General features: G+C 40.3%; 6 protein-coding genes across 9 annotated transcripts; 4 read left to right on the plus strand and 2 right to left on the minus strand.

The window, feature by feature from the left end:
- Positions 1-4,884: 4,884 nt before the first annotated feature.
- serpine2 (serpin peptidase inhibitor, clade E (nexin, plasminogen activator inhibitor type 1), member 2) lies at positions 4,885-29,791 on the plus strand. The gene is made up of 9 exons (XM_017708880.2): positions 4,885-5,040; positions 7,534-7,832; positions 17,095-17,322; positions 18,568-18,765; positions 19,044-19,242; positions 19,456-19,553; positions 23,711-23,797; positions 28,768-28,851; positions 29,280-29,791. Exons 2-9 carry the CDS (start codon positions 7,565-7,567, stop codon positions 29,315-29,317), a joined length of 1,200 nt encoding a protein of 399 aa, XP_017564369.2. The 5' UTR covers positions 4,885-5,040; positions 7,534-7,564; the 3' UTR covers positions 29,318-29,791.
- A 945-nt stretch (positions 29,792-30,736) lies between these two features.
- On the plus strand, positions 30,737-54,807 carry wdfy1 (WD repeat and FYVE domain containing 1). The gene is made up of 12 exons (XM_017708881.2): positions 30,737-30,967; positions 33,862-33,929; positions 34,602-34,675; positions 40,924-40,978; positions 42,998-43,148; positions 45,833-45,945; positions 46,286-46,412; positions 47,294-47,399; positions 47,841-47,942; positions 48,378-48,508; positions 50,930-51,038; positions 52,421-54,807. The coding sequence occupies exons 1-12, from the start codon at positions 30,831-30,833 to the stop codon at positions 52,475-52,477; spliced, it is 1,230 nt and encodes a 409-aa protein (XP_017564370.1). The 5' UTR covers positions 30,737-30,830; the 3' UTR covers positions 52,478-54,807.
- Positions 54,808-54,930: 123 nt separating this feature from the next.
- On the minus strand, positions 54,931-66,848 carry LOC108433977 (DHRS-12_like_SDR_c-like domain-containing protein). Its single transcript, XM_017708882.2, has 10 exons — positions 66,712-66,848; positions 60,978-61,111; positions 60,760-60,842; positions 60,341-60,436; positions 60,162-60,243; positions 59,572-59,633; positions 59,282-59,386; positions 58,986-59,076; positions 58,556-58,693; positions 54,931-56,538 (listed from the first exon to the last, which is right to left on the minus strand). The coding sequence occupies exons 1-10, from the start codon at positions 66,765-66,767 to the stop codon at positions 56,423-56,425; spliced, it is 963 nt and encodes a 320-aa protein (XP_017564371.1). The 5' UTR covers positions 66,768-66,848; the 3' UTR covers positions 54,931-56,422.
- An 18,927-nt stretch (positions 66,849-85,775) lies between these two features.
- si:ch211-116o3.5 (uncharacterized protein LOC325902 homolog) lies at positions 85,776-94,518 on the minus strand. 4 transcript variants are annotated; one of them, XM_017708885.2, is made up of 5 exons: positions 93,656-94,025; positions 93,160-93,191; positions 92,034-92,469; positions 90,407-90,709; positions 85,776-88,999 (listed from the first exon to the last, which is right to left on the minus strand). In XM_017708885.2, the coding sequence occupies exons 3-5, from the start codon at positions 92,428-92,430 to the stop codon at positions 88,506-88,508; spliced, it is 1,194 nt and encodes a 397-aa protein (XP_017564374.1). In that variant the 5' UTR covers positions 92,431-92,469; positions 93,160-93,191; positions 93,656-94,025; the 3' UTR covers positions 85,776-88,505. The 4 variants fall into 4 exon arrangements, with proteins under 4 accessions (XP_017564374.1, XP_037402427.1, XP_017564373.1 ...); XM_037546530.1 differs by lacking the exons at positions 93,160-93,191; positions 93,656-94,025 and adding an exon at positions 94,390-94,518; XM_017708884.2 differs by lacking the exon at positions 93,160-93,191 and having other exon boundaries at positions 93,656-94,024.
- Positions 94,519-94,640: 122 nt separating this feature from the next.
- On the plus strand, positions 94,641-102,298 carry trappc6bl (trafficking protein particle complex 6b-like). The gene is made up of 7 exons (XM_017708886.2): positions 94,641-94,786; positions 94,990-95,173; positions 95,924-95,991; positions 96,349-96,466; positions 96,550-96,633; positions 99,412-99,505; positions 99,626-102,298. Exons 2-7 carry the CDS (start codon positions 95,084-95,086, stop codon positions 99,655-99,657), a joined length of 486 nt encoding a protein of 161 aa, XP_017564375.1. The 5' UTR covers positions 94,641-94,786; positions 94,990-95,083; the 3' UTR covers positions 99,658-102,298.
- Positions 102,299-130,585: 28,287 nt separating this feature from the next.
- zgc:114130 (uncharacterized protein LOC570332 homolog) lies at positions 130,586-134,506 on the plus strand. The gene is made up of 2 exons (XM_017708868.2): positions 130,586-130,747; positions 132,307-134,506. Exons 1-2 carry the CDS (start codon positions 130,694-130,696, stop codon positions 133,489-133,491), a joined length of 1,239 nt encoding a protein of 412 aa, XP_017564357.1. The 5' UTR covers positions 130,586-130,693; the 3' UTR covers positions 133,492-134,506.
- Positions 134,507-144,179: the final 9,673 nt, after the last annotated feature.

Raw genomic sequence — 144,179 nt, forward strand, 5'->3', positions numbered from 1 at the left:
GTGGATGTTTGGGGTCATTATAGAGTTGGAAAAATGCCATGCAGCACAGTTTCCGAAGGGAGGTGATCACGCTCTGCTTCAGAACGTCACAGCACATGTTGGAATTCATGTTTCCCTCAATGAACCGCGGCTCCCCAGTGCCGGCAGGGCTCATGCAGCCCCAGACCATGATGCTACCACCACCATGCTTGACTGTAGGCAAGAGACTGTTGTCTTGGTACTCCTCACCAGGGCACCACCACAGGTGCTGGACACCATCTGAGCCAACCAAATTTATCTTGATCTCGTCAGACCACAGGACATGGTTCCAGTAATCCATGCTTGTCTTCAGCAAACTGTTTGCGGGCTTTTTTTGTGCTTCAGCTTCAGAAGAGGCTTCCTTCTGGGATTACAGCCTGAGTTGATGCATTGTGCGGCATATGCTCTGAGCACTGGCAGGCTGATCTCCTACTTCTTCAACCACTGCAGCAATGCTGGCTGCACTCATGCGTCTATTCTTTTAAGCGAACCTCTGGATACGACACTGCACACATGGATTCAACTTCTTTGGTCAACCCTGGTGAGGCCTGTTCTGAGTGGAACCTGTCCTGGAAAACTGCTGTATGACCTTGGCCACTGTGCTAAATATGTTAGTAATCTTCTTATAGCCTAGGTCATCTTTATGGAGAACACCAAATCTATTTCTCACATCCTCAGAGAGTTCTTTGCCATGAGGTGCCATGTTGAATATCCAGTGGTCAGTGTGAGTGAATTGTACCAAAAACACCAAATTTAACAGCCCTGCTCCCCATTTACTCCTGGAACCTTGTAACTCTAACGAGTCACATGACACCAGGTAGGGACAATGACACAATTGGGCACAATTTGGACCTGTTCACTGTGAGGTGGACTCACTTGTGTTGCCAGCTATTTAGACATTAATGTCTGTATGTTGTTCTTTTCAGAGGACAGTGAATCTGCACTGCTATACAAGCTGCACACTGACCACTTTGTTAGATCCAAGTTTCATTTCTATAGTGTTGTTCTATGAAAAGTTATAATAAAATATTTGCAGAAATGTGAGGGGTGTACTGCACATATATATATATATATATATATATATATAAACTTACTTTATATTAGTTCATTGAGATGGTTGTGATTGGCTGAGAGGCATACAAATCATTATTTTACATGGGCATATACATTTCAGCAAACGTTCTCTTACAATTCTCTCTCTCTTTATCACTTTCTTACCCCCTGCTCCAAGTTGGAGATTTGGTCAAATATGGACTCTGCTTATTTGTTGGAGACTTTGGCTGGAAACTTCACTGCTGTGTCTGATCCCCTCATACTACCAACAACACACACTAACACACCACCACATCAGTGTTACCGCAGTGCTGAGAATGATCCACCACCCAAATAGTACCTGCTCTGTGAGGGTCCATGAGGGTCCTGACCACTCAAAAACAGGGTAATATGGGGGCTAACAAAGTGTCGGTTCACCCTGTAGATGTAAAGCCAGAGACGATAGCTCATCTCTTGCTGTACAGTATGAGCTAATCACCCTCTAGTCTTTCATCAGTGGTCACGGGACGCTGCCCACAGGTCGCTGTTGGCTGGATATTTTTGGTTAATGGACTATTCTCAGTCCAGCAGTGACATTGAGGTGTTTAAAAACTCCAGCAGCGCTGCTGTGTCTGATCCACAAAGGCCAGTGCAACACACACTAACACACCACCACGTCAGTGGGGGTCCTGACCACTGAAAAACAGGGTAAAAGGGGGCTAACAAAGTATCAGAGAAACAGATGGACTACAGTCTGTAACTGTAGAACTACAAAGTGCAGCTATACAGTAAGTGGAGCTGATAAAGTGGACAGTGAGTATAGAAACACAGAGGTGCTCATAATGTGATGTCTGATCAGTGTATCTTGCTGAAATGTTCAAATGGGAGCAGTTTTATTTGAATAGTTGACAACGCTCTGCACAAAATACTCTGGTTTGTATTCGGTTGTTTTTGTTGGTTTTTGTTAGGAAAAACCTGCAATGATTGATTGGTTTGATTGTTGGTTACACTTTTCGGTGATCTTTTTGTATACATGTAACAAAAGTGACAGAAGACTAACATTTTTTTTTGTCTATCACGCAGAAAGTCCAGCTACATAAAGTCATAAGCTTGTTATTTACTCTGAAACATAGCCTGGTTCCTCATGTGAATCATGCCGCCAGTCCAGAGACTTCTTAGTGCTTTACAAGTAAACAAAACACAAATGCTGAATGCATGTTTTATCGGCATTTAAGACTGTTGCTTACATCTACAATTTAACAAAGAAAAGGGCTGTATTTTCTTCAGCTAATGGAGTGGCGAGGTAACTACTTTCTTGCTCTAAAATTACAGATGGTAAGATGCACTACTCTCCGTCTACAGCTGCACCCAGACAACCACTACTGTTGAGTTCTAGTACAGGGTGGTTCCAGTCTATTTTGGTGTGTCTAAAATACTATTTTCAGTGCATGAGTCTGTGCACAATTAAAATTTCGTCATTCAGGCTGGGTGTAATTTCCTGTTTTCAGAACATCTTTTTTTCCTGCAGATTCATACCACCCTGTGAACTGTACCATGTCTTGACCACAGCGGGTTAAGCCAGCCACAGCCTCCAAGTTGTTAAACTAAACTTAAGAGCGTGGCTATTACGCGCATAGCAGTAAGAGTACAGACATTCAAACCTAAGAAAAAGTTCAACACTCCTATCAAAATAACATGGTCATCAAGACACTACTAATGGTTATTTAACTTAAAGGGGAAGTCCACAGATACAGGATTTCAAATACAGGGTGATTCAAAAAGATTCATCCGATTACTCAACTTGTAAATGGTTTAAGTATAAATAGAAATTTTACTATGTCATTTTCCAAGCGCTTAATATGACCTCCTCCAGCTGTACGGACAACATCAACACCACAGTCAAATGCATCTCATACCCGATTAAGCATGTCGGAGTGTCACTGTACTCACGGCTCTTATAATGCGATTTCGGAGATCATCCATTGTTGTAGAACCAACGATGAAAGCTCTGAGCTGTTGGAGGTGCACTGCTGATGAAAATCATGCCGCACAGTAATGATGGATTCACTCCTATTGAAGTGGAGAATGCAAAATGCTTTCTGCTCAGGGATCGCCATCTCCTCGCAGACTGAAGCCATCTTCCAGTGACAGTCAGAAATTCTATGATTCCCTCTTACAATTGCCATGTGATTGGTTCCTAGGCGCCTCATGGTTGTACAAATGTAGCACTTTAAAATCAGATTAATCTTTTTGAGTCAACACGTACGGATAGTATGAGTACACCCCTCACATTTCTGCAGATATTTTATTCTATCTTTTCATGGGACGACACTATCGAAATGAAACTTGGATATTACTTAAAGTAGTCAGTGTGCAGCTTGTATAGCCGTATAGATTTACAACACATTGTTAACACATTGTGATGTGATACTTTCCAATAAGTATTACAGAAAACCAAAAGACTTTGCTCCATTCTACGCACCTGCCACAACTGTAATTATACTAGTGATATCAAAGTAATGGACCACCATAGAGTATCCTGGTGTTACATGTTGTGCAAAAAAAGGCCTCGCCTACATGCCACTTACTCCCCTGGTGATACTGGTGCCTGCATAGACTCAAACTATTTAATCATAGACATTGCTTCACCTTCCTCACAATAAACTGAGTCTTCTCATATTCATGTTAACATCATTATTATGTTATCATCATTAAAGGTTTCTAACAGCGGTCATTGATGTTCATGGATTTATTTCCCGTTTTCACAGTGATAATAGTAGTCACTGGTTTTCACTGGTAACTGTGACAGACTGTGTTTCTTTGATAGGCCTCTAACAGCAGTCATTGGTGATCATATAATTGAGTTTTGCACATTCATTGTAAAATCCTATTCTCTCTTCGTATTGCTCTTGTTGTGTTTTGTGCTATCTGGTGTCGAACAGGGGAGGATGGATTGCCCTTTCGAGTCATGGCTCCTCTCAAGTTTTCTTCCTCTTGCTCTTAAGGGCTTGTTCTTGCCAGAAAAGCACTGACTGTTGATCATACCTGCCCTCCTAATGGAATTATTAAAAGGAAACATCTTTTTTTTTGGCTGCAGTGGATAAAATCTGGCAAGTTCTTAACAGGTACTTTGTACACAGTACAGTAAAATGTCATATTTACATAAAACCACAATGCACTTTCTGTACCTCTGAACTGGAAGCAACTGTACATTTTTAAAATGTTGTTTATTCAGCTGACTTTGGGAATGAGGTCTCATTGTTGATTTTGAACTTTTTTAACAAGTTAATCTGTATTAATGAAACAGTGGTGGGTTTTTGTTGTTGTTGTTGTTAATACAGAGAGGTCTTTTCTGATGATGCCATAAGGCTTCCAGCCCTACTGGGAAAATTCTATTTGCTGTGATTCTCTGCCTTTCCTGTGAATGATTTTGAGTGCTGTTGTCTTTCTGGTCTCACTGTTTTTGCATTAAGCCTACGTGATTTGTGATTTGGAAAACTGAATAAAGAAAGAAAAAACCACTGCCTCTGTCGCCTTTAGCTGGCTCGTTGGGGACTGGGCGCGGATTTTTAGTAAATTTGCTTTGTGGCAATGTCTCTCGTAAAAATAGCCAAATAATAAACTTGACCTCACTTGTGACATGACATCAGACTTCTCAGTAAAAACGGCATCAAACCGTAAACTCTGCTGCTTTTCAAAGGAACTAGAATAGCAGCGTGGATCTGCTTTGTTTAGGTTTTGAACGCTCTGCTGCTCGTACCGTTAATTGTGTAATAGCCGCGCAGCACAAACTGCCCATGCGGCTTGAGCCGAGTATCAAAGAAGACTGGCTGGCTTTCATTTGGAAGGAGGAGTCCGACGCCTTAGAGCCCGAAAATATAAACTGGAGAGGAGTAGCGGCTCGACACTAAAGCGGTGGGTCCCGAACGGAGACGGACTCTTTGAGAAGAAACGAGTTGTGCTATCGATCTAGGTTTCTTTCAGAAGCAGGTGAGAAAACTTTTGGGTTCTCGAAACGTCCCTTTTTATGTCTGTGATAAAGCTCTGGCAGTTTTACTGGCTGGTTTCAGCAAACTGTAAAACCTGTAAACTGTAAGTGTGGCTGTTTCAGACAGTGCTGGACTTGAATCGGTAAGGCTGCCCTGTTATTTGACCTGAAGTGGATGAAAAGACTGTCGTAGGCCACTAGCAGTTCTTCAGACATTTGTGTCTTGGAAGTCCTGACGGCTGCTTGTTTGCCTCAGCTGTAGTAATAAAACGGTGGAAAGAAGGATCGAGTTTCAGCAGCCTGTGTTCTGCTGAACCCCTCGTCTCCTCTTCTCGTCTGAGCTCCTTCACACATTACAATGCATATAAAACGGATTCGTAATAGTAAATAGTTATGGATATATGACCTGGCTGTCTGTGCAGAGATAAGGAGTGTTCACAGCCATACGTGTGCGCCCAAGTGCTTGTTCAGCTTAATACATTCCAGGGCTGCAGGGCAGTGTGACAGGAAATTCAATAGCCAAGGACTGTGTGGGATAGGGTAATATCCAAGGAACAAAAGTTGTTTGTACTCTTACTGTCCATTTTACCAGCTCCACTTACCATATAGGTGCACTTTGTACTTCTGTAATTACAAACCGTAGTAGATTGGTTGTAGGTGTTATTTGGGTGGTGGATCATTCTCAGTACTGCAGTGATCCAGTGAACTGGAATTTTTAAACACCTCCGTATTTTCCTTACCTCACAGTGCACCGACCAAAAATATCCAGCCAACAGCGTCCTGTGGGCAGTGTGACTAACACAAACTGCACTAATAGAGTGGACAGTGAGTGGATACAGTGTTTAAAAACCCCAGGAGCACTGCTGGGTCCACTTCACTCTTACCACAGCAACACATACTTACACACCACCGCCACATCGGTGTCACTGCAGTGCTGAGAATGATCCACCACCCAAGTAGTACCTGCTCTCTGGTGGTCCTTTGGGGATCCTGACCATTGAAGAACAGGGTGAAAGAGGGCTTACAAAGTATGTAAAGAAACAGATGGGCTGTAATTGTAGAACCTCAAAGTGCACCTATGTGGTAAATGGAGCTGACAAAAATGGACCATGTTCACAGTGTAGAAACAAGGAGGTGGTTTTAATGTTAAGGCTAACTGATGTACACTCACTGGCCACTTTATTAGGTACACCTTGCTAGTAAAAGGTAGGACCCCCTTTTGCCTTCAGAACTGTCTTAATTCTTCGTGGCTGACTTTCAACAAGGTGTTGGAAACGTTCCTCAGAGATTCTGGTTGGTCATTTGAGTTCCTGTTGCCTTTCTATCATCTGGAACCAGTCTGCCCATTCTCCTCTGACCTCTCACATCAACAAGGCATTTTCGTCCACACAACTGACCGCTCACTGGATATTTCCTCTTTTTCTGACCGTTCTCTGTAAACCCTAGAGATGGTTGTGCGTGAAAATCCCAGCAGATCAGCAGTTTCTGAAATACTCAGACCAGCCCGTCTGGCTCCAACAACCACGCCACGTTCAAAGCCCCTTAAATCCCCTTTCTTCCCCGTTCTGATGCTCGGTCTGCACTTCAGCAAGTTGTCTTGACCACCTCTACATGCCTAAATGCAGTGAGCTGCAGCCGTGTGATTGGCTGATTAGCTATTGGTGTTAACAAGCAATTGTACCTAATAAAGTGGCTGGTGGGTGTATATATGTGTACACACGTTTTGCATTACACTTTAGGTCACATGTGTATGCAAAATTCACAAATTCACAAAGGGTTCACAAACTGAACTGAAGCAGCACTATAAACATATAAGTTTCCTTGGGGTGGTTGCATGGTTGTAAACCAAAGTCTGAAAAGACGTTAGTGGGGAAAGATGCTTCCTAGAATAATAATGAAGAGGGAGAGAGTAAACATGGAAGAGAGAGAAAACAAGTAGTTACACACCCTGAATGACAGCTGGAGTGTACTAGCTGAGAGAGAGCAAGAGACCTAGAGAGTTTGTCAGAGGTTTTTATTAAGAGTTTTAGTTGAAATATTATTAATGCTTTGACCACAGAAAGTGTATTTGTCTATGTGAGGAAGAACAGACAAACATGTCTCTGAGAAAGGCAGAAGGGTGCTGCAGGTTCTGTGAGGGCTTTGACTTAGTGTTATGTGCTATGGTTAAAGTTCTTCCAAACAGGAAGAAAAAAAAAAGCTAACCACGTCTTGTCAAATATCTGTTCCATTAAGTTGTATGAGTCACTTTGAGTCATGTGGTTTTAATTGTGAAAGGGAATATTTTGGTTTGGGAACTGCATGACGATTGAGAACATGGTAAACATAACAGTCTTTTATTCATTTCACCACCTACTGGCTTTTCATTTATCTACTTTCAGGTCACTTTAATAGTCTTAATTTAAATAAACTAACAGTAGTGCACAGGATCCACCGATTTATAAAGAAAATGTTTATAAAAGGAAAAACAATCTTTCTCTATTTCCTTTCCCCAGGTCAGGATTCCTGAGAGACCGTTCCCTCACCATGTCTTGCATATTTGGGTTTTGTGTGTCTGTGTTGCTTGCTGTGTGTATGTTGTGTGGAGCTATGTCAGAGTCTGTACCGTTGACATATGGTGAGAGAGGCTCTAATTTGGGTTTGCAAGTGTTCCTGCAAGTGGTACAGGAAAACCCACAGGAAAATGTGGTTCTCTCCCCCCATGGTGTGGCCACCATCCTAGGCATGCTTCTGCTGGGAGCCGATGGCAACACCAAGCACCAGCTCCTCTCAGGACTCAAATATAAAAAGAAAGGTGAGATGAGAACTTTTTTACTCTTAGAAGGGTTTTCCAAGTTATTTAAAAGTGATTGTGGTGTTGGCATAGAACAAGAAGACATGGGAAATATAGTTAGGCCCAGAAATATGTGGACAGTGACACAAATTTTGGCATTTTAGCCGTTTACCAAAACATATTCAAGCTAGAGTTGTATAATCAACATGGGCTTAAAGTGCAGACTAAGAGCTTTAATTTAAGGGTATTCACATCCTAATTTGAGGAAGGGTTTTTAGGAATTACAGCTTTTAGTATGTAGCTACCTTTTTTTCAAGGGACCAAAGGTAATTGAACAATTATCTCAAAAGCTATTTCATTGGCTGCATGGGCTATTCCCTCATTAATCCATCATCAATTAGACAAGTAAAAGGTCTGAAGTTGATTCCAGGTGTGGCATTTGAATTTGGAAGCTGTTGCTGTGAACCCACAGCATGTGGTCAAAGGAGCTCTCAGTGGAAGTGAAACAGACCATCATTAGGCTGAGAAAAAGAAGAAATCCAGCAGAGAGATAGCAGAAGTGTTAGGACTGGCCAAATCAACAGTTTGGTACATCCTGGGAAAAAATGAGGGCACTGGTGAGTTCTGGAACTCAAAAAGGCATGAGCCTCCACGGAAGACAACAGTAGTGGATGATCGCAGAATCCTTTCCATGGTGAAGAAAAAGCCCCTTCACAACATCCACCCAAGTGAAGAATGCTCTCCAGGAAGCAGCTGCATCAGTATCTAAGTCTACCATAAAGAGAAGAGTTCATGAGAGCAAATACAGAGGGTTCACCACAAGGTGCAAACCATTAATCAGCCTCAGAAATAGAAAGGCCAAATTAGACTTTGTCAAAAACATCTAAAGAAGCCTGGAACTTCTGGAGCAGCATTCTTTGGAGAGATGAAACTAAGATCAACCTGTACCAGAATGATGGGAAGAAGAAAGTATGGAGAAGGCTTGGAACAGCTCATGATCCAAGGCCCACCACATTGTCTGTAAAACATGGTGGAAGCAGTGTGATGGCATGGGAAGGCGATGTTTATTGACGATGTGACAGAAGACAGAAGCAGCCGGATGAATTCTGAAGTGTACAGGGATAAACTTTCTGCTCAGATTCAACCAAATGCAGCAAGGTTGATTGGACATCGCTTCACAGTGCAGATGGACAATGACCCAAAACTTACTGCGAAAGCAACCCAGGAGTTGTTTAAGGCAAAGAAGTCAATCACCAGATCTCAACCTGATTGAGCATGCGTTCCACAGACAAAACTTAAGGCAGAAAGACCCACAAACAAGCAACAACTGAAGACCGCTGCAGTAAAGGCCTGGCAAAGCATCACATCAAACCCAGTGTTTGGTGATGTCCATGAGTTCCAGACGTCAGGCAGTCATTGCCTGCAAAGGATTCTCAACAAAGTATTAAAAATGAACATTTTATTTATGGTAAAGTTAATTTGTCCAATTACTCTTGAGCCCCTGAAATGAGGAAAAATAAACATTTCATTGGATATTTTTGTTGAGCTCCTTGAATTAAACCTGAATGTCTACACTTCAGTTGCATCTCAGTTGTTTCATTTCAAATCCAATTTGGTGGCATGCAGAAACCAAATCATGAGGACTTTGTCACTGTCCAAACTTTTTTGGGCCTAACTGTATAGCACTTGGAACAAGTACGTATTTATTTACGTGCAGTAGGGTGAAACCTGCTGGCAGCACTACTGAACAGCCAGCATAGCTGCCAGGTCATCAGTAACCTCACACTCCAAAGGGCTGGTAATCACGAACACTGCACAATCTCCCCATAATCCAATACAGAATAGTCAGACAAGCATATATATACACAGTGTAGAAGCCACAACAACAGAGACTTACATGTTTTAGGTCTCTCTCACCGTTGCATGGCAGTGGTCCTCTCCACTTGCTGCTCAGCATGGCCATGCTTTCTACGCACCCAGAGTTGACCACACTACTAGTGGGAGGCCACATTGGAGCAGGTGTTCCAGCGACTCCACAAAGCGTGAGCAGAAAGCCTGTAGGTGCATGGGGACATGCTGCCCCACTCGTCCAAGTCACCATGAATTCCACTGTCCCAGTAAACACATGCAGCACAGGTTATGGTGCTCCAAAACATGTATATATCATTCAGCATTAATGGTGTCTTCACAGGTGTTAAACTCACCCAGATGCACCATCACAGATGCTCGCTTTTGAACTGTGTGCCGATAACAACCCGGATAGTCTTTCTCCTCTTTTGCCCGGAGCATGCGGCATCCATGGGTGGGGTGTCACTAGACCAGTGCTTTAGTAAAAATAATTTCATATTTGATTTGTTGGACCACAGGACACTTTTCCAGCTGTGCTTGGTAGTGAAGTATTTCTCTTTCATCAGAGAAATTAAAGAAGATCAGTTGAATTGGTATAAACCCAAAAGTGAATGATTGGAGCAGATCACACTGAAGACTGGAAAGGGGATCTCAAGGCTCCGTAAAGACTGTAACAAAGACCATGATGATGATGGCGATGACTGACTACATCAGGTCATGTAAAGCATTTCGGAAGCTATGGCTTTTACTGGAAGTTGAAATAAGGGAACTGGCTCTGTAACTCAATCCATAACTAGATGAGTGCTTGTGATAGGAGAGGCAGAGTATGCATTGTTGTTAGCCTGCACAGCTGCCTTAAAGAAAAAGCAGGAAATAGAAGCTAAAGAATTTAGATTAAAAGACAAAAAAAGAACAGTTGGAGCTGGGAGCAGCAATTGCAGCTTCACTTGTCAGGCTGAAGGTGTTAGATGAACATATACTGTATATAGGAGCCTAAAAGTAGCCTACAATGTTAGAATGTGATTATTGGAAATACTGTAATATTTAGGTTTATTTTTAATTGCAGTTAATTTTATATCCAGGATTGGAAAGATAATGTTATCATTTACAAGTTAAGATATTTCAGCAACATATTAAAAAAAACATTTATGTACGTTGTTTTAAGATTGATAGATATATAGAACAGCATGGTTGCCTCTTGATAGCTCTGCACCTGTAGGTAATTAGACCCTCACATGGGAGAGAGGCTGTGGGAGGGGCTAAGAGAGCAGAAGCAAAACAGAAGGAGAGGATGGTGTGGAAAAGCCAAATGTTTTTTTTGGCCTCACTTTGGTTTTGGTTCACTTTGGAAGGAACTTTGGAAAGGAACACTTCTGTATCAGCCCATCTTTTCAAGCAGTAAACTGTTGAACTTGTTCTGTGGAATTTTTGTATTCTTCCCTTTTTTTTGCTGGACCTAAACCAATGGGAGAGTGGAAGAGCGTCAAGCTAAGGCTCATTAGTACATGGAACCTACACTGTAGTTGCTCAAGATGTCATAAATGACTTCTCAAGTAGGTGAATAAATTCGTCCATCTCCCACAAAGTCTTCACCGATTATGGAAGTGTGGCAAAGTTCCTTCAGGATGTTCACCTGGATGAACGCAAGTGACCCTCAATAGACTATGTTGAAAGAAATCTATACAAGATAATGCAACGTCAGAACGAGATGACATAGTTGCTTATCATGCACCAAAGCTTGTTCTAACTACCTCAAAGAAATATACTAAATAGATAGAAATAGAAATAGATCTTTGGGTGATCTTTACATTTAAACTGAAATTGAGAGTGATGGAGGAGCAGAGTTTTTTGATATTCAAAGAAATGAAGGAAAGATAATCAGGTTTGAAGATCTAGTTAACTTGAAAGACTAGTGTTCCCAAGTTCTGAAGTGATCTTCTGTTTGGTGTTATTTGTGGTGTGAGCTAAGAGGAAAGTCTCTGAACAAGGTTTATGACAAAAGGAAGCCTCAAGGGAATCTCAAACATTTTCCTGGCTGGAGATAACAAAATAAAGGAAGTCTTGAAAGAGAAATAAAGGGCTTTGCCTTGGATTTTAAACACAGGGCCGTCTGTATAAAGACTGCAAGAAAAGAATGACATGCCCTGACTGCTCCTTTAAACATCTGGCTATTCTTCATATTGTCAAATCAGGTAATTCTGTTGGGAAGAAGAATAATGAAGACAATGCTTCAGCCTCCAGTACTCTTCTCTCACTGGGGTAAAAAACTGACAGCAAGTGCATAATTGCAATGATACCAGTGAAGTCACAGCGAAGAGGAAAAAACACAAAACATGGAAATGTGTGCCTTCATGGATCCAGGCATCACAAGTACCTGTTGCACAAAACACGTCATGCATGAACTGAACATACACGAGACAGACGAGAATACATGTAAGAGATATAAGGCTACTTTTTGTCTGATCTTGTGGTATGTCATATTGAGAAGACAACATCCATTGATTTTCCCAATGTGTTGGCTTGGAATGGAAGAAATACCTACGCAGATCCTCTGCATAGAAGATTGTGCTGGTTTGGACTATCTAACATCAGTGTCTATGGAAGACAGTTATTCTTTCAAAGGATGTTAGAGCTCTCTTATGGTGCTCCATTTAACAAAGTGGATGAGTAACAGTAGAATCTTGCTCTCTTCCATCCCTGAAGCATAACAAGCCACTGAGGTTGAAGGATTTTGATTGTGATTTTATCCCCTGTGGAATGAGCTTCAGAAAATGAATGGTGTGTAGGAACAGACATCAATTTCAAGATTGAATCGCAGGAAAAAAATACCCATCCTCTCCATTTTTCTTGCCAGTAAAGCTCATTCCAAGGGGCCTTTGTGGAGCAAAAGTAAGATGAAAAATTGTAGCCAAAGAGCTGAGATCATTGAAGTGATTGGCTGACTTGCAGAAACTCTTAGTGTGAACTTGTTCACAAGCCTGCTCATCAAGTCTGCTATGCCATATTTCAAATGCTCCCAAGGATGGATAGAGTGGCGCTTCTGAAGCAAGTTAATATCCCAGTAATGGAACTGACAGCAGCAACTGTTGCCGTCAAGGTTGACTGGATGATTAAACAAGAATGAGGAATTCATCTCGAAAAGCTTATCTTTTGGACAGACAGTGTGACTATTGGAATAGATAATGACACCACATAATTTAAAATGTTTGTAGCCAGCATAATCTCTCTCATTAGAGGAACCTCTAAATCCTCCCAATGGAAGAATGTGAGCTCTGCAGAAAATCCAGCAGACCTAGCATGAGATTTGATGAATGAGCATTTAGAGTATGAGAAATAAAATGCTGCTGTGCCCCACTAAAATCACAAAGATAAAAATAATGCCACAGCAGCTTTCCAAAAACTTGAGCATCTAACTCTTTCATTCAGTGAAAAATTAATTTAGAGTGACTTCATGTCAGTATTCTGTTAGTAGTTGGAAGAAAAAAACATTTACTCTGTCCTCAGTAAAAGTGTAGCTTTATTTGGTTAAAAACAACAGTTTGGTCCACATGAACGGCTTTCATTAATTTTAATAGCACCTCATCTATAGTTTGTAGAAGCAACTTTTTATACTGAAACATGAATGACTGTAACATTCCAGCAGTGCCTGACAGTCAGAGGCACGAGTGTATGGCACAAACATTTGAGAACTGAATCGAGAAATTTGGTTAAGCTTCTTATCCAAATTTACGTTAATTACGTTAAAAATTACGTTAAGGTGCCTGCACAGGTGCCCACTTCTTTTTGAGTTGAGGGCATGCCCATAAAAACCTCCGCTTTCCTTAACCTACAAGAAGCGCTGTAAAGCACGAACAGGCAGAGTAGAATCAGAATCTCCAATTCAGCTGGCAAGCGTTTTCAGACCTGCCCTGCAAACCTGTCTTTTTCTCTAGTTAAGTTTTGACATGTGAAACTCCACCCACATTCAGGCAGCACCAAACAGAACCACACTAATTCATGAGGGAATTCAACGCTACAGCATGTTTTTTTTTTTCTTTCTCACTGCACGTTCTGTACTGGCTGCACAATCTGCTGCTTTAACGTTTCACTCTATAAGATCCGAGGTTTTGTGGGGATGCAAGCGCTCGTTCCTGTTCCGTGAGCTCCTGTAAATATAGAAAGACAAGCCATGAAATAATGCTATGTGTTTGTTTATTGATCGTGGAGCATATTTTTGGTCAATTATCAGCAACCTAATCGGTTAAACTTGCATTGGTATTCACAAAGGTGACAAGTGTCTTTTTTGATGGTGTTTTTTTTTAAGTCTAAAACCCAAAGCTCCAGAGTCAGAGATGTAACCAATCCCAAAGCAGTACATGTATTGCCACCATCAAAGCATATTGAAATTAAACACAAAAAAAGGAAAGGAATGTCTAAATAAGCATTGCTAAAATGTAACGGAGTAAAAAGGTTAATTTACTCACATTGGTAGAAGTAATATGATTTAAAAATACTCAGGAAAATAAAATTGTCAATAGTTTACTTAAGTACTGGAGTAAATGTCACTAGTTACAACCCACCTCTGAAAAGGTTTACAAAGACGCATCATTAGTATGACATGAAAGGCAATTTTAGTCAGTGCTGTAATTGCACTGCATCACTCAGCCAGCTGTCAAGCTTTTTTTTGTTGTTTTTTTGGTTTTTTTGAAACACTTTTGGAGGTGTGGCACCACCCCTGATTCCTTGGATTTCCCCATGAATAATCAGAACCAGTACAGTAAAAAAAAAAGAGGCAACTGCTATTTTTGTATTGTGCCGTTGTATATCTTAATGACTTAATCTGTTTGTAGTTTGCATTAGCTGCATGTAAGTAACCTAATATTTCACTGTAAAAACTGACCATAACACTGTAAGCCCTGTCTTTTTAAACTGGCCCTGCCAAAGCCAACAAACATGATTTCTGACAGTAAAATTGGATGCACTCTGATTTTATAGAGACTGCTTTATGCCAGGACCAGACTGCATAAAATCAGCCTGACTTGGCCTTGTACAGTGATGTGGTGTTTGTGGTGCCAAGTCTAGTCATAATTTTTGTTTTTTTCCTTATGACATGTTCCTTGATTCTCTCTTGTTCTCTCTATGTAAACATGATGAGTAGAAACTGCTGTTGCATTTGTCAGATGGAACAACAAAACCACAGGGAAGGTTTGTTGAGAAACCACCTGATATTAAAACATCTCTTTGTGTCTTTACTTTTCTGAGTTTACAATTCCCCAATTTTCTTTTTACTCAACCTGACCAGGAGAGTCCAGCACGAATGGGTGTGTGTGCATCAGGGTATTTATGAGTACATACATGAGAGGGCAAATAAGTTAAAATGCACATCCATTTAAGTAAACACACTAGTCCAGGCTTACTGGGAGGCATGAGCTGGTGAAAAGATAAGATTGTCCCTTTTCACAGTGCCCTTCCAACATGAATACTTTCCTCTGGATTGGTAAAATAAGTCTTAAATCTGCTACAGTGCTCCGCTTCCCCACTCGATACCGTACCTGGAATTGGTAGGACTACAAAGTTATTTACATATGTTAATCCCTTATGCTGCTGCATGTGACATAAGCCATTGCATTGCCCAGTGATCAGTTTACAGAACAAGATAACAGATAAAACCTTAAACATCTAAAGCCTATTTGCCCCATTTCTATGTGGAAAAGTTTGCAGTGTAAGTAAGCCACAGGCCTCTAATCATTTCCTACAGCTTGAAGTATAACTGCCCCAGGGCCAACACCAGAGACATTTGTTTTGACAGTTTGAACCACAAATTCAAACGTGTCCTGGCACATCACCCCTTCTAAATAATTGAAAGCCTTTTCTGGTTCTTTACCCCACATTACCTGGTTTGTCCCTAAATTGTGGGTCAGGTCAATCAGTGGAGCCTACTTAGAAAGAGGAGCCTGCTCTTACATAAATCAAGGGTGCTGACGTAATTGGCTTTCCTCCGATGTTCAATGAGGTTTATCCATCTGGGCATGGCATAAGCATCAAGTGCGATAGGGCATTCACCTGCTGAAAGTTGATACAAATTGAATGTTGTTTGTTTTAGGGGCCAGCACAGCAGAATACTTTAGCCTCTCCTAAGTCTTAAATTATTTATCAAGAGATCCTCTCTTCTACCGCTACCTGAAGAGCAAGTATGGCAACAAGCGATCCCAATCCTTTCCATTGGCTACCACTAACGCAAAAATATCGCTCACTCGGACCACTGGGACCATACGCTTGCTTAATTTGACAGGAACGCTGTACTATGGTCAGTGATAATCCTGTAAGGGATTCCTACTCTAGAGAAAAACTGATGTATTTTTGACTTCACTGTGTCCTCTATAATATTCTACCCTAGCCAAGTGAAGGATCTGCAGTATTCCTGCACATCACTGGAGAACTTAACTTCAACTTCAAAAACCTTGGCCAACTGACAGTGGTCTCTAAAGTGTTGATACGTCACATGACCTGGCTAGGAAATGCTGTGACCCATGGACAAAACTTGCTCTCTCTGTGCTTTAGGTATCACCAGCGACCATCTAGTTGATGATATAACAGAACCTGCCATATGATATAGCTCTCCCTAGATAAAGTGGTTAGAACCCGGGTCTACATTACATCTATCGGTGACTTTGCTATAAGCAGTCTGCAAAATAAAAACCTGTCTTTGTAATTGTTTCATGCTGTCTTGTAGCAGCTCCCCTGAAGTGAATTTAGGTTCTTCCACCAGACAAGGCAGGTGGTTTTAATGTTAATTTTCCACCCAGTACATTTAATTTTTATCTTGTCTCATGCACAGCTGCATGATAAATTACAAATGGCGATGACTGTCCAGAAAAACCAAGCTTGCCTTGTCTTGTTTGAAAATTTTATAAAATTAAAAGTTTATAAACTCGAATTCCCTATGATGAATAATGACTGTTGTTTTTATTTCCTGAATTAAACTCCATCCATCCATTTTTTTAAGCCGCTTCTCTGTCAGGGTCTGTCAAGGCTATCCCAGCAGTCTTCGGGCGGAAGGCAGGATACACCCTGGACAGGTCGCCAGTCCATCGCAGGGCAGACAGACAGACACAGACAGTCACTCACACCTAGGGGCAATTTAGCATGTCCAATTGGCCTGACTGCATGTCTTTGGACTGTGGGAGGAAACCTATGCAGACACTGGGAGAACATGCAAACTCCACAAAGAGGAGGTCGCCTGGCCAGGGAATCGAACCCAGGCCCTCCTTGCTGTGAGGCGACAGCGCTACCCACCACACCACTGTGCTGAATTAAACTGTGCACCACCCCCTGAATTAAACTGTTCAACTCTATTCTGGGTGAACACATACTTGAATGTTCTCATAATTATGTGGAAGTAATGTGGCTAAAATTGGTGACAATAAGCTGGATTAAATGCTATGCTGTCTCTCAGGTCCCTATAAGATGCTGCAAAAGCTACATAAAACCCTGACATCCAAGTCCAACGCTGACCTTGTAACCATCGCCAATGCACTCTTCACCCAAGAGGGCTTCAACATGCATGGTGATTTCCTGGCTACCAACAGGGACAATTTTCTGGCTCAAAACCACACCCTTGACTACAGCAACCCTCATCAGGCTGCAGATGTTGTCAATGATTGGATCAGGAACAGAACAAAGGGTATGGATCACAATGGCACTGCATGTGACCTTATTATGAATGGGCTGGTCTCACTTTAACAAGAATATCTTGGCACTTTACTCATCACACAGACTCCAGTCTCTGAATTTGTTCTATATGGGATAGGGAAACTGGCTTGATTATTTTCCCAATAAGCTGAACATTTCCATCAGTTTTAGTAAAAACACAGTTTTTAAAATTTTACTAGAAAATACATCTGAAGCGTAAAATGCATGCTATAGTGAAAGCGGCTTTTTGTGATGTAGATCCCTGGTTTCATGCCATTATGACCACTCCATGGCTCCAAGAGTCACTTTCCATTGTTTGGGGCTTAGGAGAAGGCTCATTTTTGATCTTCATGGGGAGAGTGGAATCCTGTTTTTGCCTTAATTGCCTTGAGCTCTGCATGAAATTACTTGCTTACAGTGATCTGGATAAACAAACCTAACACAAGTAAATGGTGGCACTGGTTATCTTTAAGTGCTAACTTTTAATAATTAGTCCTGGAAACTTAAAATAATACATGACGAAAGATATTTTAATAAATTGTTTTCTTATATTTTACATATTTTTCTAAGGCAATGAACATTTTAAAATTGTGTGGCTACTGAGTATTGTAAAAGGGTAGGGGAGCAAAAAGTAAAAATATATCTTAAAACTTTTGTCAATAGAAGATAATTTCATAAAGTAATATGAAATGGAATAAAAATGAATTTAAAAACAATAGCAAAGGCCCTTTGTTAATAAACTCTTATTGGGCTGTTTTTATTTGTCATATTTTATATTTATATATATATATATATATATATATAATGTATTATATTTTATTTGTCATCAGAACTAGATTTTGTGGGTAGACTCATTTTAATTGTTTTGTTTAACACTTGTTCTCAGTCATATTTTGATATAATGGGAGGAATTGGAAGTGTGCAGGTTGGCCTGTGCTGTGGATTAAAAAAAAGAATCCATGTAAACTTCAGCACCTTAGGGTGTGACTTTCACTCCCCAAGGTTTTGTTAGCAGCTCAGGGAAATGCTCAGTGAGTGAAATGGAAACCCCACATACATGAACAACTTGGTCTACAAGCTGCATGAGCATCGCAAATGGGCATGGAGAACTGAAAGCTGGATAACTATTAACGTAGAGAGTGATTTTATATATGTAACAATATGGAATTTTTCAAACATTGTGAGCTCTTAAAAGCTTTGCTGTGATTAGTTTTCTCTATACACATATTCCCACCAGGCCACATCCAGAGTCTTGTGCAGGCAGACATGTTTGATCCGGTTCTGACGCGACTGGTGGTGATAAACTCCATCTACTTTAAAGGGCTATGGAAGTCACGCTTCCAAGCCCAGAGCACCAAGTTGAGGAGCTTCACTGGTGGGGATGGAAAAACCTACAAAGTGCCGATGATGTCCCAACTTTCTGTCTTTAACATGGGTGAGACTGTTTAAATTATACCTTTGAGGTTTTTACAAATGCTTCTGTAGTTTACTAAGACAAATTTAAAACATTGTGCATATGCGTAAAACACGTTGCTTAACAGCGCAAAAACATAGTCATAACCATACCTAATAGGCAGGAAGTGCACAAATCATCAGTCACATCTTCATTAATCCTAGTAAGTTGAACACTCCCTGTATGAAGTATGTTTGAGTGTACGTGTGGTGGCACACCGTGGCACATTTTTAACCATAGTGTTCTTTTCTTTTACTCAGGTGTGGCAAATACTACTGATGGTGTGAAATATAAGGTTATAGAGTTACCCTATCACGGCAACGGCATGAGCATGTTTATTGCATTGCCTTCAGAGGAGGCCACACCACTGAGAGCCATTCTGTCTCACCTCTCCACGGCAACAGTACAGGGTTGGACCAAGCTCATGCATCAGGGAAAGATCCGCCTGCTGCTTCCAAAGTAAGCAAGTCCTTAAGTATAGCTCCACCTACAGACTTTCAACCGTGTGGATATGTACTGGTGAGGTTTTCGGCAAGGTGATGAGATCTTACTGATATTGGGAGTGCTAGGAAAGGTAAAATACTAAAAAGTTTCCAGTTATTGATTTTCTGTTTTCTTTTTCTCTTCATCTCTCACTCTTTCTGTGTCATCTCACTCTCTGACTATGAGTAGATTCACAGCAGAGGCAGAGGTGGATCTGGAAGGCCCCCTTGCTGCTCTTGGTATAGTGGACATTTTTGCTGAGGGAAAAGCTGATTTCAGGCACCTCAGTGAGTGATATTTTTTATTTGGCCCAAAATTTGTAGAAATATTTGTTTGATAAGCAGTGTTTTGTCACCGATATGACAGACATAACACCTGACAGCATGTAACTGGTCTAAAAGAGTGCTTTAGTAACTACATAACATCAAGATCTGATTTTTTTTTTGCTCCCTTCATGATGTGCCTCAGTCTATCCATGCATTTACAACATTTCTCACCATTTACAAACATTGGTGTTCCTTTTTTCCCCATCCATTTGAATATCTCATTTTGTCTATTTTTGACAAAATGTGTAACATAAGGGATGTCTGTTCCTCCTCTTCAGCCTCACGACTTGGAAAGACTTGAGACCCAAGTGGAGAGAGTTGAATGCAGTTGGGGCTCTCCATTATTTTTCATAAGAATGTATTTGTTTCCAGTCGTAAATTGAATAAACAGATGTCAGATGTCTGTTACTGAGATTATTTTATGTCTGAAGACAAGAGAAGTGTTAGAGCTCAAGTTTGTCTCCGTAAGTTGGAAACAAGCGTAGCATCAACAGCATCAATGTGCCCTCATTCAGCTCTTAAACTTCCAGTCTTACTGCAAACACTCACCATGCAAACTGACCATTGTCCTCATGGCAGCAAAGCAAAAGAAACACGGCTCTCTGTATTTGACCAAATTTAACAGCTTTTGCACATAAAACAAGCACAACATTTACCACGAGGCTGAAATTGACTTTTCTTCGCCGGCTTTGTGCTAGAATTTGCTGCTCCACCTTAAATGGTGCAGCAGTTAGGTGCCAGAACACAGCTGCTGCACCGTTTAAGGTAGAACAGAAAATTCTAATAAGGAGCTGACGAGGAACAGTCAACTTCAGCTTTGTAAATTCACCATCATTTTGCTGTCTTCTCTGTAAACTTTGTTCAGTTCGGTTGGTTCTGTTGTTGAATTCAAAATGTAGTTTTAAGCTAGTTTTTATTTTAATACTGTGCACCCAATTTTCCAAAAATTCGAATATAATCTTTTTATATTTTTTATAATTATAATTTAAGTTCAGCAGTATTCTTAAAGTTCCTTGCATAGGTAGTGCACTGCTCTTTGTGTATACAGTATGCCTGTCATGGTTATCTGTGTACCATGGATTTTGTACACTACTGACGTGCTGTCATTAAAAGGCTGTATTACTTTTACCTTTATTCAGTGTTATGGTCTCAAATTAGCTGAAGAATGCCTACTGACTTGTATAGGACTGTAAGACTAGGACTGTTGACTCTGGACTTGACTTGAGGCGCTCGTTTACTGACTTGGGACTTGAATCGAGACTTGACTGTTTTGACTTGGGATTTGAGTGTAAAGATTTGAGGTATACGTGTTACTTGCAACTTAGTGACTTGTTCCCATCTCTAATAATCCCTGAAGGCTTTGCTTCCCATCTGTGGAATCACATAAAGTCCATAGCAGTGTGTGTAAAACGTAACTTACCACAGTCCTCGATTGTGTGTGCCCTAGAGGCTATATGGCTGTAGGGTGTCCCATTTTTGTTGTTCAGAGGGGGCTCATGAGCACCTTTTTCTCTGCTCACCACAGATCATGTTTGATTCTGGCTAACTAAAGTTAATGAATTGAGATAATGATTCGAATCTGATGGACTGAGCTCAAGCAACAGGCACAGAAACGCAAAATTAAACTTGTTACATGGTGTTCAGATGTAATTTAATGTTTCACTAGCGAACAGGTTACAGATCCAAACAGTGTCACACAACAACACAGGTTTGATTCTGACTAATCGGTGCTCTGTTGAAATAAATTTAGTTGAGTCTTTTGCTACTATGCCTCCGTTACTCTCCATCTGTGCTCGTCTGACCCAAAGAACTACTGAACTGGAAGGCAGCATCTCAGTGCTATATAAAAATACAGATGACGAGGAACTGCTGGACTCCATGTTGGCAGCAGCCCAAGCTAATACTACTCCCTCAACTATTGACACCAGAATCTTGGGTGCTCCAGTCCAGGTTGAAGATCCTTGGACTGTACTGGGAATGAGCTGCTCCACCCTGTGTCAGAGCCGTGGTCTGCGCGGTGGTAGACGTTCTGCCCGCCACCCCTTACCTTCAATCCTGCAAATAAGCAACAGATTCACGATTCTGGAAGAGCTGGAAGATGATTCTCCTTCTTCTCTTCTCCACGCAGATACAGCAGGCCTCCTTGCCTAATTTCAGTGGGCACCGTGTGGGCCCGTCACCTCTGCAGGCTACTGTCTTAGCAAAGAAGCACTGCCCCTCCACCCTACTGGAAAGAACGTGGCCTCCCTTTACTGAACAGTGAGACCCAGCTCCCTCGCTGTGTCTCCTCACTGGGTATTGTAGGTCAGCAGCCTCGCCTTTCCCCTCTCCGGAGAACCCCACCCCCCACAGCCACTCACATGTGCTGAAATTCACCATGCGGCTGACTCGCCCCTCCGCTCTACATGACCGCTCTAACAGAGCAACTCGCCCTCCATCCACCTTGGTTGTAGGTGACTCCATCATGAGAAAATCACCATTCAGCAGTCACCCACTCCTTCTCCGGTGCCAAGGTCTTTGACATCATACAGCAGCTCCCTAGACTCCTTGATAAGTATAATTTTATTTAGACAGTAGGTATTCATGTTGGCTGTAATGACATAAGAGATCAGAGCACAGAGCTGCTAAAATTTGACTTTACACGTTTGTTTGCTTTTTAAAAAACTGTGGCGCAAAACTTTTTATCTCTTGCCCAATCCCACGTGCATTTAAAACCTGTCTCTCCACCAGCATTCCTTTTATAGACAATTTTAACCTCTTCTGGATTCATCCATCCATTTACTGGAAAGATGGAATTCATCCAAGCAGCTTGGGTTCAAACGTTTTAGGGGACAGTATTTTTTACTCTGTTTTTAATACGAACTGACTACTGGACTGTTTTAGCATTCCTGTAATTAGCACCCAAAGGAAGAATAGTGGTAGATATTTCAGAAATGCTCCTACAGTTAACATAGATAATCTAATCTATATAAAGCCTTCACCACCACCTCTCGGCTCACATTCAGCTCCACAGGTCTCAGAACCTCTCCTGAACCTCAGGACATGTTTGAAAACAGAAGTGCAGCAAGAACAACTAGACCAGTGTACGGTTCTGATTTTACAGACTGACCCAGATATTGTGGTGCTTACAGAATCTTGGCTATAGAAGCATACAAGTGACTCTGAAGTGGCCTTAAATAACCATAGTTTGTACAGATGTGACAGAGATTCAAGAGGTTGGTGGTGTAGCCGTGTATGTCATGTCATGTTTTACGACTACAGTTTTTAATTTCGTCACTATAAAAAAACTGAAAGCTCTGAGAACAGCTGAAGGAGAAAACACCCTTAGTCAGTGTAATAGGGGTATGTAGACCTCCTTCTCCTCCTTCATATGTCATTGATAGTAGTGCAGAGCTGTTAGCTAAATACTGTAATTCAGAAGCCATCATCATGGGTGATTTAAGTTAAATTGGCAAATGCACTGCATCTGAGTTTTTACTGAGCTGGGGCTATGGTGCACCAGTGTGCTGGAAAAAGGTACAAAGTACTCTAAAACGTCACTCTCTCGTTTCTCCTAGGGTTTTTAAAATTTAGTAACTATTGTAATTGAATCTTTATTGTTCTATTTTACATACTATTATTATTTTTACATATATTTACAAATAATTTCCTAGTATTACTCATTATTTACTTTGGAATCTTTATATTAACAATCTTAATTTATGTGTTTTTATTTATTCTTTCTGTGGCTCTTGGCTACACCCCCCACCCCCCTACTATACTCTCTCCTCTGCAGCTGCCTCTTCTCAAAATTCCTTGAGATACACATGACTTCCAATCATGGTGGATGGTTTTGTTTATGATGGTTTTGAGTATAGGGCACCAATTAGGTGTCATTTGGGAAAAAGCCATTCATCATGTAGAAATATGGGCAAGTGTAAAAGCTAAAACAACTTGGAAAAAATACATTTTTGTGTGCTGTTTGAGCCAAACACTGCAAACTGTTCGTTGTTCTGTTTCACTGCTGTGGTAGGTCTGAGTACTGTGGATGAATATAATCTTCATTTGTTTCTGTTTTTGTTTATTACTTTTTGTTAGAATGCGTAGTATTGATTATATTCTCACACTGTTTTTGACAGGTTCAGAACCTGTTTATGTATCCAAGGCTCTGCAGAAGGCCAAGATAGAAGTAAATGAGGATGGAACTAAAGCAGCTGCTGCAACAAGTAAGTGTGTGTCTGTATTGGGTGTGTAAAATAAATCGAAAAATGATATATACACATAATACAGGGTGAATCAGAAAGATTCATATGACTGCAAAGCACCATATTTTTACAACTGTGAGGCTCCTAGGAACCAATCACATAACGATTTAAAGAGATTGCTCCTTTTGGTCTGCGAGGTGATGGGGGCCCCTGAGCAGAAGGCATTTTGCAATCTCTCCTTCAATAAGAGTGAATCCGTCATAACTGTGCAACGTCAAGTCGAGTCAAAGTTTATTTATATAGCGCTTTGTACAGCAGGTGTTGTCACAAAGCAGCTTTACAGAAAAATCCAGTTCCACGCCCCAACATTGGCAAGGAAAAACTCCCTAAGAGCGAGAGGAAGAAACCTTGAGAGGAACCAAAATTCAAAAGGGGAACCGGATAGCAAACAGGATTAGTCTAAAATATTAGAATACAAAACGGTGAAAAACAGGCAGAGGAATGGTTAATTAGATAGTTTGAGTTTATGCAGCAGCAGGAGGATCAGTTCATGAAGGTGTGATTGCGCAGCATTGTACAACCTGAAGCTCAATGGTGGTCAGAACAGTACAGAAGGCTGGCAAGCAGTGGGCACCTTATCAAGGCAGTAACAGCATCAGACCTCACAGGATGGGTAGTTGTTGAGCTCTGCAAAGAAAACGAAAACACACAGAGAGATTACATATGAGGGCTCTGTGAGATGCCGGTGCATCCCTGCCCCACCGTCAGCAAACTTGAGTGAACATGTGAGAAGAGTGGGACAATAGCACTGACACTCCCAGTTACCATAATGCTCTATGACCATGAACCCCCAGATCTGCACCTTTTATCTAACAGGGAAAACTAATTACCAAAAGCTTGACTAAACAAGTAGGTTGTTAGCCTAGACTTAAAGACTGAGTCCCAAACACTGCCTGGAAGATTATTCCAAAGCTCAGGGATTTGTATGAGAAGGCTCTTCCCCCTGATCTAACTTTTTAATTCTAGGTACAAATAGTAAGCACCTTGTGATTTGAGGTCAGTCACTGTTGGACGAGAAGGCCCGGCTCTCAGTCTCCACTTTAATTCATCCCAAAGGTGTTCTTTCGGGTTAAGGTCAGGACTCTGTGCAAGCCAGTCAAGTTCTTCCACACCAAACTCATTCATCCATGTCTTTATGGCCTGCTTTGTGCACTGGTGCACAGTCATGTTGGAACAGGAAGGGGCCATCCCACACCATAATCCCCCCTCCACCAAACTTTACACTTGGCACAATGCAGTCAGACAAGTGTGGTTCTCCTGAAAACCGCCAAACCCAGACTCGTCCATTGGATTGACAAACGGAGAAGTGTTACTCGTTACTCCAGAGAACACATCTCCACTGCTCTAGAGTCCAGTGGCGGCGCTTTACACCACTGCATTTGACGCTTTGCACTGCGCTTGGTGATGTAAGGCTTGGATGCAGCTGGAAACCCATTCCATGAAGCTCTCTACGCTGATCTTGAGCTGATCTGAAGGCCACATCAAGTTTGGAGGTCTGTAGTGATTGACACGGCAGAAAGTTGGCAACCTCTGCTCACTATGCCCCTCAGCATCCGCTGACCCCGCTCTGTCATTTTACGTGGCCCAACACTTTGTGGCTGAGCTGCTGTCGTTCCCAATCGCTTCCACTTTATTATAATCCCACTGACAGTTGACTGTGGAATATTTAGTAATGAGGAAATTTCACAGCTGGACTTTTGCACAGTTGCACGGGTGGCATCCAATCACGGTACCACACTGGAATTCACTGAGCTCCTGAGAGCGACCCATTCTTTCACTAATGTCTGTAGAAGCAGTCTGCAGGCCTAGGGGCTCGGCTTTATACACCTGTGGCCGTAGAAGTGATTGGAACACCTGAATTCAATGATTTGGATGGGTGAGTGAATAATTTTGGCAATATAGTGTATATGCATCGAAGGAAAAATCGGTATCTATCGTAGCACCAAGCATTAAGTTTTGTGTGAATTTGTATTATTGTATATGAATGTGCATTGTACTGCACAAATGTATTATAAGAAAATGCTATTTAAAGCCATTTACCTGGGCACTAAGCATTTATTCATTAAAAAAAATAAAACATTAGAATTAATACAAACAAGCAATACATTGTGATGTTATGTTTGTGAGGGTGTAAGCATAACCATTGCAGTTACTTTCCAAAACGTAGTTAAATTAAACCAGGTTTGCTGGTATTTGGAGTTAAAAAAAATATGCAGTGGCTGGAGTTCAATAAGCACTTGTACCAAACTTGTATTGTTCTAAATCTTATTTTTTTATTTTTTATTTTTTTATTTTTGGACAAAAATATACAGTCCTGTGAAGAAATAAGAACACAAGCTTGCACTTCAGCATATTTGGTGGTATTAAGTATTCGTTGTGAAGGAATTTATTGCTGTGCAATGTGTTTAGTGTTGTGTTATGTCACTGTATTCAGTTTTGATTCATTTCTGTTTATCCATATATGGTCATGTCCGTCACACCTGTCACTTGTCATAAGTGTTGGGACAGCTACTGAAAAATTAGTAGTTAGCTACTTCATAGCTACTTTCCCAAAATGTGTAGCTAGTTGTAATTTAGCTACTTTTCCAGAAAAACTAGTGGCTACTTTCAAATCATGATTGTCAGAATGTTTGTATGTGAATCCCTTTCCAAGAACATACAGTGGCCATCGGGTTTTCTGCCATTGTATGTCCTGATTTTTCTTCAGGTCTTCGCTTCTTTGACAATGAGGATTGAATCTCTCTTGCTTTTTCTTGTGCTACATAATAGGTATGATCCTCCATTTGTTAAATCGTGGGTTCTCAAACTTCTCACAACACAAAATAGTTAGCCAGCATCAACAGCAGCTGCTGATTTGTTCTTTCTTATATGTCTTCCACCTGGAAACAGTATCACAGAGGGTCTCTGTGAGCGTTTTTGCTTTGGTGGTAGTGTGAGGTGATATTATTGGATGATATAACTTCTTCCTGCCCATTGGTACATGGTAGCATAATCAAATTGCATTTTGTAAACAATGAAGGAGGATTACAGGAAACAGGAATGATTGTTTTATAAGACGATGAATTGTGCTAAATATAATCAAGGACATGAGCTAAAATGTAAAGGAAAAAAAGTTGCTTGTGGCCAGCGCATCTGCGGTTCAGCCCCTGTCTGGCTGACTATTCATAGTCTATAATCATAAACACATGTATAGGCCACACAAAAACTGACTGGACTCCTAAACAATTCTGTTTCCTTGACCCTCCAACTCTACCTAAAGACAAGAGGTTGAGGTCTAGGCACCCTTAGATCAGTATTGCCTGCACAACACTTATAGGCAATACTGCCAAATGCTCAATGCCATGTAATCATTTCCAAGTTGTTTTCTAAACTACTGAAAATTCAAGATATTGCCCCTAGGTGTGTGTGTGTGTGTGTGTGAATGTGTATGCCTGTATGCCTGTCTGTCTGTCTGCCTGCCCTGTGATGGACTGGCGACCTGTCCAGGGTGTATCCTGCCTTCCGTCCAATGACCGCTGGGATAGGCTCCTGCACCCTGAGGGAGAAGCAGCTTAGAAAGTGTGTCCGTGTCTGTGTGTCTGAAAATTCAAGCTTTCTAGTACACAAAGTTCGGTCTATAAAGACACAGTTTGATAAGTTTGGTGTGAAGAAACTCAAAGGGGTCAAAGGGGTGGCTTGTGCCACCCTTCTGGACATCCCAGTTAGGCAAAATGGGATGCTAAGCCATTACCACTGAAGCGGTCTCCAGAGAAATGTTTTGTGAAAATGTTGTGAAAATCTGCCATTGAGGATGTTATTGAAGTTTATTTTGTGCAGTAAACTCAGTTGACAGTTATAGATCAGCTGATCATTGCTCTGTTAGGCTACTTTGCTGAAAAAACAGACGAGTGAATGCCGATCATACCCTTGCTGTTAGCTTTATTCATTTTGTGTTAAGAAGAAGCTGACATTGGACTGTGTGGAAACACTGTTAAAGGTACCTAAATAAAGTTCTATGTCGGTGTAGTACTCTCAGAAAAAAAAAGAGTACTGAACTGTCACTGAGGTTGTACCCCTCTTGTCACTGGGGTGGTGCCCTGAAGGGTATATCTTCCATATCTTTAGTAGGGAACGTAAATGTACCAGATTCCATTGCAGTTATATGATATGAAGTTGTACTCCACACACCTTATATTGTCTCCAACTTTTTATTTTTTTGTTCTAGTTTTAAACTTCAGGTTATGAAAAAAGTACAAATACATACAGTACCTTTCTCCTGAGAAGAACTTTGGTACATTTGAGGATACATCTACATTGTTTCTACCTTGATCGATGACAAGTGTTGTTTTCTTATACATCATGCTGTGGATCATATGATTTTAACCTATGACACAATATTCAGCAGTAGAAATTTTGAAGGAGCAAAACTAACAATATTTTCTCTGAAATCAGTTTAAGCTGTTTTCAAAAATGTTATTAGCCAGATAATAAAGTTATTTTAGTAACATAAGCATAAGAAGCACAGAAGAACACTGTTTCATTTGGTTTTTCCTAAATAATTTTGCAAACCCACTAAAAATAGTAGGTCTGTCCTGATCACCCCATTGTAAACACTCTGGCTACAACTCTGCTGACCTCCACTCTACTAAACACCTTTGTCTTCTATGCTGTAGACTGGGGTTCAATCCCTCGCTTGGGTAAGCGCCCTACACTATACCAATAAGAGTCCTTGGGCAAGACTCCTAACACCACCTTGGCCTACCTGTGCAAAATCATCAAATTGCAAGTCCCTCTGGATAAGAGCGGGAAATGTTTTTTGGTTGAACAGGCAAACATTTGTGTATTATAGCTTACTGTATTTGTTTAGGTGACATTACATATTTGAACGTAGTCTTAATGTTTTGCATAAATGTTCCTACATTTTTTTTTTTTTTCTCCATCTTTCACTCTAGCTGCGATTTTGCTGGCCCGGTCCTCAACTCCGTGGGTGACTGTTGATAGACCATTCCTGTTCCTTATCAGACACAACCCTACAGGTATACTATGTACCCTAACACAGTGGGCCTCAACCATTTTGAGCCATGACATAACATAAATGTATATTGGCCTCATCAACTTACTCGTAAAAAATTTTATTTTAGGGTATTTAGCGAAAAATAACATTGTTGAAACATGAAGGATAGCAAAACTAGCTTGTTTAGCTGCTTGGCTAAGTACTTCTACACAATGCCGGTTGTGCTAGTTAGAAACCAGGAGTCCAAGAGAGAATGGCTGTCCTTCTTTTCCCATCACTCAGCATAATCAGTAGTCAATGCAGGCATCTGTTAACGATCAAGCCCCATATTAAAAGAACACAGGTAGATTACTAGACAGGCTTTATACTTATAAAGATAACAGTCTCATTCATGTATTAGAAAAGTGACATTGTTGGAATTGCATGTCAAATCTATGTTCTTTTCTGCAGGAACCATTCTCTTCGCTGGTCAAATAAATAAACCTTGAACAAGCCAACAAGGAAGAGGCACAGTTCCGTAGTGCATTTCACTTTTAACTCTGTTTTGCTTTGATTGCTTTGTGGAAAAATATTTAATTTTTACTTTGTTTCTTTTCCTTCATGGCACAGTTGCACAATGCTGTATTGCCTTGTATCATTACTTTCAGATAACATTGGTCAATAAGAGCACCTAAACTTTTCACTTTTGATGACTTTGTAATTGCAGCAAAGAATCAGTTAAACTTTTCTTACCCCATTGGTTTATAGTGTCCTCATAGTATCTTTTCAAAATGCTTTGTAACCATTTCTTTTTAGCTTTATTTTAATATACATTTATCTATGTTGATTTTTGTTTTGTGGTTCAGTTACATGCATTAATATTAGTTCAGTTTTTCTGTTTTTAGATCAAAGTCTATGTTGTTACAGTATAACTTCAGATGATCATTTATTTAATAAAGTTCGCAAAGATGCTTATAACACTCCTTACTGTCTCTGTACTGACTGATGGAAAGCTGTTTTAAATCCAGAGTTTGATTAATATCAGAAATTCAGTTTGGACAAATAAATATGTTAGTAATACTAGTATCATCATGGTCCAAATTCATTTTAATAGAAGTAAAAAAATGATCATACTAATACTACTAATAACTAAAAGTAATAATGTTGAAAATCTACATTTGGACTGATTTTTTTCAGTGAAAACTGGATCTCAGTTCTTGCATATAAAAAAAATTGACACTCCTTACAAGTAAAATTTCATGTTTTACTAGTAGTCATAACATTAACTTGTTTAAGTAACATGTTCACTTTGTCGCACATGACTGCCCATACAGAAATCTGATGAATGTCAAAATACCTATATGACCTATATTAGCATTGGGATATTCCCTTATATCCAACCTGTATTTGTCACATTCAGACATATGTGACTTTCAAATTAACATGAGAAATATATTTTAGCTACATGTCCACATATACAAATAAATATGTACAACAAACGCTCGCATGTGGATGCCTTGCATTGCTCACATATTACATCATGTTACAGAATTTTTTTCATATTAAAAAAATCTTTATTATCATTCTGTAACAATTTTTTATGCATCATCTTTGTGTCTTCATCTTTATGCATCATCTTTGCGTCTTACTTCCGAATGAGGTGAAAATGCACTTAAATTATGCAATTAAATAACTGAATAATGAATATTGAAAACTAAAAAGATGATATAGTAACAATTATAACTGTACAGGGAATGTATGTAGCAGATGCGTCCAAACATATAGTCCACATATGATGCATATATATTGATATACTAAGATGTACGCCTGACCTTAGTTGATATATGATCATATATCAGATTTCCGTAGGGGTGGAACAAAGTACTAGATGAAAGCGGTGTAAGATTCTTGGGGTGGTTTTCTTCTGGTTTTACGGTAGTGTTATGAACTTTCCCTCGGCGATCAGCTGACGCGTCTTGGCTACTCGGGAAGAGAGGGAAAGGTCGGAAAAAGAAAACAGCGATGGCGGCGGAGATTCATTCGAGGCCCCATTCCTCCAGACCCATCCTCTTGAACAAAATCGAAGGCCACCAGGATGCAGTGAGCGCTGCAGTGCTGATCCCGAAGGAGGATGGCGTGATCACGGTCAGCGAAGACCGGTAATGCCTCTTAGAGTCTGTGGATTAGCCGAGTTATCCAGGCTACAGACCGCTAGCTTCGTTGTGCTAAGATAACTAGACGTTCATCAGCGGTTTAGCGGGTTTCGCTGATTACCGACCCGCAGTCTGATCTCCTTCAGTCTGTTAACGTTTATCTGCCTCTTCCTAGCTGTCAATCCTGAGTTAAGGCGTTCAGATGTGTTTGATCAGTGGTTATCCTGTAGTACCGCACCGAAACCGAAGGTTCTAGGTAGCTGACGGAAGGTCTTCCAGCCTAGTTTAGTCCTGTGTCTCGATGATGAAGTGCTTCTGCATGTTAGGTTGCCTGAAAAGGGGGCAGGTGTGATTGTCCGAGCTGGACAGGTAAAACATGCTGGCTCATTTTTTCGAGTTGGTTTTTTCTTTCGACGCGAGAAGCTTCTGCTCCTTGGGACCAGAAACACATTGCCACGTTACACTTTTTGAGTCATATCTCTTATTTAAATTTTAAAGTGGCTTTAATAGTTTCCATTAGACCCAATATAGGTGTGACTTTGTTTTATTACCTGTTTAATTTGGCTCATGGTGTCTCAATTGAACCAGCGTTGTAAACAGTCCCAGCAGTCGTCCCTGTGTGGCTTGATTGACCCAGTTTATCACGGAATGAAAATATAACAGACTTTGGTTTGTGGTTATAGCTAATGGGTGTGTAAACACTTCTGCTACTGGGCAAAATAGATATAACCATTTTACTGTCATGTGCATAATATATATAATATGCATATTTATGGCTCATAAAGCTCAACCGATAAATTGGTGTGCTGATATTATCGGCCGATATGAGCTAGTATTGGCATTTATAATAGCTGAGATTTAAAAGCAACAGAGAAAGACGGGTCCTTCGGCCATGTGATGAGTGTTGCTGTTATGTTGTGAGTCCATCTCTATACTATTACTGTTTATTAATAATAGATGGAGACAGGAACGGAGAGTTGTAGAGGGACAGAGAGACAGAAGGACGGAGAGTTGTAGAGGGACAGAGAGACAGAAGGACGGAGAGTTGTAGAGGGACAGAGAGACAGAAGGACGAAGAGTTGTAGAGGGACAGAGAGACAGAAGGACGGAGAGTTGTAGAGGGACAGAGAGACAGAAGGACGGAGAGTTGTAGAGGAACGGAGAGACAGAAGGACGGAGAGTTGTAGAGTGACGGAGAGACAGGAACGGAGAGTTGTAGAGGGACAGAGAGACAGAAGGACGGAGAGTTGTAGAGGGACAGAGAGACAGGGACGGAGAGTTGTAGAGGGACAGAGAGACAGGGACGGAGAGTTGTAGAGGGACAGAGAGACAGGGACGGAGAGTTGTAGAGGGACAGAGAGACAGGGACGGAGAGTTGTAGAGGGACAGAGAGACAGGAACGGAGAGTTGTAGAGGAACAGAGAGACAGAAGGACGGAGAGTTGTAGAGGGACAGAGAGACAGGGACGGAGAGTTGTAAAGGGACAGAGACAGGGACGGAGAGTTGTAGAGGGACAGAGAGACAGGGACGGAGAGTTGTAGAGGAACAGAGAGACAGAAGGTCGGAGAGTTGTAGAGGGACAGAGAGACAGGGACGGAGAGTTGTAGAGGGACAGAGAGACAGGGACGGAGAGTTGTAGAGGGACAGAGAGACAGGGACGGAGAGTTGTAGAGGGACAGAGAGACAGAAGGTCGGAGAGTTATAGAGGGACAGAGAGATAGAAGGACGGAGAGTTGTAGAGGGACAGAGAGACAGGGACGGAGAGTTGTAGAGGGACAGAGAGACAGGGACGGAGAGTTGTAGAGGGACAGAGAGACAGGGACGGAGAGTTGTAGAGGGACAGAGAGACAGGGACGGAGAGTTGTAGAGGGACAGAGAGACAGGGACGGAGAGTTGTAGAGGAACAGAGAGACAGAAGGACGGAGAGTTGTAGAGGAACAGAGAGACAGAAGGACGGAGAGTTGTAGAGGGACAGAGAGACAGGGACGGAGAGTTGTAAAGGGACAGAGACAGGGACGGAGAGTTGTAGAGGGACAGAGAGACAGGGACGGAGAGTTGTAGAGGAACAGAGAGACAGAAGGACGGAGAGTTGTAGAGGGACAGAGAGACAGAAGGACGGAGAGTTGTAGAGGAACAGAGAGACAGGAACGGAGAGTTGTAGAGGGACAGAGAGACAGAAGGACGGAGAGTTGTAGAAGGACGGAGAGACAGAAGGACGGAGAGTTGTAGAGGGACAGAGTTAAGTGATAAAATCAGTATTAGATCCTCTGGAAAACGGCATGCATTTAGTTTTCCGAACATTTAGGATTCATTTGGTTTATGAATGTAAAAATCCGATTTTAGGGCCTTAAAAGAATTCCGTACTTTTTCCCACTGCAGTACCAATATAGTCAGGTGAGCAGTAAAGTATGGCACTTTGCATGTGACAGTGGAGGTGGAAGAGTCATTAATATTAATATTATATAATACTGATCTGAGGATCTGTCTTTGAGGGCTCCCCTTAGTTACTGATAGTAATAATTGTTGTTAGCTGCCATAATTATGAGCTGCTAAGTCATTACTACGAAGTATTAAGTCATCATTATAAAATGCTAAGCTGGAATTCTGCAGAGTTGTCTCTTGCAGTATTGTGAGAGATGGTACTTTGCCACATTGGTTTTCTTATATTGAATCTTTGAACATCTGTCAGTATAGAGTTTGTTTATAAAAGCACTTTAAAGAGAGCTATTCTTTAACTGAATCAGTTTATTCAGGCTAAACATTAAAATCATGCTCACACTCCTCAAACACTACTGCGTCACACATCGATGTTATGTGTAAATAGAGCAATGCAGAAACAAACATTGAGTGATTGTTTTTATTTTTTTTAAACAAACTTTTTTTTGGTTTGCATGTTTCAGGACTATTCGAGTGTGGCTTAAGAGAGACAGTGGCCAGTACTGGCCCAGCATTTACCATACTGTGTCATGTGAGTACAACACACACACACATTTCCCTGCACTTATATAATAACAATAAGCTCTGGTCATAAGCTTTTCTGGGTACCTTCGTTTTTTTTCTCCCTCAGTGTGTTATGCCTTTTACTCACTAAAGGTTCAGCTGTAGGATAAGGTTATTTTCGAAATAGCCTGCTTTATTCTGCTTGCATACTTTGTACCCAGAAGTAGTAATATGTAGTATGTGACCCAACTTACTTTCTCCAGAATTCCTAAGATATCCAGATGACGAAGCCTTCAGGTCGAACGTTCCAGTGCGCACCCAGAGTTATGTTCATTATATACACATATGGCCATTAATGTAGCTGCCTGGCTTGCTTTCAGTTTTACTAGCCCTGGTTTTAAATAAAATTTCAAATAAAATGAAAGCATTTTTAGTCCTGCTGCTGTCTCTGCTGCCGTCCCGGCACGTGACTTGACCAAAGTATATACGTACACGTGCTGCTGAAGAGCAACTAGCAAAAGTTGATGAGCAGTGATTGGAGAGCTGAGGGAAATAGGCTGGGTCATGATAGATGGTTCTGATAGACTTACTCCTGGATTTTGATGTCAAACCCCTGTCCTCTAGTATGACGTGGCTTTTGTTGAATACACGACACTGTACTGTATATTACAATAAAGAGTATGTGTGTGTCTGTGTACAGCTCCATGTTCCTGTATGTCGTATCACCATGAAAGCAGGCGGATCTTCATAGGACAGGACAATGGCGCCATTGTGGTAAGTTTTCCTGTTTTCACTACATTGAGGCAGTGGTTTCCAAACTGTGGTACATACCTAGGGTGACTGGGTTACACCTAACTGTGATACCCCTAGGGTTACACCAAATGACACTGGGGATGCTTAAAATACATTCTTATACTTCATTTAATCTTCATTTCATTCTGTTACCCGGCTGTGCGGTCACACACATGCTTCCCTGATAAAGACTCTGGACTCTGCACTCCACTCGCCTGCTGAGCGAGAGATCCTCACTGACACTGAGCAGATCCCTGAATGCTGAGTTTACTTTAAAGCCAATGTCAGCATGAGTGATGTGTGAGTGGGACATTTCTAAAATCCAGCACGCGACAAATGCATGCTCTTTATTTGTTATTAGGCTGTTTGTGTAAAAGGCAATGTTGGAAAAGTTGTTTCACTCCTGTTCCTTTTTGCATGTCCTGCATTGTGGATGAACTAACATTCATATAAAGTACAGTTCATTCATTAGGTTATCCTCACTGCTCTGTGTGTGTACCCGAATGTGGTTAAGGCCTGAATGATCCTTGTCCGTTGTGTTTGTGACATAGTTCCACTTTCACAGACGCAGTTCAGTTTACGGTTGTATCTGCTGTGATTAGAGCTTAGCATTTTAGTTGTGTGATAGAGCTAGTTAAGCTCTTAAAACTAAATGCACACATTCATCTTTTATATTGATCATTTAGATATTCGACTTTTCTCTGTTAGATTTCTCATTAAATAAATGTGCAGAAATGACCAGACCTACTTTTTCTCACTCATACGAATACAGGGAGCCACAACCAAACATATTTTAAAAGTATCCTTTAGTAAATTTTGCTGAACAAAAGTTCTGAATAGCAAAACACCAATGTGTTACTCCTTAAGGGAGTGTCTAAAAACTGCACAACCTGCACACAGTGAAGGTTGTAGAGGCCGTTGTGATTATTTATGGTTGTTTTTGACTAAATAAATGGATGATGTTGCCGCTCTGAATGGGATCTGTTGCACCTGATTGTGAACGTTGTGTTTCAGTAGTCGTTCCGCAGCCAGATACTGTCACACATGCATAATGCGCCCTCACATAGACTGATGTGCATCTGTAAATAACCTTGTTCAGTGTTGTTCAGTATATCTGGTGTGAAGTGTCATCACATCATAAACATCTTTGATATTTTAAGGAGGACTGATTTTATGAGGCTACACATCTTACACATGAATGTGTACATATAAGGAACCAGAGGGAGTATGCACAAGGTGGTTTATAGACTGAGGGGTGTACAGGACTGTGGAAAATTTGGGAACCACTGCATTAAAGTGTGCCTTTTACACATTTACAGTTCTTTATCATTTCTAAACTTGCCACCCTTAAACTAATGTGACATCCTCAGCTTGAAAAGGTAACAGGTCCTTAATTTCTGCATTACAAAATTCAGTCCCCTAAAATTTTTCTTCCAGGAAAACCGAGAACTCCACTATAAAACAGAAGCCTCAGGAAGTTGAGCTTTGCTGGTCATGTTGGACATCTTTGTGCAGTAGCAGGAAAATATTCAAAATATACATACTCAAAGTTTAGTTTCAAGAGAACTCAACTGTAAACTGAGCATAATTTTTAGCCCCTCTTCATCAGTGGATCACTATGATCAGACATGTGGTAGAGCACATAGTGAATATGTGTAGACATACGCAGGTTATCTTGCAGTATCTCCCTGGATTTTAAAGGATACTGACACCCCTGTACTTCACTGTTGGGATAGTGTTTGTGGAGGAATGGGAAATGTTAAGTTTGTGCCACACAACATTTTGAATTTTGGCCAATAATCTGTTGACCTCAAATTTACCGCAACAGGCTTAAGACTGAAAGCTGTTGGTGCTTCTACCAAGTACTAGTGTGAAGGGGTCCTTAAATATGTATGTATACGTATGTGTTTGTAATGTTTTATTTGGCCGGCTGACATTAGTTAAATGTTCTTTAAAGGCAAGCATAAACTGTGATTTCAGAATTATTGTTCTTTGGTTACTCGCATTGTATGAAAACGCTTGGTCTAAATGACATGCTACATGAAATGCAACCATTACAGACAGATCTATCTACAGACCGTTTGAAGTAAAGCTTCAATTATTATTATTATTATTATTATTATTATTATTAAAGCTGTATGAACCAAACAACATGCTGCGCGCCGTGTACTGTGTTGTGTTTGTGTCCTTATAAACAGGGTAAAATCACACAGTGTAGGTCTTATGGGAATTTGCCAAGGCAAAATATTTAAAGTGGCCGCCGACTTGTGTCTGCCCACTACAGGGTCACTTTCCTGTGTGAGCACATCCTCATTCACTGCCAGCTTCAGTCGTTTGCTTGTTCGTACTGAAGTTCGTACTGAAGTGAAAGAAATGAAACCTGAGCACACTGTGGGCAGTGAGCCCAGCTGTCAACCACTGGAACTTCATAATCGCTCCTGTAACGCTGGCGAGGATTGTTTACCTCTGGACGAGCCTCGTGAAGTAATGTTCTTTTGCACATGCGGGACGGTTTAGGAGCTGATCTGTTCAGACTGATGTGGCATACAGATCACATTTAAATGATGGCGTGAACAGCCAAACAAAAAAATCGGATTTGGCGAGAAAATTTGGGCCACTTTTACCTGCTGTGTAAATATAGCCTAAGGTTACGTATTTTTTTCCTCATATGTGACACAGATGTGTCAGTGTGAACAGCAAAAAACGCACTGAATCTGACATTTTCAATTCCGATTTGAGACGCTTTTGTATGTGGTACTGGATACTTACCCAGTATGCGGCGATGCGACTCAGTCTGAACAGGCGGATCGGGATTCAAGCGACTTTTACATCAGTCCAAGTCGACATTCGGCATAATTTCGCACTGCTGAGGCTCAGAAATATTTAGGCTGATGTTTCTGTACCAAAAAATAGAAGACTCATCACAGCTGCTCTGTGTTCGAAGAGGTTTCGAACGAAACGGCCGAACTCGGCCGGAGGAGATCAAGGCTGAAGCGCTTAAAGAATCTAAGGACACGAACCAAAGGAGTGTCCGTAACCAAATAACGCGCCCTATTTACGGTGAACTCGAACACATTCTGGGTATTGAGCCCAGCTATCAACCAACTGAAAGCTTCGGGAGCGACAGGCGTTCACTGGCCATCGTGACTTTTTACCTCCAGATGTGCCACATGACGAATTGTTCTTTTGTGCATGCAGGTCGGTTTAGGAGCTGATCTGGTCAGACTAATGTTGCATACAGATCACATTTAAAAGATCGTGTGAACAGACAAAAAAAAATCTGATTTGGTGAGAAAATCAGTTTCGGCCCACTTTTACCTGCTGTGTAAACGTAGCTTTAGTTTAGCATGTCCAGGATGGTGATACCTAAACCTACACACAGTTACAGGATATAAAGTAGCTAGTTCTGTTTTATAGCACACAGATAGAAAATCTTAAGGTGCATATTCCTTTGCTACTGGAGCAAGAAGAAGCCCTTCTACTTGGAGCAGAAGGCCCATTTGTGGGAACAGTTTGAGGATGGCCCCTTCCTGTTCCAACATGACTGCGCATCAATGCACAAAGCAAGGTCTTGACCTCAACCCAACAGAACCCCTTTGGGATGAATTAGAGTGGAGACTGCGAGCCAGACCTTCTCATCTGGAAGAATGTTCAAAAATTCCCATAAACACACTCCTAACCCTTGTGGAAAGCTGTTATAGCTGCAGAGGGTGAGCCGACATCATATCAAACATTATGGATTAAGAGTGGGATCTCAAGTTTATATGAATGTGAGGGCAGATGAGTGAATACTTTGGGAATCTATTGTTTTATAGTGCATGAAAGAACTTTTTCACATAGACTTAGAGTGAGACATTGACCTCATAATCGGGTTTAAACTGGCTTTAACAGGTTCTTCAGTTTCACGTTTGCCTGTTTTAATTGTCCCTTTCCCTTTGTCCCTCTCAGTATCTGTCTACCTATTGGTCTGCCTGTGTCTCTCTCCGTTGATCTATCTATTCTTACACAACTATTTATCTATCTTTCTGTCTATCTACTGTTCTTAAAATAAAGCAGTGCTCTTCTAGGAATGGTTTCCATTAGCTAAACGGTAAGCAGTTTCTTCAAACATTTTTGAGGATCAGTTTAATATGTGGTGCTGATTTTAGATGATCACTTTGGTCCATTTTCTTAAGGGGTGTGAGTCATTTAGGAGTTGACTGTTTTCCTCAGTATGCTGAAAGGAGCCCTTTGCTTGTGTCTGGGTGCACTTTTTACCCCAAAGTTTTAACTTTCACTTCAAGAGGGAAAAAAAGGGTATATATTTTCTTTCTCTCAAAACTTGCTTTACTCTTCTCCCAATAAAGCCCACCATAATCACATGTTTTAACAGTGTTTCTTTTATAAACACTTTGGATGAATACAAAAGTTGCTGTTTTCTGATGTCAAAAGATTAGTAAATCCCATGAATGCAGTAGTTCATCTGAATATTGTAGAATTAATTAGATCAGTGACATTCAGTACATTTATTGAGATTAGATAGCTCAGTAATTTTATCAAGGGAGAAAATGGGGGGAGAAAAAGAAGAGAAACTGCAAATCAAACAAAGTTTTCTCTAAACGGTATGACACCTTTTTAGTAAACATAACTCTTGAACGGCTAACTTTCTAAGGCTTGGGAATGGGATCCTTAAGCCTGGCCATGACATAGAAATGCATGGTTGTGGCCTCCACTTAGTAAGGTGTTGGGATCCTGTTCCTTCACCTTAGTAAGTGACCATGCATTATTCTTATTAAGAAGGGATGACATCAACAGGGCTCGGGACTCTGTATAATTTAAACTCTGTAATTTAAAAGCCCAAACTGCTAGATTGTATTGCCAAAACAATAATTATTGAACGTAGTTTTCAGACAGGACCTGAACTATACCATATTTCCAAAAGTCTTTGCTTGTCTGCCTTTAACAAGCATATGAAATTGAGTGAGATCCCGTTTTTAATCCATGGGGTTTAATATGATGTCTGCCCACCCTATGCAGCTATAACAGCTTCAACTCTACTGGGAAGGCTTTCCACAAGGTTTAGGAATGTGTTTATGGGAGTTTTTGACCGTTCTTCCAGAAGGGCATTTGTGAGGTCAGACACTGATGTTGGACGAGAAGCCCTGGCTTGCATTCTCCACTCTGATTCATCCCAAAGGTGTTCTGGTGGGTTGAGGTTAGACAAGTACCGTTCTCCTGGCAACCGCCAAACATCAGATTCCCAGACGAAGAAGCGTGATTCATCACTCCAGAGAACACGTCTCCAGTGCTCTAGAGTCCAGTGGCGGCGCTTTACATCACTGCATCTGACGCTTTGCACTGCGCTTGGTGATGTAAGGCTTGGATGCAGCTGCTTGGCATTGGAAACCCATTCCATGAAGCTCTCTACGCTGTTTTTGAGCTAATCTGAAGGCCACATGAAGTTTGGAGGTCTGTAGCAGCGTTGTTGTCGTTCCCAAATGCTTCCACTTTGTTATAACACTGTTGACAGTTGATTGGAATATTTAGTAGCGAGGAAATCCTTTCATAAATATTTGTAGAAGCAGTCTGAAGGCCTAGGTGCTTGGTTTTATACACCTGTGGCCATGGAAGTGATTGCCATCACCTGAATTCAAACATTTGGATTGGTGACTGAATTCTTTGGGAAACACAGTTGTACATTGAATGATCAGTTTATTATGGACTCCTTCCTTCTAACTGTAATCAATGGCCATTTTATCAGAAGCGCCTTTCTAAGTTTGCTATTACTGACTGTACCCCATCAGTTACTATGTGCAGTAGAGTTATATAGAGTATAGTTCAATATCACTGAGAGCAGTGATGTTATTCTACATGTACTTTCCTACATTCTCTTGTTGTCTAGTTAATATTACTCTAAATAATCCCACTCGCTGCGTCTTTCTTGAAGCTTCTTCCAATGCTGTGTAAAATATGGTGTGCTGTAGTCACATGATTTACTAGGCAAAGTGCAAATAGCCAGCCTGTGATTTAATGCTATTATCGCTTAGTGTAAAAACACTGTCTTACTGGATTTAGTTTGTTAGGGCTTCTGTGTAATTTAGTGTTGTTTTTTTTCCTGAAGCTGAAAAATAAATACCTTGTGCATACTGGCTGTTTTGACTGGAAATTGCATAAAACGTGGGCCATCTTTGACTTTTGCACAGTACCGTTTGTATTGTTCAATTCTGACTTTCATTTTCTATGTTATGCAGGAATTCATCATTTCTGAAGATTTCAACAAGATGAACCATGTGAAAACCTACCCAGGTAATGAGTGAAAATGTAAAAGCTGTTCAGTGGTAACATCTATCCACAGTTATAATGCTTAACGGCCCTTATCCCACTAAGATAAACTTATCCATGTATGTGTTAGCCCTTGAATTTATTGGTTTTGGAGCTTAGCTTAGCTGCTTCCACTGAAGAGAAGCCCTCACAACTGATGAAGAAATAAATGTATTGACTGCTATGTGCACAAATAGCAGGCAGCTCTGCTGGAACCTACACATCTAAGGTATATGCTGAAATGTCTGTTCTGAAAACGTTCCAGCTCTCACAGCACGTTGTTTTTTGTTTTTTAAAATAATTTTACTTCTGCGATCGAACAAATAAATTCCTCTCAGACTTTCACTCAGGGTCAAGCCTTAATGTCAAGCCTTGTAGCAACACAAGCCTTCATTGCAAAGATCGTTTACTCTGAACAGCTCATCAGGTGGAGAAGGTGAAAAGGGGTTTTGCTGCTATCGCTGGCGCCCTGACTTCTGTTAGATGCTGTTTCCATACTACTGAAAGATGATGGCAAGCGCATGTTCAGTAAAAAATAATAACAAGAATAATAATTTCATAAAAGGAGGAGGAGACACACTGAAAATGAGTGGGCTGTTTTGTAATGCGCTCAACATAGTGGAAAGTCCTGCCATTCAATAAAAAGAAAATAGTAAAATGAAGATCTTATATGGCCAAGTTTACCATGAAGTGGATAGACTTTTCTATAAATCACGTGAACTGTAAGGCAAAAATTTGGATTTGTACTGCTTTGACACCTGGACAGTGAGGATAATATTCTTCTGTATCTGGCTGTTGGCTCGTTTTGGTGAGCCAGACTGGGGGCTCCAAATGCCTCTCCTCAGACGTCTGTGCGCATCCTTTAGGCCTGCAGGTCACCAGATTTGAATGTAGTTTCATGTTCTGAGCAGGGTTTTCACCTTCCTGTTAAACCACCGTTTTTGTTAGTGAACACTTTGGCGGATTTTATTTTAGACACGCTCTCAGCACAAACGTTTATATATGAAAACGGCTGATGTGTCTGTGTGTATCTCGCCATCACACAGTCGTGTGTGTCTCGATCGGGTGTTGGCAAGAAAAAAGTGAGCTCTCTGCTCATGGGGGAGCACCGACTCTCTGGAGGGGTAAAGTCCAAGTTGGGAATAGGAATTTACAATTAATATAAGAGAAAAATAAAGAAATCAGCATGTCATTGGGTAGAAGTATTTAGATTAATCAGTGGTAACTGATGACTGCTGTTAGTGGGCTTTAATGGTAACAAGAAATGCAAACCTGTTACTGTCTCCACTGAAAACCATTAACTACTGCTAGGACCCCATCACAGTGAAAATTGATTAAGGCCTATTCTAGACAATATATATATATATATATATATATATATATATATATATATATATATATATATATGTATGTGTGTGTGTGTGTGTGTGTGTGTGTGTGTGTGTGTGTGTATGAGAACAAGCTTTGGCCCTGGTGTGTCAGTAACACACTGCTACTGAAGAGACTACATGTCTTGTTTTGTTTTCTGAGCACCGCTTGGACTGCCAGCAGTTTAGTGACCAAAACTTGCTGTAAATTTTATTAGCATGGCAAACTGGAACAGGATCAGAAAATGTTACAACATTGGACATTGTCTGGGCTAATTTACACACTTGGTAATTTTATTTTAATTTTTTCTGACTGCCCCAGAAGAGCGTCATTAGTACATACATGAATAACTGTTCTAGAAAATCTAGAGTTAGCTAACAGCTTCAGGTGTCCTTTAATGTCTGGCGCCTTGGCTCCCAGTATGCAGCCAACTGCTACTAGCGCCCTTAAAGGAGAAGCTGTTTTCTCGTGCTGTAAAACAGAATCACCTGTGGCCTAGGCCTTTACAGCAGAGGGAGAACAGTGAAGCTTGTGAAACCTGCACTGGCATCCTTCAAAACACCAAATCTTTTCAGTCTCTTACTTGCCCAGAACTCACTCAAATGATCTGTGTACCTGTTTACCTCTGTGTTTCAGCTCATCAGGGTCGAGTGTCCGACATGGTATTCTCCTTGCTGAGTCAGTGGGTGGTGAGTACGGGGCATGACAAGAGTCTAAGCTGGATGTGCACTCAGAGTGGCTCCATGCTGGGACGTCACTACTTCAGCTCGTGGGCCTCTTGTCTGCAGTATCCTTCAGTTATCAGACTCGGAATACTAACTTTTCTGTAGAATTGAAATGCAATGGGAGGGAAAGTTCAATTTTTATGCATTGGGCTATTAGACTACATTCACACTGCAGATAAAATCTCAAATTAGTTTTTCCTTCTAATACACTATATTTCCAAAAGTATTCGCTTGTCTGCTTTCATGCATATGAAATTGAGTGAGATCCCATTCTTAATCCAAAGGGTTTAATATCATGTTGGGCCACCCTTTGCAGCTATAACAGCTTCAGCTCTTCTGGGAAGGCTTTCCACAAGGGTTAGGAGTGTATTTATGGGACTTTTTTGACCGTTCTTCCAGAAGCGCATTTGTGAGGTCACTGATGTTGGACGAGAAGGTCTGGCTCGCAGTCTCCGCTCTAATTCATCCCAAAGTTGTTCTGTGGGGTTGAGGTCAGGACTCTGTGCAGGCCAGGCCAGTCAAGTTCTTCCACACCAAACTCGCTCGTCCGTGTCTTTATGGACCTTGCTTTGTGCACTGGTACGCAGTCATGTTGGAACAGGAACTTTTCCCACAAAGTTGGGAGCATGAAATTGTTCAAAATCTCTTGGTCTGCTGAAGCATTAAGGGGCCGAGCCCAACTCCTGAAAAACAACCTCATGCCTTTATCCCTCCTCCACCAAACTTTACACTTGGCACAATGCAGTACCGTCTCCTGGCAACCGCCACACCCAGACTCGTCCATTGGATTGCGTGTTTCTTCACTCCAGAGAACACGTCTCCAGTCCAGTGGCGGCGCTTTACACCACTGCATTTGATGCTTTGCATTGTCATTACTAATCGCTTCCACTTTATTATAATACCACTGAAAATTGACTGTGGAATATTTAGAAGTGAGGAAATTTCAAGACTGGACTGACTGGACACATGTGGCGTCCGATCACGGTACCACGCTGGAATTCACTGAGCTCCTGAGAGCGACCCATTCTTTCACTAATGTCTGTAGAAGCAGTCTGCAGGCCGAGGGGCTCGGCTTTATACACCTGTGGCCACGGAAGTGACTGGAACACCTCAGTTCAATGATTTGGATGGGTGACTGAATACTTTTGGAAATTTTGTGCATGATATCTAATATGTGGTAGTTAGAGGTATAACAGTTCACGTTTGGCTCTGTTCAGTTCATTTAGAACTTCAGTTAGCTTAAGAACTTTCAGTTTTTTGTTAATTTAGAAATTGTACTAAAAAAAACATCTAGGGTTATTTTTATTACTTTCATTCAGGGAAGCGAGAGGGTGAGTGTGCTGTGATGTGCCCTTTTGTTTTCTATACGCTTATCCTTTCAGGCAGATTGGAGTTTTTCTACTTTGTCAGGCACCATTTATGCCTTTTATGTTTATGTTGGCCGACAGTCTGTTTAAAGCTAAATCATTAAAGTTTAATCATTGCACCATGGGGCATCTTTTTCTGCCTTATTCTTTAGTTTATAGTGGAGCTACATTATTAAATTAGAACAAATTTGTTCACAATATTCAATTTGGTATGTTCAGATGGACAGGTGATAGAAGTTGATGGATGTGGGAGGTTTTCAATAAATCTACTATCTAGAGGATGTTGTAGTAAACTTAACTCGATAGCGTAGGAGTAAACTTATGTTACAACTGAAGTGGATTTCATATGATATTAAGTAATGATCTGAGACTCTGGGGGGAGAGTGGCTAAATGATTTGTGTTTACAAGGCAAGGCAAGTGTGTGAGGAAAATAGGAGTTGGCCCCACTGTATTTTGATTGAAAGTGATTTTAAAATTTTCTTCTTCTTCCTCCTCTTCTTCTTCTGTCTTAAAATGATCTGGCCAGACCAAAATGTAGTCTAGTCCTACAGTTTTCACAGTCCTCATGCAACTGGTGTCAAAAAATCCAGAAAAGCCTGAACTTAAATAATTATTAAAACAACTTTTGACTTGTGCAAACAATATAGCTTCCATGCGCCAATGAACTCTTCTGAAATAATCTAAAAAATTGTAATGAATTAATTCTATAAGAATCCTTCACACAAAACATGTGAAACTTGATTGGTGGCAACAGCCTCTGTCTGAACAGTCATTTTGGAATTCATGCAACTTTTACATTAATGCAACTTTTATTATTCCATACTGACCTCTTACAACATCACATGGCCAGTGTAAACAAATAATCACGTCTCTCTCTAGTGGTAGTAATCAAGCAAACAGCTATTTGTAAATAAGATTTCATTTACTCGTTTGTAAACTTTTATTTATCTAATGTGAACAACAAAAAAAAGCCTTGAGCACTAAATCACAGTAAACATAGCTTAAGATTACATCATTACAGAACAGGAACCAGGGATGGAAAGATTACCGTAACCTTGGTGTCAATTCACTTGCGTAAAAGTACAAGCATTGAAGTATTTAACTATTTGTGCAATTATGACTGTTTTTGTATATCCGCTATAAAATTCTGAAAATGTTAGACTCGTTGGAATTAATTCGTACAAAAAACTAAGAGAAAACTTGACATTTCTGCAGAAGGAGAAATGTTTGAGAGAATATGCATTCTGTCTACATTCTACTAGTGTACGTTGAATTACACATTTTTTGTGTCATTTCTAACAGTTTCTGTTTCTATAAGCTCATGAATGTGTGATTTACAAGTTCCTCTCTCCAGTAACTTCCTTAAGTACTTGTTCAGGTATGACAACGATACCCAGCATGCATTTGTAGGTGACTACTCGGGCCAGATCACCCTGCTTAAATTGGAGGGACAGACATACTCTACTATCACTACTCTGAAGGGACATGAAGGTAATGCTTGCTCACCCTGGGTGAAGTGTACCCTGTGGACATTTCCCCACTGCCTTTTGAAATGCTCAATTTTGTAGCTTAGTCTATAAAATGTTTTTTTTTTTCCAGAAACCTGTTAAAATGCTTTCTGAAAACATCTAAAAGATCTTGCATAAACACGTTTTCAGTCTCTGTAGCAGGGGTCCTTTGTCTTGTAGATTTGCCACCCTTCACACCTTAGTTTTTCGGTCTTGACCTTCTTGACCCCACACTTTTATGCACAACATTATGCACACAGTTACTGTGCTGACTTTTAATTTTCCCCATAGAGATCTTTCTGCCCTCCTCTTCCATTCCGTAGGTAGTATAGGGGCTCTGTGGTGGGACCCTGTGCAGAGATGGCTGTTCTCGGGAGCATCTGACCACAGTGTGATTATGTGGGACATTGGCGGGAGAAAAGGCCGCACACTACTACTGCAGGGGCATCAGTGAGTACACATACATTGGCCTGCTTTTTGATAGTTGGGAGAGACATGAGCAATGCCCAAACAGTGCACGTGTGCATTTAACTACTGCTCAAAGTTTGCAAATTGATTTTGCATTGCCTGTGACCAAATTGAAAAGTTGGAAATGGAACTAAATCAATGGCTTGGCAGTGTTACTGGGCTACTGTTATTTTCAGAGAGCCTGGTATGTTTAAACATAGATAGGAACAGCCCACTTTGATAAGCATTAAAGCTGACCGGTCATAGACCATTGTTTTAAAGTGATTCGTCAAAACGATGCTACAGTGAGAATCACCCTATCAGATAGACTGTAGCCCACCACTCTGTGAAGAAAGCTCATTTCCGCCATTTTCGGTCATTATCCACAGTTCATGACCACAGGTGTGGGTCGGGATGTAGACCGACCGGTGAACAGAGAGCTTCGCCTTATGGCTCAGCTCCCTCTTCACCACTGCAGTCCGGTACAGTGACCGCATTACTGCTGCCGCCTGTCCCACATGGTCTCCCCATGTTGCCTCTTCGGGCTGAGCCCGGCCACCAGGCGCTCACCGAGGGACTCTACCCCCAGGCCTGCCTCCAAGGGTAGGTCCCGGTGACCCTCTCCCGGGCAGGGTACATGATTGTTTGTGTCCGTTGTTCATGGAGTTTTTGGATCAAGTTAATGTGGGTCTTCACTCCAGACCTGTTCGTCTTGGGAGACCCTACCAAGAGCATATTGCTCCCAACGACTTGGCTCTGAAGATCCCTAGACCACACAAGCCCTTCTGCCATGACGAGGCCCCAATCCAGGAAGGACCTTTTAAATAATGTACCTTTTAATCTCAGCACTATTTTCATTGACATGAGCTCTCATTCTTTCTCAGTGAGAAAGTGCAGGCTCTGCGGTATTTGCAGCTCACCAGACAGCTGATCTCCTGTTCTGCCGATGGAACCGTCACAGTGTGGAACATGGACACACAGCGGGAAGAGGTACAAACACAGGCACAGTTATGTTTTCCTGTATAACAGTTTCACAAACATGAAGCGTTTGGGGCGGTTGTAGCAATCTGCAGTCAACACAGACATAGAATAAAAATGGTATTCCTCTGAAGTTTAAGTTCCTCTTGTTCTTCAGTCATAACAGTGGTTTCAGCCACTGAGGGGAAACAAGTGCTCAGAAACCCGTTTGCTATTTAATGTATTTCCAGTGCATCTATTTACATATACTGGCTCCTGAATTTGTGGTGCCTATTTACACACAGATGTTTTGTCCTCTGTGAATAGCTTAAGCATCTCTGGAAACCATTACACATTTCACCTCTGCTGTGCCTTTTCTTTGTTTGTTTGGTGAAATTGTAAATGAAATCAGTTCTCCGCCGTGTTTTGTTTTGAATTTGATAAACACTTTTTTCACACCTCTCTTTGTTGCAGGCTCCTCATTGGTTGGACAGTGATTCCTGTCAAAAATGTGAACAGCCATTTTTTTGGAACATTAAGCAAATGTGGGACACAAAAACTCTGGGGCTTCGACAGGTAGGTTGCTGAGCTGGTTGCTCAGAAGGAACAGGTTTTGTCACATAAAGAAAGCAGTACAGAGCCAAAATCCTATTTCCAGTAGCCTTATCTTAAAGGGCAACATGCTATTGGTTAGTCTTCTGAAGTGTTCTGTGTCGGTTCAGAAAAGTGCCATATTCAGTAGTTTTACTGAACTTTTTAATATTCACCATTATTTATAGATTTATAGATTTATAGATTTCAGTTATAGTCACTACAGTGTCAACATGGCCAAGGCCACGCTTGAACTAAAACAGTAGATTCTCACTGGAATTGTAATCTTCTGTGAGTCAGTAGTTTAGCCTTACCACTTGGCTTAGAAGCTGCATATTCTGCCAAATCAACAACTCTGAATATACATTGCATGTTTCATTGCTCTAGAACCTGTTGATTGTGTCTTTTCCTGTGTTATAGCACCACTGCAGGAAGTGTGGAAAAGCAGTCTGTGGGAAGTGTAGTTCTAAACGCTCAACATACCCAGTCATGGGATTTGAGTTCCAGGTGCGAATGTGCGATGACTGCTATAACACAATCAAAGACGAAGAGTAAGTACTTTTTTTGTTTACTTTTCCTAGTTCAGTCCCTTTCCACAACATTAAGCTGTCCACAAGGATGAGTTGGCATTCTCAGTTCAAAGTGCAAGTATTTTAAGGCTCGTCATTTACATGACGAATTGTTAATGTTCAGACATGTTTTGATGTAAATGCCCTCTAAAAGTTTGATTTATACTTTTAACTTTTCTCACCTAGGCTAAAAACCAGAGAAAAAATCAAAAGCATCAGTTTTTACAGTTATTACAGTTAGACTTTAGGCAGCCGTGTAGGTAAGCTGAGCAGTTTTTTAGCCGAGTTTTGGCGAACAGTTCTAAAATGCAGCTTATTCCTTCAGCTAGTGATGCTTCGCCAAAGCTTTTTCACCGCTGACTGCGTTTTTAGTAGGATTTTAGATTCACACTGTGCCTGAGCAGAGTTTCTGCAGTCTGTGTTCTCTCACATACTCACACCTGATGGGTGCACTTCACGCTGAGCTTGGGTTTACATATCACACAGGAAAATTTTAAAATTTCTGAAGCGTTTTCATGTTTTTTTTTTTTTTTTTCTTCATCCAGTTTGGTTCATCCGTTCTTGGTTTATACCAAGGCTCATATATATATTTTGACTGCAGGCTGCATTGTATATATTTTCCTCTTTCAGTCTTATTATGGAAATCCTTAAGCCAACTAAATTTCATTTGTTCCCATTTTTTTTAATTGGCAGTATTTAGCAGCATCAATAATGTTGATTAGTTGTTGCAGCCCTACTGTGAAAACACCTCTTAATGACTTAATGACTCTTCAATGACTTAAATGTCATTGAAAATGTAAGTTTCCTTTGCGATATGCAAAACTAAGCTCAGTAGGAGGCACGACTAAGAAGCAAGAAACATGCTTATTCGCTTATTCAGTCTCACAGAAGCTTTTTAAAACTTCCGTTCCTTTTTTTTTATTAATATCTTTGATTTTCAAGATGAGGGAAGAAATTAGAGAAATTGTCAAAGACAGTTTACAACTTAAAAGCACACTTCAAGGCAAAACAAAAACAAATACAAAAAAAAGGCGTACGTAATGTTCACAGTTCACTTTGTTGATCCGTTACGTTGCAGTCGTGTCCAGTTCTTTTGCAGTGCTCCTCTTTAGGCTTCTTCGCTAAGCAGGCTTGCTGTATTTACAGTATATCAAAGTACACATCATTGAATTGTCTGTCATCAGTCAGCAAACTCCCCCTTTTCAAGAAAATTCAGGAACAGCTCCCATATATCTCTGAATTCACTCATTTTACCCTTAATAAAATGTTATTTTTTTCCAACGCAAAACATGAGGTCATTCCTTTTATCCATTGTGATAGACCAGGGGCTTCTTCCTTTTTCCAGGATCGAGCTATTACACGTTTAGCTTCAAGGAGACACAGTAACCTGGATCAATCAATCAAGGAGGATTCTTTTTTTTATGGATTTTAAGTTCATCTGGGAATATTTGAAAAATGCAGTTTAGGACTAAGAGGAACATCCTTGTCAATAATGACACTTTGTGGATTAGCCTTTTCCAGAGAACCTGTATTACAGAGCATTCCCATATACAGTGCCTTTACTCTTGTTTGGATTTAATACAAGTGTCTGGAATATTTGAGTTAATTTGGTGTAGTCTGAATGCTGTAATGTACCATCTGCCTAGCCGTTGTTGTACGTTTTTGTAAAACATGGAAACAAATGGAGAATTACGAGCAAATCATGAACCAGCATCAGTGTGTAAAATCAAGCCCCAGCCCACCAGCCCACCTCGTTTGTGTTAACTTTTACACAAAACATGCCCTAATTTGTGAAGCTGCTTTGACAGGGAGCCAACAGAACAGCAGCTGGTGAGCCAGCAGCTGTGCCATAGGAGGAGTTTAACATCCTGCAGCGAGTGCACTGCTCCCCCTACTGACTGAACTTCATAGTGTAAAAATGATGACCGTAAAGAACAAAATAAAATAAACAACATCTTAGTTTTATTCAGTTGTATTTAAACGGTAGAATGTGTGTAGTGTGATTTATACTCCTAAAATAACACATTTACATGCTGTTTTATCGCAGTGTGTATAATGGTTGCATTGGCTGTGTATTGTGTTTATTTATTTATTTGGTTTTTGAACAGTGTAAGTGGTATAAAACAAAGGCAGAGTGGAATATGTCTTTAAATGGAACATGGAGCTGTTGTGAAATACATCAACCTTGTGATTGGAGAGGATACTGCTTATGTGTATGTGACTCAATATTATTACTGTTATTACTATTAATATTAGGACTGTTATTATTTAACAGGCATTGGACAGTTATTCACGGGACATACTTTGTACACGTGTATCGAGTGCAAGATTAACCTGCATAGAAAAGAAACAACAATGTGAGTTCCCTGAGGCTTTAACAAAAGCTTTCTTTGTTGTTGTTAGTCGGACACCCTTGGCGACATTCCATGAGGGGAAGCACAACATATCTCACATGGACATGGACCCAGCCAGAGGCCTCATGGTGACCTGTGGAAGTGACCGTGTCGTTAAGGTCATACACACACACACACACACACACACTTCTTCTTCTTCTTCTTCTTCTTCTTCTTCTTCTTCTTCTTCTTCTTCTGCTTCTTCTTTTTCTTTTTCTGCTTCTTCTTTTTCTACTTCTTTTTCTTCTTCTTCTTCTTCTTCTGCTTCTTCTTCTTTTTCTACTGCTTTTTCTTTTTCTACTTCTTCTTCTTTTTCTTTTTCTACTTCTTCTTCTTTTTCTTTTTCTACTTCTTCTTTTTCTTTTTCTTCTTCTTCTTTTTCTTCTTCTTTTTCTACTTCTTTTTCTTCTTCTTTTTCTACTTCTTTTTCTTCTTTTTTTACTTCTTTTTCTTCTTCTTCTTTTTCTTCTGCTTCTTCTTTTTCTACTTCTTTTTCTTCTTTTTCTACTTCTTTTTCTTCTTCTTCTTTTTCTTCTGCTTCTTCTTTTTCTTCTTCTTCTTTTTCTACTTTTTTCTTCTGCTTTTTCTTCTTCTTTTTCTTCTTCTTCTTCTTTTTCTACTTTTTTCTTCTGCTTTTTCTTCTTCTTTTTCTTCTTCTTCTTCTTCTTTTTCTACTTTTTTCTTCTGCTTTTTCTTCTTCTTTTTCTTCTTCTTTTTCTTCTTCTTCTTTTTCTACTTCTTTTTCTACTTCTTTTGCTTCTTCTTCTTCTTCTTTTTCTACTTCTTTTTCTTTTTCTTCTTCTGCTTCTTCTTCTGCTTCTTCTTCTGCTTCTTCTTCTGCTTCTGCTTCTTCTTTCGGCTGCTCCCTTTATGGGTCGCCACAGCGGATCATCTGCCTCCATCTCGCCCTATCCACTGCCTCCTCTACTTTCACACCAACCATCTCCATGTCCACCTTCACTACATCCATAAACCTTCTCTGAGGTCTACCTCTTCTCCTTCTACCCAGCAGCTCCATCTCCAACATTCTTTGCCCAATATATCCACTATTCCTCCTCAACACATGTCCAAACCATCTCAACCTGGCCTCTCTGGCTTTATCTCCAAACTGCTCCACCTTCACCGTCCCTCTGATCTGCTCATTTCTAATCTTGTCCATCCTGGTCACTCCCAACGAAAATCTCAGCATCTTCATCTCCGCCACCTCCAGCTCAGCCTCCTGTCTTTTAGACAGAGCCACAGTCTCCAAACCAAACATCATAGCAGGACGCACTGCTGTCTTGTAGACCTTCCCTTTCACTCTTGCTGCTGTCCTTCTGTCACACATCAGCCCTGACACCCGTCTCCACCCACTCCATCCTGCCTGCACCCTCTTCTTCACCTCTTTTCTACACTGTCCATTGCACACACACACACATATACTTACACACACACACATATATATATATGCATATGCGCACACACAAAAGAATTCTTACCGCTTGTTTGGTTCTCCCCACAGATCTGGGACATGATGCAACTGGTTGGCTGTAGTATAGCAACAGGCTTTTCACGCTGATTGACTGAACAGCACACCTCGCTCACACCCCTACCAACTTCCACTTTGTCTCTACGGTTCTACTCTTGGACATGTGTGTGTTTTTAGAGGCTGTCAAAGATCAACTTGTAAGGTCGGCTGTTTGTAACTATGACGTGTAACTATGATATTTGATGAACCAGAGCTCATAATGTCTTCATTTGGGAACAGCCTTTCCCTCTGAGTAGTCAAACATGAACTGAAGACCTTACTAAGCACAGTTTTTGTGTTTTGTGTCTGTCTTGTTTTTGACACGGACACCTGTTGTAACATGCATAATAACTAACTTTTTTTTGGTCTTTCTAAATAATTTTGTCTGTCGAGACTCGCTCCAACTCTCGCCTTACACGTGTCTTCAACTCAGGGAAAGCACAATTGAGCATAACGAAACTGTGCTTAAATCAGTCCATATGATAATTTGTGTTGACATATAAGACCCTGCTTTCTATAAGATGTTTCAGTAATAGACAAACATGGTCTTCCTGATTGATGTCAGAGAGGGGTCCACGATAAATTGATGGATTATTATTATTATTATTATATTGTCTTCATGAAATCAATATTAAAATAATTGAAAATTACAACCGATAATTTAGTGCACATAGTTACTAGTGGTGAATTCCCTTTGCTTAAACTTGCACAGATATATTAAGCAGTAAATAGTTCAGTTCTCCCTCTTGTCAGGAACATCACTGCTAAGTAATGCTTACTGCACTTCATATATTGATTATAGTGTGAACTATATACAAAAAAGAATAAAATGATCAGTTATTCATATTGGTATTGAATGCAATAAAATGTCCCTGTATAGCAAATCAAGAAACATCAGTGCATCCCTAAAATCCATTTTATATGCACCTTGATTTTGGTTATTCAAAAGGTTCTATGAATTAAGATGATAATGATTCATTGCTATGCAAAGCTCTATTCCTATACCACTGAGTGAGCGTTTCTTTGAGAGGTTGTACAGCTGAGACCTTGGTTTGTTTTGAAGGCATTATGGGGCCGAAAATGCTTTTGGAACACTTTAAAATGACCATACATGCCTAGAGCTGTTTAATAAGAGCTGCCAGTTAAACATCTCGCATCTTGCCTTTGTCTTTTGCTCTAATTCCCCGTAGACCTTTGTTCCTGTGTTTGAATCGGTCACTCTGTTTTGACTTTCTTTCATTGTCCTCTGCCTTTCTTTGCACTTGTGTGTGCTGTGTGGGTGTGTGTGAGAAGTATTTCTAACTATCCCTGTGAAAACTAAGCACTAGCCTCTGAATAGGTCTAAAATGGGCACTGCCCTTTCACTTATAAATTCCATATGAATTCACTCTTCATTCCAGCAATGTAAAAGCTAATGTGAAATGTTTTCCCTTGTCATTATTTGTAGCGTTAGTTGATGTAGCTGGATTGCAGAACTGGTTACTGGGTACCCTGATCTAGCATGTGTAAAAACTTCTTCAGCAGATGTAACTATATCAGGCTGCTTGTTGTGACCTCGTGGCTTGACCTGAGGTGCTGAACATTATGACAGTACTTTATTTCTTGTGGAACTGAGACGATTGGCGTGCCAGGAAACGTTTTAGGCATATTGTGAAGATATTTTAAATTTGTTTACAAACAGCCGAAATATTTTTTTTCCTCTTTTGCTGCATCCATCTCTCAGCAAGGAGTGGCAGTACTGTTCAGTGGCAAAGTTCACGTTCAGAACTTGATGATCTCTGTCTAAAGTAGAAAATCTAACCTACAAAGAATTTCTACTTTTTTCTTTTTTTTTTTGGTAAAATTTCCTTTCAAACAATCGAGATGAAAAGCTCTTCAGTGAGAAATCTGTGTTGTGAAAAGAAAATCAACTTTTTAACATTTTGATTTTTTTTCTTCACACTGCCACATGTAGGACATTGGAGTTGGATTGTTGTGTGTTGTAATGCTTCACTTGTAGTTAAAAAAAAAGAGAGAGAGACCTTCCCCCTCATAATTTAAACATTTGAGGCCATTTGAAATATTAAGGGCCGGTTATCTGAACAAATTCAGTGGTTTCTCCTGATGTTAAATTTTCAATGCAGAATTATCATAAACAGGGTCGTTTCGGACAAAGTTGTAATCTTGGACAGAAAATCATTGCAATTTTTCTTTATTTCTTATTTTCTAATGTCTCTCATTTTATTACTTGGATTAGTTTCAGTAGTGATGGTAGCAAAAGACAAATGAGTTGTACAGCTTTAACATGTATTTATACTATGACTGACTCCTGTTGATAATACAAACAGTGACTCGAGTCTCCCAGTGGCTGAGACTTAAATAAATATTAGTCCCCATCCTAATATTGAGTTTGATTGCTTGTTAATTAGTTTAAGGCAAAGTTATGGTTGCATGGATTGTATTTGTTCCGAAATGCTTCTTATGTTATCTGACTGTATTTCACCTGTTTCTCTCACACACAGAAATAACACATTATATAGGCCTTTATTAATATTGCACAAAGGACGAAAGAACACAGAGCAGTTATATCATCATCATCATCATCATCATCATCATCAGTAACTATCTCCACGGCACCAATCCTATCCACGATTACTTTGAGTGCAATTGAATAATCACTACACAAGAATTGGGCTGTTCAGGCCCTGACACACCAAGGTGAGTGTTCTCTGATTAGCTGTCCAGACTGTCCAGACGGTGCACGAGAAAAGAAACAGAAGTGAGCAAAGTAAGCAAATGAAAAGTCTATTTTTTTGCGAAGGGAAAGTGATTTGTAAGACGTTTTTGCTTTGAATATGCCAACGAGAAAATGCCTAAGAATGCTAGAAATAAACAAGGGTACATGAGACATATGGAGGTGCTTAGGCAGCTGTATATTACATAATACATGGGATCCTTTCATACTGTGTCATTTAAACACAAACGTGCCAGCTGCACAAGTCATTGCAGTATTTGATGTATAACTTCACTTTATGTAAGTTATTGTAATTCTAATTTCAGCTATCACTCATGTGAGATGTGCAAGCTATTGAGTTACTTTAAAACAGAAAATTAAAGTTTGTAAAACTTTCAAATAAGATTTCCTTCATGTTGTCTGGCAGTTTTACAAGCATATTTCAAATGTTTCGATGTACATGACAAAATACTAATCCTGTCTTTTTGCATACAAATCCAGACTACTTCACCTCCTGCTATGGAGAGTTATTTCCCGTCATGCAGATGCAAAACTTGTGTGCCTCGGCCATCAGCTGTAGTCATTGTGCCATGTTCCATGTTCAAGTGCAGCTTTACATAGAAGTCAAGAACAGAGAGGTAACAGAAGGCAACGTTCATCCTCGTCAGCCCGGTGTGTCAGGTCTCTAAGGGAACCCTGGAAATATGTCCAGGGACAGGTCAGACAAAACCTTTCGTTAATCAGAATGTACCCGAGACTAAGTCACGTGCCATGCTGATGAGGGAGGGAGTGGCTGCTGCCGTGACTTTTGGTCAGAGCAGGTTCCCACCTGGTCGACGCGATTTGCTGAAGTCACTGTCACAGCAAGTTGAAGGTCATATTTGGATCAATGTGCTATCAGGAACAGAAGGCATCTGTAGTAACAGAGGTTAGAGGTTGAAGACTGAAACAGTCCATTTCTTTGTTGAACTAATTTTACGTATTTATGACACCAACAGCTTCACAGTCCCAGTGGAAGCATAACATTTAAGGTTGATTAATAATATTAGACATTCAGTTAAAATGAACGTGTTGGACAGGGGTGGGTGTGTTAAGTGTTTTTGTTCAGTTAGCTAAACTGTATAATGTTTGTATGTTAGTCAAACGGGACCCTGTATGTGCATACAGGAAACTGTTCAGTGTGTGTTGTGTGTTTAAAACAATGTGTTTCAACATGTTTATTAGTGTGTGTGTTTCGAGAAGTGGGCAGCTCACAGCCTATTTCTATGTGAAAGCTGGTGAGTTCAATGAGGTTGGAAGCTCTTTCCTATCTCCTCCATGACGCTCATAAACTTCTGGTCTTCTGTTTGTGAGCTGTGTGTCCAGGCCAGCGGTAGATGGGCTGCTACCATCTTCCGATCTATCAAACATGCATACACACATAGAAATCAGCTAATGCAGTTGTGGCGGAAAAACCCTGAAATTAGATAATGGAACTAATAGGTCAGTGACCTGTGCTCCTAATGATAATGTAATATATGAGTGTGTGTAAGTGAGTAAACAAACAAAGTGCTACAAAGTCTTTCTGAGGTCACTCGAATGTCGTACAAAAGGCTGACCCCTACAGCTGCACTGGACTTTTGCCATCTCATTCTCTCTCTCTCCCTCTCTTCTACGTCACTCACACTTTGTTTCATTATCTGTTTCTCCATATCCGTCTCTCCCCTGCAAGAGGCAGCGGCTTCTAGTCTTTCAGAAAAACAAATCTTAGCACTGTTTATTCTTTGGGATGATAAGTGTGTAATGTTGATCATCTGAAGAGACTCCAAATCAACAATAATACATGGTTTTTATCCCTCTTACTCAGGCATTTCAGATGGCAAAGCAGTGTTATATTGTTGCAGATTGTTAAACGTGACTTTTCACAATACTGTATTCTTAATTATCATTGCAGCCAAACACATAAGCGTGATCAGCATGTGCCTAGAAAGTACGTTAGCTAAAAAGTTACCTGTGTGTGTGTGTGTGTGTGTGTGTGTGTGTGTGTGTGTGTGTGTGTGTGTGTGTGTGTGTGTGTGGACGCTTGTGCCTTACAGTTAAAATAAACACAGCGTCACGTGAGGCGGACACTGACGGGGAGGGAGAGAGAGAGAGAGAGAGAGAGAGAGAGAGAGAGAGAGCAACTAACACTGTTGAGTAACCAAATTTGATGATATGGTAGGAAATGGAGAAATGGGAAATGGGTGCTTGCTAAGTGAAGTGTTTTTCTTCTCCCAAAGTTGGCAGGTCTGTTATTGTGACTGAGCATGTATAGCCCCTTTGTACAAAGAGTGCTATGACTGGTTAAAATAGAACCCTTTTTAGTGCTATACAGCATCAGTTGTAAAGGTTCTGTAAAGAACTGTATGCAACATATCCAACAGGCCCTCCATCATTGAGATTATACAAAAGAACTTATCCTTAGATAAGTTATACTTATAACTTAGAGTTATCCACACAATAAAGAATTGAGCACTCATGACTGAGTTGTCATGGATTAACCATTGCCTTTACTGAAAACACTCTTTTAACAGAAGATATACACCCATCAGGCAAACCATTATGACCACCTTCTTGTTTCTACACTCACTGTCCATTTGATCAGCTCCACTGACTGTAGAGCTGCACTCTGTAGTTCTACAGTTACAGACTGTAGTCCATCTGTTTCTCTGATACTCTGTTACCCTGTTCTTCAGTGGTCAGGACCCCCATTGACTCTCACAGAGTGGGTACTACGTGGGTGGTGGATCATTCTCAGCACTGCAGTAACACTGACTTGGTGGTGGTGTGTTGTGCTGGTATGGGTGGATCAGATACAGCAGTGTCACTGCTGGACTGAGAATAGTCCACCAACCAAAAATACCCAGCCAACACCATCCTGTGACCACTGATGAAGGACTAGAGGATGACCAACACAAACTGTGCAACAGCAGATGAGTGGTCATCTCTGGCTTTACATCTACAAGGTGGAGTGACAAGGTAGGAGTGTCTAATAGAGTGGACAGTGAGTGGACACAGTGTTTAAAAACACCAGCTGCACTGCTGTGTCTGATCCACTACCAGCACAACACAAACTAACACATCAGTGTTACTGCAGTGCTGAGAATGATCCACCACCCAAACAGTACCTGCTCTGTGAGGGTCCATGGGGGTCCTGACCACTGAAGAACAGAGTATCAGAGAAACAGATGGACTACAGTCTGTAACTGTAGAACTACAGAGTGCAGCTATACAGTAAGTGGAGCTGATAAAGTGGACAATGAGCGTAGAAACAAGGAGGTGGTCCCTGCTTGGTGTATATACCAGCATCCATCAACATTTTGTGTGAATTATTTTAAGCACAAGTGCTTATATATAAATGTTAATATGAATGTTTGTGTGTGTTTGTGTTCTCCCACCCTGAAACAGTCTGCCACTGGGTTTGGTAACAGCAGCCTCAGACACAGCAAGCCACACCACTGTGTCTGCCCCCTGCTCTGGTGTCCTCAAACGTTCCTTCATCGAGTGGTGGAAGTCTGGCATTGCATTTGTAATCACTAATAAAAAAGGAGAAAGTTGGTCTAGTTTTGTTGCTTTATGCCTCATTTACGTCCAAGTTTTTCCAAGTATCACACAGTCACTTGATGCGTAGTGTAAAAGTAATTGTACTATTAAAGTAATGCACAAACAATAATACTGCATGATGTTACCAAATCTATCTTACTACTCATTACTAATATATCTAAATACTACAGAGATATTTCAAACTGTGTGTGTGTGTGTGTGTGTGTGTGAGTGTGTGTGTGTGTGTGTGTGTGTGTGTGTAAGTAAAACAGAGACAGAATTTACTTGGTGTGTCTACCCATCCAGGATGCATGACTGAGAAATGGATGTTGGTGTGAGCTTTCGCAAACTGTTCTGTCATGACCACCTGCTGCCTCTGAAACACAACACCAAATACAGGAAAACACATGATCTATAAAGCATAAAAGCACGGTTTATTGTGATTTTGCACATTACATCATTGTGAATCAGGTATGTGTGTAGGTATGTCATGGTTTGACGTGTTACCTTAGGTGCGATATGGGTGTATCATCCTTATCAACCTTATTTTGTTTGTAAATCACTGCAATATTGTGCTTTACCTTGTTTTGGGCATAGACCATGGTGCCATCATATCTTCCTCTTTGGGACTGGAGGTTTCCTGTGCGCAGTTTTTGCACCAGCATCCCACCTGATGTCACTGTGATCTAAGGGACAGACAGGTTTATATTGTTCTTATTATCAAAGTGGTCTGAGTGACAGTATTGTAATGTGAATTCCAAGCTTTATTATTATTGTGTTGTTATTGTTTGTCACTGGGATCAGATGAACAGGTCCGTATTCTCTTGCATTTTATGCTCTTCCTCTTCCAATCAATTATTCACACACTTACCACTCTGGGATCAGGGCTCTTCTCCAGCAGGGGAATGAGACTCTTAATAAGGATGTACACAGCTAACAGAGATACAGAGATTTAGCAGAATATTAGAGAAGATTAGAAGCAGGCAGACCATTTTTATTGTTGTGTATTGCTTGGGTTTGACCCATCATGAGTGCATTCTTTAATATCACATGACTGGCTTTACAGACTTCCTTTCAGCCTAATGAGAAATTGTACTGCACAACTTAGTCACATATGTATATTTTGTCAAAGGATGGGTTTATTGGGATATTTGTAAAGCTTGTCTGAGCTCACAGGAGAGAAAATGCTGGTATATGTCTAGATGGTTTTGGAATAAAACTGTGTGTGAAATCTGGATCTCACATATACAAAAATGCATGCCTGTGTGTTTCTTTTTCATACGGGACATTTGTGGGCAGAGCATGGATAGGTCACTAGAGTGATTAAGGTGGAAACATTGTGAAATCACTATGAAAACGGGGCATTGCGTTTCTTTGTCACTTAAATTTCATTATTGGCTCATGGTTTGGCATTAAGTGTGACCTGACATCCAGTTTGCATGTGCATGTGTTCTTTCTCACCAAGGGAGTTGATGGCAAAGCTCTTCTCCAAGCCCTCAGCATTTACCTCTCTTTTAGTCATCATACAGCCGGCGTTATTTATCTGCAGTCCACAACAGAGAAGTTAACCACTTCAGCACTTTGGTTAGATCACTGATGACTGACTGTTGGGTTAATGGGATGCAGTTTTGCTCTCTCACCAGAACATTGAGTGTTTTGTATTTTTTCTTGAAGGCCTCAGCAAACTCCCACACTTTCTTGGTCTCGGACAGGTCCAGGATATGCACGTAAATTTCCTTATGTAATATACAGAAAAAATAGAAGCAATTATTTTTTTTCTCACAACAACTTGCAGCAAAGCAAGCATGGTAGTTATGAACTGTTTTGAAGTGATTTCCATAAAGAAGTACAGTCTCATAACTTGAGACAAGCAATCTGCAGATGATTCTGGGGGTTCTTCCCCAAGAAAAAGCAGCCTATTGTTTCTTTATAAATTAAAGTCAAAATAAATGCAGTTGTCTTTCTTTGGTGGAAATATTGCATTCTTACTTAAGTCACCCTCAGATACTGAGCAAAACATGTTGGCTGAAAATGCAAAAGTCTGAATGTGTGATCTCACTTTGTTTCCAGACTCCTTGACAATTTCAGCTCTAGTTTCTTCTGCCTTGTCCTTGTTTCTGCAGACCAAGTGGATCGTACCACCTAGGGGCGGGGCGGAGGGGTGAACATGTAAATAATAGGCTACAGATCCTTAGATAATAGAATTGGCTATTACTTGGTGTGTATTATAGGCTCTTATATCTTACTAGCTCTGTTCATACATACACACTTTAATACCTTTTTTTGCAATGGCCATGGCTGTTGCTTTGCCAATGCCACTGTTAGCTCCAGTGATCATGAAAGATCGACCTGCCACAGACACTTCTAAATCTTTTTCCGCAAAGCGCTTAGATGCTGCATCAAAAGCTCCCCTGGAACACACACATTGGAATATCATTTTACATGGCAGTGTAACATTTGAAAAGTTCATTAACTGATACACAAAATCACATCCACAATTATAGGTCCACAATTTTACCTAAAGTTACTGCTTATCAATTATCCAACAGCAAATTTTTAAGGAACACTATTTTTGTTATACTTAATACTGACTATACAGTGACATTTAGGCCAACGTTTAGCCTGTGAATTATTAAGACAGTGGCTTTGCTACAAATGAAAGAGTGAGTGACCTTGGTAGAGGTAGCTAGCATCCTAGTGGCTAGTGGTTTATCTAGGCTCTTCCATTTCCATTTTCATTTCCATCACTTCCATGAATCCTGATTCAGTGCCAAGAGTGAAAAAATGACTTGGCTCACTGAAGGCATGTTCAACACTAAATTATTTATATACAGGGTGAGTCAAAAGTCACAGGACACTGTTTTATTTCAGAAATGAAAGGGAAAATGAAGATGATATCTGTAAGTAATGGGTGAGGGGGCCTATCTTTTAGGCTATGTCCAGAACATGGCCACGATTTTGAAAGCTGCCCTATTGGATCAAGGTGAAGTTTTTCCAATGGGAAGGTGGTCATGTAGCATATAAAAACGACCTGAGTTGTCTCAGAAATCGATTGCCGCAATCAGATTTGCAGATTTGCAGATTTGCAATCAGATTTCTTGTGGTTCAAAAGTTATCAACACAGAAATTTGCAACAACAACTGGCAACGTTGCCTGTGATGCACAGCTATTTGACGTGTTCACTGCGCAGTCCCTGGTGCTGAACACAGAGCTGAAGGCGCAGGATCCAATCGTTATGAACCCACATGAGATTCTCTGGAGAAAAGCTGTCACGGTACAGAGGTATTTAGATTAGGTATTTAGACTGTTAGAGGCCTATAAAAGTAACAATGAGAACTGATCTATGTAACTTCTGTTAGAAGTGTAAGATAATGAAATCCATGAATGCTAATTACTACTGTTAGAAGCCTATCATAATGACACATTAGTAGAAATATGTGAAGAACAGTGTGAGGCAGATGAACAATGTCTATGATGAAACAGCCCATGCAGGCACTGAGCAACCCTAGAATAAAGCATGGCCACCCTTCTGGGCACCATAGTTATGGAAAGTGAGATAGTTAGCCATCATCAGTTCCATCATTAACAAAGAATCAATTATTCTTTATGGTGAAAATCTCTCAGGGTAGTTATCAATGAGTTATGAGAGTCTGCATTTAATGATCTTGCCATGATAAGCTAATCAATTCAGCAAGCAGGCAAGTGGGCACTGGGTCCCTTCAGCAGTGCCACTCTGTGAGCTACATTATAAAGTAGGCTATTTGATGGTAAACTGCGTTAGCTATGAAAAAAATCAGCTATTATCTGATTATAAAATGTATCATGCTAACAAATCTTTATACAGCATGTGTTTATGGTTACGTTATACAGTACTGTATTGCATTTAGTTTATTTGATTCAAACACATCCAAAATATACTGAAAAATAGAAATAGAAATCCAAAATAGACTAAAATATGTTACATAAGCACAATTTTGGCATTCATTTTACTTTGGGCAATACTTGTATTGATATAACATTGTACTCATATGAAAATTATGGCTTTAGTTATGTACGGAGAAAAAAACAGTGCATCAATTTATATGTCATTTTAATAAAGTAACTACTGTATTTTTTTTCTTAGTAGTGTGCCACCACAATAACATTTCTGGGTCTGACCTAACCATCCCATTGTATAAGTTCTTGAGCATGCAGATGAGGCTTTCAGCACAGCAGAAATGTAAATGGACATTCAGGAGGCTTCATGGTGGTCAAAGTCATGAGGCCAGGTAAGTCTTATCCAAGCTTATAAGGCCAAGCTTGAGACCATGTCAGACTGGACAGAATGGGTAGTTGTTCAACTTGGCAAAAAAAAACAAAAAACAGAGGCAGATCTTTTATTAGACTGGACGGGCTGAGTAGTTGTTCAGCTTGGTAAAGAAATACACAATCATGGCGCACCTTGCAATGGCATCAGACCAGACAGAATTGGCCGTTGTTCAAACTGTATAATGTATAAAATTGTATAACGTCTTTCTGACTTGGCTCAGGAAACATAATTTAGCATTTAATATTTAAATGATTTACTACCTGTAATTTACCCCGCGACCCTGACGGAGAAGCGGCTTAGAAAATGGTTGGATGGATGGACTACCTGTAATTTATACGTTATAAAAAATGTAAGAGCCTCTCAACCTTTCGTTTTTACTTTCTCAATGGGGTTAAAGTCTTAAACCCCACCAAACCCTCCTTTAAATCACACCCTAGTGATGGCGTCATTGCTTAGCTAATAAGGGTGAGCCAGGGTATCTCTGTGATCTGGCTGATCGTGGTAACCACACACACCACCACCGCCACCCCCTTTGTGCTGTTTCATAGGATCAATGAGCAGCTTTGTGGCTTTGATAAAAGGCGCGAGGCGTCGCCGGGGGACACGAGCTCCACTCCATAAATGCATGTACTGTTTATAGTATTGTGCGGCCCATAATGAGGCAGTGTGGGGTTGTAGCAGGCCATGTTGGTGGGTAAGACAGTAAAACGCAAACAAAGAAAGATTTGGATGGAGAGAGAGAGAGAAAAGTGAAAGGTGGAGACGCTGGAGGAAATGAAAAAGGAATGGAGAAAAATGGATGAGGAACAAAGAAAAAACTGACAGCAGGGTTGGCAAAAACAATTCGACATTTTTAAACACTGTACATTACATTTACACTATATTTACACCATATTACCATATATACACTATACACTACATATACTATACAGTATATATCGCTGTTGTCGGAAGAAAACCTTGCATCTCCAAAATGGTAACTTTACAGGAGAAGAAAAAACTTTTTTGTCATTTTGTTCCATTTATTTCATGAAATTTATACACAACATAAATGACAACAGGCATTTTCAAATTATTTCAAAAACTGAAAAACTACAAAAATGGAGATACATGGTTTTCTTCCGACAGCAGCGATATACTCTATACGCTACACTACTAATCACTATAACCAGTGATGAGAGAACCTATAGTAAGTATGATTAACTTTGTCAATAAGTCTGGATCCCTAGGTTCTTCAAATTAGCCATCGCCAAGCCATTCCTTAAGACACAAAACCCTGATCCTTGAGTTGACTGAATAATGAGGATAGCACAGAGTCAGTGTTAGCTACAGTGGTCAGTGATATACTTATTACCTCTGACTGAAATTTTTCTTGTAGCACTGATGGAAATGACTTCAATTTTCGATGATATTGTCAAGGACAGCCTTGAAAACATGGTCATTTTAAACAGGCATAATTCTATTCTGGTTGAGATCTTACTTCATGGACTGCCACAAAAATTAGCATGAGTCAGAGTGAATGAGGAATTTTTAGAACCTAAAAGAGGACAATATGAGGTTTAGGCATCTTATTGTTATTTATGGCTACTAGACCACATAATTCACAATATTGGCTAATACTTTTATGCTGATGATACACCAGGAGGAAGCCTTTGCTGTCTAAAAAGAACACGGGGGCAAGACTGAAGTATACCCAGAAAGGACTAAGACGTCTGGAACATGGACAGATGAGTGAAAGATAGAGTTTGACCACAGTACCAGAAGCCATGTTCAGTGAAAACCAAAGGCAGCATTTGATCAGATGAACCTCATACCAACTGGGACGCATGTAAATTTGATGGTTTGGGGCTGCTTTGCTGACTCAGGGCCTGGCCAACTTGCAATAATAGAACCAACTATGAAGTCTTTTATATACCACAGAGTGCTTAAACAGAATGTGAGATCATCTGTAAAAGCTGACGAGTGGACATTCTAACAAAAGATGCCAAATATACAACTAAATCCACCAAATGGCTCAAAAGGAAGTAGAAATGGAGGGTTATAGAATGCCTTGCCAAAGCCCTGATATATTACAATAAGGGATGAGTGTGATTTGAAGTAGGCTGTACATGCAAGTACCCCTCAAATATTACACAGTTTCTGCACGGAGGAATGGCAAAAAAAAAAAATCTCCCAGTAGATGTTAGAAACATAAAGTTGCTTTTGTCGAAGGGGACAGTACCAGTTACTGAAGCCAGGAGTGTACTGACTTTCAACAGACAAAATAACATCTCATTTAGTTGTTTTTAAATAAATGATTGGAAAGTCAAATTTTCCATTGTTTTTGTGATGGCTCGTGGATAACCTGGCCAGGATATGGGCTTGTCATCGACAACAATAATATGCTGGAGTCTCGGCACTTCCATTAGAATCAACTAAGATGTAAGAGACAGACAAAGCAACATTGTTAATATAAACCTCTAGTACAACACAACTGTAACTTTGCCAAAATGAGTATATTCGAAAGACACATGCTGCCTTTTAGACAACATCTTTTTCAGGCACGTCCATGCATTTTTCAACATGAACATGCCAAGAACCGCTACACATGGCTCCGTAATCAGAGAGTACAGGTGCTAGACTTTTCCTCAAAATATCACAAAGGCCCTGTACAGTTGTGCAGCTGAAAGACATATAAAGCTGAAGAACGGCAAAAAAATCTGCTTTCAAAACTGCTTTAACTGGTGTCTTCAGTCTCTAAAAGATTATTAAAGGCTGATAAATAGGGGGATGTAACACTGTGCTAAACATGCTCCTGTCCCAACCTTTTTGGTATGTGTTGCATGTGGTGTTTTTGTAGCATTACACAAGTTTAAAAGCCTTTTGTTGCCCCCCGCCCCAACGTTTTTGGAACATGTTGTTGGCATCAAATTCAAAATGGGTATTTTTCAAAAAACAATTTGTTTCAACATTCGATGTCTTTGAAGCATGATTGAAAATGATTTACACATCATTTAGTTTTTATTTACATTTATATATAGATAGATAGATAGATAGATAGATAGATAGATAGATAGATAGATAGATAGATAGATAGAGAGATAGATATTGTTATTACAGTTCTTATATATAAATTCAGTTCAGAAAAGCTAAGCACTCAGCCTTTCTCTAACATTAATGTAATAAGTAGTGGTTTTATTAATGCCAGTGTATTCATATAACCATTTCCAAAACACTTCCCAAGCCAACCCAGAATTCCAGAATTATATGCAGTAATTTGTATAGTCAATACTTCATAATCTCAAACAAATGTGCTGGTAATAGAATTTAATACATCTGTGCGATGGCTAAGGGCGTTGGTCAACAACCAAACTCTCAGCTACTGTTCGGAAAACAGCCACTGAACAGCCTATATGCATTTATTCTAATGATGCATGACTTGATTTACAAGTACAAAAATGCCAGTGGGTTTATATATATATATATATATATATATATATATATATATAAATAATTTTTTTTTCCCCCCAAAAAAATATTATTGTATTACTTGTCAAAGGAAAATATTTAACCACAATAACGTATTTGAAGTGTCAAATTGCTGAGCAAAATTAGATTATCAATCCATAAATCATGCAATTTAAAACTAACAATATAAATAAGATTTGATGTTATATGATTTATTTGCTACACAGTTGTAAATGCTGTAATTCTGGTTCTTACTTGGTAAATTCGGTGAGTCCTTTGAGGAACCATGCTGAATTCCGGTACAGAGACATGGTTTATGCTGGTTCTGTCACCCAGTGTCACCGTCTGTGCCCCCTGCTCTTTTAAAGGGCACTGGAGTCACATGAGTGCCTGGACATACAAAGCCACATCATTGATGTTTGCAGTGGTCGGCTGCCGTCTAGTGGTAAGACGTGATGATAATGGATGTTTTACAGTAGTTCTGCAATGACATTTTGGTCTTTTTATTTTTTTTATTATATTTATGTTAATCTATTTATGGTGGAGGGTCTCATGAAGTGTGTTCTAAGACAAAAAAGTCAACAAAGAGAACATTTTCACCATCAACATTACATATAAAAACTCAGAAGACATGCATAAGTTCACTGCTGGTTTTCAGAGGTGGTGCCACACCTCCAAAAGTGGACAAGGCTGAAGTTAGTTACTCATTCGCAGCTTCTCTTTTAGCAAATGACGGTGCACAAATGCTATATGCTGCGTAGTTTCCCATTTTAACAGACTCAGAGAGACTAATGATGGAGACATACTAATGAAGGAGTTAGGAATGTGTACTCTGTTTGTCTTACCATTGTGAACATGAAGATTATGATTATAAAGGAATAAAATATTTAATTCTGTAATATATGATGTTCCTTCAATTCCATTGTTTATTCATTGCAAGTTTAAAGTATGAGACTGAAGAAAAAAATAAGGCTGAGTTTATGAATTCGATTTGAAGCAAATCCAAACCTACATTTTGTGATTAAATTGAATAGTTTTTTGTACCTATATGGCACAATTTGTAAATGTGCATAAAATGAAATAGACAAGAAACAAGAAATTTCAGAGGGGTGTATTTGCACAGAATAAAAAGATAACATATTCCAAACACAGAAAAAAACACTGCTTCTATAAGGAAAAAAAGGTTTTAGCCAGACCCAAACTGATTTAATACATAAAACGTGCCACATTATGCGGTAATGCACACAATAAAATGAATAGGAAGCTGAAATTCCAGGTGGATACTGAACACCTTATTCACTTTGGGCCAGGTCAATTACATATCCTACATAGAGAACCAATCTCTCCCTGTAAGGAAAACCTGGTTTTAGCCGACCAGGAAAACATGCCACATTATGCAGTAATGCACACAATGAATAGGAAGCTGAAATTCCAGGTGGATACTGAAGGCCATACTCACTTCAGGCCAGGACAATTACATATCCTACATAGAGAACCAATCTCTCCATGTAAGGAAAACCTGGTTTTAGCCTGGTCCATGCTGATTTAATACCTTAAAATACCTGGGAACATGCCACATTATGCAGTAATGCACACAATGAAAAGGAAGCTGAAATTCCAGGTGGACACTGAAGGCCTTATTCACTCCGGGCAAGGACAATTACATAATTACATTACATTCAAATATAATGGTTCCTATTCTAAGAGGTTCTAAGGGATTTTGTGTTGACATGATGGGAACCGGCCTCAGGACTGCTATTTCTAATTTTATTCTTTAGCGTCAAAATGGCTGGCTCATGCTTCTCAAACTTTGCCTGGGTTTTAGGTTTTTCATGTCAACATTACTGTACTTGTCTTAAGGCTTGACTCATTGCTATTGGGCTACAGACCAGAGCCTTAAAATGCAAATTTTAGAGTTTAATCTGTCTTAGCAAAACAAAATAAGCTTGAGAACAAGACCCTGGTCCTGGGCTTCAGAGAGCTAAACAGAATTTCTTGTTTTTTTTTTATCAGCGGAGATGATGTTAGGCCTTGGCTCCCGTTCAAGTTTTTAATCCGTCAATATTAAATGTGTGGATCATGCGTACTTGTTCTTGTCTTGGACTTTAGTCATTTCATTACAATTTCTTATCAACCATGGAGACTAATGTGGGAATTACTATATTCTCTACGTGTTAGTGTTAGTTTTGGCTTTTGGTTTCCTATGCTTTTAGCCTTTACCTCAGAATCATGCCCCAGATATCATTATTTCGAGGCAATTTTGGCAGGGTACCATTGGTTTGGGCCAGGGCCTTAGTCCTGTTGCAGCTGTTATGGATTTACTTACCCAGGTAATACTTCACAGCCATTAAGCTGCGCTGTTGTAGATTCATAGTGAAATAAAACAGCTCCAGTTGAACACACAGCTCTGGTTAATGACCACATGAACACCATCCATACAAGATGCACAACAGTCACATATAACTGTCACAATCCTCCCCTTTAACTGGGCTACTGCAAACTACTCTCCATCTCACAGATCAGTTTACTACAGGCCTAGAAGCCTGAACCACAACTGGACCGTCCACCACTTCATTACTCAGTGCTGTTGTGGCTCTGTACTTGACCACACACTTGATGGGTTGAGGACGTCCACAGGGTGCTGAGAGCCATGTTTTTTATTTGAATGATTTTCATTCACTTTTCTCATTGAGTTCATTGGGTTCATTGAGATATTAGAGCTCAACTCACCAGCGATCTGCCTAAATGCAGACAGCATGTTACCTGCCCCACCAGGGAGAGTAACAGTTTAGATCACTGCTGCAGTGTGTTAAAGGGGGCCTATCGCTCTGTTCCCCATGCTGCTCTGGGCCTCTCCAATCACTCGCTAATCCACCTCCTTCCAACCTATAGGCAGAAGCTCAAGTGTGCCAAAGCTGTAGTCAGCTCTGTGAAGAAGCGGACCAATGAGGCTAAAAAAAGGCTTCAGGACTGCATGAAATTAACCTATTGGAGTGTGTTTGAGGATGCTACAGGCAGCCTGGATGAATATACGGATACTGTGACATCAGCTTTTGTGAAGACACCTGTGTTTCCACCAGGACTCGCATAAAATATAACAATGACAAGCCCTGGTTTAATTTCAGACTGAAACAGTTGCCCGAGTCTAAAGAAGCAGCATAAGGGAGAGGAGATCGGGCTCTGTACAATCAGGGCTAGGAACACACTCACTACACACTCAGAGCTGCAAAAAAGAGCTACTCAAACAAGCTGAGTAGTATGGTGTCCACAAATGAGCCACTAACCGTCTGGAAGTGCCTGCAGAACATTACCAGCTACAAAAGGACATCCCCCAGACAATGGGCGACCATCAGCTGACTGATGAGCTTAACAACTTACATTTACGGCATTTGGCTGATGCTCTTATCCAGAGTGACTTACAATTTGATCATTTTACACAGGAAGGTGAAGGTGGTGTTAGGAGTCTTGCCCAAGGACTCTTATTGGTATAGTGTAGTGCTTATCCAGGCGGGGATTGAACTCCAGTCTACAGCATAGAAGGCAGAAGTGTTACCCACTACACTACACCAACCACCCCAACTTCTACTGCAGGTTTGAAAAGCCCAGCTCCACACACCCATTCAGCACAGCTTCACACCTTCCTGTCACTCAGCCATCCATTCAGCCTGCTCTGAAGATCTGCGAAAAAGGACATGCAACGACTCTTCAGGAGACAAAAAGTGAGGAAAACACCAGGACCAGATCGTGTTTCACCATCCTGTCTGAGGATCTGTGCTGACCAGCTCGTACCAGTCTTTACAGCACTCTTTAATAAATCACTGGAGCTGTGTGTCATACCTTCCTGCTTCAAACGTTCCACCATAGTACCAGTTCCCAAGAAAGCAAAAGGATTGAATGACTAAAGACCCGTTGCATTGACCTCTGTAGTAATGAAATCCTTTGAGAGACTGGTGCTCTCCCATCTGAAGAACATCACAGATCCTCTGCTAGACCCCCTGCAGTTTGTATACTGGGCAAACAGGTCGGTGGACGATGCAGTGAACATGGGACTCCAGTTTATTCTTCAACAGCTTGAACACTCAAGAACATATGCAAGAATTTTATTCTTGGACTTCAGCTCAGCCTTTAATGCAGTCACCCCAGGTCAGCTCCACAACAAACTACTCCAACTCAGCGTGCCAAGCCCCACCTGTCAGTGGATCACCAACTTCCTCACTGGCAGAAAGCAGCGGGTGAGGTTGAGAAAGTTCACCTCAAACACCCAGATCATCAGTACAGGCGCTGTACATGAACGACTGTACCTCCATGGACCCCTCAGTCAAAATCTTGAAGTATGCAGATGACACTAGTCATTGGTCTCATCCGAGATGGTGATGCTTACAGATGGGTGGTTGATCAGGTGGTCCTTTGGAGCAGCCAAAATAACCTGGTGCTGAACACAGCAAAAACAGTGGAGATGACAGTGGACTTCAGGAAGAGCCATCCAACTCAGCATCCTGAACAGAACAGAACAGTGGAGTCCTGCAAGTTCTCATTTTTCTGAAGGTGGTATAGAAGAGCTTCTAGCAGTGAGCCGATGTGTTACTAACATTCTTTTCAAATGCTGAAATAACAAATTCCTGACGAACTCAGATTTTTTTTTACCAGCTCATGCTTCATCTTCACTGATTAATACATCATTAGTTAATACTGAGTATTTTAATCTTATGGTTATTAATATTTGACTCATTGATTCATTTGCTTCTGATCATTTGATTCAGTATTTTTTTTTTATTAATTTCATTTAATTTATTAATATCAAATGACTTAATTACTTGAAGGTTATGAACCATGTAAATGTCAAAAACTGATTAAAAAAATGATTAAAAAATGAAGATACAAGGTTTTTTCAGACAGCAGTGGTATACTGAGGTATTTCGAAGACACTGTTACACTGAGTGACGATGATACATGAATACAGAAATTTCCCAAAGACTCTTATTATACCACAGTGGCGTTCCTTCCTGGACTGGGAATAGAACCTTTGACTTGAGCCTTTGTGCAGCACAATATTGTGAAAATGTTTGTTATCCAATCACTGCCATTAATTAACCGCGAACACTTTATTTCAAGGTCTGCTTCTTAATGATTACTTATCTATTGGCAAACACTGAGTCAAAACTGGTTTGTTGGTCATTTTTCAATATACTTCACCTGTGTTATAACATAGTTTCAAGAATGACACATCAGAGAAAGAAACAATGGGAAAAGTAAGAGATCATGACTCAGGATCATGTAATGCCGCCGGACACAAATCCTCTGGAGAATAAACACACATGCACCTATAGCAAATAATAAGGTCCGACGATGGTGGGGGTCTCAGCCTCAAACAGCAGGGGGTGCCATTGGATCTTCCTGCTGGATACAAGGCTGTTCCTCGTGGATTGAAGCTTCTCTAACTGGACAGACAGAAAGCTCAGCTGGTCGCTTTGGGTGTCGGTGACCGACTGAGGCTCAACGGGCTTTTCTGACCATTTAGATGGGCTTGAGTTCCATTTCGGTGGCGTCACAATAATCAGCGTTAAATCACAGCAGAACAAATGAGCGATGCAGTAATATTATACAGTGAGACTGAACGGAGAGGAAAAGCTGTGCAGTTCAGTTACTGAGCTGGAATTTAGCCTCTTTTCCTGGTTTTGCTGCTTTTGCTGTTTTAAAGTTTGGTGTTTAACATCTTTCAGAGTTTCTCAGGGTGTGATTTTTAGTGCTCATTAGAAGTTGCAGTTATAAGTTATAACAGATGTAATAAAGCATGACAGTATTAATTACTTCTCACTTGAAATAAATGGGGAAATTCTGTTGAAAGTACTGTAAACATAAATTCATTAAACTTGTATAAGAGGAGTTATTTTGTCATGGCTTCAATTTGGTGAGGATTATTTAATTATTAATTATTATTTTGTTTTGTGTAAAGAAATAAAATCCTTCATATTTTTACATTTTGTCCTTTTTTGATGCCAAATCAGAAGCGCACACACGTCTTTCTCCATTTGGAGGGGAAACCAGGTCCCAAAGGCTGCAGGGCTTAAAAAGACACTAAAATATTAGGCACAGCTCCAAAAGTCAGTGTGTACATTTCACTGAGACTAAGACTGAATGCTCACAAGACCCTCACGTTTGCAAAAGTGTCCACAAACTTCACTGACGGTCAGTGTCTCCAGTGACCTGGAGACTAAATGCAGTCATGCCGCCCATCCACCCTCTAAAGAGTACGAACACGACATGGGAAGGAGGGATGAGAGCTGCACTCTACAGAGCAAAATCATCCAAGTGAGTATTGATATGTGAATTATTTCTAATTCAGGTTTCAAACAGATAAAATAGAGGCACTAATTAATTAGCTTGTATACCTTTCTATTATCTGCTGTAGTTATGAATCCATATTTCTCAGTGTTTGGATAGATAACAGTGTCATGGTGCGTGTGCTGTGAGTGGTAAAGATGACATATGGGAACTCATCACACATGTTAGGCCAGGGCCCAACAATCATGTCCTCACAGGGCCAGTGTGCTTTCATTCCAATCAAGCAGACACACACTTGATTCTGCTTGTTCAGCAGGTCTCAGTCTTAGTAGCGATATGTTCCTGTTTGATAGAGATGAACAGGAGCAGCCACACCAGCCCTTTTGCAGATAAGTTTAGTTTTAGATCATTCAGTGACAAGACTAGACTAAGTCATAGACTTGAGTCATCATTTATTGTCCATGTATTAATTCATTTTTTATGTTAAATAGTAATACTGCATTTTTTCACATTGGATGACTTCAACAAGGCTTCAAACTGCAGACCAGTGCTGTGCCAGTACAGACTGTAGTCACATATCCAAACATTATGATGTCGTCTTTTGGAGGGAAGCTGTTTTGTCCGCCTGTCTCAGACGGTCACAATTAGCCACCTCAGAGAGGAGGATCTGAAATTCGCCTCCTCTTCATACACAGTAATACACAGGATTTTATTTTCATCATCTTTTACCAATTGTAACTAACCGAGTTGGAATCGTCAGGTTACGGAGGCTCTGAACTTGAAGAAGGAATTTCCCAGTTTTAAGAACTTTGCAGCCTTTGCAGCCTTTGAAGCAGATATTGCTTGCAACCCTATAACCTCTCTACATGCTCTGAGGTCATCAGAATTAGTATCTGGGAAAAAGGGCTTTAGGTTTGGAAACAAGAGTGACTTTAACGTTTTGAACACCCAGGCAGCCTTGGATGGAAAGCAAAGGGAGATACCTAGAGAGAACACAAAGCAAGCATGCATAGTTTGTCAAGAGTATCATCAGCTTAATCTGTGCCCTGAATTTAAGTCAAAGTCCTTGGAATCTCGACGTAAGAGAAAAAATGTTAAAGAGTCTCCATGCATTGCACCAATAGATGTTATTCACGTACTTGAATCTGATTTTAAGGATATTCAAGGTGAGGAGAGAACTGTTTCACAAGAAGATCTTTTCTTTCTTCACAAGTTGAAGAATAACATTGTTAAGAATAACTATGGTCACTATGAACTGCCCTTGCCTTTCAAAGAAAGACCGAAATTGCCTGACAATAAGCCGCTTGCCCTTAGTAGACTTGTACATCTCAAAAGGAAGCTCCTGAGGGATGAGAAGTACAAGGAAAATTATATCGAGTTCATGAATGAAATTATTGAAAAGAAGGATGCAGAAGAAGTTGTAGATGGAGGAAAGCTGGGAGAAAAATGGTATATTCCCCATCATGGAGTTTATAATGCCAAGAAGCCAGACAAGTTGAGAGTAGTTTTTGATTGTTCAGCTAAGTATGAAGGAATTTGTCTAAATGATCATCTCCTTACTGGCCCTGACCTAATTAACAACTTGACAGGGATTCTTATTCGCTTTCGTAAAAACTCTATAGCACTTATGTGCGATATTGAGAGAATGTTCCACCAGTTTCATGTAACTGAAGAAGATAGAGACTATTTTAGATTTCTTTGGTGGGAAAAAGCAGATTTAAGTGGTGAGCCCCATGAGTACCGTATGAGGGTGCATTTATTTGGGGCTGCATCATCTCCTGGATGTGCCAATTATGGGTTGCGGCACTTGGCCAAGGAGTATAAGGAGATGTATCCTATGGGATCACAATTTATAACGAGAGATTTTTATGTAGATGATGGAATTGCCAGTGTAGACAGGCCAGAAGAAGCCATTCAGCTTGCACATGAGGCAAAGAAAATTTGTGAATTAGGAGGTCTTCGGTTGCACAAGTTTACATCTAACAACCAGGAGTTATTAGACAGTATTCCCCAGTCAGAAAAGGCAACAAAGGTACAGGATTACAATTTGTCTTTTGATGATGCTCAGGTAGAGCGAGCCTTGGGGATTTCCTGGCACTTGGTCTGATTGTTTGAAGTTTAGGGTCCATCTTAAGAACCAGCCTGATACACGTCGAGGTGTTCTTTCAATGGTAGCCTCACTATATGATCCTTTAGGCCTGGTAGCTCCTTTCTCACTCACGGGAAAGGGTGTGCTTCAAGCTATGTGTAGAAAGGGTTTAGGTTGGGATGATCCATTAATAGATGAGCTTAAGCCAAAGTGGGAAGGTTGGAAGGATGATCTTGTGGATTTGGAGAAAGTAAAGTTGCCTCGTTGTTGCAAGCCAGATGGTTTTGGAAAAATCAATAGAACAGAATTTCATCATTTTTCTGATGCTAGCAATCAAGGCTATGGGCAGTGCTCATATGTGAGATTCAGAAATAACGAGGGAAAGGTTTATTGTACTTTAGTTATGGGAAAGTCCCGTGTTTCTCCAACCAAAGTTACTACCATCCCAAGGCTTGAACTAACAGCAGCAGTTATCTCAGTAAAGATGAGTGATATGCTTAAGAAAGAATGGGGTGAGGTGGATGGGGAATACTTTTGGACTGATTCAAAGGTGGTTTTGGGCTATATTGGTAATGAGGCTCGTCGATTTCACACCTTTGTGGCCAATCGGGTCCAAAGAATTCATCTCAGTGCACACCCCCATCAATGGCATTACGTCCCAACAGAATTTAACCCTGCTGATTATGCATCTCGAGGTCTTGGAGTTAATGATCTTTTACATTCTAAGTGGTTTACTGGCCCTGATTTTTTATGGGAAAGGGAGATTGCACCTTTTGAGGATGGTGTTTTGGAACTACCTTTAGGTGATCCTGAAGTGAAGACTCAGGTATTTTTCTCGAGGAAAATGGAGGGAAAAAGCCTAGTGGATCATCTGAGCCATTTTTCATCTTGGACTCGAGGCATTCAAGGAATTGCTCGTCTTCTACGTCGAGCTAGAAAGGACAAATCAACTAGTCTTACAACAGTGAGGGAGAGGGAAATTGCAGTACTTGTTATACTTAAGGACTTGCAAAGACAGGTCTATCAAGACTCTGTGAAGATCTTGAGCAAAGGTGAGCAACTACCCGTTTGTAATCCATTGTACCATTTGGATCCCTTTGTTGATAAGGATGGCGTTTTGAGGGTGGGAGGAAGGTTGCTTTATTCCTCCCTGCCTAATTCTGTTAAACATCCTATTGTCCTTCCTAAGAGCCATCACATTACCAACCTCATAGTCGCTCATTGTCATGAGAAGGTTAAGCACCAGGGCAAGGGAATGACTATAAATGAAATTCGTTCAAATGGGTTTTGGATTCCAGGCATTCATAGAGTAGTGGCTTCTTATCTTCACCAGTGTGTTAGGTGCAGAAGATTTAGGAGGCCAGTGGAACAACAGAAAATGTCAGAGTTCCCCCAAGAGCGAGTAAATCAATCACCACCATTTACATATTGTGGTATGGATTGTTTTGGGCCTTTTTTAACAAAGGGAGGAAGAAGAATTCATAAGAGGTATGGCCTTCTTTTTACATGCTTCAGTTCACGGGCAGTGCATATAGAGATGCTAGATGACTTGTCCACTGATGCCTTTATCAATGCTCTACGATGCTTTATAGCAATAAGAGGGGCAGTACGCTTGATAAAGTCTGATCAAGGAAGGAATTTCATTGGTGCCAAAAATGAATTTAAGGAAGCCCTCAAGGAGATTGATCAGGAGAAGCTGGCTGCATTTCTTGTTGATAACCAGTGTGATTTTAACATGAATGCACCTTACTCTAGCCATGTTGGAGGAGTTTGGGAGCGGCAGATAAGGACAGTGAGAAGTCTCCTTAGTTCCACTCTCACCCTTTCCTTGAGTAGGCTAGATGATTCTTCCCTGCGAACATTCTTTTATGAGGCAATGAGTATAATTAATAGCCGTCCACTTACCGTGAACCATCTAGGTGACCCTTGTAGCTTAACACCTATTACTCCAAATCATCTGCTTACAATGAAAATTTCATCAGCTCTGCCTCCTCCTGGCAAGTTTGTTAAAGAGGACATCTATGCTTGCAAGAGATGGCGAAGGGTACAGTACCTTGCGGAACAGTTTTGGAGTCTTTGGAAGAAGGAGTATTTAGCCAATATAGCAATAAGACAGTGCTGGCATACTTCAAGAAGAAACTTGCAAATTGGGGATGTAGTGATTCTCAGAGAGGATGAACTGCCCAGGAATGAATGGAGGTTGGCAAAAGTTGTAGAGGCTAATTCTGACCAAGATGGACTTGTTAGGAGAGTTAAGATAGCCCTCGGGAACTCGAAGCTTAGTAGTGGAGGGAAGTATCATAAGCTCTCAGTGGTTGAACGTTCAGTGCATAAATTAATTTTGTTAGTGGAGGCATAATTTCCTATTTTTTGTTTTGTTTTGTTTTTTTTTATTATTTTTGCTTTTGTTTGGATTTATGTTTTCTTTTGCAGCTACGAGTATCTAATCACTGGTGGGAAATCATTATGGTTTACACTGTTAATGCAGAAACCCTGTATGATTTGGTGGGAGTGTAACTAACCGTGTCTGTGTGATACTTTTGTATAAACAGCCTGAGAGTGAGTTGGGTCTTTTAATTTGACATGCTCAGCATGAGACAGGTGAGCAGGAAGTGAGGTGAGTCAGGTGGCTCTTTAAGTAAAATGGTGGGAGCCATTGTTCCCCAAGAACAGTGGACCCACCAAACAATCTGCTCATTTAAAGGTTTTGAATATTGGCACTCTGCTGTAGGTGAATAAGGTAAAGTTGTTATTTGGTAAAATCTATTGATTTTAGTGAATGTATTTAGCCAATCAGTTGTTGTGCTGCTTGAACTATTGTTGAAATGCTGAGCATGTTGTGTCTTAGATTGTTGAAATTTTATATTTTGTAGGTGCTGATAAATTGAAATGAGTGTATTTTAATGTGTGGGATTGGTTTTATCTTGTGACTTAAGTGTTTTCCTGTGTTTTGTTTTTGTTTTTTGGTATTTAGTTCTTACTGTGTGTTTATGCGAAGAAATGAATAAAGGACGCATAGACCATCAGTTTGAGAGCCAAACCGTTATTCAGCAGGGATGCTACACCAATAAAGACACTTGTGTTTTTCTCAAAGCAGGATCTTTCACTAAGCTGACCGTGCTGCTCTGTTTATAGAGCTGCGTTATGGTTTTTACTCTGTGAATTTCTTGCTATCAAATCTTACACCAAAGAGGCAGAGTGACGACAAGTTTCCATTCACAGACTTTTGGAATGAAAATCAGCTTCACCGGCCCTTTGCAGAGAAGACTGGCCACTCCTTCTATGCAAGAATTCATTTTGGATGGTAAAATTTTTTGGTGCTTAAACTTAAAATTAGTAAGCTGCTTGATTTCAAAATGAAATAAATATTATTATATATTAAATATAAATATGACTTCATGCACACCAATATGTTTTGTGTTGTCTGTGTCCATTTCACCTCTTTAAATTCCGGTTAGAGGTCCAGTTATTTATGTTTGAGTGAATGTGTAGTTAGTATGAATACCTGGGCAGACGTGTCTTGAGGCTGCTGGAGGATGGAGCTTGGGCAGTCCTTTGGTGGTTAATCTGCTCACAGATTGGTGTTGGGCTCTGGGTGAGGTCCCAGGGTCCCGAGGTCTTTGTGTAGACAGAACTACTCTGACTCTGCTGGTGAAGGTTTGGGTTGCGGTCAGGGTTCCAAGGCTGGTGGCACAAACTTCTCAATACCTCTTTGAGTCGAAATTTGGAGAAATCCCTCACTGAGCAGGTAAAAGACCTCAGCACTCTTCTTCTCTAAGCTTTAAACTTAAAGGATACAAACTGACAAACAAGATTTAGGAACTCTTCGAAAAATGCTGTGTGATCAGGTTGTGTTTGGGTGTAGACCCTCCCCTGTGGAGGTGGAAGGTCCTTAATGAGTGTAAACTAGCGCTAGAACTAGTGGTACATAATCTATGAGTGCCTCTCCAAGAATCACGCCTCATTCGTTTTAGTTAGATCTTAAAAGTGAAAAATAATTCTAAAATACAAATGGTTTAGATTATTTCTTTAAACTTTCAAGACGATAAACAAAGAACAACAAAGACATTCAGGTACGTTTCAGATTAGATAGATTTAACCCAGGTTACCTGAAAAACCACACAGGCTAAAAGACTCGAGCAGCACTGCGAGTGATTTCTTGGTTTAGTTTTGTTAGGAATAAATTTGAACACAGTAGGTTGTTAACCAAAAGAAAGAAACCAAGTAAAAGAAAAGAAACGAAATGAAAAGAAAAACACATTGAGGTTAGATACTTATCAGTATTCTAAACCCACTGCAATCAAATGGCAAAAGTTAAATACCAGTTTTTTTTCTTCCAATATAAGCAAATAACTTACCGACTGGGTGTTGTGTCTCATTCTGACCACTTGGAGGTGCTACTGGTCCATGCTAGGAATCTCAATAAATTCTAGAAAAGGAGTTTTTGGTGTGGCGGGACAGTGGCGTGGTGGTTAGCACTGTCGCTTCACAGTAATAGGGTCTTGTCTTGATCTTTACAGCGTAGGGAAAGTAGGGATTGGTTCTGAGTACAGACGACGGAAAAAAAGGGAGAAATCTAAAGAAATAATGGATTGTCCTCAAACCTGTCCAGGAGATCCACTGAGTGGTCCTGAAGAATCTCACATACGACTGTGACCACAGACTCTGGAGCTTCATCCGTAGCCTCCTCCAAAGTAAAGATGCGTTCCAGAAAGAACTGCTTTGCTTTCTGGGAGACAGAGTTAGAGAGCGTTCTCAAAGGAGGCAAATAAAACCCCTCAAAGCAAAATTACCAAAAGCTTGAATAAATAAGTAGATTTTTAGCCTAGACGTAAAGACTGAGGCAAACCTCCTAACTAATGTAAACAGTGAACGTGTTAAAGTAAGACATCATGACTCAGTTCAGGAAAGGAGGAAGGAGCGGTCCACTGTAAAAAGTGCAGCAGGTCAGAAGCTGATTTAGTGGTTTTACATTCTGAAAAAGTAAAATTATCAACTGTTATGTTGCTTCATGACTGATTATCAGGAGTCAGGATCATGTAATGCCGCCGGACACAAATCCTCTGGAGAATAAACACACACATGCACCTTAAAGCTGCAGTTAGGACTAAAACTACCAAACAGCTGTTTGTGAACAGCAGCAGAACTGCATACTTGGTTGCCTCGATTGTGTCTCCATATAAAGGAGAACCACAGTGTAACCCCTACTAAAGGTACAGTTCTAGTAATTTGGTTCACTGGTTAAATGACTGTGTACAAGTAAGATGGGTTACTTCCCAGTTGGGCCGATCAGAAAAGACGCTAGTCTCGACTACAGAACCAGGGCGACCAAATGAGTAAGAGACCACGCTGAACCATGAGAACCACAAATTCAACCACAAATCTTTTCAAGTGATCACAGTTCTCAGTTCAATATTTTGTGTACAATCACTGTCCATGTCCAAGGGTTTCACCAGGATTGAGCAAGTGTAGAGCCTTACGACTGTGGAGATGCGAGTTTTAGCCTTCCGCACTGCGAAGTAAAGCGAGTCGGTGCCAGTGGTGAACGAGTCATGGAATCAATGGGTTCAATTCGCTGCATGCAGAAAAACTTCAGGTTCAAGGGTCTGGGCTTGGCTCGCCATCCAATGGATCCAACCTGAACGTGATGTGCAATGTCTCTTTTCTCTCTCTCAAAAACCCTGACCTACAGCACATAGGATCAGAATGTACAGTTAAACTCATAACCTGGCCTAACATATGCTTACGTTACCTCATCATAAAATCTGTAACGTCTGTAAATAATAATTATTAACAGCTTCCATCTACATTAAAGAGCTTAAAATGAAAATAAACCATGGAAAAAACTGGCATTTTAAGGGTTAACCATTTTAGCTAAACTGGCTATGCTGCGCCTAGTACGTGTGGTAGGGCTGCCGGTAAGCTTAGGCTGCCCTCTGCTGGAATTGAGAGGTGGGTGCAAGCCATAGTTTAATTTAAAATTCTTACACTTTCGTTTTGATTTATATTTTTAGAAGTGTGTGTGTGCATATAAATATATATTTTTTCTTATTATTTTGGGTAACAAGTTAATAATTACATTCCCAGTAGTTATATCAATTTATTTTTAGTGCTCTTGTTACTCTGAGGCATCACAGGACGCCAGATGAGCTCAATAAAAGTCCAGGTAATTAATTGTTACTGCACTTCTGTTTGGGTTTACGGGGAGCATGTAGGTTTGGAGTGGACGCTGCTGCTGGAGGAAGTGAGGTCGGTAGGTCTCCGTTTGGTCTCATTTCTGTGTTTAAATGGCAGTTTTGGACCTAAAGACAATGTATTTTAATAGGGTACAGCCCTCGCACTACAGCACTGGTTTAACGTGTGGTTCCAGCCAGACGAGAGAGAGGGTTTCCAGCCAACTCTAAACCGTGTGGAGCAGCAGTGACTGCATTGTGTGAGCCTGGGAAGCAGAAGCCGTTAGTACGTTACTTCAGCTCCGGTATAAGGCAGAGTGGATATTACTCAGAGGACCAAGGCCTGGTGAACTGCAGGCCACGGTTTTCCCCACTGTTTTGTTTTAAATGTCTTCTGAAATAATTGATTAGCACTGATCCGCCGGATTAAACGTTTGGATACTTTTTATACTATTTAATATTATACTTCACTGCCAAATAGTAGCAAGATTGTGTGTTTTATATATGTACAAGTGAATGTGGTGGAATTAGTGTCTCTTTGTGAATGTGCTGTGGTTCTTTCTATGCCCTGGTGGCACTGTCCATCTATTTATAGTTACACTCAGCCGAAATTGCAGTTTTGTATATTGATTCTTATGTTTTGTATTATTTTCATTTAGAGATTGTGAATTTGTAGCACTGGATTTGAGATTATTCCTTGGTAATTACTTTGTGTGGGGTGTTTGGTTTTCTTTGAACACATTTATTTGTTTATTTTGTTTTTGTTTATTTGATGACGGCTATTAAGTGTTAAACTACTGTATAGATTCCACCATTGGAGTTATGGCATTATTCCTCTATGTTGACCACCGGCAGAGAGATTTTACGGTACCCACTCGTTTGCTACTCTGAACCAGCGCTGGCAGTTTTTTTTTATTCTTGTTGCTTAATTGTCCCCCTAAATAAACCTTGCTCAGTTGAGACAGTTGGTTTTACCCGTTTAGTTGAGGGCCTAAGCGTGGGGTCCCCTGCCCAGTAAACTGGGGTGGCTAGTCTCTAGTCTACTGCGTGTAAGGCGGTGTCGGAGGCCGGTCACACATGCTTCACATTTTGCACCAAAAATCTTCGATTAAACCCGCAAAACGCGACATAAAACATGAACTGAACTCATCATGGACATTTTCACTCACTCACTAACAAGGAAATACTAATATTTGCCCAAAATATAAGCATTTTAAACCGCTAAGCATGGATAACAGTGCAGGCGGAAATGAATGGGATTCCCCATTGAACGGTTAGCATTGTGGCTAACTCCGACCAGCACTGGCCTGCGCTCGTCTCTTACCGATGCAGGGGATTCACGGAGAATTCTCGAAGGACAGACGGCGAAGAACCTTCATTTCCAGCCCCCGGTAAGTAATTAGGCTGGGAAAGAGGATTTGTTGTGTTCCACTGCACTTTTACTAACTTCGTCTCTGTTTTACTCCAAGCTCTACTCGGACACTCCGAACGGATTTGCAGGTTTCCATTTTAATGAAAAGAAGAGACTGAAGACAGAAAGAAAAGGGAAAAAAAAGAATAAATAAATAATCGAAGCGCACGAAAGAAAGAAAAAGGGAAATATTGCCAAGTATCAAAACTACCTTCTACATATATGATTTTCACATCAATATGTCACAGAAACAAGGGCCATGGCCACCTTGTGTACTGTTTGCTGTGGTGGACACTGATGAGATCGCCACCACAGCGGAGGAAGGACTACAGCAAAGCATCACACCACAAGCAGGACCTAGTGGTCCATTAAGACTAGTACAGTGAATACTGTCCATGCGATGCAGAGCTGTGGTTAGTGAAGTACAGTCCTTCAGCGGATCGTGTGGTAATAGAAGTTATATTATGGTTTTGGTGTTCTTTGTGACATTTGTGCTTAATGTAGGCAGATATGGTGCAAATAATAACCATTTGCAGATGTCAATGAGCACAGAATAAGACGCAATACAATATGATTAAGTATTTTTTAAAAACCCTTATTTGTGATATAAGTAGTGGTAAAATTTATTACTTTTTTTTTGACACAAACAAAATTGTGAAGTAGACAAATCAACACGCACATTCCATTAAAATGATCCTTCTTAACAGAGCCTCTCACCAGAAACTAAAAGTGGCTTGTGGACTAAAAAAAAGCAACAGTATTTGATATCCTATCCAATCCGTCTAACCATGCACTTAAATGGGCATTCCGGCCAACTTTTCAAAAATAATTGAGCGTAATTAAATGGTTAAGATGTAACCAAATTCAGAATGTTTTATTCTAGAGAAACCTAAGTCAGAATGGCTCACAGTGGTGGTGATGGGAACCAGACGTCTGAAGTGTTTAAGGCCTTTAAAAGTACCTCATAGAAACGTATTACATAAAATGGTTATAAATATGCTGCCTGATGCCAGAGACATTGTTTTACCTGTGAGATAAGATTTTGTCTTATGCTGTATATCATTTCTTTGGATTGTAAGGCCTGATGCATGTTATCTACAAACATGTTTTTGTCCTGTTTTGTACTTATCTGAATATTAAAGGTTTTGTGCAGTGTTGTAATGAGTGCTTGATGAATATTTTTAATTATTTACATATTTCATAATTCTCAAAACAGCCTGAGAATGTTGTTCACGTATTTTTAGGCTTGTGGTTGTAACAACCATTTTAATTTCTGTCTCCTGTGAAAGCCTGTGAGAGGTAATGTTTGTGCTGTGTCTTAAATATAGAGGCACTAAGAGAAACAAAAACACCAGAATTAATTCGCAAACTCTTAGGCTAAAAAACCTGGATGTCCAGACATGAACATGCTGTGCAGAAAGTCTCCCCTGCATGCCCCACTCACTCTTCTGATATTGGTGCCTGCATAGGCTTCAATTAGAAACATTCAATCACAGACATTGTTTCACTTGCCTCACAATATAGCTTATAATAGAGATCTTTACATACTAACGTGGGCTGGAGGTTAGGGACCCAGCCTTGTGACCGAAAGGTCGCCGGTTCGATCCCCAGAGCCAACAGCACATGACTGAGGTGTCCTTGAGCAAGACACCTAACCCTCGAGTGCTCCCCGTTGTGGGACTAATAAGGGTCACTTAAACGTAACAGTACTGAATATTCATGGACTTAACTCTCATTTTCACTTAGATATGCTTCTTACAATAATAGTCACAGTAACAGTGGTCGGTTTTCATGAGAGAAGCTGCGCTGAAAAACTAGAAGACACAGCGGCCTGCTAAGAGCTTGGCGTTTTAGTGGAGCCAATCATCCTCTGCGTTCTCCAGGAAACATACCTTGAGGACCGGAGTGTGAGATGATTTTCACCTGAAATGTATATATTTTTTAAAAATCTGTGTTCTATAATCTGCTACCCATCTGGCAAACATTGAGTGTGTAACAACTTCATAACGGCAGAAAATCTGATTTTGTCCTTAATCTGATGAATGCATTTACATGCACACGTGTAATCAGACAACGGGAAAACGCTGGTCTTACATGAGTCAGGAAGTAATTGGATTTCTGCTTTGAAACTGGTCAGTAATCTCACAGAAGAAGACACGACGTAAACGTAATGTTGTGGCTTTTTTTTTAAACACCTCTTTACCTGGAAATATGAACATGCCTCATCTAAAAGATGTAAAATATTTAATTTGAATGAGATAACTGCAAAAAAAAATCATAATCAGACTATTAAGTGCATGTAAACACACCCAATGTAGTAATTTACGGGTTAAATCAGCCCCCACCTCATGTAGTGCAGCCCCAGTTTGCTGGAGATTACATGAAGCTGATGTCGGCTTCTTATTCTCCTTTCACCTTCAATCATGTAGCAGTTACATTCAGATACCCGCACAGGCACTAGCATGTAACTGCAGCCTTGGGAGATCAGTGTATCAGCCCTGCAGTGTGAATCTGGTGCTGGTAGACATAGGTAGTGGTACAGGCAGTGCTTTACAGAGTATTTCTTTTCCCCATTACTGATCATATGAAGATGGGCAGCAGCAAAAAACAAGGAGACAACAAGAAGACACACATGACAAAGCTACTTAAGGAGGATGAGGACATATCCAAGCAGGTGGAGAGTAAGAAATGCTGACCTGAATTTCATTTCTAGCATACTAACATACTAGCATCACGTTTTAGCTTATTGGTGTCATGATTATATCCCAGTTTAGCTAAAATCGTTCACCAGTTTCCATTTTATCACTAGTTGCTCATCTCAGTGTAGCACATTGCTGCTGTCGGAACAAAACCCCATGTCTTTAAAATGATCGTTTTACGGAAGCTAAAAACATGCTTTACTTTTAAAGTAAGTCAATGCAACCTCACCTGTTCCCCAAGTAATTGGGAAAATTCATTTGGTCCATTTATTATAAAATTTACACTCATGTAAAGGGCAACAATTTCCAATTATGTCAAAAACGGAAAATTGTCAAAAACAGATATGAGGTTTTGATCTGACAACAGTGATATAAATAAGAAGAACAAATCAAGAAGATGAAAATGCAGATTTTAGAAAAAAAGCTATTTGGCATGTGCTGTGCGTGTTTGTGGGGTAGTAGGGTAATTAGAGTTGGGGCTGTGCTGGGATGAGTCATGTGACACAGAGGCTGAAAATCCCAGTCTCACTTCAGCCCCGTATATAACTCGCCATCCATCCATCCATCCATCCATCATCCATCCATCCATCCATCCATCCCATCCATCCCATCCATCCCATCCATCCCATCCATCCATCCATCCATAATAAGTGAGAACACAGCGGTTTCTCTTTAGGGTCATTTTATTACTGTATTGGGGATTAAAATATTATTCCACTTTGCCTGTGAGCACACCTGTTTCAACAATCCACAGTCAGTCACTAAGATACACCGAGCCCTTTTAGCTGGGCTCCTCAGCGCTTCACTAAGTATTAGTAATAAAAAAAGACAAAATGGAAAGAAGTATATTTTACGTGAGTTCCAGTCAACATATCACATTGTCAAGCTAATCTATTTCCTTTAATTTGACTAATTTTGTTATGTAACAAAGAGTTGACAGATCAATAAATAAACAGTGCATACTCACTTACTGGCTATTTTATTAGGAACAGTTGTGCACCTTCTTAGTCAGGTAATTATTCAATCAGGTGGCAGCAGCGCAATGGAGAAAATCATGCAGACCCGGGTCAAGAGTTTCAGGTAGCGTTCACAATGGAGGAAAAGAGTGACCATTAGACCACAAGAGGGCTGTTGGGGCCAAAGGTGAGTTTAAGTATGTCATATATTGGTGATCTGAGATTTTCATAGCCTCTAGAATCTAGAAAACAAAATCAAGTAAGCAGCATTTCTGTGGTGGATGAAAGGGGTCAGTGGACAAACGGCTAGATTTCTTTGAGCCGACATTAACCCTTTACCATTGATCACAACCACAAAAACACCTCACTTCAAACCTTGAGATGGACGGAATACGACAACCACATGGGGTTCCACTAAGGTGTCAAGGAAGAACACAAGTCTGAGGCTACAGTGCATGCAGGCTCACCAAAACTAGACAGCTGAAGATGGAAAAACATTGCCTGGTCTGAAGAATCTCAAATTCTGCTCTGACATGCACTTGATGCGCTAGAATTTGGCATAAACAGCACTGAATCCATGAACACAGCTTGCCTTGTGTCAACAGTTCAAGCTGGTCGTGCTAGTATAATAGCACACACTGGGGCTAATAACACTAATTGAGCAGCATCAATTGCATCCTGCAGCCTATCGGAATATAATTGCTCACAATATTCATCCCTTTATGGCCACATTTCATCGTTTATCATAATGGAAGTAGCTGTTAATCAGGTTGTCAATCCGACTCCATAAACATGACAATGAGTTCAAAGTACTTCAGCGGCTTCCCTGGTTGCTAGATATCAATTCAGTACCATTAGGATGTGGTAGAATGGGAGATGCACAGCATGAACGTGCAGCTGACAAATCTGCAATAATTACATTTATTCCATACCATGAAAAACTCAGCCTGTTCTGTGAGTAAAAGGTTGTTCTAACCAACACGGTTCCTAATAAAATAGCCAGTGAGTGTATATTTTCTACACTTTAATACACTTAAAATTGTCTAACATCCCTCAACTAAAACATCAGTACAGGGTTATTTTACTAATGCATGTACTGCGAGCTAAAATTTCTAATGTAAAAAGAAAAGAAAAAAGAAAAAAAAAAAGCGAGGCAGTGACTTGAATCGCTGCTTGTGGCTAAAAAAGGAAACACATTATTAACATCAAAGTTAACCAGTGTTTTTAATCATATTTTAAACATATTGTGTATCTATTTTAATCTTGTATCATCTCATGATGGTGATCAACCATTTAAACGCTGCACAAGCCAAGATCCTGGCCAACTCTCTAAACGAATCTGTCTCCAAATTGCGCATATTTTGCTGGGTAAAGTGCTCAATGGCGGAGACAGACAGATATTGGTTTCTACTAGGCCTGGGCGATATCTGAAATTAATTAGCACAATCTCTTCTAGTTAAACAAGTTTTTTTCAGACCTCCACGCTTCATCTGTGTGGTAGGTGTGTCTAATTATGAACAAATCCCTGAACGGGTTGAAGTCATATTTACTAATTAACCACCTGGTATATACAACCTTCCTATGAGCACCTGAACGCAGTATAAAGCCTACATTTCATTTAGTTTATATGCGTTTCTTAAACAACTGTTTTAACGACAAACTTTAGGAATAAAAAATCTAAAATAATAACATACCCTACTTCTGGGGTATATTCAAGGTGACTTGTGTACTAATAGTGCCCCTTGCTGGATAAACGTCAGACTGCAACACATGCACTAAATGAGTGATCTCCAAAGCCAAACTCACATGCTTTATATATTGAAATAAGTGTTTTCTGTTCTTATAGTGGAGTCACTCTGGAAATGAACAACAGATCTCTTTGGAAAAGCACACAGCATTATGTTTTCTAAATGTTCAGAATTCAAATAATTTGAATCACACACTGGGAAAGCAGAGACAGCGGGGGAATTTGCTCAACTGTTGCTTAAACGGCCTTTTGAGGCTTCATAATAGCCAATGTTTTAACAGAAAAAGTGAATAAAACATTGTGCACATATTATTTAATATTATCCAGCAGGCTCTTTAAAGGTAAATTAGTCCTCACTGGCTCCCTGTCAGTTCTTTTTCGCCAACATGGTGATTATTGCCTTTTAAGCACTGAAATCAGGTTACTTGTCAGTCAATATCCGATTACATGGCCCTTTCGCCCAGGCCTAGTTCTTACTGCCTTAGAGTTTAGAATGGTTGGCCTCTTTAAAAGTGCTAATCATAACAGCAAGTAAGCGTCATTTGTTTAACTACATAAATGCATATATCAACTAATTCATTTACCAAATGCAGAAGTACAAAAAAACTGAAGAGGATGATGTCCTTTCATGACATGCTTAAAGGCTTAGGATATATCTGAAGCCTCACAGTTGTGAGCAATACTCACTTACATTAACAGAGTCCGTTCTGCAAAGTACCATTTATGGGAGAAGAAGACAGCAGCTCTGAAGCTGGAAGGCTGGAAGAGTTGTGTTTGCACCCATCTGTAGACTTACTGTTCTCAGTTTCATTGTTTGCCTCCATTTCAACAGTAGAAGAACTTTTGTGGACCTCCACAAGAGAAACCGTCCAGGGGGGAGGTGTTGAAGGTGGGGGTCTAGAGAGACATGGCTGAAGCACCTGGTTCTCCATTCCCCTCAGGATTCGCAGCAGGGTTTCATGGACTTTCTGGTTGATTGATGAATCAGTCTCGCTGGGTTCAGGCTTGGGCTGGCGGCAGTGGCTCTGGGTGAAGCTAGAGAGCTGTTCCAGCACCTCGATTTGCCGGTCCATCATACCCAGCATGCTGCAGTGGAAGGCTCTCTGCTCTGCTAGCTGCTCTTCCAGTTGGTGGTTGAGAATAGTGAGCTGCTGTAAGATCAGGGTGCAGATATCCTCTGATGTGCCTGTAAGGAAATGTAAAGTGACACTTTATTTCAGACGGCCCACAGTAAGGAATCAAGGGGGTTTTTAAAACCCCTTTACAAAATGGTAACATAGTTCAATGTCAAGGAGAGTGGTGTGATGTGAAATGGTGCAATGTATAGACAGAATAGCTGGCCAAAACAACCACCAAACATCCTGACATACCTATTCCACATACATATCTTCTGAGGTTTTATATGTATGTGAAATCTAATAAATCCATTCGATCACTGGGAAGCTTGAAGAGAAATCTTTTTCAGAGCCTCATTTTTCAATTACTATTTTAAAAACAAGACACTGTTACGTAATATAACATTAAAAACACCCTTACTGCTGAGAGAAATGGTTCTGAACATTGGACGTTGGCATAATACAATATGTACAATATGTATATGAGTTTCTCTACAACCGAGCATTTCATGAATGGCACTGCTTACATTTTAATGCACACATTATACAGACATGGAAGAAAAACTAGTGGAATTCCTCTTTAATTTACACATCCAACTAAGCATCTATTAACACCAATCATACCTTTTTCTAACCCTAAACCTAACACTCACTGTAACTCTTATCTTGACCTCAATCCAAACAATAAAGCTAAGCCTAACTGTAGTTCTTAAAGACTATTAAGAATCAATATACACAAGTGTTTGTTAAAATTTGAAAATCTGTAGATGATCTATACTGGACTATCCAAATAAACTGGAATCAAATGTAAAAAGGGCCCATATCCTCCCTCTGGCATTCTATTTCTTTGCCTGAAGTTCACACTTCATAGTGTTTGCGAGGGGGTCTCTAACAGACCTAGCTCATTTTTACATGACTCTTTTCCAAGCTCTCTTCATCCACTAGAATTACACATGCCGTTTTTAATACTGAGCCTTTAGGACAGTAATATGTAAATAATCTCTGTCCTGATTGGCTGCCATGCGTCAGGCCTCATTTAAAAAGCAGTTGAGTCTGAAATACTTATGTAATACTTATGATTTTTGAACGGTGCTATAGGGTGAACAGGTGAATATATGTAAATTTGTTGGTTTTCGTGACAAAAACACTGAATTCATTTGCTGCAGGTTTTCCATATATATGCATTGTACAAACTGGGCAGGGAATGTTATGTAAACTTGAACAATGTGCACAAAGTTCGTCAAACTGTTTTATATGTTTTTTCTTTTTTTTTTTAATCTGTTTTCCATGGCATGGGCCTTTTAAAGAAATTTCAGACGATGCCATTTTTTACTACGCCTTCGTTCTGATCAATCTTTCAAATGAAAAAATAAATCTCTGAATATATACAATGGACAAACGTACATAGACAAGGTACAGAAACACTGAAAAAAATGTTGGACTGTCTGCAGTGTTCTAATAGTGATGTTAACACTTGCCTGGAAAAGCGGTTTGTCTGTTGTCAGTGGCCTCGCTACTTCCATCAACACTAGGAACAGGGTTAAGATCTGAAAGAGGCTCAGTCTTGACAGCGTAGAGGTACTCGCCGGACAGTCCCAGCGTCATGACCTCGTGGCTGCCTGCAGCCCAGCTTGGATGCTCTGTTCTGGCAAGTTCCTCTGCATTCACTTCCTCATCAGCACTGGATTCCAGCTTAGGGGCAACGCTTTCGGTTTCAGACTCAAGTGAAGCACCACCAGACCAAGGAGCTACAGGACACGACTGGCCAACATCACCTAAAACTGCATTGATGGAGAGCCAAGCAATTACCTTTATATAATGACCGAACAGCATATAATGTCTGCATTCAATTCAGAGATTTAATGAAACAAACTTGGGTTTAATGTACATTACTGTGCAAAGTCAGAGAACTACCTTCATTTACTAAATTTCCAGAACAGCCACTTAGTAGAGGAGATATTTCAGGGACATTTGGATATAAAGTAATCCACTTACATAAGGAAGGAATATAGGAGAAAAAAAAAACCCAAGAGTTTCCAAAACTAGAGTTCAAAAGAAAACAACACAGAGATACAGAGAAAATGGCACTCCTAACATCTGAGCAAGGCCTGGTAGACCACCATAACGGTCACCATCAAACACACAGTGTTAAAGTTAAAGATGGTAACGCTTTTGTCTTTGAGATAGAAGAAAAGCTCCACCTTGGCTTTAGATAAAAGGGGAAAAATCACAACTGTATCTTTTCCCTGTAAGACAACTCAACACTGTGGGTCTGAAAGGATGTGCAGCATCCAAAATCGAAGAACTTTGGGTATGTGGAAAAATATCCTTGTAGGTTTCTTTGAAAAACCTAAAAGCACACCTTCCAAAAAGAATGATCGCTATAAAAGCTATAAAAAGGGTAGTCATACTTAATACTGAAAGAAATTACACTATAATTAGTTGCTGAAGCTCTGAAGTTTTTTTATTTGTTTTTGGCTTAAGTAACTTTTGACTGAAACTTACAGATCTGAAGGGTGATCTCTCACTTTTGCACAGTACTGTAATGCCTGTAAACCATCAGCCATGCCATTATGAGACCGTCAGTGTATTTTCAGGAGATTTAATCAAGCAGTTCTATTGCTACAAGCACATCACATTTGCTTGATGATGGTAAACGGAAAGAAAGGGGAAGTAGGAAAATAAAGCTTAAAGGAATCCAAAATTTTCAACTTAATCTCTACCTCATATAGGACAGTAATTTTGACCTGTCTCCACATACTCGTTGACTCATTCAGAAAATTCACGGACACACTTATAACAGATGTAGCTGCATCCGCACCTGATCACTGGCTTTTGCTGTAAATATGTCTTGAGTCAACAGGTTTTCTGATCCTTTATTGAGAACATGTGTCAAAGTGACTGTCCATGGTGATCAACTGTACACTGCAGGTGTGACAGATACAGAATAGGTTGAAAATTTTTCCTTTAATGCAGAGAAGAGCTAAAAAAAAATGAAACAGTATAAGGCATGCAGAGGGGTTAATGGATATTGGCAAAAGAAAAGCAAGAAGCATTACTTCATGCATGGAAGCAACGATAGGCAAAAAACCACAGCAGCAGTACTGTTTGTGTGATCCTCCAAATCCGACTGGCCAACTAGGCTGCATTTGCCTTCCTCTGGACCTCCTGACCTGGGCCTGCAGGCCAGCATGCGATCCAACCTGCGGAAGTAGCGAAAGGACTCCATGGCAGAGAGGCGTGCGGCAGGACTGCGGTAAGTCGCCAGCTTGATCTTCCGGTACTTGTGCTTCAGGCTTTTCCAGCGGTTGCGGATCTGGTTGACAGTGAAGTGGATATCTCTTTTGGCCAGGCTCTGGCGCAGGCGGCGAAAGTGAGACTCGTTACGCTGGCGCTTCTTGTCCAACTCCCGGACAAGGTCCAACTGCTCAATGAGGGTGAGCATGGCGAACGTGTCCGGCTCAGTCCACCACTTGTTGGGCCTCTTCTCGCTCAGGTTCATGGTCTACTGCCAGACGTAGCTGCCCATTGGGCACAGAATCTAACAGCCAGACACATAGTTCAAATACCATTCAGTGACTTCAACACCCTTCTTTTAGATTTGAAATCTGTTGCATTACATTATTGTTATCTGCTGCTGATGAGATGGCTATTACATTATTAGAGTACAGTTGTAATAGCAGGACAGTTATACCGTTAAACCACCGCTTTGCTTCCTCCTCTGCTATAAAGATACCAGTAAAAGTCTTCTTAGGAGGTAATTCAGTAGTTTGAATTGGGTGGGCAAGATGGCCAAAACCGATATCACAATATCTATCTATCTATCTAAGAGCACTCTTGCCCAGAGTGGTGGGCAGCCCTATCCACGGCGCCTGGGGAGCAGTTGGGGGTTAGGTGTCTTGCTCAAGGACACCTCATTCATGGACTGTCGGCGCTGGGGATCAAACCAGCAACCTTCTGGTCACAGGGCCAGTTCCCTAACCTCCAGCCCTCGACTGCCCCATAATAAATCAATCACACACACACACACACACACACACACACACACACACACACACACACACACAGAGGTGCTGTCAGAACAAAACATTTTTAATCTCCATTTGCTCCAGTTTTTGACATAATTTGAAAATGCCTGTTGCTCTTTACATTGTATGTAAATTCATGACAAATGGACCAAAAGAAATGGCCCAAATTTACTTGGAAAAAAACTCTGGTTCCATTGACTTACATTAGAAGTACAGTTGGGTTTTTTTCGTTCTCCTGTAAGGTTACCATTTTGGAGATACAAGGTTTTGTTCCGACAACAGCGAGATATATATGAGAGGGGGAAAAAAAACAACAAATAATTAATTCATTTCACTTCTGTTACTATGGTATAGAGCACTTTTTAGTACAACACATGTCCAAAGCCACTACAACTGACTGTGGAATGGGGCCAGCAGTAACAAATGTCAGCTTGTCTTTACACATTTACTGTTGAAAATATCAACTATGCCCACATGGCTTTACTCTGAAAATGTTAGTAGACAGATAAACAGAAAAACGCGCAGAAAAATCACGTTTTCCATGTTTTTCTATGTGCAGGAAACAAAAAAGCTAACAGTTGCATTTGGTCTGTTCTGCTGCTTTGGCACTGCAGGCACCTCGCAGTGCGACCATGTCAACCGCGATATTTACGAATTCAGGCGTCTCATGTTTTGATTCGCAGTGTCCAAGCATCTTACCTGAAACAGCAGTTTTACACCCCAAATTACATTCAAATGCTGGTTTGTCTGGTGACTTAACGCGACATGCTGATATTTTTAATTCCGCTTTAGGCACCGCCACATTATAAGCCCGCCTACTGTGTCCTTTCCCAAAGCGGCTAACGGAAAACACTCCGGATCAGAGCTGCAGCTGCTCCATCTAACCCTGCCTGCTGGATTTAACTCCAGCCAGCGCTAACACACAACCACGGACCGGAGAACATTCATTCGCCGCGTGTGGAGCGCAGACTCCCCGACTGAACTAATCATATTTTCAGTTGCTGGAAGTGAAAGTCGTGGAGCTGCTTCCAGTTAACCAGCCACAAGCATCACACACTTGTTTACATAGCGGTTAGCCATTTTCTGTGGGATCCTGAGAGCGCTGAGGGAACCGTGAGGCATACTGCCACCTACCGCTTCGGATGTAATGGTGCACGACTCCGGATTTACCGGACTCGACTCCAAGTCTTGGCTCTTCTCGCGGGAGAAGATAAATCCTCGTTTCCACTTTAAAAAAAAAAACAAAAACAAAAACACGAAGACAGCCGAGGAGGAGGCGATAACGGGATACGGCAGCTACAGATTATAGCGATATGATGAAACTTCGTAGATCAAGTAACATCAGGTTGCTTGACAAATGAGTGCCTGCATATCAGACAGCTAATCAGATTTAAAGAAAAGGTTCTTTCTGAATGTTATTGTGTTCGTCTTACCACGAGGCTGAATCTGACTTCAAGTTTTTCAGCTCCACTTTAAACAATGCAGCAGTGACCTGCTAGTTAGCGGAACAGAACAGTGGCATCGACTCCCCACCACCTGGCTGGATGGCAGAGTTCAGAGCATCTCGTGTACTATCAAGAATTCTCGTCATATAGACACCGAGACGAATCATGTACGGCTATTTACGTTGCCAGTATAGTATCCCATCTATACAGGACCAAAAGGAGCCAGATTTGGGACGGTGTGGGCTGTCACAGCGATTACAGGCTCCGAAACACAAGGTGGCAGAGTTGGTCGTTTAGCGCCTGAAATGAAAACATCCGCTTTACTGTACAGCTAGCTAATCATAGAAGGATCCTGGATCTCTCGTGTATATTAAATATGTGTTAGGTATGTTTAATTCTCGGTAATACAGTCTTCTCTAACATGTGTTTATGATTCAGGCCCCACTGAGGCACGGAGGAAAGACCCTCCGCAGTTAGCTGTCGCTGGCTGGCCACGGCGGTCTGTCAAACGCTTGCAGCTAGCAGGAGCCGCCTCGCTACTCCTTTAGACATGTAGGTTAAAAACTTGCTGCTGTTATTTTTCCCCAGGTTACGCGATACCGGAGTGCCTGTTCCTGTCTGGTCTATTCTGACTGAGAGCTGAACGGGACTAAAGTTAGCCGAGAGGACGAGCTGTGTAAACATGGCAGACGACGTGTTGTTCGAGTTTCTGCACATGGAGATGGTGTCCCACGTTTACAAGGAGCAGGCGAGCCGGGACGACATTGACAAGGTATTGTGGCTGTGTGTTACATTAAAGGGGAGTCTCACACAGTTTTCGAAATGTCTGCATAGCTCGGACAGTGAGGTGTAAACAAAGTCATTCAGACACATTGGGTGGTGGTGACAGGGACCCGTGGTCGTGAGGTCTGCAAGGCAAACGCATTCATTTGATTTGCTTTCCAAAACGACAAACGAACCTATATGAATGTTGTGGCTTTGTATATATATTGTTGATGATGAAATGGCGATAATCTGGGAGAAAGTTGAGTGCCAGAGGCATCAGGCATCCCTGAGACAGCTTTTAGAGACGTCCCGTGCTTTAGACACTTGGTTCCTCTAATCTAATCTAGCAGCACCACCCATAATAATCTAGGAAAACATGCATTAAGGTGTGCCTAGCAGTTAAAACACTTTGTAAAAGACAGAAAACAACAAATAAAACAATTAGCTAATAGATTTCTGAGTTTTTTTTTTTAAATAGCATCTCTAAAGCTTTGTACGTTGTATTGCACACATTGTGGAGGGTTGCAAAAGTTTGGACAGCCCTGGTCAAATCTCCATTTTGTATACTTTATCTCTCAGTTTAACCTGGTAGTTCTTATAGTCAGTTCCCCAAACGTCCTTTGAAGATCTGTAAAGTCTTGTCTGTCTTTCTGTGTTATGGTGTTAGACAAAAAGACCCCCCCTTAATGTAACTACTCGCATCACCTTTGCTGTCTTTTGCTTCTTGTTTACTCGTCCAACTGTTTTCTTTTCACAGGACAGAATAACATGCGTGTCCATATTAGAAGGAATGGGTTTCAGAGTGGGACAAGGCCTAATAGAAAGGTACTAATAAGCTTGCATGTATTCTTTCTATTGTCAGTTGAATTCTGCCAAACATTGATATCACTAAATGCACATTTTGTACGGAAGGTGGCGCTGTTGACTAACTGTAGCTCCGAGCCATCAAATCACTTATGTGTATCAAATACTGGATGCTCACAGCCGCTCAGTATGGCATGTCAAAGATTGGCCGACGAGGTGGCGGTGGTCTGCGTGGTGCTGTTTTCTAACCCAGCCATGTCAAGCTTGGCAGAGATCATCTCCCACACAATAGCATCTCTTCATTAGAAGCAGAGATGTTTTTTTTTTTTCTTGAAAATAAAATGATAACATGAAACTGCTCAATCTTTTCCTGAAAAGATGTACAAAAGATTATCCCACTTTCAAAGATGACTTGGACGTCATGAAGTTCCTCTGTAAGGATTTCTGGACCAGTATTTTCAGAAAACAAGTTGACAACTTGAGGACTAACCACCAGGTCTGATATTTGACTTAATAAGAATTGAAATACATAATGCCAGTCTTTGACGCAATTAATCTGACTGCGTTTTCTTTCTACAGGGAACGTATGTTTTACAGGATAACAAATTTGCACTGTTAACTCAAGTGTCCAGTGGAAAGCAGCACCTAGAAGAAGCTCCTAAAGTAAGTACATAATATTACTGTCTTGTAGGCCTGATATTATATTATTGGAGTGTTTGTGAAACTACAGACATTGAAGTTGAAAGGAATTGACAAATGCAATCATGAGTTTCATTGCACATGTTTTTGCACAGTGAAGAAGAGACAGGAGCTCACGTGTGGAGCACCTGTGCAAGAAAAGATTTCGATCCTAATAACATGCTTCATTATGTGGGTTCATTTTGTATAAATACAAACGTGTTTTGTTTTTTTTCTTCCTTCCTCTTCCCAATGATGCTTTCCATCGGCCTCGAATGCTACTATATTTACAGGACATGGAAAAAAAAATAGTTTATTGGTGAATCGCACATGGCACAAGAGGCTTAACTAACCTGCTATATAACTAATCTGCATAGCCATCAAATTTAATGGTTTAGTTAAGAACTGCTGGTTTACTGTAAGACTCACATCTTTTAAATTGTAAATCCCATGGAATAAAAAGTTTGTTTTGCTGCTCTTACACAACAGAAAATCTCCCAAATGGGAGAACCCAAAGTTGAAAGTAGTGTGAAATGTGTTTTGAGTATTTTGTTGGTGTGCCGTAAAGGTGGCAGCATCAGAAATGTTTGAAATTACAATGCAGTGGAAAGCAGTCTGCACACTAACACGGCTAATTCCAGCTCTTTTCAATGAGTCGGATCAATAAGCTCAGCTCTCCAGTTACAGCCCACTCGAAACGGCTCTTCATTCAGTAGTCCAGAATTAAGCTTCATTTAAATCCAGACGTTTATAATTCATCAAATCTAGATTTGAATCAACCGTAATTGCATTATATTGTAAAATACTATTTCAGTAAATGTGAAACTGTTAAGACGTTAGAGTAAAAATGGTCTGTCCAGCAAATAGGCTTGCAGGCCAAGCTTATAAGAGCTGCTGGTACAAACACATGCTTTGAAACAATTAGATAAAACACAGAAACTCAGATGAAACGAAAGAAGTTGCAGTAAAAGAACATAAATACTAAATGACTGGAAGTAATAACTCCTAATACAGCGTTTCTTGACATGAGCTTACTGTAGAACCTGGGGGGAGAGTCACCATGTAGCCAAGTTTTTAAGAAATGTCCAACCTAGTCTCACGAGCCAGACGTCTGCCTGTGGTATGAGAGTCTGGTGCATTTTTTTCACTTAACATTGCAAAGAACCACCCTTTTTTCACAGGAAAGGGCCATCTGACTCTGAGAGTAAATGACCAGCCACTGACCTATTTTTGTGTGACGTGTAGGGGATGGTGCTTTTCAAAATGGGGCTACCGCACAAACTCATCTGCAGGGAAAAAAATGTGATGCGAGGATGTCTTACTAACTGGATTCTCACTGCTTCAAAGAACATTTAAACTACTTTCTAAAGAAGAGTTAACATGATCGTGTAAACATTCAGCAGCGCGAGTGACACACTCTAAAAGACTGCTGCACAACTGCATTTCCCATCAGACAGATTAAAACTGGTGCACGGATGTGCATACGCATAGATGTGCAGATAGCCAGTCAGAACGCAGCTGACAAAATCCTGATACGTGTGACCACTGTAGGTTACAAAGAGACACTCTTTATCGGTCTTTGTGGGCGGAGCTTCTGCATATGGGGACTATGCACAGCCTCTTTGATCATCAGCAGCGACTGTAGGAACGTAGCTGTGGAACTCCACTGTGTGGTCAGATTGTAAAATGCAGATTATTAAAGGAGCTAAATTAGCGCTACAGACTTGGGCTTAATCCCATTTCTTCTTTTTACCCCTACCCCTTGTTTTCCAGTGTCACCCTGACCCCTTTGAACTGAGTTACCAGGGGTAGTGGTTGAAATCTTGCCCAACAAAATGGGACAACCTTCAAATTAACCTAAAAAAACAACAACATTGCTTCATTAACAGATACTGTCGCTGCAGTGTAGTCGACCCTGCCAGTCTGCAGTGATGGCAGAGGAGGGTAATGTTCAGCTCCTCACCTGCTGGGCATTGGTTATATTTAGGACATCATATGCCTTCTAAGAGGGGCATAAGACAATTATTTATTATTGACCACCGTTAATTCTTTGATGATATGAAGCTGAAGTCAGCTTTGTTCAGATTTTCCCGTTCCACCTTAAATGGTGCAGCAGTTACATTCTGGCGCTTCTGGCGTCAGAACTGCTGGACTATTTAAGGTGGAACAGAAAAGTTAGCTAGTCAGCTACCGAAACATTAGCATACAATTGGTGATTTTTTAAAAATGTTTTTTTGTGAAGAAAATGACCACGACACATTGAAACAACATTAAACGGAGATAATACGAATTTTTAACAGAGAAAATGCTCACATTTGTGGGTTTCTTTGGTCGCTCGCACAGCCATCTTGCCAGTTTTTCCTTTTTCTCCCATAACACTGTTTGCAGTTTGTCTCTGAAAAACCTCCGTTTGGGGGGCCACATAGCCCTAACACTTCACCCTACCCCTCTATCTCAACAAAACTTGGGATACCCTAACCCAAGACGTGAACACGCAAAACAGAGGGCTATGGGCAAGGGGTGAAATGGGATTGGGCCTAAGTGTTGCCCAACTAAAGCATAGCCAGGGGTATTCAATTCTGGTCCTAGAAGGCTGACTAACTTGTCAATTAACATGAGGTTTGTTAAATAACCCTGGCTAATATACTGGAGTAGAGCTGGAATTCAGTACTTCTGGGATGGGCCACTGAAAAAATGTTGAAGAGTGCATATAAAAATGATAAAATATAGAAATGAGATTCATGGGGAATTCTTCTTTGACAGTACTTGGCCTACTCTTGTGGGTTGATTCGAGGAGCTTTGTCCAACCTGGGCTTGGAAAGTGTGGTGACTGCTGAAGTTTCCTTAATGCCATCATGTTGGTATCCACTATCTTTTTATGACAGTTTACAGTATGCATGTCTTCTGTTGTCAGCAACATAGAAATACAAAGTACTTTTTGCTGTAAAATGACTGTTTGCTTTGTTTTTATTTACAGGCAAATTTCAAGTTGTGATTCAGAAAAGCTAAAATGGACTAAAGCATCTTTGGACAACTGCTGGTGTTTACTCTCAAAGTAATATGAATGTAAATTACATCGATCCTGAATGTTTACAAAACACACAGGGAGTTTTCAGCACATATTTTTGATAAAGTTGTGTTTGTAGTTGACTTTTGTGGACAATGTTACATACACGTTTTGTACACATGCATAGAGTAGAAAACTCTTTATCCAAGAAGAAAAAAAAAAATGACAAAAATTAATTTTAAAAATAAAAAAAAAAGAAAATAATAGACAGGAGCCAAATTAAATTTGGCTCGGCTATTTATTTCATTGTTAAGCAGCATTCACTGAGATCCAAAGTGAAGTTTTTCCTTCATGCTGTTTTTTTCAGCATGTCTTTAGTATCCTAGATTCTGGAATTTCAACATGTTGAATGTGGTTCAAGAAAACAGATGGAGCTGTGCCATACAGACACGTTTATAAGAGCAGACAAATGCAGCATATGTAAAAATAACAGTGAGTTAAGGCCACCACACACCAGACATGTCGCATAGCATTAAGTAACAGGTACGGTACAAAGTGCCGCAACAGCACATACAATGTGTTGCAGTGAAAGAGGCGATGATTGTCAAATCCAGGTTAATTTTTACACGGTATACATTACTAGTATAAATTTAGTGAGAAAAAAAAACCTAATTATTATGCTGGTAACAGCGTACCATCACGTTGCAAGCTCGTTGTTTTTGAGCTAAAATATATGAGGTTTAAACAGACTAGGCTAGATAAACCACAATTAGCGGAGGTAGCTTACAGTAGTTTGCTAAATTTGACTACTGCCAGTCATTATTACATGTTCTGTTGATTTTTTGTTGATAAGTTAAACCGTCCTCTGCAGGTAACACATTTGTGGACATTTGCTAACAAAATACCACTTTTGTCCAGGTCACATGTCATTGGTTTTTAATTTTGGCTGGTTTTTAATTTTTTTTGCATCTCATTGGTAACTCTCACTTCACTTTACCTGTGTGTAATAGCACTTGTTAATAAAAACTGTTGGCCATTTTGAAAACTAAATATTGCCATTAGTCCAAATATCACAAGCTATTTAAGATGAAGTTACCGTTTACTGTACATCCCATATCTGACTGTCCTTGACTGGCTTACAGAAAGGTACAGTATGCAAAAACCATGGTACAGCGTCTGCACAGTAGGAAATGAAAGTGTCATTTTGGTTCACAATTACTCCTCATCTCACCCCTGTAGTCTTCACTGTATTTCATACTACCTAAAGCCAAACGTACAGATGTTCACCAAATTGTTTAGAGTGTATTTAATCTACCTCCGTTCCAGAAAATGATCAATGTAGATTTGAAGGAAAAGTATAGCTGCCAAATAGTTCTTAAGTGGTCATAGAATTGTAAATGAATGAAAGTTCCTCTATAATTGATTTTACCGAGCTTTTCATTCAGATTTTTCCAGTGTCATATGTACTTCTAAATGATTGGGCTTGGGTGGTTTCTGTAAGTTACTGGTTCTAAAGCAAGTCTGGTAACTATTATAGGAGTAGAACCTTGTGTAGATTTGTTAGTCTATTATTTATTGTAGTGCTTCTGCCCAGAATGAGGTCCTTGGTTGTTTTAGTGCAACATGGTTTGCAAGCCAATCATTTTTGATTGCCTGGTACTTCAGCAGATCCAGTATGCAGGATGGAATGGATCTCTTGAATGTGATTCTCAGATCTCTCTGCCAACTATGGCTGTCAAAACAGTCCCCACACTGCAGTCTGTAAAACAGAAAGCAGGTAATGTCCTCCAGATGCTGCTGCAGTAGAAGCCTCATTTGCAGACAGACCTTTGTTGTGGTTACGATTAAAGGAAAACATAATTTGTCCATCATTTCAAAGGCGTCTATGGTAAAAAATTGATGAATGTAAATCTACTTCATGTACTTCATTCATTCTTTCCATTGCAAATGTCTGCTAAACCACAGTAATGATGATTGACCACCGTTACATTTGTTTACTTCTGTCACAAGGTTTTGATATTTAAAAAGTAATTACAAGAATTGTGCACAATTAAATGTCAAGTGGTACCTCAGTTTCTCTTTACAGCTACTTGAAGTAAAATGCTTTCAGACAGACCTCCAGCTCATCACACTTCTTTAGCTATTTTAAAGTCTGGAGGATATACGAGACCACCTTCAAGGGCCGTATCTGTCCCCACAAACCTACCGTCACCGTTTTCTTCTTTCTTTTTAGCCTACATTTCTTACATAATGTGAATATTTGTGAACACTTCATGAACAGTTGTCCACAAATGGTCAGAGTTTATTTCCAAAACAATCTTATTACGTTAACTTGCTTTAAAAGTTCTGTTTGCTTTTCTTTCTCCTGTTGTGGAGAGACGACGCTTTACTCTGACCATTGCAATAACTAATCTACTTTTTCTTTCGTTTTAATAAATGCTCCTACATGTTTACACTTTGTACCTGCCCATACAAGATTGAGTTCATTTCTATTAGAGTGTGTTTGTAATAGAGCCTAGTTTAATCGTGTGGTCTCAAACCATATTTTTAACTTCTGTCTCCTTTGGAGGACCTTAGCCAAGAGCTATGCAATTTCTGTACATGAAATTGACTTTGAAACGAAATAAACATCAGTGATTTGGGTCTGGTGAACAGTCCTTATTAATGCACACATTACACACTCACGAATGCTGATGCTTAAATCTCAGAGCTTCAGATCATTTCATATACTACAGTATAATAAAGCACGGGCCTGATTTTCTGATGAGTATGCATGCCTGCAACGCCACTGAAGCAGAACACCAAAAAACACTACGTTGTGTGAAAAATATAATGTTTTAAACCAGTGGAAATGCTCCAGAAGATTCTTGCTTTATCTATAAAGTTACTATTTTAGGGATTTTTTGGGACAGTGGTGATATGCAGGTGGTGTTGTAAAGGAAAGATTTGGCAAAATACCTGGACCATTTAGTGGACTTTGGAAAGTGATTCCCAGAAGATACTTTGTGCATTTAAGTTTTTCAGAGGCTTTAAAAAAAGCAAGGACCCACAGGCCCAATCCCATTTTCATCCCTTGCCCCTACCACTTAGCCTTACTCCTCCGTTTGCGTGTTCATGCCTAATGGAAGGGTGTCCTGATTTTTGTCGAGATAGAAGGGTAGGGAGAAGTGTTAGGGCTACATGGTTTTCCAGAAACACACTCCAACTGGAGTGTTACGAGAAAAAAAGAAAAGCCAGCAAGACGGCTGCTCAAGCGTCCAAAGAAACCCACAAATTAAGTGTTTTCTCTGTTAGAAAACTACAGTAATCATTGTATTATCTTTGTTTAATATTGTTATAATGCCCTTTTCTTCATAACAAGCATACAAATATCAGCAGTATGCTGATTTCTCTGTAGCTAGGTAGCTGACTTCATGGAATTAGGGGTGGGAGATAATAAATAATTATCACATCCCTGTTTTGAAGGCATATGCCCTAAATTTAACTATAGCCCATCAGCAAGCTTTCTGAACTTTACCGCTCCTCTGCTTTCACAGCAGAAATGTTCTTTTATTTTAATTTGAGGGTTGAGGGAAGATTTCAACCACTATCTGTAAGTACTGTATTTGTTACAACCCTTGAAAACAAGAGTAAACATAAGAAATGGGATTGGGCTACAGTGTCATTAATGTACAGCTCTTATTAAGCGTCTTAGACTGCTGATGGTGCCCCCCGTGGAGAATTTTTGCCTGATAAATGTGAATGAGTGCATTACAGTCCAAGGTAATTTTCCTATTTGGCAGATTGTTTTAACAACTTTTTTTTCTCCTCTAGATTTTATGAGCTTTTACATGTATTGTCTTTTTTTCCGTTTAAACACAAAGTTTGTTGTGGCCCTATAAACATAAACGGGGAGTGTCCTGGACAATGTCCAGCAGAAAGGGCTTTATTCTTTTAACTGATGGTCAGCTGATAAACACCTTTCTTTTCCATCACTTGTCATGGTTATCTGATGGTCGAGCCAGACACAAACAGTCGCTTAAATGGCCAAACAGTTTCTTTGCAGTGCAAATGCTGGACATTTACCAGCCGGTTTCCTCTGTGTTTATATTTACATTTATACACCAAACCCTAAGAATGATTATCCCAGAGCTGAAGAAATGGACCAAAGTTTTCAGCAGTGTCTAAAAGTGAACCAAAAAAGGGAATTTGTCTGCCATCAAAGTAGTAACTTAAGTACAGGGATAACCAACTTTGTTGGGACAATAAAGTTTAGGCTTGGCCTTCTATCTCTGTCTCTGACTCCCTCCTGCGCTCACCTGTAGCACTAGAGTAGAGGAGATTAATGGAAGTATGGGAATTTGAGCTGTAGACGAGCTGCAGCTGGTCCATCAATGCAGCAGGAGGAACACCAAATCCCCTCCATTACAAGTCACCAGCCTGAGTGCTGCAGTTTACTGCTTTCATGAACTTCTCCATTCAGGTCTCTTGAGTGTGCTAGAGTTAGACCACTTACTCCAAGCCATATAGTGCATGCCTATAAATGCTCTGTGAGTGCTTTTTGGTAATATGGTCCTAAAACTACAGTTTCTAAATGGTTCTCGGCTTGGACTTCTTTAGTTCTAGAAAAAAATGTAAAAGTAATATATAACCATTACATAACAATACAATAAAAAGTGTGTTTATCTCAACAAATGTTTTTATTTTTTTCATTTATTTAAGGAGCAAAGACAACATGGGAACGTAAATGCTGCCATTAAGTTGTTTCATGATCTTTAGCAGCATTACTGCAGCCAACATTTGATATCAGCCTTTCACAGCATTGTGGAAGCCACTCTTCTCCACTTTAATTCAGACATATTGACAGGTTTTCAAGTATGAGCTGCTCTACCACAGTATCTCTGTTGGGTTCAAGGCCTGTCTTTGCCACTCCAAGACGTTCTGTTCTTTTTTTTGTAATTCAGACGTGGATTTGCTTTTGTGTTTTGGACCATTCCCTCATTACCGTACAGATTTTTTTTTTTTTGATAGAGAACAATACTAAGTTGTCCAGGTCTTGAAGGAGCAAAACATCCCACATCTTCCCTTCTGCCACCATCCTGACTGTTGGTATGTTGGATGTTCCTGTTGTGAAATGCAGATCTTACTTAACGGGAGATATAAAGGACCCCAAGCTGTACGTTATCAAAAAAGGCCTAGGCATTGTCCAGGAGGTTTTTTTTTTTTCTCAAATGTGAAACTTTTCTTTTAGTAAGCTTTGTTTAGGAAAGAAAAGTGGCATTCCATGAATTCCTTTTGCCTAGTCCCTTTCTTTCCATCGAGTCATGAACACTAACTTTTGCTGATGCCAGCAAGACCTAGAGTTCCTTGAATGCTCTCCTGGAACCTTTGGTGACGTCATGGATGATTTGCCTCGGTCCCCTTGAGGTCATTTTGGCAGACTGGCCACTCCTAGGATGATTCATCAATGTTCCAAGGATTCTCAGTTTGAATATAATGAATCTGTCACTGTTCGGCGATGCCCCAAAAACGTATAAAGGGTTCTGTAACCCTTTCCAGACTAATATATTCCTACAGCTGTTTTTTCTCATCTTGTTTGAATTTTCTTTTGATGATGACCTTTTTGATGATCAGTCTTATGGTAAACTTAAATATGAATGAAGTTTCCTTTCAGGAGGGCTAGCTGCCTTTCATTTGTTTAATACTACATCTTGTTTATTGATCTGAAAGCATTTGCTGTGACAATAATAGAGGAAAATAAGGGCGAATACTTTTTCCCAGCCCTCCATATGGAGGGTCTTTAAACTTTAAAAACGGTTCACAGTCATGCATCTCATTTAGAAAACTGGTTCTTTAAAGAACCGTCCACAGAAAGGTTCTTTCTTCAGTGCCACTGCTCCAGAGAAACTGTCCTGGCAACTTTATTTTAAAGGAGGTTATAGCGAAAAACATCCTGAGACTGATGCCGTGGACGGTCCGCTCACATCCTTAAGAAAACACTTCATTGTCTTCTTATGGGTTTTCTGGATCGTTTGGTGAGTCTGGGCTAATTTATGTGTCAGGACAGCTTAACAGCGTAATCCTCAGAGTTACAACCTCTGCTTCACTAAACTATCTGAACGACAGTTTGACATGTTGACTGGGAGAAAGCTGGGGGGACTTTTCCCTTCATTGTTTTCTACATAAATCTTCAAGATGTGTAGCAGGAAGGGCCAAGTCTAGAAACCTGGGTTGAGGGGCGGGTGTAGATTGTTGCATTTCAAAGTGGGAAACAATAACGTCTAATTTGCCACTCTTATTTCAAAAGAGGCACACAAAGTCGGCCTCTTTGTTGGAGAGGGAGAGTGGGTTGTGATGGCAGGATGTCTATGGACTTTTCCTTTTTTGGTGCAGTTGCTGAAAGGATTAAGAATTTAAAAAGAAGTGGGGGGAAAAAAACGAAAAGACCTGTACCTAATCACTTCCCCTGGTAATACCTCCTTTCGATTGAAAGACGGAGCGACTGTAGCGGGATAGTAAAAGGATTTTCGGAGTCAGAGTCTGGCCGTGCTACCTGAAGACTAGGCTTTAGAGTTCATTATGTAGATTGAGGAGAAAGAGAGAGGGGGAGGGGGAGGGGGAGGGGGAGGGGACTTTTGAAGCAATCCAAAGGGTTTCTGTTCATCTTTGGTCTGTGTGGGCAAACAATGTAACTGTGGTAATATTATTAAGGAAAACTCAACACTTGAATTTATGATTATTTGTAGTGGACCAGGTCGTGGATACTTGAGTGACGAGGCAGCAGAACTCAGACGCATGCAGATCCTTCAAAGAGGGTTTTAATACAAAATCAGGAAACAGGCAAACACATAGTCGAAAACCAGTCCAAGAGTCGGTACACTGGTCCAGCAACACAGGCAGAAGTACAGAGGGGCAAAGACAAAGAAGCAAAAAACTGATAATCCAGGCAAACAAGGCAGTCATGGCAAACACTCAGTACGATCTCATAGACGCAATACATTACAACATACCGGAACTAAGCCCGGCCTTAAATACTAAACTAGACCAGTCACATGAAAGAACACACAGGTGATTCACATTAAGATTCAGGAGACCGTGAACGCTGATAGGTGCACGAGTCCAAAGTCACATGATCTTGCAGAGACTCCTGGGAAATGAAGTCTAAATGTGAGTTACCCAGATGCGTGATATTATATAGAATATTATATTATATAGAATACTATAGAATTAGGATAGAACACCATAGATTACATTAAACTCTGATTTTAGGCTGGATTGCCCCTTTAGGTATAACCTTATTCATGTCCTAGCAGCCCAGCCATTGCAAAAATATACACCATTTAATGGAGCTTTTTTCTTTGCAATGTAAACAAACTTTACTTTGTGTCATAATTGCCTCAAAAGAAAATAATAAATATGAATAATGAAACGCTGGTCCAATAACATATTGCAAATTATCCAGTAATGCATTACACAGCCCAGGGAGGCGAAGTTATTCTTAAATTCCTAAGAAAAAGGAAATGTCAGATTGGTTGTGAGCAGGATCAAATGATTCTTTGCTATGATGAAAAATATTCGTACAGGGTTCTTTAAAAAACCCTTTTTAAAAACGGTTCTTAATAGCACCAAAAATATTGTCTTTTCCAGTACAACATAGAACCTTCTTTGCTAAGTGTAGTTGCCAAGGTGCATGAAATATTGAAGACAACATTTTAGATTTGCACTGTATGAGTTATCGTGTATAAAATACAGTGGCTAAGCATAACTGTTAGACCTAGGCCTTCAGTTTGAGCCATTAAAGTCAAAACTCAGTCAACAGAAAAAAAAAACAAAAAACAGCTTTACGATAATGCTATTAGCAAGGTGTTAGCGCTAAGCTAAAGGCGATTCACATTAACATTTTTTGGCCTTCCTGTGTCCAATATGGACATTTAAAACCTGTCAAAAACATTGCATGTCTTATGTGAAGTGTGTAACAAACATATTAACATGTATTTTACCTTTCGGCAGTTTTACTCTGACTACTTCAGTAAAGAGCGCTGGTTTAGAACTGTTTTCCATTACTACCATCTGACTGAGATGCATTAGCCAGGCTACCACTCGTCAGTACTCACAATCAGTGACAGATCTCGAACTTCCAGGTGGGCTAAAGTGACATTTCTCCTCAGAACAAACGGCCCCACCCATTAGAAAGATCTGATTGATTGACTAGTGATTCCACTGTGACGGTTAATCTGACACATTAGGCCTTCGGTTTAGCTGCTGAAATCCTAAGCAATGGCAGAGTTTGGCTATATCTACCTTGATATGATGATAAAATAATCTGGACTGGATAATTTTGCATTGGATGTTTAACTGTTTTGTTTCCAATCAATACTTAACAATGGAATGAGAGTTGCTATACAATACTAGCTGAGTTCAAATACAACTACAATGACTATATTAAATAAAAAAGGAACTTAAAGTGACATACATAGCTTTTAATTTCACAGAGGTAAAATGGTCTTCTCTGAAGGCCTTGAAGCCCCTGAGGGTTCCCCACGCAAAAATGACTAGATATGATTCATATCTGATTCCAAAGTTATTTCAAGCTCTTAAATGGTAGTGAAAGCACAAAAGAATGACCACAGTTTGCATATAGCTCCGTTTTTGCACTCAGTATGGGTAGTTTTTCCAATTTTCCTGCAGTTTCATGCAGACAGTATCCTACTTCACAAGGAATATGCTACCTCCACACTACAGCACTAGTTTCTCTTGCTTATCCACCCCTGTTTATCTAATGAAATGCTGTGTCAGTGGTAATCCCTACATTGGCAGTCACTCAACCTCGCAAAGTCCTTCACAGCTGATTCCCCCTATGTCACCACCACTGGCGTCCAATGGGATCCCTTGGAAAAGAAAAAGCACAAAGAATGCCCCTTTTGTCCATCTCCTCGCAGTGCACCCCTCACCCTCCTCCTTTTCTCCCCCTCTTCCTTCGTCCCATTTGGCTTTTCCATGGCAATGGGACATTTGTGTTTCCGTGGTGATGGACGGTGTGACGGCCTCCTTTTTGCCTGCTCTTCGGTCACCACTGCTTGGCCCAGTCCAGCGCTCCAGGGCCTTTTGTGCGTCAGCTCTACAGCGTTCTCTAGCTCGAACTGAATCAACAGGATTGCTGTTAGGAGGAGTACAGCGGCGGAGGAGTCTGGCAAATAGGTCAGAGGGGAAGGTTGTGACCCCTGACCCAAGCACAGTACCTGCTGGGTATGGCCCATATGTGTCCGGCCCTTTGGAGCTCAGCTGAATCGGAGCTGTGTTTGTAATGGGTCCCAGCTGGAGAGCAGCACTGGGCCTGGCTGAGCAGAGAAAAGCTGATCCATCCGGGAACCAATTACAGCTGAGAGTACACAGAGGCTTTTTCTTGCTAGCTAACAAGTTGCCTCACACACAATCAGAAGGCAGCTCAGCTCAGAGCTTAGAATTTAACAAAATAAAGTGTTTTACTAGATGAGGGGACAAAATATATTTCTTAATGTTCGATCCCCTTGGCTGACAGTCCATGACTGAACTGCCCTTGAGCAAGGCACCTAACCCCCAATTGCTCCCCGGGCTGTGGATAGGGCTCCCCACCGCTCCATGCAAGTGTGCTCACTGTTCACTAGTGTGTGCATGTATGTGGGTGTTTCACTCCACGGATGGGTTAAATGCAGAGGTCTTCTTCCACAGTGTGCAAACACAGTTGGCAAATGGTTCTGAATTCGAATTCAATTGCTTGTACGTAATAGCCATTTTGACTGATAATTGAGTAAACAAAAGGGTTATACTGTACAATACACAATAGTTGCTATTGCTGTTTACACTTACATAATTATGTGCCATTTCATACTCTCTCTTGACACGGATTCAATAGTATTAGCCTATATTTCAGCAATAAAATGAGCTTTTCTTCCAAGCTGTAATTGAGGCCATTCTTACCGACTGCACTCTTTCTCTCTCTCTTAGTGTTGCTGTCCTTGTTTAATATATTATTGCTAGTAGTCACATCTGCATTTACTTACATCTGTATATGTGCATCTCTAAAAAATCTAATTTGTCCACATGACTATTAAGCCCTTAAATGGCCAGGACCTGCGGACAGGACCAAAGATTCATTACACAGTTCTATAACCAAAGAAAAGCACCTTTTTATTTCGTTGTGCCAACTTTGACAACATTGATCTGAAGCAGTAATTAGATGTTTTTGTTTCAATTAGAACAATAATAATGGGCAGTATGTAATATTTTAGAAACATGATAAGAACACTATGGCCAGTGGTTTTATCCATGACACTATCCCAACAAGCATCATAATGTTGCCCTAGATACGTTTCACCTTCAGCAAATGGTTTTGTTAGATTAATATTTTACAAATTTACTTAATTAATACTGATTGAGCAGTGAGTTGAAAGTTGACTCATTTGTTATGGTTAATACTAATGATATACTAATTGGGGCAGTCATGGGCTGGAGGTTAGGGAACCTGACAGTCCATGACTGAAGTGCCCTTGAGCAAGGCACCTAACCCCCAATTGCTCCTCGGGTGCCATGGATAGGGCTGCGAACTGCTCCGGGCAAGTGTGCTCACTGCCCCCTAGTGTGTGTGTTCACTAGTTTGCATATATGTGGTTGTTTCACTGCACAGATTACATTACATTACATTACATTACATTTAGCAGACGCTTTTATCCAAAGCGACTTACAAATAATGTGGTACATAGAACAAACATAGTCAGGCCTTAAAGGAGGCCAAAGGGTAATAGCGGGATGGGCTAAATGCAGAGGTCTAATTTCACAGTGTGCATACACAGTGACAAATGGATCTCAATTCAATTCACCTCACTCTCCACTTCTCCCTTGAAGATGGCTTCTTCCAATCCATTTTTGTTTATGGACAGTATGAAACCTGGAGCAAAAACAATCCAGGCTGGGCAGTTCATGCTATTTTCACTTACTGTAAATAGAGAGGGCTTTCTTAAAAAATAAAGGGTCCTGGGTGGTTATTGGCATGGATGTGTGGTTCTGGGAAACACCTTTAACTGGTATAGAACATTTAGCTTCTTCAAAGTCACACATCTCATTTATAAAGTTTCTTTAAAGCTGCACTGTGTGAGATTTTTACTACACTATGCAAGAGATTCTATAAGCCTGAAATAATTAAAAGTCAGATGTATCGGGATAGAATTTCACTTATGTCCTTACTTATTAATGTCACACACACTGAAAAAGTGCTGCTGGAATTTTAGGTCTCCAATGCAAAATCAACATTAAACTGATGGAAATCTGATGATGATGGATAATTCATTACATCCTCAGAAGACCTCGTTTTCAGGCACCTTTATTTAAGAGAGTGTATGCTCATATATGAGCATATATATATAGGTTAACAATTTTTCACCAAGCACAAATTGGGAAGGAGTCCCAAATGGGCCGAAGTGTTGTTGCAATTTCAAAGCTTTTTTTATAGAGGTTTTACAAACTGGAAAGTAGGCAGGAGGAAACCTTTTAAAAGACACTTTAAAAACAGTACTAAGAACTGTGATGATAAATGTTGCTAACCAGTGGCTATACTATTTCAACATAAATAATATGCCTTGAATCTTTTAAGCGAGCGAGTATGAGAGATTTAGACACCCTACAACACTCAGCGTGACACTTCAAGACGAACTGGTAGGCTTGCAGGCATACATCTGCCTGACACATTTCCCAGGATGGGGCTTTATCTAGCAACATCAAAAAATCAATGAGGAGCAGAAAAAGAAAACTCAGCTGCTTTGTTTGAACTTACTACTGGAAGTAGGAGGCAAAAAGAGAGCTGAAGAGTGGGCTATGTCAGCAGTAGCACCAAAGCATTTCCATATGTTGTGACCCACAGCTCATCTGCTCTACCTTTAGCTGAGGGGCAACTGGAGGTTTCGGGTGGAGCGTTAGCCTTAATCTCCACCCAACCCCCCCCATCCGGCCCCTGCCCGGCCCCTGCCCCACAGGAGTCACAAATCAGACCAATATCCAGTCTATTTGTCAAGTCTTCTTAAGGAGGAATATACAACAGACCTGGATAACGCAGGCCTGGTCTGGAACTCTGAAGTCATTTGAAGGCCGGGTTGCTGAAGCGTAGAATGGGGTGGTGTGGGGGGGAATGGGGGCAGGATTGCTCTTAAAGGCATCCCGAAGAGAGAGAGCAATGTTGAAAAATGCCTGGAAAAAGTGTTTTTCACATTTGGAAAGTTGGAATTGATTGGTTGGAGGACACATTTCTACTACTATATTCTTTGAACGTTAAACATTTTCGTTTCTGTCAGATCTGCTGTGAATAAAAGTGACAGTATTTCAGCTAAGTGGCTTCTCTTATTCAGTTTTAATATAATAGTGGTAATAAGTAACTGGAGTTAATTAAAGATTAAGTTCATTGAAATGAATTACATAGATTTTTAACTTTACATAGTCAGACATTATCACGAAGATGGTGATGGGAACTAGACGTCCAAAGCATTTAATGCCTCCCTCACCGAAAGTTATTACAAGAATACACTGCCTGATGCCGCAGACATTGTTTACATATAAGTCTTGATCTAAAACATAAGTTTAGCAGCTATTCGTGGCTGAGACGTACATGCGGGCAAAATAGTTCCCACAGTCAACATGTATACATATATTTTTGGATTTTCCACTCTTTCCCCAAAATCAACATTACAGATAGAAACTCAGAAGGCACTTATAGGTTCACTGGTAGTTTTTGGTTGGTAAATAAATTAACTATATATTTATGTTGTAGACATCATGATGATCTCTGGTTCCCGTCACCACCATTCTAAAGAAATCCGACTTGGCAAGTCTCTCTACAATGAACCATTTCACAACAAACCACTCTGAATGACTTTATTTACTTAAAATATAAACATAATTTACTTAAAATTATTTTGTCCCTACGAAGTGAAAAGAAGTACCGTTCTGAAGTTCATGGTATTAAATAAAAGTAGTATGGTACTCCTTTCTACACGAGTACAGGAGATCAACATTATCTTCTACAATGTAACTCATTTTTATTGTGTAACTTTATGCGACTTGGCTATTAACATTAATCATAATTTGACTGCGTTAAGTGAAGCTTCTGACTGGTTGTTTTGCACATAATTAAGTAGAGTCTTCTGCTTGCTTTGCCCACCTGGTCTTCTTCAGAGTGGCTTCTTGAACTTACTTCAGAGGCCATTATTCTTCTGATACCAGATGGTATGTGCCATGTGGTTCTGTGTTAGTTGTGTAACTGCGGTGATTTGTGTGTGTCTTATCATCTTTTAAGTTTCAAAGTTTTTTGCTTCTTTTCTTCCTGTGTGACTTTTACAGTAGTTTCTTAATGTTCTTAAAGGCACTCCTCCATTGCCTTTCCTGAGCTTTCTTAGGTGTAGCTGGCCTCAGGTGTAACTGGTTTTATGGTGGTTCTGTTCACTATTCTATTCATGTAAACTTGTTTCTTTGCTCAGTTTTACCTTTTGCTCCTGTGGATTCCTCGTCACCAGAAGGTACCATACGTTGGTCTGTACTTCTGATTAGCTTGTACTTTTCTTCCTTATGTCATGCAGTCAGAAAGTTTACAGGCCACAATCCCAGATAGCAAGAATACGTTGGCCCAATGTCGGTGAACATTGTCACCGCCACACATAGAATTTTGCCATCAGAACAACGTTGTGCTGCATTTTCAGAACGTTGGACAAGGATTGTTAAATAATCTAACGTCATATTCAAAATGATAAGACTTATAAATCAGCTGTCAAGATTTATATTCCAAACGTTTATTCCTGATTATCTGTTGTTCTTGCTTAATTCTTTTTTGTTAGCTTCCAGCTTTTTTATGGTTTAAAACTCAGGTTGTAAGTGTAAATTACCTATTTAATCAATAAGCTGTCATGTATCACTCATATAACCATGTTATTGCTGTGCATTTTTCCATTTTTGACGTTCCAAGCCCCACCTCACCACACTCTACCAGCATCGGGCCAACATAAACCCACTGTCTAACACTAGTCAGCAGTCAACATCAAGCTAACATAGACCCACCAGCCAAAATGTTATTGTCTAGGTGTACTTGCTATCTGGGACTGTTTTGAAAGTTGAGGCTTTTGCAATAAATATTGTGATACGTAAAAAGCTAATTATGAGTCAAATGCTCTGTTCTAGAGGAACTTATTGAGACAGATTTAAAGTTATGAAAGGGCATATTAGTGTAGAATGCTGTGTTTGCCAAATCTATTAAACAAACCTGAGTCTGGCATGTGGTGGGCAGCAGTGTTATCCACTACTGTATGGAGACCGGGGTTTGATCCTCTGCCGGGGTAAGCAGTCTACGCTATACCAATAAGAGTCTTAGGGAAAGACTTTTAATGCTACTACATTGGCCTACCTCTGCCAAAAAACGCTCAAATTGTATGCTGCTCTGGATAAGAATGTTTACATAGCAAACAAAATAGCTTTATTTACGTTGGAGACATTGTGGCCTCTGGTTCCTATCACTGCCACTATAAATAAATCTGTAACAGTTGATAAGTTTCTCTACAGTGCACCATCAAACCACTCTAAATAAATTTGTTTACATCTCAATGATTGTTGATTATTGTACAAACATTCTAGCAAAGTATGTGGAATTAATTTTTAAAACAGGTCCAGCATTCTGGTTAGCGCACAATATGATCAAAATACCATATTGGGATACATGTTGTCATTGATCCAGGTTGTCGTTGCAATATACCTTCATTTCTAAGGTTATAGGTGATAAGGTAAAGTACATACCTGCTTTAGTTATGACCAAAATTATTTATTTGAAAGTATTTATGCCTTGAACTGTCCAAGGTGTATCCTGCTTTCCGCCCAATGACTGCTCGGATAGGCTCCAGCTCCCCCGGCAACCCAGAAGTATAAGTTGCTTAGAAGATGTGTGTGTGTTTGTGTGTGTGTGTGTGTGTGTGTGTGTGTGTGTGTGTGTGTGTGTGTGTGTGTGTGTGTGTGTGTGTATTTATGCCTTGATTAATCTCACCATCCAAATACGTATCTATAATTGGTCAGGATCCTCACAGCACACCATAAAAAACAAACAAACTGAATTTCGAGACTCATTTGTATATTGCACACTTCTGTGATATCAGTATTGCAAAGACCAGCGTCCTGATAACAATTACAGCAGCATGTTGTGCAGGCTCCGGAGATTCCATACACTGATATAGTATACTATACAAAATGATGTAGTAACTAATTATATGGCTTTTCTTGAGTTGACTCAACTTTAAGACACGAAGCTCAAATTTCTTAGTTGAGTCAAAAGTTCTCTTAATGCTTTTAGTACTGCGGATCAGTTATATAAATTAAATGAACTTGTTTTTTTATACTCAACGTCCTCACCAGCCAAGACTCTCTCCATCGCACCATCCTGCAAGACATTGAGTACACACTTATGGATGGCTATGGCATCGCTGAGGATCAAACTCACAACCTCCTGTTGGGTTGATGGCTCAGTCCACTGCACCACTCAGGAACACATGAAGCAACTCGGATTTTGTGTCTACCAATGTTTAATACACTGGAGAAAATTGTTGTTTTGACTTTGAAGTGTGGCATCATCTCATGTGGTGCGGCTGTGTAATAATTCATCCCAACATCAGGAGGTTGTGAGTTCGAAATCCAGCAATGCCACAGCGGTCCATTATCCGGAAACCCAAGAGGAGAATATGCCAGGTGGGACTGTGTGATAGAAGGAGCGCCAGCTAGTGGGGAAACACATTCAGTTTAGTTCATGCAGATCTAGAAACAGTAGCTCTGAGAATTTTTGACTCAACTAAGACCTTTGATTTGTGTGAACTCTCCTCAAGTTGGCTCAACTCAAGAAAAGTCATGTAATCAGTTACTAAATCATTTTAAGCTGAACTGACCGCTCATTTTTTACAGTGTAGGCACATCAGTGCTAAGCGGGCTAAGAAGCTAGAATTTGTCAAAAACTATGAAATCTGAAGACTTTGCAGCCTCATTAAACACTAGGAACATTTGCAAAGACCAATACCTCGGAAAAGAAATTGCTACACTGTTCTTTGATGCGAATGAGTTTTCACTTGGTGAAGAAAAGAAAACTTTCTTTATTAAGCTACAGGCAAAATGATTAACGTGGGGAAAAAAGACAGTGGGTGCATGGCATAGGCTCATAGTGCTTTCAGTGGAGAACATAATGGCATCAATTAAAACATATACCATTGTGTCCTACTCTCTTTTTTAAGCTAAGCTCCAAAAGGGTTGCTCTGCAGTTGGAACCCAGTCTTTATGAGAGAGAAAGAGAGAGGGAGAGAGAGAGAAAGAGAGAGAGGGAGATCCTTGCATGAGCTTTGTTTGACGGGTGAAAAAAAACCACACACAATGCCAGCGCTCAGGCAGGCATTGGGAGCCAGATCTCCAGGGGCTGACCCATATCTCATTAACGGCGTTTCTGAAGTTTATTATGATTGGACGGCCCCTGTGAAAAGGGAAGGAAGAGAGCTCTACAATTTGGGGGTGGTGGTGGTGTGTGGGGGGGGTGTTGGGGGGTTTAGGGGTTGAATGTGTATGCGTATTTGTTTTCAAGACAGATTTGATCACAATTCAAAGGCCAATTACTGTATGTTTGCTGAATTTAACATACTGGCCTGTGCAAAGGTTCTGTTTAATATTTCAAGTTGTTTTTTTTTGTCAAATATGTTACTTGACAAATAATAATAAAAAAATGTATTTACATAAAGTACCATATTTAAGTCTGTTCCCTCTGGAGGATGTATTAACTTAGAAAATCAACAAAACATGCTGACCAGGGGTGTTCAAACGTTTTGTGTACGACAATATGTTAATACAACAACATTTTATTTTTAAGGAATTTAGAACCATTTCTATTTGTCAAATCACTGCGAAAAACTCACAGTGTAGTAAATGTAAGTAATGTAAACAGTATAGATGTTTTCAGTTTAAGGTCTTGATATGACTGTCATATAAACTGCATGAACTAATGTTCTTTGCACAATGCAATAGGAGAACCATCTTTGGTTCCCTAAAAATAAGGGGTATAAAAATGCATCATGCCACCGATTTACTGCAATGCAAAACTGTAAATGGATAATCTATTAATTTTGCCACTAAAAGTAAATGCATTGCTTGTACCCTGAAGCTTTAAGTGAGCACATGTCACTGATGTAGTGTAGTGGATAACACTGATGCCTGTCAGATGGTAGACTGGGGTTTGTTTCTAAGCTTGGGTAAACACATCATTCTATATTAATAAGAGTCCTTGGGCAAGACTCCTAATGCTATGTCTAGTATATAATTGCACATAAATGTTCATGATAATAGTCTTCAATTTTCTTCATTAACATTTTATTCAAAATACTATGAGAATTCCTAGTTGCAATTCCTAATCAAGTATCATGTATCAAATCATATGTTGAGTGCACAGTCATACCCCTCATAAATTTCTTTCAATGGAAGTTCCTTAAAGAGCCATCTTTGTAACCCATTTTGAATAACTATCACATAATGTAAAGGTTCTAGAAATTACCCTTAAATCGGTCTAGAAACTTTGCAATGGTTCAACGAACTCTTCTCTTTATAAGAGTGGAGACTCCATGTCTTGACATTGTATAAAAGCAAATGTATGTGTGTAAGTTGCGTTTCAGGGGTGGTGGTTAAATATCCATTCCTTTACAGCAAGCAGATGTTCCGCTGCAGCCAAACAGCTCCAGGCACTTAAACGTTGTAACCGTGCAATACCCAAGCACACCCTCAATGGGACACTGCGTATGAGGGGGGGTGTCATTTTCCATTCCCCCCTCTTTAGTCTGTCCACCCACCTATCACCCCCCATCCTTTACCCTACACACCCACCTATCCCATATAAGTACACATTTCCATGCTTCTGAATAGCCATTAAAGAGCCGACCATAAAGGGGGCCAGCAGGAGTAGACTTTGAAAGCAAATCTGTCCAATGCAGGATGAGATTGGACCTTCGGTGGGGAGTGAGCTTGAGTGCTGTGCACAATATGCAGCCCTAAGAGACTTCCTGTGGGAGCAGGGCTTTAAATAATAATAAAAACCCGTCCACTATTCCTTCTGCTTTGGAAAGGAATTCAGGGTTCCTCTGGTTTAGAAGAACATGCAGCGCATAGTTTTAGGTTTTCACCATTCAGACAGGTAAAATGTGCAATTTTTGTTTTTCTGCTTTAGTCTACTGCCATGTAGTCCATAATTTGCCAAACAATACCTGAATTATATCATAATAATTCATTTTTTAATACACTGAAAAAATGCACTGACTTTACTTGATTCAAATGTATAAATCATTTCCACACGAGTACATCAACTCAGTTCTTTCAAAAATAAATGAAGTGAAAGAACAAACTGTGTTGATGTAACATATTTTGTTCATGTAGAACCAATGTACACATTTAAATGAAGTCAAGTAAGTTTTAGTGTAACAACGTATTTGCTTTACTGTAAGCTGCTGAAGAAATTGCCCCTATGAAAAATATATATACTGAATATCAGAAACCATGAAGCCTCTTCTCATTAGTGAATTCAACTATTTTGAAGTGTGTCAGTTGCTGACACAGGCCTTCAGCATAACTCACTGGAGTGGCATTTGTGACCCACAGCATCCCATTCTTTTGGAAATGGGTTGCTGTGGAGCAGCCACTCATGAGAGTAAGGTCACCACGCCTGATGCCAAGCCTCTGCTAGAACCTTTGAGATGAGTTGGAGTGGCATTTGTGAACCTAATCATCCAACATCAGTATTTGACCTCACTAATGCTCTTGTGGGTCAAATCAAATGCTCAGGGGTGGCCATTAGCCTAGTGGTAGGAGAGATGACTCAGAAGGTTTAAAAGAAAGTTCAAATCCTAGGACTGACTGGGTGTCCTTGGTTGAGCACTGCACTTTACATGTCACTGCACCAGGCTGTGCTGCTCTGCTGGCAACGCTATGCTGCTCCCATAGTCTGTCAGCACACTGACAAAGCCTCTTTGTCGAATCAATATAGTGCATAACATGTTCCAACAGCTAGTGTAAAGCCTTGCCAGAAGAGTAGAGGCTGTTACTGCAGCAAAGTGGGACAAGGTTCCTATCTGATATCAGAACAACTGCCAGGTATACAGGTGTCTACTTTCTTTTGGACATGTAGTACATGTGAAATAATGTTTAGGAAATCATTTTTGTTGCTGTAACTTTTTTCACTTTGTAAAACTATTGTATTAAAGCAATAAAACACTCATAGTCATGTGTAATCATTAATAACTCTTGTACTTTTATTTTATTATTAACAGCTAGGTGGTTTAGAGGCTCCAATGATTTTAATTAAATGTTAACTTCCAGAAACAATGGCTCCTGCCTCTTGTACAGGCCCACATCCTATTTAGCCCTTAAACACTGACCTCTAACCAGAGTTACGAGAAAAAATAGGCACATTTTTTGTGGAACTTCAAAGTTTATATTGAAGGAAAATACCAAGGTTTTTGACCAGAGAATAGCTTCAAACTGTTTGTCTAGGCTAGGGGTGTCCTAGTGCAAAGCAGGATTTCATTCCAAACAAAGTGGAAGCACACCTGATCAACTGTTTGAAGATTGACCATCTAATTAAAAATGTGGAAACAGGTCAGCTTCTGCTGGTCTAGAATGAAAACCTGAGAAAATCAATATTTACTGCTTGAATAAACACAGATTTTCTTAGCAAACAAACAGTGTCTGAATAAACATAATTTCATCATTTTCTCAGGTGGCCAAAAACTTTTGCACAGTACCACTGTTCCACTTAGGGAAATGCTTTGCCTTGCATTTGAACAATTCTCCTGCACCGAGAGGCAGATGTTAACTTAGTGGTGCACATCCAAGCAAAACTACTGCCTACAAGCCTGCATGGTTTCTAATGCTATAATTTGTAAAGGCTTTAATGCATTTGAGGTCAGTATGACACTCTTACTCGATTATGTTCATTTCTAACCTTTCATTGAAAGTGGATCATCCATTTAGATGAGTGCACTTAATTACCCCCCTTTTCACACTACCTAACTGCGTCAAATGTGCTGGCAGACAGTTTCTCCACTTTTTTTTTATTAAGTGACCCTTATTAGTCCCACAATGGGGAAATTTGACCTCCGCATTTAACCCATAAGCGAAGTGAAACACTACACACGCACTAGTGAACACACACACTCACACACTAGAGGGCAGTGAGCATACTTGCCCAGAGTGGTGGGCAGCCCTATCGACAGCACCCAAGGAGCAGTTGGGGGTTAGGGGTCTTGCTCAAGGACTTATGTATTGTCGGCTCTGGGGATTGTTCCCTAACCTCCAGCCCATGACTGCCCCATATGCTTTGACATTATTCTTGTCAACAACATTAGGGACATGACCCGTTTGAATTTTATTGAGACTGTGTCTTTGCCCCCGAATTAAAACTAAGTTTAATCGTAGAGAAACTCAATCAGCCCGTTTAAAAAACCTAATCAATATATATCCGTATTCAGATGATAGCACCAACACCTCAGATCTAAAGTTTGGGTTATAAGATCACTAAACTCAAAAGCAGTCATTGTAAATGAAAGAGATCATAAATTTGACATTTTCTGTCCTACTGAAACGTGGGTTAGACCAGATCAATATTCAGCACTAAATGAAGCCACCGCTGTAGGCTATGATTATGTACATAGGCCAAGATTATCAGGCAAGGGAGGTGGAGTCTGTGTAATCTACCAAAATACCCCAGATATTAATCAGAAACAATGTGACACCTTTCCGGCAACTCTCACCAGTGAAGTTTTTTGGACTTCTTTAGTAATAAAATTGAAAATATTAGACAAATTCAACCCACAGTGTTAAATCCAACTTGGCTGTCATCTGACGTGGCTGATATAAATCAAAATACAGCTGTAGAAGAAAGGCTGGAAACTTTTTACCCACTCCCACAGCTAGAACTAGAGAAGATTATCTCCTCTGCAAATTGCACAACCTGAACACTTGATGCAATTCCCCTCAAAATTACTCAAAGAAGTACTGCCAGTTATTATAAACCCTCTTTTATCTATAGTAAACTCATCCCTTAGCCTCTGATCAAGAAACCACAACCATTCATATCTAAGATTTTAGAAAAGGCTGTGGCCCAACAACTTAGTTCATATCTATATAAGAACCATATATATGAAAATTATAACCATATATATGAAAAAGATTTAATTTTAAATCTCGCCGACTTTTCAGTTACACCTGGCTCAGCAGCAAAAAATCTTGGTGTCATAATTGATTCAGATTCATCTATCTATCTATCAATAGTTCCTAGAATTCATAAGTTTGCAGATGGGGAAGAGCTTTTTCTTATAAAGCCCCCAAACTCTGGAATGATCTTCCAGAAAATGTCCAGGACTCAGAATCAGTCGCAATCTTCAAATCTAGGCTGAAAACTCTCCTGTTCAGCTTAGCTTTTGGTAGTTAATGTTCTCCCTTAGAAAAAGGCAGCAGATCCAGGGGTCCATGGACACAGGGAATTATAGTAAACTGAGACGCTGGTGCTGTCGTCCCGCTGCTCGAACGCGGTCACTCAGGTTTGTGGACAGTGGAGGGATGCCAAACTGTTTCATGGTGCTCTCGTGTCTGTGTGTCTTTCTGGTTCTCTCTTTCTAGTTTAGCTGTTATAGTCAGATCTGCCGGAGTCGTTAGCCACACTCTGGAAATGTTCACATTCCCTGTTTTACATATAAACAAACAGAACAAAACTAATTCCATCTCCCTGCCTTTTACCGAGTAAACGACTGCCCACATGTCCGGCCGGACACTGAAGGACTGTCGAGCCCTCCTGCTACCTGTTTTAGACCAGCTGCCCACACCCCAGCTACTGCCACCTGCCTTGGACTAGCTGCCCCCCCTCACTGAAGTTTTCATAGACTCCCAGCTATTTCTACTACTAATACTACTGCTATTAATAATAGTAGTATAATCATTTGTAGGTAGCTCGACCAGAGGAGGGTGGGTCCCCCCTTGTTAGCCTGGGTTCCTCCCAAGGTTTCTTCCTCAGCTCTGAGGGACTTTTTCTTTGCCACTGTTGCCCCCGGCTTGCTCACCTGGGGGTTTTTACACTCATGTTAAAACATTTGTCTTTTCTGGGATTCTGTGACACTGCTTTGTGCTAAAGAAATACATGTGATTTGATAGTCCAGTGTTTTACTGGTCTGGTTAAATTCCTGCTTGCTGTAAATGTGGGGTTACACAGCATATTGTTACTTGACTGCTATTGTGACACTGGTCTTGGGGGTACTGATATTACAGAAAGACTGTAATTTTGCTAAACTAGAGGCTATATTGTTTGGTATAGTGTTTTGTTTTCTGCAGTGAGCATCCTGACCACAAGTGTTCTTAAGGTGTTTTGGTTAATCATTGCATTCACGTGATCCAAATGTTAATTATTTATGCCAAAAATAGTTCAGGCCAGTCTTAAACTACACTGTAAAAAGTGTCTCATCAGATTTATTTAAAAAAAAAATTTACCTCATAAAGTGATTTTTTGAGTAGATCTGATGAGCCACTTATGAAAAGCCTTCTATGTCACTTTCCTTTCAAAGTTAATACAAAGCTTTTCACTACAAATTGAATTTTCACCAAATTAATTTCAGTGAAAAGTAGAATCTTTTAAATATTTTCATGGGTGTCAGAATTAGTATTAAGTATTAGGCCCTGTTTTAATGACTGCATACAGTTCAAACCCACACAAGTACCCCACAACTTTGCACAAAAGCCTCTGATGAATAGACCAAATCCAGCAGCGAGTCATCTGAAAGCGTGCTTCCATCAAAGAAATAAGACTGAAAAACTAAAGGATGGTTAAACTTAATTTTCTAAATAAATACCAGAATTTTTCCACGGGCCACTTGTTAAATTCAACGAATAAATAGGAAGTGTGCATTAAAATGTGCAGAAGAGGATGCGTTAACTGATTTTCACTTTAACACTTTAAATGAACAAAACATAATGTAATGTAAACATGTCCATGTCATTTGACAAGGGGTGCCCAAATATTTGCATATGACCATGAAATGTATAGTGTTTTTAAGATTATTTCTCAGGTGATTTCCAAAAACACAGCAGACTTGAATACACCCCAATGCAACAAACTGCTTCTTAAACTGCATTAGTACTACTAAAGTCTAGTAAATAGTGCAGATTCTTGAATATTTCTTAATTTTACTTCTCATAACTTTTCTTTGTTTTAGTTTTTTTCAAAATTCTAAAACTTTCACTTCTGTGAATGAAATAAATCCTAGAATATTCAATGATATCTTTGGTATGTTGCAGACGCAAGGTGTAGCAATTTTACTGTATGCTGTTTTGTCCATGCTGTGTTGCTCTAACTAGAATGTTGAACTACTATTTTAGTAGCTTTCCAGAATCATTATAATCATAATTAGAATCATAATTAGCTCCATGCGGGAATTATTATTCAGTCGTAAGAGAATGTTTAATGTCAATACAGTTTCAGCAACAAATTATACTGTAACTAGACAAGTTGCAAATTTACTGACCAGTGAGGGACTTATTCAGGATAGTCTGACAGTTCTGAGTGGCCAGCCATTGTCTTAGTGTTTATTGCATGTGCATGGCTGTTCTGTGAGGACTTGCCTGGGTCTTCGGACACTTTGTTTCCTTTAAGGTAACTTCACACCTGTTGCCCCCAGGACTAGGATTGCTGGCCCCTATCTCCTAAACATACGCTTTCAATCCTTGAACACAAACACACACACATTCACTCAGACACTTAACCTCCAGGTCAAGGCAGGGCAATGTGGAAGGTTTACCTTTCAGGTCATCATAAGAGCAGATCGTTTTGAATTGTCTAAGTGCCACCACATCAACTGCTCCTCACTGTGTCAGGGCCTGAGAGATTGATGCTCCTACTCCAGTCCAAAAGGCTAAACACACTCTACTATATCACTACTGACTGCTTGCTAGCTCACAGACCATCCGTTTACGAATGACATACAGCCTGAATGACAAAAGACATCTGTTCTGTGGCATTAAGAATGCCTTGAAAAGCAATCAAGACTTGAATTTTGTACCACAGTAAATGGGTGCACAAACGGAGACACTCGTATGTTGAGGTCCTAAAGTGGGCACTAATGACACATTCGCTCAGTTATAAGCTGCAATGTAATGTAATGCAACTATTTTCTAATGACACTTTGACTCATGCCATGTACTCAAGTATATTTCTGGAAAATAATCTACTCTCATCATTTTAGTCATTCACTTTGTGTAACTCATTTTCTTTCTCTTGATTTTGCTGCTTTGCTGTTGCACCTCCCACTTAACATATTTAGCCTTTATTTTAGACCAAAATCACAAAAAGAGAACAATAGCACCAAAGACTATGTTTATAGATGATGTATACACTGAGAAGCTCTACTGCTCAGGGGAACTTGAGTTTTTGACCTGATGCTATTTTAACCTGGACTACTCAAGTTGTTGTTTGCTAGCCTAATTTTTCTAAAACTTAAGGCCATGTCTCACTGAAGTAACAGTACTTTTACATTTAGTATAGGTTTAGGCTTCTCTACTCACCTCTGTGTAGGTCAGTGTAGCATTTTATACATGCTTTATGTGCATTCAGGCCAAAAAGAACAAAATAGCTAATTAGCACGCTAAAATAGCAAGCTAATTAGCTTCTCCATGCCTGAGAAGCAGCAGCAACGTACATTTCTCCGGTCAGACACAATTGAGATGTATTACAAAAGGCTGGGAAAAGGACTACAAGTCATATCAAATCACTTTAAATGCAAAGAAGAGATGAATGACCTGCCATAATGAGAACTAGCCATTCACGGTCTGAAGGCTGATGTTTTGAGAACAGGATTGCTGAGGATTTTCATCTGTGACCATCTTTCTTAACATGAATGAACTTTAATGTGTTAAAATGTCTAACAGTGTTGTGAGCATTTACATAAGAAAAAAAAATCTAACTGTTTTATTAGCCATCATTGTTTTTCTGAAGCAGACTACTTGGACATCAGCGTATGCAGGGCATGTGAAAAGGTTACTCATATGACAATGCAGGTCATCAAAAGTTACCAGAGACATGAATCATATGCTCAAGTCCTTTTTGTCCATGTGTGGAATGTAAAAAGTCTATTGAAAAGCCTTTGTCATTTCACTCATGTGCCTTTCTCATGCAGTTCTTCTACACTCTCCTCATTAGCATAAGAACAGTTGTGTGAATCAAGTGTGAAATATCTTTTTCATGTTCAGTTATGGGATAGTGACTGCTAAAGGAGGCAAATCTGCATTGTCCTGATTTGTTTTGTGATCAGACAGTTTTGTTCTTTTTTTTTACATTTGGCAATGTTTTCCTATTTACAAGACAAGGCCTGTGCAGTTGCAGTGTCCATTTAAACTTGATTGACATCATTCTCTGAATGTTTACACATGATTTGCAATGGAATGTCATCATGCAGTATTCATGAAAGGATCTGGATGGTATGCGAAGGCACTTGTTGAGTTAATGACCTCATTCTGAAGTGAAATCTTAAATGAAAAAGTTGTAAGTTAATGCTATAACATATTTCTGGGACCCTATTACTAATCTGTCAACAGCATCTGTCTCTGTGTTTGCACACTGTGAAATTAGACCTCCGCATTTAACCCATCCGTGCAGTGAAACACCCACATACATGCACGCTAGTGAACACACACACACTGCTTGCCCGGAGCAGTGGGCAGCCCTATCCATGGCGCCTGGGGAGCAATTGGGGGTTAGGTGCCTTGCTCAAGGGCACTTCAGTCATGGATCGAAATGGCAACCTTCCGGTCACAGGGCTGGTTCCCTAACCTCCCATGACTAATATTTTCAACCAAAGTTACTTGAAAACATTCCTCGGATGTTTACAGATCATTAGCCATGGAATGTCACAATGCAGTACATAAGAATGGATTTAGATTGTATGCAAATGTATTTGTAGGACATTTGACCTCATTCTGAAATCGAGCACATTGAAAATGCAATAATATTGTTAATTGAAAAGTTATATGATTATGTGCCAATTGTATGATAATGTTTAGGGAAGACAGTGGATCAATTATTTTAACCTTTATTTACAGTTGTAACACTTGATCTGAAAGATATTGATAGAATTCTCTAGGTGCTTGGATTGTCAAGATATGTCTGATGTTTAAATTCTGCTTTTTAGTTTTGCCCATTTCAGATTTTTAACTCACTTGGACTTGAAAGTAAAATTCTTTTGTGTTGAATGACCCTATGCCTTAAAACAAACGATCGAACAGTCCATTTGTTTGCTACCAAAACAATAATAACACTACTGAAACTTCACCAAATGTTTTGGTAGTGACTGTTTTGGCAGTGATTGTTTCAGTAGGGACAATTTTAACTACTTTTGAGCCGAACTCAAACACGCTAGCCAGTACAAGACTCACAAACACAACTTTGAACTCATGAAGTCCTAATATTGTTCATTAAACATAAAACAGTTTACAGTTTGGGAGTGATAATTCTTAAAGTAACACCCTGATTTCCAGACCTTGGGACACATTTACCTCAAAATAATGAGATCTTACTGCTCACATGATGGACAGGCATGCAGTCTTACTTCCTGCTCTAAAATGCAAGGGTGTGGCTACAGTAATGGCCCATTCATGATGGCATAAAACAATAAGAGAGCATTTTTTGAAGTTTTTCTTTTTACATTACTCTTGCAAAGATCTACAGTCTGAATACTTAATTGCTTTTTTTAAAGTTTTGCTTTACTGTGTGACCGCAGTTCAAGCTAATTCTGCAAAATGGTCCGCAACTATGCATGCATGCAAGAAGTGAGAGACTCTAGGGTGTCCCATTTCTCATTTTGCCATTCAGAAGAGTTCTCAGTAGTGCCTCTGACTGCAATGGTGCGGGCTCAGCAGTAGCTTATTACCCAAATTCTATGAGATATAGATTATAGGTGAGGGCCAATCAGAGGAGATTGAGCTCAGAGTTTGACTGAAATGACATTTAGAACCTGTACATTGCACGAGTCACGAGTCTATCCCAATTTTACTTTTAAACCAAGCACCTTTGAGGACTCTTGCCCTATATGTCTACATCTTGTCGATGTCACCAAAGTATGAATGACTGCAGGGCTTAGGGCATCCTGTAAGACTGGGCTAACGTCACCCAAATTTTCCCAGTGATTCAGACTTCTATTCTTTTAGCTTTGGAGCTCCGTTGCAAAACTAAATACGCAAATTCCAGACACCAAACATGTTATGGCTGATTGATCATGTCTGGGATACGGAAAATTGTTTGAATTGTTTTTTTTTCCTTTGTGAATCATTGCTTTAACCATTGTAATTTGTGGCAAATTCATTCTTGGAACATTTACAGCTCAGGAATGTCACAATGTGGTAAACGTGAATGGATGCAGGTGGAACGTAAATGCATTTGTTGAAGATATGACCTTATTCTGAAGTTGAGAACTTTAAAAAACAAGATGATTAGTTGGTGGAAGTTGCTGCTTCTAATAAGACAAAGATCCTTGATTTCTAGAACCCTATTAACGATTGTAATTATGGGCCTGGTAGGCGTTCCTTCACACTCACGCTCACAGAGCGACAGGCGCTCTGGGGTTTGTCTGTGCAGTCATTTAGGATGAGTGATTTTTTGTGGGGGTTGTATTTTAGGGCGGCATTCCTCTTTGCCCCATGACACTGTTGTGATTAAGGATTAGAGCAGAGAGGGCCTTCAGCCATCTTCACTCTTTCCCTAAACAATCACCCCTTCCCCCACTCGAACGAAAAACCCTGCACTCTCCCCCTTGAGGGGGGGTGGGAGCATTGTTAGCCCAAGAACTTTTTACTCATTATGCTCTAAAACCCTTTTGCTCAATCAGTGGAGGAGGTACACACACACACACATATCCCACTGTTACCCTGCACCTCCCCTAACCACACACCCTGCCCTCGCTTCCCTGAATAACAACAACCTAGCATCCAACAATATAGGCAGTCAATGCTCCTCTAGCCAAAACCAAACTACCAAATGCAAGATGCAAAGGGGCCTTCTAGTAGTTGGAAAGGACGTTCAAAGTGCAAGTCTCCACCGTTTGGTGAATATTCATGTTAGATAGTATAATTTCCTATTAGCTTATTTAATGATTTTGTGGAAACAATGCAAATATTTGTGAGAGCAAGGTAGAAATCCTTTAAGATAGAAAACAAACCAGCAAAAAAAAAAAATGACAAGAAACTACAGTTGTGGATTCTGTAGCTTACAATTTGCCTTATTGCCCAGCATTTGGTATGTACAACTTGTAATTCAAGGATGTCAAATGAAAGACACAGTGTTGTTCAAAACCCAACAGCTTTCAGATAATAAGTAGGATACTAGGTAGCTGTAAACACAGATTGTAAAGTGACTGAGAATCAAGTTCCAATAAAATAAACATGCAGAATTCATCATATCTCAAAAGTGGAAAGAAAGTGAAAAGACAGATAATGACAAAGAAATGAATGTAAGTAGATTAATATGGTATATATTTTTACCATTGTATCCACTTTTTGTTCACAGATCTAAGAAAACATCCAAAACGACCTTTTGGTGACTAGTTTGTAATAATTATATATATGTATACAGTAAGAAGAATATACAGTAAGAAGAAAGTTGTTAAGAAGGCAAGTGGTTCCAAACTTTTGAACGATAGTGCATGAGGCTGCTAAGGGAATCTGCTAAAATTTAATCAGGTTGTTAGTCATTGTTTAAAGCTCTTATGGTTGAGTTCTTCAATAGGCTGGTGTTGAAGAGCCTTAAAAGAGAGACATTTTAGTGAGTCTTCCTGTCTGGTTTGTTGTGGAAATGAACTTTTTCACAATACACAGATTAAATACAGGTTAACTTTTCACTTTAGATATTTCCTTAGCTGAGATCAAGTTACAGAAGGTTTGGAGGTGGTTCAGATTGAGTTAAGCCGGTTTCTAATAAAAGAACTCTTATGTTTCAACAAGTCCTCTGTAAGCTGATGTCTTGGCCTGGTCTAACCCTCTTTCTTTTGTCTGTTTTGGGGAACAATGGGGCAAACCTTGTTAGTGTAGGGCACTTCAAGGCAAAGAGGGTAAAATTACAGTCTCCAATATGCGTCCTCTGTGTACGTGTCTATACAAAGTACTTGAAAACCTGTGGAGGGAGGACCAGTAAATGGAGACTGGTAGGTGAAGAAGTCATTCACAGCTCATTTTTCAGTACGTTTCAGAACTGGAGCACAGGTTGTATTTACATGATTACAATTGTGTTTTGTGGGAGACACATATGAACAAATAGTCTATTTGTTAGCTGCAGAATCAGATTGCTTGAAGAAAGACGGGGCAGGCGCTTCTGCCTGCATGCTTTATTTTGTTTTTTAACATTTGTTTCACTATCATGTCTCTGCCAGCCTGTCCTCAGACCTGGCACTGACACATGGAACCAGCTTCGTCTCCTATCACAGCGGGACTGCAGCGTCCTTGTCTGCTTCCACCAGGACAAGGCACATAAAACGCCTTTAATGTCAGCTCCCTAACCTGCTGGTGCAACTTTCAGCACCTTCCCCAGGTCATATCAAAGGCTCTCTGGAGTTTGTCGGCTCTGGTTTAGACAACACCAGGGTGGTAAGGCATCTTAAGAATCAGACCAAACAGCATTGCGACTTTCTTTCTCCCTGGGTTCCACGTTTTAGAGGAGACACTAGGTCTGCACCAGCACAGCAATAGTAGACTGAGTACAATATCTGATAATATTCACGTACATATCTGCTGATGCTGATACAAACATACATAAAGTGTATAAACTGGGACTAAATCTGCCTGGGTGAGAGTTATGGAGACACAATACATTATTTGTATGAGCGGCAAAATGAATAAAATGCAGATATTTTAGCACAGTAAACCAGCATCACCTGAATGTTCTGCTCTTCTGGAGTTCACTAAATACACTGGTTTGAAATATCACTAAAATCTATTTAAAAATCTAACATCTGTTCAACACTGATCATTTTTAAGCATTTATCTGCTGATTTGATTCAGATACCATCACACGTCATGCAGTGCCTCCTTGTAATCACATTGCACTGGAGGGATTCACCTATTATAGGCCATCAGATATTGAAGCACATGTTTATTCCAATTGCAGCTGATACTTTCTAGAATACTCTTAGTAAACAAGTAAACACGCACTGCAAACAGACAAATGAATTTACAAAACGAAGTTTCAGTGAGAAATTGAATAAAATAGCCACTTTATCATGCAGGGCCTACAGCATGCGTGCTCAGTGTTACATGAAGTCCTACAATACCCGAATTATTCAATTTCAACACAAACCGTGTATAATGACTGTCAGCCCTGCATCAAGGATGTGCAATGCTTGCCTTCACACAATACATACGCTGCAAAAACAGGTCCGTGCATGTGAAAACATCTTAAATCTAGTCAGTATATCAATATTTCTTATTTTTAGATGTGTGTTGCTTGTTTTAATTCGTTTCTAATATCTAGAGAAACTTAAGCCGTATTCTAGTGGCAGACCATTTTGCTTGCAACAAGCTCATTTAGATGCCAGTGGAATAATAATGGATAAAAATGTCGACGTGGATCGTCACCAGATAAAGTGACTTAAAACAATTTTTAAAAGAAGTGAAATATTAGTGATCGCATAATGAGAAAGGTTGGCGATATCGCGTTTTGAACTGATGGGATTTGCACCTAAAGAAAAAAACATTCCTCAAAGCTGTTTTTCGCACAAAAAGGTGAAACGGCCATGCTCTGGACAAAAATAATGGCAGTCCAGCGTGCTCACGGCGTCGGTGACGTCACGGGCAGTGGGCGTGGACGCAGGGGTGCGGAGGAGGAGGAGGAGGAGGAGGGGGGGGGTGTGACCGTGGGACCGCTTCAAAAACCACACGTGGCTCTGCCTGAAACTTTCAAGTCCAGGAGGGAAGTTTGGGAAGCAGCTCAGAGCTGGCGGAGAGCATCGTCCTCTGGCGCGGTCCGACATGCCGTCATACGCATTCAACCAGTTCGTCGATGTGGACGACGTTTTATGCAAGGTAAGGTGACGAGAGCTCGGCGGCAGCTGTGCGTTTGTGAACTTTTTGACGCGTGCGCTCTTCGCGGACCTGGGCTACATGGGAGTCGACGGTTAACTCGTTTTAAACTCGAGGCTAACTTCGTGCACGACCCCGGCGTCTGTGGTGTTGACTAGCGGCTCCGGACCGTCCGGTGGTCCCGCTAGCGAGCCGGCGCTGCTGGCAGCTGTGCACCGCTACGTTAGGTTAGCTAACCTCGGTTAGGTTACCGCTGGTTACTCGCAGCGAGGGCACAGCGGGCCACGGCTTCGGAATGAAACCGAGGGTCGTTTTGGGCTATAAAAAGTTGTGAAACTGACTAATGCAGCTCGTAAGCCTCTTTAATCCGCCCTGAACCGTCCGGGAAATGTGAGGCGTTTGGAGTCGCCTTTACGGTTTTGGTTCAGAGGATCAATATTTGAACGTCTGCCTGCATTTTGAAAGTAAACAACTTGGACGCGACGCGGCTCGACGCCAAGAAAGCTCTGAGGTGTGCGCGTTAACTTCGCTAGCTCTTTACTTGAGGTGTGCAGCGTAACTACCTGTAGCTCGCAGTGTCGCCGGCTGCTCTGTATTTGCTGAAGGTGATGAGGAAATCTGTTGTGGGCCGTGGGAACCGATGGCCTGGCTGTGTGCGCGCCGCGGTGCTGGTCCATATGACTAGGCTGTCTATGAAGTGCCAGTGGACCCGCGGAGCTGCCTGTTAGCGTTAAGTGTGTATTTTATTGATATTTCTACACCTTCAGTTCAGTCGTTGGGGTCTAAGCCTGGGTGTGAAACGAAATGGTGCTTTGTAAAGAAACGCAAGACTTGGGTTCCTTTAACGTTACAGTGGCGGTCATGGGGAACCAGGAGGTTGTGATGTGCACAACGCAATTTATTTGCAATGCAATCCAACCAGTGAACCTGTCTAATTTTTTTTTTTTGTATGGATTCTCTGTAATGGTAAGGTTTTTTTTTTTTTTTTTAATTCTATTTTATTTGTTTCCCCTCCTGATGACTGACTGTACATGTAGGCCACAACCTTCTCAAAAGTATTTGCGAGCAGTGTCTCTGCCATCAGCAGGCCACACTTCTTAATCATTTTAACCCTGTGTCACTGTTGGGTTGACTGTATTTTATTGTTATCGTGATAAATTACCAGGATGGTTTTCTCAGCGTGTTGTGGATATCATCAGGACTTTATTACAAAGTCGGCATAATTGGGTCTAGTTGGATTTAGTGCAGTGCAGTTTATTTATTGTTTTTATAGTGGTTTTATTTGTGGCACTACGGTTATTTGTCTGTTCCAACTTGGTGATTCTCAGAAAAAAATAGGTTATATTTTGATGCCTATTGTGTACCATGAAAATGTCTTGAATATCATGATTCTTTCCAAATCATCCATCCCTTGGATGGGCTACGGTGGCGTAGCTCATAGAGGCATTTAATTCTTCAGAGTTAGACACATTACATTACACACATTAATTAATACCATGTTAAAAGCTGGCTTTTCAGCCTTTTGTGTTCTAGCTAACAGTCTCCTTTCTCTTTGCCTACAGCAACTTTTGGGTCTAGATATCAGAGAGCCACCAAACTCTTTGGCACTCCCAGCATCTGGAGGTGGATATAAAAAGCTGGGAAACTCTTGCCCTCTTGCTTCCTCATCTGGGACCATTTCAGAGGCGAGGTCATTGGCTTCACATAACTGGGCACAGCACAAAGAAACATCGACGTCGTCAAGGTGGAACAAGATGGCTTTCTGGTCCGAGCGTGCCATCAGCATGGTGGAAGGTGACACACGGGGGCTGGGTTGGGCGTCCATCAAGCCCATTCTTGACAAGCCTGTGGCCATGTCGAGCACGGTGTCCCTTCCCACCTCTGCGCCTTCCCTCTCTACTGCTGCTACCACCACCTCATCGCGCTATAAGACTGAACTGTGTCGCACCTTCACTGAAAGTGGTATGTGCAAGTACGGCATCAAATGCCAGTTTGCACACGGAGCCGAAGAGCTGCAGGACATCAACCGGCATCCCAAATACAAGACGGAACTGTGCCGCACCTTCCACTCAATTGGCTTTTGCCCCTATGGCATTCGCTGCCACTTTGTGCACAACAATGAGGATGACCATGCACATGCGCATGCCTGGCCCCGGCCCCGGCCCCAACCCCAGCCCCAGGCCTCTGTTGCAGCCACCCAGCGTCCACCCTTACTTAAGCATAGCTTTAGCTTCCCTGGCTTTCCATCTGCTTTCCAGCCCTTGGAGCCTCCGCTTGCCCAGTCCTCGCTTTTCTGGGTTCCTTCAGCCTCCTCAGCTTCGCCCCCAGCATCAACCACCCTTTCCGATCTGCTGAACCTGGCCTTCCCGGAGTTCAGCCCAGGGTCCAGCATGGACCAGGGTTGGGAGTCCATGCCCCAGTTTCTGCCTTCTCCTGACTCTGGGTGCTCCCACGGAGAACAGACCCCCACACAGTCGTCCTCCCAGATTGTACCCAGCCAGCCAGAAGGGTGCCCGAGACGGAGCCCGACTTGCGGGGTCTCTCTGGGCTCCAGAAGCCTATCTCTCACCTCCCTGTCTGACCACGAAGGAGGTTGCAGCAGCTCAGCCAGCAGCCTGAGTGGCTCTGATTCCTCTTCTGCTTTTGATGGTGCGTGCAGGAGGCTTCCAATCTTCAGCCAACTGTCAGTACCTGATGACGGCTTCTGCAGCGAGGGCAGCGTCAGCAGTGCAAGCTTCTTCATGTAGAAGAGCATCACGAGGACTGAACTGTATACTGTGGTATACTTTATGTGCGAATACTTGATGTTTTCTAGCTAAGCTTCAAACGAAGGCTCATTCTTGTACAATCGGCTGCAAAGATTGAACGTCTTAAACTCGACCATGAAGCAAAGAAGGATTTTTTTTTTTTTTTTTTTCTCATGCTTTTATTTACAGCAATCACAGTGTGATATATTTTTTCTTAAGTGAAAAAGAGAAGAATGTGATTTGGCTAGTTGCAGCCTGGGCCTTTGAGTGAGACGCCAGTTATAGAGTTGGGAGTATTTAAGCAAAATATTTAAATGAATAAGCTTTCAAAGGGATTATATAAAAAAAAAAAAAGCCAAAGAGAAGTTATGACATTCTTTAGCCTTTTCATGCAAATGTTCAGTAGATTCAATGTTGTCTTAAGTATCAAGATGAGGTTCTTTCTCTTAATGTCCATGCACCACTGTTTTCATACAGGTTTCTTCCACAGACTGCTGCATTTAGAAAAGTGTTTACAGAAGTTGTTCATCAAGTACTGTTGAGCAGCAGAGAGTTTTTGGACCTAAGAGTCGTTCCTTCTCCTTTAATGATTTGTTTGGTTCGTTTCCAGACCTAAGGTTAGTGACTTTGTTAGCTGGCTTCTGGAAATTTCCAGCTAGATATTTGGTATTCTATAGGTTTTCTTGACCTTTTAGATCTTGTGGTATTGTATTATTAAGCAGGTTTGTGTGTGAGACTTTAGGACTTTTTTTCTTTCTCATTCCCCCACTTTTTCATTGGATCATTTCATAGCCTAGATGGTTCTGGGTACCTTTTTGTATCTGATGCCCTTCAAGGCTTTCGTGTTGTAAGATGTAGTGTAGATGACCAATCTGTAGCAACTTTCATTTTTTTTATTTATTTTATTGTATTTATAGAAAACATGTTTCATAACGTTTTCTATTAAGTTTAATATATTGAGATTTTTTTTTTCTCCTGCAGTTTTTTGTACTGAAAATAAACCTTTTTAAAACTGTTTGTAGTTTTTGTGCCTTGTTTTCGGAGTACTAGCTTTTGATACGTGTTGCAGTGCATGTATCCTCACTTATCACAAAGGTGAGTAGTGATGGAGTCATGAAAGTATTTCCAAAGCCCAAATAATTGAGCTTTTTATTTTTATAGGATCGGGTGGCATTAAGGTCAGTTTTAGCATGTTGAGTTTTCAAGCCCCATAGTTGATTCACGGATATGTCCCAGTGGCTGTATGGCTCTGAGGCTGAACGACACCCTTCTGTGAGGTTGCTGTGGATGCCCTTTGTTATTCTTAATGCGAGGTGGGGGGTTGCAGGGTTGGCTGATCTAATCTGGTATGGAAATGATGCTTTTGTTTCATTGAAGTTTGCTCTCCCTCCCACCTCTCCTAGCTGCATCTAAGGGCTTGCTGATGCATGGCCTAACTACAGTGTCATTTACACATTTGTTCTCTACATAAAAGGCACAACTGGCAGAGAGAACTACTTTGAGAGCATTTCCTGTGGCCCAAAAATATGGGATTGGGGGAACTTCAGTTTTGCATTGTCTAAGTTGCATCTAATGGTCTCTAGCTGTGCGCTGAACCCCCATTCATCAGGCTCCGAGTAGGAGTGTTGATCTACAATTGAATTCCTTTGTATTTTGCTGACAAATGGTTCCTAGATCAGTACTAATACTCTGAGGCTTTATGAATACTGCTGCTTTGATTGCTCGCATAAAGCATCTTAAGTTTTGCCTCACTGATTTTATTTATTTATTTATTTAGTCGGTTGTTGTGCGAGATGTGAAATAGTACACTGTAGGAGAAAACTGGTGGTAAACTTGAAAAATACACATACTATTTTGCCTCGGCTCCCTGCTTGTATGTTTCTCTGGATGAACCTTTAAAAAAAAAAAAAAAAAAAAAAAAATTAAATGCCATTTAGACATTAAAAGGAAAGCGTCTCCCTAATTTGGTTGCTGAGATGTGAAGTCGTTCAGAGTGGATTGGTGTGAAATGGTTCCTTGGTTTGATTTCGGATTTCTTTACGGTGGTGATGATATCTACAACACAAAAATAGCCGTTTTATTTACTATCCACAAAGTGAACCACCATGTATGTGATGGAGTGAAAATAGGAAATCCATTCAAAGTTTTCTCTGTGGGCTGTTTAGCCTCATCATGCTCTGCATGTACTTCTCCACAATGAATGGATTAAAAAAAAATGCTCGTCTAAAACCTTCAAATCTATGATAGAAAAATCTCAGGCATCAAGCTACATATTCATCACCTGTGAGGGTTGCTTCAGAGGCAGATGTTTGGTTCCTATCACCGTCTCTGAGAACAACTCTGATGTGCTAAGCATCTTGTATCCTGTGGCTCTGAATGACTTTGTTTACATCTTAATTTATAAAAAAAAAACCTTTAAACATTTTTTTTTTGACATTTTTGTGCAAACAGCCACTGATGGAAATTTCTGCTTCTTTAATCGGCAAGCTTGAAAAGCTCATGAAAACCTACACATGGTTATCATAAAGTATCCAGGCAGTGTTTATTTGCTCAGAAATACTATTATAATAATTGCAAATAACGAATACAAAGAGTATTTTATGTATGTCAATCTTTCCTATTTCTCATTTCCAAATGTCTACTTGAGGAATCCCAGTGTTATCTGCAGTTATCACCAAATACTTGGTTTGACTCAATCCTTCAAGAAGTCAAATCAGGATAATTATTGATGGAACTGAACAAATCCAGGTTATGTCTGGAACAAAGAACCAAGCTTGGCTTCTTTTAACCAGCTCAGCTGCTTACTTTTTACTAAATTGTATTTATTCTGATGCTATGTGGAGTTTTTGTTCAAGTAATTGCCTTTGGACAGTACTGCACGTACACATTGATGGTACAAATGTGAGCAAATACTGTATCGTGTCGCCACATGACAGCAAAATGTTCTACGTCGATGCCAGAGTATATTTTATTTTCTGATGGTTCAGCGATCTGAGCTTAGAATTCTACTAAAGCCTTAAGGGGCAAACAGGCAGATACAAAGTGAAGCTTAATTTAAAGAAAACAATCTTCTCAAACAGCCTTTAAAACACATGTAAAGAGAGTTATGTATAAGGATATATGCTGTGTTGGAAAATCAATATGTTGTCTTTTTTTTCTGTGGGAATCCTGTTGGACTTCTGAAAAGGTGGGTGGTGAGGGAAAGGGTTAAAGTGCCTTACTGTTCCCCATTGTGCGCAAGGAAGATTCTCCCACATCGCCTAGTGAGTTTGTACAAAGGCCGGCGCATTCTCACACAGGGCCCGGATCATGTGGAATCCTGAGCAGATGGCCACATTCACCGGCGCTGTGGGTCAAACATATGCTCTCCCAGCCTCACGGATACAATGGAATCTCTCAGAGACAGTGAGAGCGAGAGTGAGACAGAGTGAGCTGGGGGTCGGAGGCCTGTATAAAGAGCCTGAACTTTGGTACTGTACAACAAAGCGAGAGAAAAGAGCAAGAATAATGGGATTCCTTGAGAAACATGCTAGCATCTAATGCTTGAAAGTGCTCTCTGAACACTGTTTGTATCTTATGTGTATTACTTATGACTTTCCAAGTTAATTTGACCGTTTATTAATTTGTATCCATCAGAAATGTTATTGCAACTCCATATTATGCATGTTTTTAACTGAAGGCAAGTAAAAGTACTCTATTTTTTATGAATTCTGTATTTTATGTGGTATTTAGTGTTTTAATATTTTGTTGTACAGTCGTGTACAAATATTTGAACACACCTGGCTGAATTACATGTTCCAAGTAAAAATAAATGAGCACATCCTCTAGAGGGAGCAAACATAAAGGTAACATTTTTCTGCACATTTTAGTGCACAATTTGTATTTATTTGTATGTAACTTTTGCACAGGCCACATTTTATGTTACCTGTTCATCAAATAAACAGTGCTTGTGCTTAAAAATGTACAGGCAGGTTCTCTGAAGAGGACGTGACTTTATTTCATTTAGAAAATCAGCAGAGCATGGAGTCTGACCAGCCCGTTGGACTTCTGAAAAAAGATGGGCGGGCCAAGGAGTGGCTTGTGCCACTACTCGTGAATGCTGGTCAAAACCTGAACATTAGTTTTGGTCATTTTGCTTAAAGAAGCGGCGGACATTGAATTTCTACATTTGGGAAGCACAATTAAAGGCTCTTAAATATATTTCCACATCAATATAGTACTGTTATTTAGTTATACCTAGTGCTGTGGATCACATTATCTTAACCGATGACGCAGCATTCAGCAGTAGAAATAATACAAGGAACAAAATGAACAATATTTTTGCACCTTATTAAAATTAGAAACAAAATTAAGTTTTACCAGCATTGCTACAAAAAACAGTGCGGCTCAGCCAACATGATCACCAGCAAAACCAAGATATGTTGCGTTTTGGACGCTGGTATGCTGATCAACCAGTATGACTATGCTTGGTGACAAGCTAACCCTGTACCAGACCAGCATAGAACAGGTGCTGTTTTTCATTTTTACAGCAGGCAGTTCATAAAAAACTACCATTAAAGTACATTTTAATAATGTAGCCTAATATAAGTGCAGATGAATGTTATTATATTAGAAATAAAGGGAATCTGCTGGTACATTTTTCATTCAAGAAGGTATGATCAATGTAAATGTGCCCTCAAAGGTACAACAGTGGTTTTAAGGTCCAGTTGTGCACCTTAAATACATTTTTTTTCAAAAGCACATATTATAACCTAATGTTTAAAAACAGGACAATAAAATAAAAAGCCTGGAGACGAGGGTGTGTGGGGTTAAGACAACTTAGATAATATAGTTTCAAAGGATTACGGTACAGTTATGTTCCCTGACTAAAGGTATTGAGATGTACCCTTGAGGTTCCCATCCCAGGGACAGTTTCATACGTTTGTTTCTGAGAGTGTAGTTTGTCACAATGCTGAAAGTACTGGGTCTAACCTGGCCACCCCACTGTAAAGATTTTTGCAATGCCCCTGCCAGGGGTGCTTAAACGTTTGCATTTCCCTTGGATGGCAGATTATAGTCTTCTTAGCATGCAGTGCATGAGTTTGTATTGAGATGCTCAGCCGGGCTTGTTGAGGGTTCTCTTACACTGTGATAAAAAAAAAAACTGCAAGTACAAACAACAAGGTCCAACTATGTAGCTTAATGTAATTATAACAGAAGTTTAGGGGGAGGAACATGCCTGTAACCCTTCCTTCCTCCAATCTAAAGCCCTGTAAATTCACATCCTCACCTGACGGACTGTTCACAATCCCCACCACCACTGTGTCTCCTTCATCTCTCATCTGTTCCTTAGTCCTGCATCAGTCCTGCTACACCTATGAGTGGGGATCCAGAACTCAAGTTCTCAGAGTTCTCCTCCCTCCCTCAATCAGTCTTTCCTCATACTACTACTACATGTTGTCTGAACTCACAAAAAATACGTTTTTCCCAGGTATGTTTTTTGTAACCTGTTGTTTTTAAACAGAGAATGAAAGGCGGGCACAAGATAGAGAGCTCCATGGGCTCTCAGTCTTCTGTGACTGAGAATTGTTCTGTGGACTGAGGCAGCTAAGTGCATCTACCACTAGAGGACAGTACAATCATGAGCATATTACTAGTAAGAGGACGCAGGAGAAAGATCTGCCTTTGTAGAATGTTGTGTAACACTTTTATGAATCTGGGCTAAAACTCATTAACTCTTGCCTCATGGTTTAGGTGGTATAAATGAAACACTAGAGGCCTTTTTGAACATTTCTTTGGTAATCATCACATTTTAGTCTTTTGATTGTTAATGTGATGTCATTTCAAGCATTTACAGAAAGTTGTACGAGCAGAGTTTTAACCGACACTGTAAATGACATAACTGAAAATATCCCTGCTGCTTAACTGGCTGTCAATACGGTCGGATCAATGTGACGAAAAACATCCTTTTTTTTCTTTTTTGTTGTTTTTGTGATGTCATGAGAACCTGCTTTTACATATTTCTGCCATAAGCTGTTTAGCCCTGTCTGTTCACACTGAGGAATGTTTTGCTTTTTGAAGCTGGGTGGCCGATCAGAGCAGAGATCATTCACATATACTTACAGTCTTAAAGGCTCAGTAGCGCAAACAGCTTGTTTCAGTCTAAGGAAGTTAGAGAACGGTCATGAATGTTTTCGGTGCATTAAAAGTGGAACCGAAGTGGGAAAAAAACAACCGTAGATGACCTATAGATCTTGATATATTTGGGTGTTGATACAATGACGCAGTCAGCCCAGCTTATGAGCTCCAGCTCTGTTTCAGAATAAGGTGTTATTGTAGCACTCGTCTGGCCAGAACAGCAGCCGTCAGCTTGCGATTGACCAGTTTCACTTCCTTTCCCTCTCGCTTCATTTCCTCTAATATGTACGTACATGCCAGTAGCCCACAAAAGAGGAAGTGTGGCCTGCTTAACACACACACAACAACACAACACATCAACACTCACACTGGCCTGGTCTTTTTCCTCCTTCAATACTTAGCCTATGGTGGTGTTTCAAAGAGGGTCTAATGTCATGATAGACGGAACAGCTGAATAGTTTGTCATCATAGTTGTTAAGTTGTATACTCCCTATGCTGTCATAGTATTCATATGGCTGGAGGTCATTACCTTACAAACTGCTCATGCTTATTCATTTCCTTCTTGCACACCGAAGGCTGCTCCCATGTAGGCACACATACATGTTGAAACCTGTTACAGCAAGTACTAGAGGTCACAGGAGTGACCACAGATAACTGTGGAGTGTCTAGTCATTTATCATATTCTCAGAGAGAGTGTGTGTCATCTACGGTACAGTGCTAATGTTTCATGCATTTCTTTTCCAGTCATAATGGTTGTTAAGAACATGTTGTTTTCATATCAAAACAGAAAATTCATCAGGAAAATACAGAACTAAACCCAGTATCAGTATTTTTAGTATTACCTTTTAACTTTATTCCAGCTTCTATGCTTTTTCAGGAGACTGGCTTCCAGCTTTTCAAAGGGATCTGGAATATTTTTCCTCACCTCTCAAGTTCAGCCTTGGTTGCATTTCTTCTTCTCACAATCCAAGTAATTGAAACACATTCAATGGTGTTGAGGTCCGGGCTCTGGGGTGGTCAGTCCATTGTTATGAGAACACCAGCGGCTTCTTTGTTGTCTGTTTCCTTTTCTCAGGCTTTTTGAAGACTACACATCCTCTCAGAGTCATAGTGTTAAGTTGTCTTCTCACAGTGGAAGGATGGACAGAAACACATGGGGAGGTTTTCAGATTTAAAGCAAGAGTGGATTGTGATTTTCTTTCAAAGGTGAAAACTTTGAACACTGTTTATCTGATGGTGATTGTATTGGTGGTCTGCTAGATCTTCTACTCAGACCAGTGTTGGAGACCCTCTCGCTTGTTTTTCTTTCACTTTCTCCTTCCCAATCTCCTCAGAAATATTTCTTGAAAAATGAATGGACTGTGCTTAAGCTTAACAATCCAGGATTAGTAAAGGCTAAGGCTTATTATCAGTATCTACAGGGACTTCAATGCAAACTAATGGAGCTATTATTAGGTTATGGAAATGTGTAATATTACATGGCTTGCTTGTCTGTTTTCACTGGAAGTTAAATCAGTGAATGGTCTCTGACATTTAAAATTTAACTGCAAAGCCATGCATGTGGGTCCACAGTTCAGTTCCTCATTCTCATAACTATGCAACTTAAATATGAGTGTCATAAGAGTTACCAAATAATGTTTTCTCCATTCACTCTGGTTCATTTGGTTTCTCTGAACGTTGAAACAAAAGTAGCTTATCATGTTTGTGGATGTTTGGTGTGTGTCTGGTCTGCGTACTCTGACCTTTAATGTTGACGTTTGGGTGTCCTATCACGACCCTTCATGGCAATTCATTAAGCATTAACAATCTCACCAAGGCTGTCTTCCAACGTTTCGCAGATGGTTCAAAAGGAAGTCATTTATGCAGATCTGATAAATTGTTCCTAGAAAATAGTGCTGATCAGCTAATTCTGCTTAACGAGGCAGGGTGTTTCACTGGAGTTTGGTCTGTTAGGTCTGCTCCGCTGCGCAATACCTCCTCATGACGTCTGTCTGTGTACTTTACAAGCCAGTTTTGTACATTTCCTCCTGTTCAGTGCTCGAAATGAATGGTATGTGCCGAGGTTTCTCCAAATCTGACTCCCTTCCATCTCCCCTTCAGTTCTCCCTACTCTGCTTGACTTGTAAATCCAAAACCAGTGTTAGTAACCAGCTTATTTGGAAACAAACATCCGATAAAGACTGTCCACCAAAACTTCTACTGTCTTGTCACAACAGAGAGAATCAATTGAAAATATATGACAAGTTATTTGCTGACATCGCTTTTGTATCAAAACCTTGTTATTTCGAAACAATTATTTATTATATGTCTATTTTATATAAAAGTGGCTGCTCTTTTGAGCAAGGAACCAATAGAAATGGTCCAAAATCACATGGAATCACATCTCATAACATAAACTCACATGAAAATCTAAAATCATTAAATCTTCTCGTGTAAGATTGTGTACTATTTCGAGGAACGTTTTGTTACAACAGTGTCAATATATTGAAAATATATGTATATTTTGGAATATGCTGACAGCATCACTGTCAGATCAAAATCTTGTCTGTTTAATTATTTAATTATTTGCTTTTAGTTTTTTTTTTTTTTAAATGGCTGCTTTTTACATTGTTTGTACGTTGTGTTTCATAATGAATAGGCCAAATAGAAATATAGAAATGATCCAATATTACTTGAAATAAAATCTCATCACATAAACATACATTAGAGTTAGCAGTGTTCATTTCTTCTTGTATAAAGTTGCCATTTCAGAGATATGAGGCTTTGCTAGTTTCTTGCGAACTGATTCTTGAGCCGAGAGCTGCTCTAAAGCAGGTGGTTTGTTTTAAGCCTGTCAGATGACGAGTAGCTTTGGGGTGGTGGTGCAGGCTGAGAGGAAGTGGACCTACAGATGGAGGGAACAGGAAGTTGGAGGACGGTGTTTGGAGTGGGGGGGGGGAGTGCCTGTGGTGGTGTGTGGTGGGGGGGGGGGGTGTTTAGGCGAGCTGGGCTGTGGCTGGTTTCAAATCCTCTCAGAGCTGAATGGCCGTCTTTGTGATTCTCACACAGCACCTCCACTTCCCACATATGCCTCAGAACCAACAGCCCCCCTCCACCCCAGCCCACCCTACCGCACCCCCCTTAGGAAAGAAGGAGTGGCGGGTGGACGCCGGTTCCACTCATCCACTCAGCCCTGTTTTTCAGGGTCCTCTTCTGACTGCGTGTGTGGATTTGTCCCGGCGCCCGGAGCATTTAGAAAAGTACATGAATGAATTGCACAATGTTGTTCTCTACGTGCTGAGTGGAAAACATGGTTTTCATAATGTCTACATAAAAGCCCTACCAGAACAGCACAGCTTAACCCTGTAACATCTAGGTTCCTAATTCAGATATTAATTTTAAGGCTTGCTACTCAGCAGAAGTGGAGAGAATATCTTAATATCTAAAAGCACCTTCTGAAACAGAACTAAAAGCTCATAAAGTCAGAGGTGTGAACATGCGCACAGTAACATGTATGCTGTCACTGGTCTAACCTAACATAATTAAACATAAAAAGTACTAGTAATTTGACTAAAAGCTGAAAATGTGCTAAAAACACCTATGGAAAGCGAACTAAAAGCTCAAAAAGTCATGGGTGTGAGCAGTCATCCGGCAGTACATGTGCTGTCAATGGTGTAACCTAAAACAAATTTAAAACAAAAATAACAAGCAACTAAACTAAAAGCTAAAAGTAACTAAATTAAGAACTCGTAACTAAATGGAAAACACCTTCTAAAAGGGAACTAAAAGCTCAATAGTCAGAGGTGTGGTCAGTTGCACAGAAGTACATATGCCGTCACCGGTGTAACCTAATACAGTGAAATGTAAAAGTAACCAGTAACTAAATGTGAAGAACTAAAACTGAGTAAAAACTAGCTTCCTTTCATCACAACTTCACTTTTTTAGAAATAGAACTTATTATTATTATTAACTTAATATACTCATGGAAGCAGAAATCCATAAAAAGTTCACTTAAGTGAATGAAACTATCAACCTCTAAAATTTCTAAATGAAACTACTATCAAACAAATATGTATATATAATATGAACCCAGTGGCAGTAAACAAGGGGTTAAAATGTGCCTGCTTGTGTTCTTTCCGAGTCTTGTGTCTGAGTCGTCTGGCCATAAAATTGTAAACGAGAGAGGAAAAAAGATCAACTCCGGCTAGAAGCGTAAAATCCTTGAGAACATTTTGTACCACTCAGCTGAGTAAATGGATCCGAATGTCTAAGCTGTTTTGCTGACTGAGCAGCCACAGACCGAATGTGTGCTGTAGTCAGAACTTCAAGTCTGTCCTTCGTTTTTAAAGGTGGTTCCCTTAACTTACAAAGGAACAGGCACCTTCTGAAAGGGATCGCGCAGAAGATAATAGACTATATGATTACGATGAGGATTAGCTGACTGTACTGAATTCATTCAGGGAGTTTGTGTGGTACTGCAGCTCAGGAGCCTCCATAGCAACAAGATTACACACAGCATAGAGATCCTCAACCGTCAATAGCTTCGTTTTATGGTGGAACACTGTTCGAAATGCATATATCGTTCGAAATGC

This window comes from Pygocentrus nattereri, chromosome 17, assembly GCF_015220715.1.
Source record: "Pygocentrus nattereri isolate fPygNat1 chromosome 17, fPygNat1.pri, whole genome shotgun sequence".
Classification (NCBI taxonomy): Eukaryota; Metazoa; Chordata; class Actinopteri; order Characiformes; family Serrasalmidae; genus Pygocentrus; species Pygocentrus nattereri.

Excerpts from the sequence above, each read along its gene's own strand:
- serpine2 (XM_017708880.2), top strand. The coding sequence starts at position 7,565 with ATGTCTTGCATATTTGGGTTTTGTGTGTCTGTGTTGCTTGCTGTGTGT. Across the intron at positions 19,243-19,455 it reads ATCCGCCTGCTGCTTCCAAA|ATTCACAGCAGAGGCAGAGG; the intron begins GTAAGCAAGTCC and ends GACTATGAGTAG. Across the intron at positions 19,554-23,710 it reads AGCTGATTTCAGGCACCTCA|GTTCAGAACCTGTTTATGTA; the intron begins GTGAGTGATATT and ends TGTTTTTGACAG.
- wdfy1 (XM_017708881.2), top strand. The coding sequence starts at position 30,831 with ATGGCGGCGGAGATTCATTCGAGGCCCCATTCCTCCAGACCCATCCTC. Across the intron at positions 30,968-33,861 it reads ATCACGGTCAGCGAAGACCG|GACTATTCGAGTGTGGCTTA; the intron begins GTAATGCCTCTT and ends TGCATGTTTCAG. Across the intron at positions 45,946-46,285 it reads TACTCTGAAGGGACATGAAG|GTAGTATAGGGGCTCTGTGG; the intron begins GTAATGCTTGCT and ends TCCATTCCGTAG.
- LOC108433977 (XM_017708882.2), bottom strand. The coding sequence starts at position 66,767 with ATGTCTCTGTACCGGAATTCAGCATGGTTCCTCAAAGGACTCACCGAA. Across the intron at positions 58,694-58,985 it reads TGGATGGGTAGACACACCAA|TGATTACAAATGCAATGCCA; the intron begins GTAAATTCTGTC and ends CTTTTTTATTAG. Across the intron at positions 56,539-58,555 it reads CAGTGGCAGACTGTTTCAGG|ATCGGAAGATGGTAGCAGCC; the intron begins GTGGGAGAACAC and ends CATGTTTGATAG.
- si:ch211-116o3.5 (XM_037546530.1), bottom strand. The coding sequence starts at position 92,430 with ATGAACCTGAGCGAGAAGAGGCCCAACAAGTGGTGGACTGAGCCGGAC. Across the intron at positions 90,710-92,033 it reads TTTGGAGGATCACACAAACA|TTTTAGGTGATGTTGGCCAG; the intron begins GTACTGCTGCTG and ends CCATCAATGCAG. Across the intron at positions 89,000-90,406 it reads CAGACAAACCGCTTTTCCAG|GCACATCAGAGGATATCTGC; the intron begins GCAAGTGTTAAC and ends ATTTCCTTACAG.
- trappc6bl (XM_017708886.2), top strand. The coding sequence starts at position 95,084 with ATGGCAGACGACGTGTTGTTCGAGTTTCTGCACATGGAGATGGTGTCC. Across the intron at positions 96,467-96,549 it reads ACTTGAGGACTAACCACCAG|GGAACGTATGTTTTACAGGA; the intron begins GTCTGATATTTG and ends TTCTTTCTACAG. Across the intron at positions 96,634-99,411 it reads ACCTAGAAGAAGCTCCTAAA|TACTTGGCCTACTCTTGTGG; the intron begins GTAAGTACATAA and ends CTTCTTTGACAG.
- zgc:114130 (XM_017708868.2), top strand. The coding sequence starts at position 130,694 with ATGCCGTCATACGCATTCAACCAGTTCGTCGATGTGGACGACGTTTTA. Across the intron at positions 130,748-132,306 it reads TGGACGACGTTTTATGCAAG|CAACTTTTGGGTCTAGATAT; the intron begins GTAAGGTGACGA and ends CTTTGCCTACAG.